Source organism: Sorex araneus, chromosome 8 (genome assembly GCF_027595985.1).
Source record: "Sorex araneus isolate mSorAra2 chromosome 8, mSorAra2.pri, whole genome shotgun sequence".
Lineage (NCBI taxonomy): Eukaryota > Metazoa > Chordata > Mammalia > Eulipotyphla > Soricidae > Sorex > Sorex araneus.
Window position 1 is genome coordinate 50,456,129 of NC_073309.1, and position 135,929 is coordinate 50,592,057.

The following is a 135,929-nucleotide window of genomic DNA, read 5'->3' on the forward strand; positions in this document are numbered from 1 at the left end:
ACTTTGGGTCTGGGAGAGGGTTCAAAGACTTAGTGTGCAGGTTTTGCCCGTTGGAGGGGTGGATCCAGTCTCCAGCACTGCGTGGTCCCTCCAAGCACCACTCCAGAGTTTCTAGAGTACTGAGCCAAGAGTAATACCTGAGCACTGCTGGGTGTGACCCCAAACCTAAACCAAATGCAACAAGTGCATATGCTGCTTGAGTTCATGTGCTGCTTGCACCCACATGGCTGAGCACATGTGGTGCCCAAGCACATGTGTCACCTGCATCATCCCTTCTTGAGATGTGTACTTTCATACTTCATGTCTAATGCTGGGATGTGTGTAAGGGCTCTCTCTCTGCCCTTGGAAAAGCCCAGTTCTCTCTTGAGCAGGTTACTCTGTCTCTCTCTCTCTCTCACTCACTCACTTTTCTTCATTGCTAGGTGTGATTCCAAAAAGCAAAAAATAAATAAATAATATTTTTTAAAAATATTTTTAACTTAAAAAAAAAAAGCAACAGTCTGGGCCCAGGGAGATAGCATAGGGGGCAGGGGCTTGCTTTGCACCCTGCTTTCCATGCCCCAAGCCTGATGTGGTCCCTTGAACCTGCAAGGAATGAAATCTGAGTGTAGAGACAGGAGTAAGCTCTGACCACTGCTAGAGTACCACTGTGGGCCCCCCCGGGGCAGGGAGTGCGAGGGGGGGAGGAGCCAGAGTATAAAGTTTGAATGTAACTTTTGCCTGGGTATAAATCCTGGTGGTGCCAATTTTGGCAATAATTTCTCTGACTCCATTTCTATGTCATTTCTATATAGCCAGGAATGATATTAGAACCACTGACAATCCATGGAATATTCACTGAGCTTGTCTCTGTTCCTAAGCCACAGAACCATCTGCATTAAGCGCCACTCTTGCAGCTCGGCAGCATTTTTAGTCCAGGCATTGGTGACTTTTAACAACTGCCCTTTCATGGGTAAGAGAGACCCTAACAAACAGGCTGAGCACATGATTTGCATGCAGGAGGCCCGGGTTCAATACCCAGCACCACATGGTCCCCCTGAGCATCTCTGGGAGTGAGCCCAGGCACACACACAAATCATGAATTTAAAAAAAAAAAATGTTTTACAAACCCTGGAACTGAAGGGAGAGGAGTCTTACAAGTGAGAGTCATAAATCGCTGTAGGAAGTCCTTATTCCCTCTTCTACAGTTCTCCAGGAGTAAAAGCCGTTGAGACGGGAGCTATAGTACAGTAGGGAGAGTGCTTGTCTTGCACATGGCAGACCTGGGTTTGATCCCCAGCATCAGTTATGGTACCCCGAACCCCACCAGGAGAAATCCCTGAGTACAGAGCCAGAACTAAGCCCTGAGCACCACCAGATGTGGCCCCCAACCCCCCTCCAAAATAATATTTATCTATTTTGGTTTGGGGGATGCCACACCCTGGGGTGCTCAGGAATTATTTGTGGCTCTGCATTCAGGAATTGCTCCTGGTGATGCTCAGGGGACCATATGGAATGCTGGAATGGAATTCAGTTAGGCTGCATGCAAGGCAAGCTCAGTACCCTATCTACTATCTCTCCGGCCCCAGTAATATATATCTATATATATCTATATATATATAGATAGATACATACATACATTTTTTTTTTTAATCTGCCAATTTCTTCTGGTCTGTCCCCTCTGCTGGCTTCTGTGGTTCAGTCTGGTTCCCCCTCCCTTTTTGGTGGAGGGGTCACACCCGTTGGTGCTTGCGAATTTTCTCCTGGCTCTGCACTAAGGATTACTCCTGGTTGTGCCCTGGCGACAAGGCAAGAATCTTTCCAGATGTTTTATCTCTCTGGCCCCGGGTTTCCCTTCTTAAAGGGGCCACTACTAGTTTTTTTTTCTTTTTTTAAATTTTATTTTGCCACTACTAGTTTTGATCTCTACTGTTTCTTCTCAATTTTCTTCCCTCTCACCCCATCTCCCCAAGCTTGCCCCCAAAGCACTCTCACAGACACATCACAACACACCCAAATAAGGCTGTGATGACTGAATCTCTTAAAACAACAAATGAAAGTACTTGGGTCCGGATGAATCTGTAAAGAAACTCATTCCCAGCTTAGATTCCCCCAATCCCTAGGCAATTGGAGAATGCTCTGGGCCGCGCTGATGGGGGGTGGGGGGTTGGGTGGCGGGAAGCATGACCTTTAGAGACCCTTTCCTGGGTTTTCCTAGGGGCACGCAGCAGTGAATCAAGTGGATGCAAAGGGAGAATTCTCAGATCATAAACTAATGTTTTCATTTGCATGGTCTGTAGTACATTGAATAAGGATACAAAATCCAGACTTTACAAAAGTACAAAAAAGATCTATGCATCCCGCCACCCTCCCCAAATGTCTTTTTTTTTTCTTTCGAAGATAGTCTGTGTGCATTTAACAAGCACAAATTTGTAACCCGCATTTATCTAGTACACTTTAATTTCTTTGTGTTTTCCCCTTGATTGGCTGCGCAGTTCATTCCAGACTGGCTTTATTTTACTTTGTGTCCCATAAGTAGCCCGATGACAACTTATTTAAGGAGACCCCATCGATGGACCGTTAGATTGTTTCCGGGTTTGCTTTTCTCTTGGGTCTTTCTATGAAAACAAAAACCAGTGCTCCCCTACCACGACCTGGCTAACGTTCATCAACAAATGGGCCAGGGCGGAAGCCTCCAACGGTTCTCCCGGGCTCCCCGCGTCCCCCGGGGCTTCCACTGTCCCCAGGCTGCCTGCTCTCGGGCTGCACGACAGGCGCCGGCTCAGCCCGGGCGAAGCTGTCAGGCGCGACCTGGGGCCCTTGGGAGCCCCGCCTCGCGGCCGACCGGCAGTCCGGCCGATTCAAATTCAGCCTATGGAAGCGTGTAAACAAACGGAGTCCCCGCCCCATGATGAATAATTTACCCAGCCGGCATGGGGCCTATTTAGTCCGACGGGGGGGTTGGAGGTGGAACGGGGCCCTGGCCACGCCCTCAGGCGGGAGCCAATTAGAGGGCAGGCCCCGCCCCCGCACTTGCTGCTCTGAGGACCCGAGGCCGGGCTGGGCTCGCAGCTGCCTGATTTGATCGCGCTTGTTCTGCTCGGCTCTCTGCGCTGGCGGGCCGGGCTGGCTGGGACCCGAGCCGCGCACGCCCGCGGCACTGAAGGGCGCGGTCAGAGGGCGGAGGTCGTTTGGAATCCGCGTGTGCTGTTATCCCCTTTCCTTTCCCGCCTTCGGCTGTAATCTGGTTCCTTGTGGGACCTTTAATGGAATTTTTTGCTCCCCTCCTGCGGGTTGCAGGGAACCTAGAGGCCCTCAGGGAGTATTTTTGATTTGGGCGAGGCTTTATCTTGTTTTGTTTCTCGTGCCCGAAAAATGCTCCCATTAGAAGTGTAGGGCTCAGCTGAAAACAGAAAATACCATCTCCCCTCCAATCAGGAAACCAAGTTGGGCTCGGCAAAACTCACTTTGCTGCTGTCAACAGCAAGAGCTGCAAAAGGGGGTTTTGACTTCCAGAGACACAAACGGTTTACTTTTTTTTTTCTGAAGGAAAAATTTGGTAATGGGGCCAGAGCGATAGTAAAGCAGGTAGGGGATTTGCCTTGCATGCAACCGACCCGGGGTCGATCTCTGGGATCCCGTGTGGTCCTGAGCATCTCTGAGTTTGGCCCAAAATAAATAAAAAAGAAAAACGAAAAAAGCGAGAGTTCTCTGGAGGTTCAAGTGGTTGGGATTGGGTGGGAGAGCTGGAGAATGAATAGTACGGTAGCATGGAAATAGTTCTGGGGCCAGGTAGATGGTCCAAAGGCTTTGACCTACAAACTGCATGTTGTAACTGTTTGAACCTTGGCACTCAGTAGTCCTTAGACCGGTCAGAGGTCACCAGAGCACAGAGCTGAGAGTATCCTGAACACCCAGTTAGAGGGGGCCCCCACAGCACTCCTCTTTCAAAGTGCTGTGGTACTTGCAAGAAGGGGTTTGGTACTATAAGGAAATCAACCCCACCTCCTGTTGGGGTGCTGCACCTGGGTGAGGGCAATCCATTGTATTTGGGTTGCAGGAATGTAAGATGAAAGCCATTTGGCCCCCAGCTAGCTTTTTGAAACTCCCTTTATTCACTCATGAAACATTTGTTCTGCTCCCATAGGAGAGAAAGTACAATGAGCTCAAATTGGCCTGGGCCAGCAAAGGCCAGGACCAACAGCTTGCTAACCAGGGGGCAAGCAGCATTTTTGCCAGTTGAGGGAGAATCATGTGCTTCTTCGGTCTTCATTTCCTAAAGCTGTCCCCGGTCCAGTTTGTCTAGTTTCTGACCCTCTCTAAGCCTGTTTCCCTTTAAAAATAAAAGGAAATAAAGACTGAAATTAACTTGGTGGTGCTTAGGGCTCTGCGGTCAGGAATCATTCCTGGCGAGGATCAGGGGACCATAGGGGGGGCACTGGGGATCAAACTCAAGTCAGCCGACTGCAAGCAAATGCCCTCCCCACTGTACTCTATCCAGCCCTAAAATAATAGGCCCACTTACCTGGCTGTGCTCAGAGATCACTCAGGGGACCACATAAGGTGCTGGGGATCGAACCCTGGTTGGCCACATACAAGGCAAGCGCCTTAGCCACTGTACTACTGGTTTCATTTTTTCTGTTGACTTTACCTTGCGTCCTTGCATTTCTCAGTCCCTGAAAGAGTGGGAGCCCCATAGGAGGGCAGGAATGTACATGCTCTTCCCTATGTCCTATATCCCTGACAAACACTACATTCTCCACCTGCATTTCCTGTCTGAATAAATCTAGGACTGCCCTCTCCCCCTCCCCAGCCTCAGGGTTCTGCTCTCTCAGCCCCAAGTGCTGAGTTCTTATGACAGACACAAGAGTCACCTGGCAAAGATCAGGTTCCACTTGCTGGTTCTAAGACTTTGGACAAAACACTTAAGTTTATATAGCCTGAGAGGTGTAGCTAAAGGTATCTAGATGGGGGTTCACATCACTGTCAATCCAAGTCCTTATGACTCGTGCTCCAAGTTATCCCAAAAGAAAAGTGCCTTTTGCGGACCTTCATGGGTCTTACACCTACTGGGAATGACGCTGTTTGAGTCCAGATTTAGGTCTTCACGCTTGGGGTAACCCATATCGTATTCACTTCTGAAATCCATTTCCTTTTAAAATAATCAATATTGGGGCCGGAGCGATAGCACAGCGGGTAGGGCGTTTGCCTTGCACGCGGCCGACCCGGGTTCGATCCCCGGCATCCCATATGGTCCCCCAAGAACCGCCAGGAGTAATTCCTGAGTGCAAAGCCAGGAGTAACCCCTGAGCATTGCTGGGTGTGACCCAAAAAGAAAAAAAAATCAATATTAAGTAATAACTAGCAGTCATTTGGTGCTGCTCTCCAAAGAGCCCATTTCCTTCCAGTGAAGCTCATTATCAGCTAGTGAAGGAACAGAAGCACAGAGAGAAGTCATTTGCCCAAGGTCACACAGCAAGGAAATGGGGAGGCCTGATGTAAACTAGGGGTGGGAATCAGGATCCTTCACCTCCCCAGTCCTCTTACAACTTGGGGTGAAACAGGGAGAAAAAAAAATGGAATCAGAAGTCAAGGTTAGGGATGTCGCAGTTGGCCAAAACCCGTGCCTCTTCGGCACAAGGCCTTAGGTACCAACAAACAATAATAACCACGTTTTCATCACTCACTTGGTCAACACACTTTTATTGAACACTTTTCTGCATGCACAGAGCTGTCCTTGGGCTCGGGACAGACAGATGACAGTAGAGAGCGGAACAGAAATTCCGGGGAGGGGAGATTCAAGCTGTCCGAACGCCTTCGCTGGGTAAGAAGCGTCCCCGGAAAAACCCACGAATCTTAAGCGTATGTCCGGCCCACCGGGCATTCACGGCCTGGTGGGCCGGAAACAAACCCAGCCCCGCCAAGGGCGTCTTCGTAGCTATTGGAAATCCCACCCGGCGCCCGCTAGGGCTCCCGGAGGCTCCGAGGCAAGGCGGACCCGCGTTCCCGGAACCCTCGGCGTTACCGGGGCCCAGCTGGGCAAAGACCGCTTGGGGTTGAGTGTTCAGGCCCCGACCCAGGCCAGAGCGGTCGCCCGAAGCCCCGATCGCCCTCCTCCCCACCCTTTTGCCTCCGACTCCCGGTTCCTTCGCGGCTATCCGAAGTCCTTCGCCCTCCTCCACTCCCGCTACCTTTAACGACCCCGCGGCGCTCGCCCTGGGCGCGTCCTCCCGCTGGGGGCCCACCGTGTCGGGGCCGCGCCCGGGGGTGGCTGGCGCCCTACCCCCTTGCACAGCCGGGCCGTAGGCCGCTGCGGGAGACGGCACGCGGGCTGCCTTTGGCCTCCCGGGCCACCCCGCGCCCCGCTCGCGGCCGTCGTACGTCTAGCTCGGCCGAGCCCTGGGCAGGCGCGCCCCGCAGACACCCGGGCCGGAGCGGGGGCGGGGGCGGGGGCGGGGCCGGGGCGGGCGGAGGCCTCCCGGGGCCTCCGCAGCCTCCCATTGGCTTCGGCGGCCGCCGCTCGGCGAGGCTCGGCCGGGACTGGCTGGGCGTGCGCGCGGGGTAGGGCCTCGGCGGAGCCCGTCCCCCCCGGCGAGGGCGGAGGGAGGGAAAGAGGGAGGAGGCGGCGGCGGCGGCAAAGGGGGGGGGCGGAACACAAAACCTGTAAGGGTTTTTTTTTTTTTTTCCTTCTCCTCTTTGGCATTTAATTAAAAAAAAAAAATTTTCCCCCCCTCCACCCGAGGGGTCCTCCCCGGCGCGGGCGCGGGTCCGGGGCGGCCGGGCCGCGGCGCGGGGCGGCGGCAGGGGCCTGGCGGAGCTGCCGGGCGGCCGCCATGCGATCAGGCAGTGCGCTGACCGGCCCGGCCGGTCGGCCCCTTCTGGGTCCTCCCTGTGCAGCCCGTGCGGGGCCGTCTCGGAGACCCCGCGCCGACGGCTGCTCAAACATCAGGGTGAGTTTCTCACAATGTAGCAATTTCTCTTTAAATCTCTTAACTCTCTCTACCTGCGAGTCGGGGCTGTGACAGGGCGCAAAAGCGAGGGGGGGAGTGGGGGCTGGCGGCGAGGGTGTGTGCGGGGGGAGCCGGAGCCGGGGCCGAACCCACCCCCCCACACTCACTCTCTCAGCCCCCCAGCCGGGGCGCAGCGCCCGCTGCCTCCTCTTTTTTTTTTTATCCCCCCGTGGTCGGCGCCCACCACCCCCCGGCGGCGGCGCCCCCCCCACCCCCAAACCTCGGCGTCTCTCCCACCGGCACCGCCGCCCCGATCCGAAGGGGGGACCACTCCCCGCACCGGCTCGACTGCCCGGACCCGGCGCCCGGTGCCTCCCGGCCCTCCCGCCGCGGCCGGGGGACACATACAATGGAGCGGCCGGGACACGCCACCGAACGTTCCACGGGGGGAGGGGAGGAGACCCCCTCCCCGCGCCGGCTCCCCGCCTTTCGGGGAAGGAGAGGGCAGCGGCGGGCGGCGGCGGGTGGTCCCGGGCCCGGTCTCGGCCGGCCGCGGAGGGACGGGGCCTCCCTCCTGGCAACCCGGGGCGCAGGGTGGGTGCCGCCGGAGGCCGCCGGGGCGCCCCCTCCCCACGGCCCCGAAACAATGAAAGGAGTTGACTTGGCTCCCTCCCCACCCCAGCCGTGAACGGGGGTGACCCCCTCCCCGCTTGCCGGCTGGTCCCGGTGGGGGCCGTTAGGAGGCGGGGGACGGGGGGAGGAGGGAGTCTAGCGGGTGTCGCTCCCCCCTCCACTGTCACCTCCCGAGCTTTGGGGCGACCCCCCATCGCCACCCCGCTGGGCCCCGGCTCCGGAGGCGGCAGGCCCGGCCCGGGCACGGCGTTCGGGTGGTGACCTTTAGACAAAGGCAACGCTCTCCCCGGGCCCGGCTGGGCCGGGCCGGCCGGGCCGCAGCGGGCACGGAGGAGGATGGAGGTGGCAGGCGAGGTACGGAGCCGCCCGCTGGCCCCGGCCCCGGGCCCCGGCCCCCGGCGCTGTCAGGGCGGGTACGGCCGGGTTGGGCCGGCCCAGGCCTTGCTCTCCCGCTCGAGCTTGATCGCTGCTCCGGCAATGGCCCGCGGGGAAGCGGGCTCCAGCCCGCCGGGTCACCGAGCGGGGGGAGGCCCGCTCCTTCCCCAGTGCGCCCCTTTGTTTTGCTTTGTGGTTCTGAGCAACTGAACTTGCCGGGAGGGCAGGTCAGAGGCCCCGGTGTCTGCGGTGACAGGTCCCGGCCCTCTGGCGCTCCCATGTCTTAGACTGCTGGCCGTGGGCGGACTGGACATTTGGCAGGGCCTCTGGGAGGGCAGCATACCTGGGGGTGTGGAGTGTTTACATCTGTGTCCCCAGACCTATCCCCTGGCCCTTGGCAGGAAATCATAGGGGACACCTCCTACTCCCTCAGGTTCCCAGGTCTGGGGTCAAGGATCAGTGGCCCGTGCTTTTTACCTGTCCCCTCTGACCTCCAGGGAGGGTGGGGAAGTCGGGTGCTGCCGGAAGGAAGGTCAGGGGCCACCCACTTTCCCATGTGCCTGCCATCTGATGGGCCCTCAGCTCCTCCACAGCAGCCCGGCAGTGGGGAATCGTGTCTCCCTAGCAGGGCACCTTAGGATTTGACTCCTACTAAGCCTGCTACCCACCAGGCACGAGTGGAGGAGGGAGGGACAGTTATTAGTCTCTTGACAGAAAGTCCCATGGATGCTTAAGAGGTTAAGCGGCTGACCCAGGCCCAAGCAGGTGTTGTTACAAGTTTCTCTGACTCAGATTGAAACCCTTGGACTCTCCTGTCCCATCTTTGTCACATTGTTTCTTTGGCTTTGGTTGACTTGGTTTTGGGTGTTTGGTTGACCCCGGGGGCCCGCTAGGCTGCCTCCCTCCCCAGTGCTGGCTTTGTGGGGGACCAAGGAGCTTCCCAGAGAGCTGGCTGTCTCCTGTGGAGGGGGTGTGGCTCAGGGGCCTGGAATCCCCAAGACCTGGATATCGGGGAGTGGACATTCGAGAGTGCACCTTGCTAAAGCTGCCAGGTGCTTCTTGCCCCTTCTCCCCTTGGCCTGGGTGCCCCCACCCCTTGCTTTGCCTAGGCAGGTCCTTGGAGTCTCCTGATGGGACTGTCTCCCCAACTCCTCACGGGGTAAAAGTGCTATGTGTGCAGGTTGTTTTTTGTATCTTCTTTAGCGGGAGTAAGGGGGCTTCTGTGCATTTCAAGGAGGGAAGCCAAGGGCTCCAGTGGGACTGGGGGGTACTCTCTGGGTAGAAGGGAGCCCACAGATGAAACCCAGTGTAGGACCCTCTATTCACACACACCCTCTATTTCTGAACCTGGGTCCTGGCCCTTGGCATTGGCCTGGGCTGACTCCAGCTTGGCAGGTCAGTGGGACCTGGAGGGCGGCAGTCCAGAGAATTTCAGAGTGGGGAAACTGAGGCTGGGAGGAACCGGAGAGTGGGGCTGAAACAGGTCTTTGCAGGGGCCAGAGGCTTCTTGTCTGTCTGTCGGCAGAGCTGGGCAGCCAGGGCGCTGAGGGAGCCCCAGCAGCATCTTCCCCACCCCCGCTGCTGAGCAGTGGTTTTCCTTCCTGACCTGAACCCCGGGACGGGGTGGGGGTGGCCCCTGGGAATGCTTGGGTCTCTGCAGACTGTTTCCTGCGGGTTGGGTCCGGGAAGCCAGCAGCAGGGACGGGCCTGCACCCCGCCCCCCCCGCCCCCCATCCCTGCTGACTTCCTTCCCAGGCGCCTCTGGGGCTCTCCCCAGCCTTTCCTCAGGATGTGGGGGTCTTTTTCTCCCCTCCAAGAGACCCAGGAAGGACCCAGGGATGACCGCCCCCAGCTCTGGGGCCTTGGAGAAGCTTTAGGACTAGATGTAAGGCCCCCCAGCTTCTGGGGCGGCACCTTTTTTGCCCCGGGTCCTGCCTCTCACAGAGTAACTGCCTTCACTCCTGGTCTCAAGAGCGCAGAGGGTTGCGGGTGGGGGAAGTTAATTGGAAACAGGAAAACATTCCTTCCCAGGCAGCCAGCTCCGGAGGGCAGAACCACTGCAGGGGGGGGGGGTCGTGCAGGGGGGCGCCTTCTCCCTGCAGGGCAGAGGGACCAGGCTCTGCGCATCTGCCCCCCAACCTCTCATGGGCCTTCTGCCCACCAGGGACACTCCCCAAGTGGAAAGGACCCCAGCTACCTGGGCTACATGTCCCGGATGTACACCCTGCCCCTCCCCACCCCTGCTGAATTGAGTTGTCACACCAGAGAGACACGTGGGAACTGCTGGCTTGAGTGGCCCCCCCCCAAGACTCCCCCCATCCCTGTTGGAGGGCCCCCAGTTGGGTCCCGCTGACTGCAGCCTTTGTGTCGGTGACAAGCAAGTCCCCCCTCCCTGGAATGCTTTCTCAGGCATTTCAACTTTGGTGACAGTCAGATTTGTGTATGAGTTTGGTGACTTGGGCTAGTGGCTGGAGAGCAGGCTTTTGTTTCTTGGGGGCAGGAGGGGGATGGTTGGGCCACACCCAGCAGTGCTCAGGGGTGTCAGGTCTCTCCAGGTGGTACTCAGGGGACCACACAGTGCCAAGGATCAGAGAGACCGATCAGCCCGATGCACACAAGTGCCTCATCCCCTCTTCCCTCTCTCCTCTGGCCTCTTGTCTCTTTAATTGTTCCCACTGAGACTTCTTGAGGGCCTGCCGGGTGCCAGCACCCCTGAGGGGCGCTCTGCCCACTAGGAGGCCGAGGCCCCAGAAGCAGCTGGAGGTGAGCCCAAGAACCCAGCCTGGGTTTGGACCATCTCTGGCCCGCAGGTTGAGAAGGCGCAAGCAGGCACTGACACTAGGCCCTCCTGCTTAGCAATACAGCATAGGGGTTGCTGAGTCCCCTCTCCCTGGCATCCCTGAGTGGCCCGTGGCCCCTGACATCCCTCCTGGGTTATCCCCTCCCCGGGGTAGCCATTATAAATGTGCCTATAATCCACTGCTTGTCTTTAAACTATGGGCAGGGCACTTGCCTTGTATGTGACCGACTTGGGTTTCATCCCCACCACCACCTCAGGTCCTGCCAGGAGTGATCACAGAGCCAGGGGGATGCCCCAAGCATTGCCCAGTGTGGCCCAGCTGTCCGCTCCCTCTTTCCTCGTCCTGCTGGAGCCCCCTGCGGGATTGGCCAGGAGAGGGGTGGGCCTTATTCCTGGCTGTTTGCTGTTTGCCCTGCGACCCGTCCACCAGCGTCCCTGGCACTTACTTGCCCCTGATCCCGAAGGAAGGCACATCCGGTTTGTCCCTCCGGGTAGCTGGCGAGCAGCTGCAGATGCACTGGCCCCTTGGAGTGAGTGCTAGAGCCTTAGTTTCCCGGTCCATTTCACAGGCTTCTCTCACACCTGCTTTGGGAAAGGATGTCATGAAGGGCAGTGGCCGTCACCTTTGTCATAGGTAGTGATGTCATTTGTCATTCTCAGTGTTAGCTGCCATTCCGGCAGGAACCCACCCCGCTCCCTCCCTCTGGAACCAGGAGGGACAAGGACAACCCTGGGCTAGCGATCCTAGTCAGGGCTCAGTTTGCTGGTCTGTACAGTGGGCCCCAAAAGACTATGGTCTCCTTCGCAATCCCAGCGCCTCCCCTGTGCGCAGAGGTCCCCATTGTCTCCCCAGGGTCCCCCGGGGCACGGTGTTGGCACTGGAGCCCTGTGAGGCAGCAAAGGGCCCCTGGCAGGCAGCCCTGCTCAGCAGCCCTGCTCGAGTCTCTGTCCACAGCTGGAGGAAGCAGGGTGACAGGGAATGCGGGAGCACGTGGGGCATCTGCTTGGAAACCGTTTGGCACAGTCCCCTGCGCTCAGCGATGGGTGATGTCATTCGAGCAGCAAGAGAAGGTCCACACTGGGCCCCTGTGGTCTCCTGGTTGTGGACGGGTCCTCCTAGGGCCAAGACCGAGGCAGAGCCCGGCTGCTCGGGACATGGCTGGCGCTGGGGCTGACTCTGCTGAGGAGGAGGAGGAGGATTATTTCCCTCTTTGTCATGGAAATGTGAGAGCCCCCCCCCAAGAACCTGGAGAATAGCTTCATCAGCCGCTTCCCAGCACCCAGCTGGCCTGGCTCACCCAGCCGCTTCAGCAATTTGCCCGCTGCTAAGTTTTTTTTTTTTTGGCTCCTGCCCCGCCCCCTGCCACGGGCTTTCTTTTCTTCTCTGTTTTGCTCTGGCTCTGAGACATTCTGTCATTCCACTGTATTATCGACCCCAACGCCTTTCCTCTCGTTGGTTTCTGCAGCTGCGGTGTCTGTCCTGTTCCATGGCGTGGGGGTGGTGTTGAACCCGTTTCACAGGTGGGGAAACTGAGACTGAGAGCAGGCTTTGGCCAGTTTGGCTTTTCTGTGCATTGATGTTTTGGGTCCCTTTGCCGTCTTGCTCACCCCAGACCTCGTACTTCTGTTCTTATCACCTGAGAATGGAGAGTGTGGGTTCAGGGTTGTCTCTGGAGAAGTTAGGCCGGGCGGTGCATCAGGGGACCCCCACTTTTGTTTTCAAAGCCTGGATCAAAGCTGCTGCTGTTTGTTGTTTGGGCCACACTGGGGGTGCACGGGCTGCTCCTGGTTCAGTGCTCTGGAGGTGCTCCTGGCAGTGCTCAGGGTACCAAAGCCTGTGCTCTGCAGCTGAGCTTTCTCTCCCCAGCCCCTCAGCAGAAGCTGCTTTTCTCAGGTCCATCAGGTCCTGCATGGAAGGATTTGACATGTGCTTGGTGCCCAAGGTCAGCCCTGCTCTGGGTACTACAAGGCCCTCCACAAAGACTCACTTTTGGGGAAAGAGGGTCTGGGAGGGGCAGCTGCCAGTAGCCCTCCCCCAAGTCCCTCCCCCAATGGGTAGCCATGCCTCCTGCTGGGAGGGGCAGGAGGGGGCAGCTGACTCCTATGTGGCTTGTGACCCCTGCCCACGCTCAGCCTTGTGGGCGGATGGCAGCCTGACCCTAGGAAGCCTGAGGCCCTGGCAGGAAACCCTTGGTGGGGCTCTACTTGAGGGGGTAGGGTAGTCCATGCCCCAGGACATCCCCAGATCCATGTCCCAGGAGCCCCCCCTCTAGAGGAAGCTCTCCTCTTCTTTTTTGGGGGGTGAGAGGGCATGCCTGGTCATGCTCAGGGTTAACTTTTAGCTCTGCTCTCGGGGATCACTACTGGCGGTACTTGGGGACCCTATGGGGTGCTGGGGATTGAACCTGGGTTGGCTGTGTGCCAGGCCAGCTCCCTCCCTGCCGTGCTGTGGCTCCAGCCCCAAAACTGCCCTACTAGTCCACTGGGAGGTAATGGGCAGGCAGATGCCCGCAGCTCCCCAACTTCTGCTGCTTTTCAGGGCCTGCAGGTGCTCTCCCTAGCCTCATCTGCTGAGCCCCCCAAACCAGGCTGGGGGGGTCCCCCTAAAAGGGTGCGTGGTTCCCTCAGCATGGAAAGCTCTGCCCCCTCCCGCCTGATGCTCGCCTGCCGTGTTCTCGGCAGAAGTAGATACGCACTTCGAGTGGGTTTCCACCGTCCGAGTCCTGATGGAATGGGTGCTATGTGAACCCCCCTTATGTGATCTCCCTTTCGCCATGGGGGTCTCCTGACCAGTGCCTGCTGCATCATGGGCCCTTCTGAGCATGTTGGCTTCAAGCATCATGCTTGGGGTCCCGGGGGAGGGGAGGGGTCCCTCTCTGTCATGAGCCAGGCCAGAAGCTTTTCACCTCCTTCCTCCTGGGGTAGAGAAATCCACGCCAGCACCCAAGGCTCATCACCCGCAGGGCTACCTTCACACCCTGCCTGGGATTCTGGCCCCCTGCTGGGCCCTGCCAGCCGCACTGCCTTCCTCCTCTCCTGGGGATCCCCGCAGCCTTATCGGGCCCATCCTGAGCACTCAGGAAGCCCCCCCTCCCAGCCCATTTTCTGCAGTGCAGGGGCGGGGAGCCCTTCCGCTGGCCCCAGCATATTCGGAGACACTGTTTCATGGAATCTGGTGCCCAGTGAGCAGTGCTGCCTTTTCCCAGATGGGAACACACCCTTTGCCCTCAGGGGCAGTGGGTGACCCCAGAGACATCATGGGAGACTCTGAACCAGTTTAGTCACAACCCATAGCCAAACTCAACCCCTCACGTAGGTTTGCTTTATTTATTTTTGGGGGGCCACATCTGGTGTTGCTCAAGGCTTATTCTGGCTCTGCACTCCAGGATCACTCCTGGCGGTGCTCGGGGACCATATGGATGCCAGGGATTGACCAGGTTTGGCCATGTGCAAAGCAAATGCCCTCCCCACTGTACTGTCACTCCAGCCCCAACCTAGGTTTGCTTTAGAAGCACAGTCTGGGCTGGCTGTGGACTCTGGAAGGATCTGCATTGGATCTCAGCCACTGCATGTCCCCTCAGGTGTTCCTCCACCCCCCCATCCAACCACCCCCAAGTCCCTGGGTAGTGTCTCATTGCTGGGCCTGAGTTTTGAATGATTGGCGAAGTGCCAATGGGTTCCAGAGCACTGTGTGGAGGCCCCAAATTAAAACATATGGGCTGGAGCGATAGCACAGCAGGTAGGGCATTTGCCTTGCACGCAACCAACCCAGGTTCAATTCTTCCGTCCCTCTCGGAGAGCCCGGCAAGCTACCGAGAGTATCCTGCCCGCATGGCAGAACCTGGCAGGCTCCCCGTGGCATATTCGATATGCCAAAAACAGTAACAACAAGTCTCACAGTGGAGACGTTACTGGTGCCTGCTTGAGCAAATCGACTAGCAACGGGATGACAGTGATACAGTGATATAGGGACAGGGTAGGGTGCTTTCCTGGCATGCCCCTGACCCCCAGGTGTTGTGCACAGGGTCTCTGAGCATCACTAGGGAAACCCCAAATTAATGCTAGGAAAGAGGCCCCTCTACATTCTGTGTCCCGTCAACACTAAAGGATATCACAGGCCTGTCCTCCTGCCTAAATAGATACAAATGTGTAACTGTTTCTGTTCAACTCCCTTTGTTTCCACGTCCCTCCCCAGGCAGCTTTCTCTTTTTCCCCCCATTTTTGACTTTGGGTCCACACCCAGTGGCTCTGGGGCACTCCCCATGGTGGGGGTTGGTTGTCTTGCCACCCGCCTCCAGCCTGGAGCCACAGCTGGGCCCTGTGCCTCCCTTCCGTGATAGCAGAGGGCTCCCAGTTTATGGGCCTCAGCCGCTGGGCAGGTGTGGGGACCCTTTATTGAAATGAGATGCAGGGGTCTGTAATTCAAGCCCCCGAGTGTCCAAATCTCACCATACCTTGGCAGAGTGAAGGGAATGAGAATGAGCGGGGCGCTTCCGGGACCCCCGAGAGTGGCATGACCAAGTCCCAGGCAGGGGATGGTCCCTGGGCGGGACCAGGAAGGGCTGAGTGTCAACATTGGGGGCCACCCGGCAGGAGGGCAGAGCTGAGCAGGGGAGAGGATAGAGGGACAGGCACATTGTTGGACTTGTGCCCATTCACAGGCCGCCCAGACCATGCCCATAGCAATGAAAATGACAGCGGGCAGCACCCCGGGGCCTTGTTCCAACCTTTCCCAGGTGCTGAGGCGCCTGCCCCCCGAGGCCCCGGAGAGGTGGGTGCCCCATTGCATGCCACTTGGTAGTGTGGACATCCCCTACTTCACATGCCTCAGGTCTGGAGGCAGCACACAGGGGCTCACCCATAAAGCCTGGCTGCGCCTTTGCTCTGGGCTGGGGCAGGAAGCTGGAATCCAACAACCCCTGTCCCTACTTGTCCTCGGATGCTTCAGGGGTGGAAGCAAAGACCCTACCTCCTGGCTGCCCTCAGGGCTTCATCCTTGTCACAGCAGCATCCGGGATTCTTACACACCCCAGAGTGACAATGGGCAGGTGGCCGGGTGGGCTCAAGAAGGCACAGCAGACTGCAGGCCTCAGTTTCCCCCTTCAACCCGAGGGCCTCCAGCCTTCCTCCTGAAGTTAGAGAAGTGACGTCATGTGTCTACACTGGGGCATCCTCAGGAGCAGCATGGCGTGGGCTTCCATCCTGGGGTGGGGGGTCTCAGACCAGGCAGGTGCTGGAGTGTGTGGCCCACCCCTCAAGCCCACCCCACTAGATCAAATGTGCAGCCAGGGATTGGGTTTGCAGGTTTTGGAGGTTGTAGCTGTGGCTTGGGGCTCGTGACTGCTGCCCGAGCTACTACCAGCCGGGAGGCAGGACCCATGGGCATGGACACTCCAGGGAAGCCTGTGAAGTGAGGCTCAGGGTGGGAGCCGGGTCCTCACACCTGCCAGGGTGCACCCACTTGCAGACCACATCCTGGCCCCCGGGACACCGTGTTCTAACAAGTACCTCCCACCCCAGCCCTCGCTGCTGTGACCCAACGGCTCCCAATCAGATGGGGTGAGGGCCTTCAGGGTGCTTCTCTCTGTGCAGGTGGGGTGAGGCATTGAATGCCGAGGCTGGGGCAGACTCCTTGGCGCTTCGCCTCTGGGGCTGCCAGCGTGAGGGCGGGGCCAGGCTATTTGGGGTGCCAGGGAAGAAAAATCTGTCCTGCTGCCCCTCCTTCCCTTGCCTGAGGAAGCCCTGAGGCGATGAGACCCACGGTGCAGATGCCTTTCATGTGTCTGCCCTCTCAGCCTCCGTGTGGCCTGGGCACTGTTGCCTGTTTGGGTGTGTGGCCCAGTCGTGACAACTCCGTGCTGGAGTAGGGGGTGAAAGTGCAGTTTTCCATCGGGCTGCTACTGTTTCTCTCCTTTTTATTCTATCGATTGACTTGGGGGATTCCTTTAGGCTACACCCAGCCATACTCAGAGCTGATTGCTGGCCCTGTGCTCAGGGATCATTCCTGGTAGGGTTCGGGACCATCTGGGGTGCTGAGGATCGAACCCAGGTCCGCCATGTGCAAGGCAAGCGCCCTTCTTCTCTCTGGCCCCTCTTTGGTGTATGAGCCATGCCTGGCAGAAGTTTGAGGGTCCTCCTGGTCCCATGCTCGGTGGCAGCCGTGTGGTGTGGGATGGGACTGGCCTCCTGCAAGCCTGCGCCGAGCCCGGAACTCTACAGTCCCCCAATTCCTGCTGATCCCCCCACTCTTTCCTCCCGCTGCCGTCTCGGCCAAATCTAGGCTGGGACCTGGGGGGAGATGAGGCTTGGTGCGTGGGCCGGGGTGCCTGACCTGACCTTTCTGTCCCCCACGCCTTGTGTAAGAGCAGCGACTCCGAGCCAGTGCCTGCCGGGGAGGGCTGAGGGGAGTCTGCCTCTGGATTTGGGGGAGCCCTGCCAAGCTGCATTCCAGAAACCCTTCGCCATCCGCCTCCTTGGCACAACCCAGCTGGGGCTTAGCCAGTGGCCACTCAGGACCAGGCCGGGGGCCAGTCGCTGCCTGTCGCATCTCTGCTGCCAGTGGGACAAGTGGCCGATGTCAGAGGCGCTGTGATGGCGGCGAGCATCACGCTCCAGGGGCCTGGGGCTCATGTGCTGCCACCCCTCCCCCACATTCATGGCGCTCAATGGGGAGGCTTGGCGGACCTTGGAGCAGACATGACACCCCAAATTTACACTAGAGTGGCTTGAATTCGGGTCCTTCCCTGCTTCCTCAGGCTCACATGATGGCACACGGGCCCCGGCCCATCCCCATACTCCCTCCCCCCAACCCCCTTCCCCACATGGCCTCCACCTTGGCCGTTGCAGCAAATGCAGGATGAAGACCAGCAGGTCTGTGCTTGCCCACAGCTGGCCTGGGTCACTGTGAAATGCCAGTGCCCGGGGCACCGCTCTAGCCGGGTCAGGCCAACATGGTAGCCGTGGTGGTAGCTAACAGGTGGTAGCCCGACTGGGCAATCCCAATCCTGTCCTTGCCTCCCCTGGACTGGATCCCCAGAGACTGAGTCACTGAGGGTCTGGAAGGGCTGGGGTCTGGGACCAGGTTGGTGTGAGGTTTCCCGCCCTCCACCCCCACCTGCTCCCCACTTTTGGGGAGCTCACAGGTCCCATGCAGTTGCCCTGAACACTGTGGGAATCCCCCCACCTCATTAATGGTAGGGGCAAATGAGGCTTGACCTGAGCCAGGATATTTATAATCTTCATTTCTCTCACATTGCACGTATCTTGTTTGGGCAGGCGGAAATAGTTTTCCTCCTGCTCCCCTAGCAGAGTGGTTTTTTCTTTTCTTTTCTTCTTCTTCTTTTTTTTTTTTTTTTTTGCTTTTTGGGTCACACCTGGTGATGCTCAGGGATTATTCCTGGCTCTGCACTCAGGAATTACTCCTGGCAGTGCTTGGGGGACCATATGGGATACTGGGATTCGAACTTGGGTCAGTTGCATGCAAGGCAAACGCCCTGCATATTGTGCTATCACTCCAGCCCCCAGAGTGGGTTTTCCTTTAAGAAATGGCTTTTAAGGGCCCAGGAGATGGCTTGGTGAACTGAGCCAGGCCTGGCATTGCAGAAGGCCCAGATTCTATCCCCCCGCAGGGTCCCCCAGGCGCAGTCAGGAGTGACCCCCGGAGTACCACCTGAACTGTCCTCCCACCAGATTCTCACCGCGGGGCCAGAGCAACAGCACATACAGCAGGGAAGGTATTTGCTCACACACAGCTAACCGGGGTTCGATCCCCAGCATCCCCTATGGTCCCCCAAGCACTGTCAGGAGTGAGCAGAGCCTGGAGTAACCCCTGAGCATCACTGATTGTGTCCCTCCAAAAAATAATCCTCACCTACAGGATTGAACACCCCACAAGTCTTGGCCCCCCGTCTTGGCTCCCCTTTTGGCCTCTTTGTGTGGGGTTCATGCCTCTGTCCTCCACTCTTTGGCCCTCGTTCACAATGAGCCATTGCCAAGTTGCAGAGGTTGAGCTGGGAGCCGGGCGGTGGGGTGGGGTGTGCAGTGCGGCATCTAGTGCCCATTCTCTGAGCGCCTGGGAGTGTCTGTGGGGTTGAGCCAGGGGGCAGGTTGTTCTTTGTGGAGCCAGGCTTGGTGTCGGGGGCACCAGTGTGGCCACAGCCAATGAAGCCAAGTTGGAGGTGCTCGGTGCTGGAGCTTTTGCCGAGCAGGCTCGAGGCCCTGGGTTGCACCCTGGTCTTGCATGGCCCATAGACAATGACAACAAGAATAGAGGAGAGAGCTGGAGTATAGTGGGTCCGGCGTGCACCTTGCACATGGGGAACTGGGGTTCAAGCCCTGCCTGGAGGAATTCAGAGCGCAGAGCCAGGAGTTCCTCCCTACCTGAGCATCCCCACCAAAAAGACCCTGCAAAACAAAAAAGAGGAATTGAGGTGGATGGAGGGAGGTCATCATGGCCCAGGTGATAGCTGGGTCTCCTGCTGTGTCCGATCTCACTGGGTTCCTGACAAGAACCCTGAACCTCAACTCTGCAGGGCTCTGTCCCTGAAAACCTCCACTCATCACCCCACCTCCGTGGCCATCTGTCCTGGCCCATTCTCCCCTTCCAGCCCCTCTTCCCTGGAGTTTTCTCTTATTCTGGTGAATAACAACAAAACAAAATAAATCACTCTTACCACCGCTCCTCTTTCAGTGTGGCGCCAGGCCTAACCCCGGCCCTCAGGCATGAGGCAAGCACACCACACTGAGTCACCTCTGCGGCTCGGAGCCCTTTGATTTGGGGGGGCAGGGGGTGATGCTTAGGCACTTCACACTTGGCTGGGGCTCAGCGGTCACTCCCAGACGTGCTCGGGGACGGTGGTGCTGGGGATGAACTGGGGCTCCCCCCTGCGAAGCCCGTGCTGCCCCACCCCACCCCCCGCAAACATCTCCCTGGCCCCTCTTGCCCCTTTGTAATGTCCACTTGAGCCGCGTGACACTCGGCCACGTGCCACTTAGCAGCGTCTCCTCAGAGTGGCCCAGGCGGGCAGTGGGTGGGGCTAGTGAGGTATTCACCGGCACACCCAGTGACATTCTGACCCTGACAGAGTCACATTTCTTGGGCGGCAGCATCAGGGCTGCCTCCTGGCCTGCAGCCCTCCTCTCCTCTGGCGTCCTCTCGCCCCAGCCCCTGTCACCTCCTCCCCTGGGGATCTGGCCTTCTGGCCCCCCACGGTGCCTCCCTCTCCTGCAGTCCCAGGGACCCTGCTGGCAGCCCCAGGGTCGGCTGGCCACCCCACACACTCCTGTGGGTCCTGCAATCCAGTTCAGTCGTGCCGTCCACCCTTCTAGCCACCCAGAATCTGCTACAGGCGCCCTGGGCCCAGGAGGGGTTGAGAGTGAGCCCTTTGCTCGGTCGAGATTTAGAGGTGAGAGCCACAGCCGGTGGTGCTCAGGGGTGCTCGGGGGGACTCAAAGGCGCCGGCCATGGACCCTGGGCCTTCTACCTGCAAAGCCTGTGCCTGGCCCCAGGCTCTGAGTCAGGACTGAGAATGAGGGGGCAGAGTGAGTGATGGGGACCAGTCAGCTGGTGGGACAGTCGGGCTTGCATCTGGGCACTGGTGGCCTCACCGTCCTTAGAGTTCACCCGACTGTCCCCTCTGGGAAACCTGCAATGCCACGTAGCAGTAGGACAGTCCCAGGTGGAGGCATCTCCCCTACTAGGTTGGGGACACTCTCGGAACACTGCGCCCCTGGTGAGACAGGGCGGAGGCCACCCTGGAATGGGGGAGGGTGACACTTGCCACGAGCAGTGGCCTGTCATTTCTATGCCTCTCAAGGAGACAGCACCAAGAGCAGTCTCAGCCATGTGACTGCCACCGCGGTCCGTTTCCTATGTCCCCGTCATTCCAAATCAGAGCCCTGCCCTGGCCACAGCCCGGCTCCCCCATCTCCCCTCCAGGTTTCGGGCTAACCCTGCACCCACCCTCCATCGACCTGTTCCTATGCCAGGACTTTGTCCATAGCAGGCACCTCCAGCAAAGGGTCGGGTCACCATTGGCCTTCTGTGTTGGGTCGCGTCACTCTCTGCGCGGTGTCCTCCCTGCATGCCCTGATAGGGACGGGCCCGCAGTCAGCTCCCTGCCTTGCCCCGTGGGCACCTCCATGACCCCCTGTAGTTGCGTCCTGCACCTGCCCCTTTCCAGCTTGCTCCGTTCATGGGTTCCCGCACGCCAGTGCCATATGCGCACCCTTGGTTGTGGGGCTGGGCAGGGGATGTGGGACACATGTCCCCTTCAGAGCCTTGACCGCGCCCTCCTCTCCACCTTCCTCTCTGCCAAGGTGGCCTTTCTCACTGCTGTTCAAGATTGTAGTCTCCTGGGGCTGCAGTGATAGTACAGTGGGGAGGGCGCTTGTCCTGCACGCAGCCCACCTGGTCTCAGTCCCTGCCATACCATACAGTCCCCTGAGCACCTCCATGAGTGATTCCTGAGTGCAGAGCCAGGAGTAACCCCTGGGCATCGCCAAGTGTGGCCCCAAAATAAACAAACAAATTTTAAAAAAAGAAGCAACAAAAACCCAAGTAAAAAAAAAAAATTAAAAAAAAAACAACAAGTAATATCATGACCTTCTGTCCTCACTGCTTTTAAAATCCCTCACCCTGGTCACATTGATATTGATGTCCTATAAAATTTAGAATTTTTGTGGGGTGTTAGAACCCAGGTCTCATACGTACTCATATGCATGGTGCCAGTGAGCTCCCAGCACCCACCGCTTGTATTTTTCTTTATACCTGGGGCCTTTCCTGGTGGTTCGCGGCATGCTGGTGCCAGGGGAGCCCACCCTGCCCTGCCTGCGCCCCCCGTGAGTGGAGAGGTTTGTGGCTTCTGCCACGGAACACACGTGCAGTTCTCAGTCTTCTCTACTGCCAGAACAGTCTTGTCCTCCCAGAGGGAGACCCCATACTGGTCCCCCACCCGACCCTGCTCCTTCTTTTTTTTTTTGCTTTTTGGGTCACACCTGGCGATGCTCAGGAGTTACTCCTGGATCTGCACTCAGGAATTACCCCTGGCGGTGCTCAGGGGACCATATGGGACACTGGGAATCGAACCCGGGTTGGCTGCATGCAAGGCAAACGCCCTACCCGCTGTCAACCCTGCTCCTTCTGATCCACTGTTCCTCCTCTGGGCCAGCCTGCCCTGGCCGCTCCCTGGGAAGCTCAGTCAGGATTCAGGGCAGGTGCCCCTGCCTGCCTGTCCTTCTCCAGGGCCCCTGCTCGTTCTCTCTGCCTTCGAACTTCAAATGCCTCGAACATCGTTACTCCCTCCTGAGTGAGGGTCTATTCCTGGTGCCCTCGGCGGGGCCCTGGGTCCTGCCCCCAGGAGGCCTCAGCCCTGAGGGTGGGGGGGCGGCTGGTGATGTTTGGGGTCCTTGCCACTCCTGGGAAGCTCCTGATCTTCAGATCTTCGCTGGGACCAGCTTTTGTTGCTGGGACCCGATGCAGCATTCATGCACTCTTCCCAGCAGTGGGAGGGCTAACCGGAGGTGGAGGAACGTTGTCTTCCAAAGGCGTCTCCGAGCATGTCTGAGCACCGCAGACCTATGCTCTGCGGTTTCCACTAATGAGGGGTTGTTCAGCTATCCTTGTTTTGGGGGGAGTGGATGGGGGGAACTCCACTGGTGGTGCTCTGGTGCTCAGGGCTTATTCCTGGCTCTGTGCTCAGGGGACCGTATGGGGTGGCAGGGTTCAGACCCGGGTTGGCCCCATACAAGGCAAGGTTCCAGGCTGTCGTGCAGCCTGTCGTTCCTGGTTCCAAGCTGTTCAGATTCGAACACTCTTGACGCCAAGTTTATTTTTTGGGTGTTTGAATCACTCTGGCTGTGTTCTGGGGTGCTGGGGCTTGAACCTGGGGCCCAGCCATGCAAGTCACACCCTCCAGTCCTTGGAGCCCTCTCCCTGGCTCTCCTCCTGGCCTTTTAATAATGTGTCCAGGCAGTTCCAACTTCTCTGTCTGGCCTTTCCCACAGCATTTTCGGAGGCTCTAGGGACGGGAGAAACAGCACATAGAGGAGAGTTCTCGGCGTGCATGTGGCTCACCCGGGTTCGATCCCCAGCACCCCCTATGGTCTTCAAGCCCTACCAGGAGTGATCCCTGAGCACAGCTGAGTGTGGCCCCAAAACAAAAGAAAAAACGAGCCCCAACCTAGAGCCCTGGCTGGCACCGGGTGCACCCCCATCTGCTCTAGCCTGGCCCGCAGTGAGCACTGTGTAACCCTGGGTTTCCAGAGTGTCAGAAGGCCTGTCAGAGCCCCAGAGAAGGCCTGGCATGTACATCACCAAAATGGGGTTGCAGAGAGAGTGGAGCGGGCACAGTGCTGGCCTGGCATGCCGCTGACCCTGGGTCAGACCTTAACCCCACTCATGCTCTCCTCGGTAGCCCACCACAAGGGGTATTCAGGAATTACCCCACATCCCAGTTTGGGCTGTCGTTCTTTTTATTTCATGCAGCTCTTGCGTCTCATTGGGGAAAAGCCCACATTGCATTCTCTCTTGTTTCTTTACTTTTTTTTTTTTAATTTTTATTTTATTGAATCACCATGAAAAAAAATACAAAGCTTTCAGGTTTAAGTGTCAGTCATTTAATGATTAAACCCCCATCCCTTCACCAGTGCACATGTTCCACCACCAAGAACCCCAATATACCCCCTCTCACCCACTCCCCACCTAAGTAGCTAATGATCTTCACTTTATTCTCTCTATACTTTGAATACATTCAATATTTCAATAGAGAACTCACTATTATTGTTTGGAATTTCCCCCAATTCTTTACTTTTCATAATATTTATTTTTATTTATTTATTTGACTTTTGGGGTCATACCTAGTGTTGCTTAGGGGTTACTCCTGTCTCTGCACTCAGGAATTACTCCTGGTGGTGCTCAGGGTACCATATGGGGTGCTGGAGATCGAACCTGGGTCGGCCACCTGCAAGGCAAACACCCTACCTGCTGTCGCTCCAGCCCCTCCTAATACTGACTTTAAAAAGAAAAAGTGGAGGGACGGCAAAGGAAAGTGCTGGTTAAGGCTCTTGCCTTGCATGCAGCTGACCTGGCTAGCTCGCCAGCACCACATGGTCCCCCAGCATCACCGGGTGTGACCCTGGACGCCCTCAGCACCACTGGGGTAGCCTGGATAATCCTGCCAACCCAGGAGTGGTCCCCCCAGGCTCCCTAAGCACTGTTTGAGAGCACTCCCTCTCTCCCAAAAAAGTCTTGAGCTGGGGTGGTAAGGCTGACGTGGTAGAGCTCATGGCTGGTAAGCACTGGCCCAAGCTTTGACCTGGCCATGGCATTGTCCCTGCTCCTAGTGCCAGCTGTGACACCAGGACATCCTAGTGTGTGACCATCACAGGACAACACACCACGATGCCCCTTTCCCAAAGCAGAGGGCAGCAGAGTGAGTGGGCGCCTGTCTGCGGGTGCCCCTGCTCGGAATATTGTTTGGTGGTAGGGGAAGGTGGTTTTTGGTTTCATTTTCTCTGGCTTTGTTTTGATGGGTGCTGGGCAGTGCATTGGCCCTAGCATGTGGTCCTCTGAGCTGACCAGAAGTGATTCCTGAGCACAGAGCCAGGAGTAAATCCAGAGCATCACCAGTTGTGATCCCGAAACCTAAAAAAAAAGAAGGAAAAACAAAACAAAACAGCTGTTGATTCACATTAGAGCCCTATTGAAGATTTGTCCTTTTCGTTCTACAAACTTCAGTGTGTGTTTAAAAATAAAAATGTCTTGGGCCATAGTCCAGTGGGGAGAGCATTTGCCTTGCACGTGGCTGACCCGGGTTTTTTTTTTTTTGCTTTTTAGGTCACACCCGGCAATGCACAGGGGTCACTCCTGGCTCTGCACTCAGGAATTACCCCTGGCGGTGCTCAGGGGACCATATGGGATGCTGGGAATCGAACCCGGGTCGGCCGCGTGCAAGGCAAACGCCCTACCCGCTGTGCTATCACTCCAGCCCCTGACCCGGGTTTGATTCCCAGCATCCCAGGTGGTCCCTTGAGCTGGCCAGGAGTAATTCCTGAGTGCAAAGCCAGGACTAACCCCTGAGCATCTCAGGTTTGGCAACCCCCCCCGCCCCCCCCCCAAAAAAATCTGTATTTTCTGCCTTTACTGCAACAGCAACATCAACCCCATAAAAGTTGAAGACATTCAGTGTCCTCGGAGACGTGCTTTCCTACATAGGTTTTGATGTGGTTTGTTTGGGTTTGGGGACCCCACCAGGCAGTGCTCAGGAATCTCTCTTGCCCATGCAGGGGATCGACCCATGCCCTCAGCCCATGGAGCTTTTTCAGGGCAGGAAGCTGAGGGTGTATATCCAGGCATAATGGATCCAGATGGGGCAAAATTGCTTTGAAAAATTTGCAAATTCCTACAGGTGCGACCGACACAACATACATATTTCTTTCTCCAGCTTCACCCGCTTTTAATTCTACCACATTTCCTGTTTTTCTTCTCTTTCTCTTTCTCTTTCGGAAGCCAGTGGTGCAAAAGGCTTTCTGCTGCCTTGTCTGTTTCCTCATCTGAAGGAGAGCAGTGAACAACCCCCCAAATCCCACCCCCCGCCCCAGCGCTGCTGCATTCACACTGTTATCTCCCCGAACCCTCAGAATCGAGCCACCCTTTTCCGTGGGTGTGTTTCCGAGGCCACCAGGGCCACAGAGATGCTGGCACTGGTTCTGAGACCAGGGACTCTCATTGTTGCGGGAAGTGTCTACCCTCCCCCTCCCCATTCTGGGACCGGCTCGGCTGCGAGGTGCGTGGCACGTGGAGTGTAGTGGAGTGTAGCTTCGAGGTGGCACATCACTTTCCCTTCCTCCCAGGTCCGCCATGCTCAGCTTTCCCTGATTTCGCAGGGTCCTTGTAGAGGCACCTCCCCTCCCTGCCCCTGGGGTTGGGGCCTGGGGGCACAGTCCCCTGCCCCCGCCCCAGAGGCTACTGCTGCAGGCAGATGATGAAGGGGAAAACAGTCAGCAACCCGAAGAAAGTGCTGTGAGGTTAGAGGAACCCAGGAAAGAGCGCAGGAAGTTGCAGAAATGCTGAAAACACGGAAGTGACTGTGGTGTGTGGGAGGGTGCCCCCACCCTCCCCTGCCACAGCCTGTCCCCGTCTCCTTGCTGCTTCTCCCTTGCCTGAGCCTCGAAGCGCCTGGGAGAAACTCGATCAAAATCCGACTGGCCCAGAGAATCTGTGACCTGCGCTGTTCTGTACGAGGGACTCAGAGACCTGAATTCTCTCGAGGTCCCAAGGGGGTAGTTCCCAGCCCCCCACATCCTCCAAATGCCCTGTTCTGGGCTGGAGCAATAGCGCAGTGGGGAGGGTGTTTGCCTTGCACGAGGCCGACCCAGGTTCAATTCCCAGCATCCCATATGGTCCCCCGAGCACTGCCAGGAGTAATTTCGAGTGCATGAGCCAGGAGTAACCTCTGTGCATCACCGGGTGTGACCCAAAAGGAAAAAAAAGAAAAAAAGGAAATGCCTTGCTCCTATGTCATTTGCCACAGAATATCAGAACTCATGTATTGCTTTTGAAATACAGTGTTACTCCCCCTTTTTAAAAATTCCTTTTCGTTGCTGTTTTCAATGACTTGCTTTAAGTGACCAGCACAGCGGGTAGGGCGCTTGCCTTGCACGCAGCCGACCCGGGTTCAATTCCTTCGCCCCTCTCGGAGAGTCCGGCAAGCTACCGAGAGTATCCGGCCAGCTCGGCAGAGCCTGGCATGCTGCCCATGGCGTATTTGATATGCCAAAAACAGTAAAAGTCTCACAATGGAGATGTTACTGGTACCTGCTCCAGCAAATCGATGAGCAATGGGATGACAGTGATACAGTGATGTTGTTTCAACAACTTGTTTTATACACTTGATTATGGCAGAGGGCAGGGCAGGTGCTCGCTGGGGACCCCAGACTTGTGGTTCTTGCCCACTTGGCTGTGGTATGCCTGGTACCTCCTTTCTAGAACAGTGACACGATCTCACTTGGTGCATCTCAGGTGGTGCTGGAGATTGAACTCATGGCTTCGTGCATGCAAAGCAGGCGCTTGCTTTGCCACGAATCCCTTCTCCCTTCACTTCATTCTTTCGAGCCTGAGGGTTTGAGAACAGTAGCCACTCCCCAGGGCTGGAGCACTTGCTTTGCATACCAGGAGGCCTGGGTTTGATCCCCAGCACCTCCTGGTCCCCATGAGCACTGAGCCAGGAGTAGCCTCTGAGCACTACTTAGTGTGGCCCCAAAAAAACACAGTAGCTGTCCTGTCATTACACAGGTGAAGTGCCCTCAATGGCTGTGCCCTGCTCCTGCCTACACTGCATGCATCTTCCCCAGAGGCAGACAATGAATGGGGTGCACTTAGTAACCACAGGGCTGGGGACTCAGGCTGCACCTGTGAGGAGAGTGGTCAGGGAAGGCGAACTTGCTAAGGTGGCAGAGGGAGAAGTCACTTGGTTATTTGGGGGAACCATGTTCCAGCCCAGAAACAGCCCAAGCAAAGGCCCTGTGGTAGGACGGGAGTTGGAGGCAGCTTGTGTCTCGGGAGCGAGCACATTGTGTGAGACAGACCCGCTACGAGGATTCTGAGGATGGTGGGGGAGCACCAGGTGGTGACTGAAGAAATTCAGGTGTGAGATGTGTTCAAGAATATTTGCTCTGGGGGCTGGAGCAGGTAGGGCGTTTGCCTTGCACGCGGTTGACCCGGGTTCGATTCCCAGCATCCCATATGGTCCCCTGAGCACCGTTAGGGTAATTCCTGAATGCAGGGCCAGGAGTGACCCCTGTGCATTGCCGGGTGTGACCCAAAAAGCAAAAAAAAAAAAAAAAAGAATATTTGGTCTTTTTGAGCAGATGAATGAATGATCTTCTTGGGTTGGGAGGTGTCCACGGTGGTAGTGGTGGTGGGGGGGCAACCAGGAAGAGGCCCCCACAACTGTGCCTTTCTCCCCCTCAGAATGAAGTGGGGGTCTTTCTTGGGAGGACCTGCCCGGATCAGGGAGCCTGGCCTTGGGACTCCATGACGTGGGTGTGGGGGTGATGGCGGTGATGGTGACATGGATGTGGGGCTTTGGTGTGGGGGTGATGGCGTGGACTCACCCTGGAAGTGACAGCTCCCTGAGACGGTGGGGGCCTGCTCAGGGGTTGCAGTCCGGGTGCGTGGGGCCCTGGGCTTAGGATTCCTTTCCCTTTTGGGGTGGGGGGCAGCGGGGGTGGGCTTTCAGGTGGTGCTTAGGGGCTGGAGACCACTCCTGGGCGGGCAGGCTGCTCTGACTTAGGCCCTCAGGGCTGCACCCACGGTGCTCGGGGATGGAACCGTGGCCGTCTGAGGCCAGCACCCTCCATGCTGTTCCGCCTCCTGGCCCCACTCTCATTAGTCAGGAGGGATTCTTGGGGAGCAGGGCCTGTGTCACCCTGTGGTTAGAAAGTCACACGTCATTTCTGTTTCACATGGCTTTACCGAGGCCCAGCTCACGGGCTTTCAGGGGCTGAAGACATATGGGCGGGAGGATAGCACAGTGGGGAGGGCACTGGTTCTCGTGCAGGGCTAAGCTGGGTTCCATCCATCCCACCGTCCCATAAGGTCCCCTGAACCGCCCAGGAGTGATTCCTGAGCTCAGAACCAGGAGTAAGCCCCCAGCAAAACTGGGTGGCCCCCAAACTAAAGTGGAGATAGCTCCATGGGTTGCATCCATCCTGGGAGCCTTTTGCCACCCAGGAAACAGCCCTTGACTCTTAGCACCCCCCATCCCCGTTCTCCTTTCTCTCCGTAGACTTGCCTCTTGGCTGCTCCCCTGGATACAGTTAGAACACCAGGGGTGTTTTTCTCAACGTGCACCTGGGTGGTTTCCAACTCAGGGTGCTGGGAACATTCTAGAACATGTCAGCACGTGAAGTCATGCTGCGGTAGCCCCAGGTGCACTAGGATGCAGATGGATGTTAGCTGTGGCCTGTAGCACATGTTCTGGAACCTTCTCCTGATGTCATGGTGGGTAGCTGCAGTAGGACAGGAAGGAGGTGCGGAGGGCTGCCTGGTGTCCAGGAATGGATCACCGGGATGGTGTTACCCCCCAGCTGGCATTCTGCATATTGATCTGTTGTTTAGGGGGGTGGAGGGTCCACGGTGGTACAGGACCCACCAGTCCTTGTGGGGTGTCTGCCCGCCTCACTGCGCCCCTTGGCCTGAGTCACCACTCCACAGTGACCTCTTCCCTCCCGGCAGTGGCGTTGGGCCTTGTTTACACCCAGATGGTGGGGCTGGGCGCGCCCGAAGTGCAGACTGCGGGTCTGTAAGCTGTAAGCGGGGCCTCTCTCACCGCTGAGATAGCGATCGGCTTCCTCCTTTGAAGAGCAGCGGGAGGGCGCGGGGCGGGGCCTCACTGCTGGAGACGCCCAGGTTGCTGAGGGCACGTGCAGAGGTCCTGGGGCCAACGGCGGGGGAGGGGGGAGGGGCCTGCAGCCGGTGACGTCCCGAGACGCTGATTGGACGAGCACGAGGGGGCGAGGCCTTGTGGCCCGGTTGTAGAACTGGAGTGGAGGATACTGGGGCAGGGCAGACCCCTGAGAGATGTCGCTCCCATTGGGCGGGCTTCTGAGGCGGGGGGGGAGGGGGGGAGCTAGCCAAAGCTACTGTTCCCACGCCCAGTCCTGAGATTCATTGAGGGCTTTTAGTGGGTTTTGTTTTGTTTAGTTCATAATTAATATTACTTTGCAAGGAGTCAGCCACTCCCAGCAGTGCTCCGCGACTGTTCCTGGCTTTGCACTTAGGAGGGACACCCCCCCTCCTCCAGCGGTCCTCGGGTATCCTACGCAGTGTGGGGGTCTGCTGTACGCTGTGTACTCCCTCCTGCCCTGTTTGCTCATGTCTGTTTTTGTTTCTGGGGGGTCCTCCTAGGCAGTTGTCAGGAGATGGAGGTTCTCAGCTAACCAGGCGTCAGCTCAGTGCAGGGGCCCAGGGATGTGGTGCAGGGCTACCCAGGGTCACCTCATGGTGATGGGGGACCGCGTGCCAGGTATGCTCTTTACCTTCCGCCGTGTCTCTGGCCCCTGCATGGGTGGTTTTACAAACAGAGCACGCCAGCTTTGCCTGGTTGTCCTTTGCGTGCGACCTCAGACTTGACGCTTAGCTGCAGTGTGTTGAATCCAGCTACTGTCTGTGCAGCCGTCATGGAGCGAGTGAGAGAGAGAACGCATTTCCTTGCCCCCCGCAGGTCCCCTCGCGGCCCTTTCTACTTGCTGTTTCCCTCCTCCTGCCCCCTCACTCCCACGCTTCCGTGCTGCACAGCCCTTTTCCCTCAGTTGCACTTGGCCGTGAACCTCGCAGCCAGGGCTCTCGCATCTGGCAGCCTCAGCTGGTGCTGAAGGGCGGCTGCTGTCAGCCCCACGGCTGGGAGCTGGGTAGTCCTTGCTGTTTGTTTATTATTTGTTTCACAGCCGACGGGCGCCTGGACTGCTCCCAGGTCAGGGCTTTTATGGATGCCTAGAACATTTTTATGGAGATATTTCTGCAGGCAGACCTTCTAGTCCTCTTAAATATGCAGTTGTCAGGAGATGGGGAGGCACTAGAGTGCTGTTGCCGGGTCAGAGAATAAATGTGTGTTTGGCTTGGGTTAATCCTGGCGTTCTACTTTCTTCTGGAATGAGATGTCTGCTCAAAGGCCATTCCAGCTCAGTGTGGCCAAGCTGCTGGGTCAGTAGACGTCTCCAGTTCTCTTAGACGGTTCCCCTCAGCTTTCCAGAATGGCTGCCACAGCACCAGCCATCACCCCCAATCTTCACAACCATCTTTCAGGCAAGGAGAAGCCAGGTCAGTTACCTTCCTGGTGGTGTTAGGCTCTCTTCACCATCACTCTTGGGCGGGAACGTGGCTGTGGGGCACTGACGTGCATACTGTCCAGCAAGCAGGGCAGGAGCGTTGCTGGGCTCTGGGCAGCACTGTGGCCTCTCAAGCCACGGAGAGGCTGTGCAACTGGCATCCCAGCAAGAGCCCCGGAAGGGAAATGAAGGGACAGACTCGCGGGTGGGGGGGAGGGGGGCAGTTCTAAAAGGTCATTGCCCCTTCAGGCCCTACCCATACCTACCAGTTCAGAACCTTTTGTTTATTATTTGCCTGTGGGGGGTGGGGGTGTGCTGCCCGGGCCTGCAGTGTTGGGGAAGGACCAGGCCACTGCAGTGGTGCTTGGGGGCCTCCAGGGCTGGGGACCATGTGGTGGCGGGGATCACACTGGGTGTGGGCATGTGCAAGGCTGCCTGACACCATCCCATCCGGCCCCAGAAACAAGGTCTTTTATTGATATGCTTTGTTTTCTTTGGAGGCACACTCCCGGCAGGGCCTGGGGGCTACTGGGGCAGGGGGCGCAGGGAGTCGCTCCCAACGGTGATCCGGAGCCTTACAGGGCTGGGGAGTGAATGAAGTTGCACGGAGTCCATGGAGCAGCATCTCCGCCTAAAGCCGCCTTGGGGAAGCCTCTGGGTAGCTTGGTTATGGGCGGCAGCACTTGTGAGCGAGGTTCAGAGCGGGCCCTGCGAGGCCTCTCCTGGCTCTGTCTGGAAGTTTCCTCCTTGGCCTGGGGCGGCAGGAGACCCGCATCAGGTCAGCCGCATCCTCTCTCCCACCCCATGCTCACTGCAGCCCTTCTCTGGACTTAAAAAAAAAAAACAACAAAAAAACGACCGTTCTCCCAAACACTCCAGGTGGTACAGCCACGCATTCGGGAGACTCTAGGTTCGGACCCGGGGAAGAAAAAACCCAAACCTTTTGAGATGCTCAGTTTTCTCCACAAGCTTGTAGCTCTGTAACTGCATTTCGAAGAACAGCAAAAGGCCAAGAAGGGACAGAGGGAAAAGGCACAAATGAGGCTCTTAGGAGCCAGCCGCAAGTTTCTTGCCAAGCTGTTAGAGTTTTTCTAGTGCCTGCTTTTATGTCGTTGAACGGGTTCCACGGCTGAGGCGCACTGAAGGTCACTGGAAGAAGATGGTGGAGAGCCTGATTGCCCTTATATTGCTCTTTCTTGTCCCGGGAAAGGGTGTGGCAGTAGGGAGAGGGGGAGGGGAACTAGCCGCTCTTCTCTGCCTTTGGTTCTGGCTCTGAAGTAGGCGCCTCAGGCCGCTGGCCACACCCGAGGCCGCTCCTCCTGGTCTTTGCAGAAACGGCCCTGAAAGGTACTCTGGAGCCCGGGCTGGATTGGAGGCCTCAGGACTTGGACCCCTTCACTGGTCTCCCTTGTGTAGTGAACAACCTGGGCAGCTGTCCTGGGCCCTTTGCGTCCACAGCCCAGGATCACTGGTGCTCACATTTTTCTTACAGAGTTACATGTTGTGTTAATTTCTTGCCGCTGCTGTATAAGGCCACACAGCAAATAACAGAAGATAAATGTCTTTATTTATATTTGGGGGGGCGGGGGTTGTGTGTTTACTGTGGACCCCACCCACCCCACCTCCGAGATGCTTCTCATTCTGCTCAGGGATTACTCCTGGTGGGGCTCGGTGGACCATGTGGGGTGCTGAGGGTCGAACCCGGGTTGGCTGCATCCCGCTGTCCTATCCCTCTGGCCCTCCTCTTTTTAAGATCAGGTGTCTAGAATCAAGAACCCAGCGGCCAGAGCTGCCTCCCTGGAGCTGCTCTGAGATTTGGCTGGGCACTGTGTCCCTAGTGGTGGCCAAGGCTCAGACCTGTCCTTGGACACATTACTTCTGCCCATTTAAAAGCTCATGGTGGGGCTGGAATGATAGTACAGAGGGTAGGGCATTTGCCTTGCATGTTTGATTCCCAGCATCCCATATAGTCCCCCGAGTACCGCCAGAAGTAATTCCTGAGTGCATGAGCCAGGAGTAACCCCTGTGTATCGCTGGGTGTGACCCAAAGGAAAAAAAAAGCTCATGGGGGAGCTCCACTGCAAACGGGACTGTCTGGGCCTGGTAGAACAGTAGGGAGGGCATTTGCCTTGCATGCAGCTGACCTTGGTTCAATCCCTGCCTGCATCCCATAGGGAGTGGTCACTAAATGCAGAGCCAATAATAATCCCTGAGCACTGATGGATTTGTCCCCAAAACAGAAAAGTTACCTCCAAAAATCAAATAATAAAATGAAGAACACGAGTTTTGAAAGAAAAGATGAGGGGCTGGAGCGATAGCACAGTGGGTAGGGTGTTTGCCTTGCACGCAGCCAACCTGGGTTCGAATCCCAGCATCCCATAGGGTCCCCTGAGCACCACCAGGAGTAATTCTTGAGTGCAGAGCCAGGAGTAACCCTTGTGCATCGCCGGGTGTGACCTAAAAAGAAAAAAAAAAGAAAGAAAGATGAAAAGTTACTTCCGGGGGCAGTGTAGCAGGAGGAACAGTCGCTTTGTGCCGATGGGTTCTTATATGTCAGGGTGGGTCTGCACCCACCACCAGGGTTTCGCCCTTGGCCCCGAGGACCCCGGAAGGGGCTGAGGGACCTAGCACACGGGCTCCAAGGAGACCCGAAGCCCGCCACAGCGCCCCCTCGTGGCTCACCACACAGCTGCCGCTGCTTTGCCGACCTCAACCCAGACCCACTTCCGGTGCGGAGCCCCAGGTTGTGGAGAAGGGGCTGGTGGTCCATATGAACCAGGTGGGAGCACGGCCTGGGAGTCACATGGCGTTGCTGTGTGGTCTCGTCCCTATGGGGGTCCTCCCAGTGGGAGGGGGTGGGTCAGGACTGGGTCTTTCATGCTGACTCAAAGTGCGGACAATCACTTCGCCCACTTGGGACCCCTTTCTATTTTTAAAAATTCATTTAGCATTTGGGCTTTCTCCATCAGTGTTCAGGGACTGCACCCCGTCCAGGCAGCCATGCAGCACTGGGGGTTCAAACCTGGGCCTGCTGTCTATAAAACATGCACTCTGCCCTCAGAGCATCCACCAGCCCTTTTTCACAGAATTTTTCAGGTGGTCCCTGGTATATCGCTAACACAGGAATCCAAATCAAACATTTATGGAGAGGAACTCATATAGAAATTTATCAGACGGGACCCCACATTCAGGTATGTGACCCCCAAATGGGGTTACAACCCACAGTTTTAAGGAGACTTAAGGGTCAGAGCGATGGTTCAGCAGGGAGAGTGTTTGCTTTGCATGCATCTGACCTGGGTTGAATCCTGGGCATCCCAGGCCTCCTTCCCCTGAGACCCACCAGGAGTGATCCCTGTGCTCAGAGTCTGAGTAAGCCCTGAGCACTGCAGGTTTGATCCCCCACTCCCCACCCCGCACACTCACCAATAAAAAACAAAACAGCTTACAAGACCCCAGGCTTCCAGAGGTTGGGGTTGGGATGGGGTGCAGCGGGGCGCATGGGGGCCAGTCTGGAGTCTGTGCTTCTGTCTCCAGCCCCAAGCTGTTCTGTGTGGCTGCTGGGCAGAGGAAAAGTGCCTCCAGTTCTCCTGCCACACAGCTCAGAGCCCCCACACCATCCTGTCTGCCACATTTTGTTGGCCCCAAACAGTCCAAGTTAAAAGGCTGGGAGTCTCGGGGCTGGAGCAATAGCACAGCGGGTAGGGCGTTTGCCTTGCACGTGTCTGACCCGGGTTCGATTCCCAGCATCCCATATGGTCCCCTAAGCACGGCCAGGGGTGGTTCATGAGTGCAGAGCCAGGAGTAACCCCTGTGCATCGCTAGGTGTGACACAAAAAGCAAAAAAAAAAAAAAAAGGCTGGGAGTCTTGAGGCCCGTGTCTCTGCTAGAGGTCACGTCTCTTGCTAGGGGGGCCGAGGTGGAGGCTCTCTGGCCTTCTTTGCAGTTGGCCTCAGTGACCTAATTTCCTGGTCCTCATCACTGGCCTGTTGGTGACCCTCCGAACGTGGTCTGGCCCCACGGAATGAGGAGAGAGCCCTGGACAGGGGCTACATAAATAAACTAGAAGAATAAGTTTATTCATGTCTGATTGTGCTGCAGATAATGGGAGAAACAAACAGTGGCTTCAGCTGAAAGAATTGCAAGGTGTAAGACTGGGGAGGAAGCAGTCACAGCCTCGGCCTGTCTTCTCTCAGCTGTCCACTGGCAGGTATGCTTACCTGCCACAGGATGTTTGTCTCCTCATGGCAGAGTGGCTGCCACGGCGCCGGTCATTTCAGCTCCATTCAAAGCTGGAAGCAGGGAGCCAGGAATTTCTCTCTAGAGAAGCTCTGTCTTTAACCCTATTTTCCAGACTTCCCTGGAAGTCTCACTGAGCAGAATCCAAAACTGTAAACTTTGGCTTTTGAGAACTCTGGCTATCCCTACTGCCAGGAGGCTGAGGCAAGGGGACAGGAGGCTGCTGCCTCGGCCCAGTCCTTTGTCTGCCGTGCCAGGGAGCAGGGCTGGATTGTTGAGCCCCAGGCCTCCGACAAGCAAGGCTACACCACATCCTAGTCTCTGCGGCATCCTTTCAAAGCTGCTGGGCTCCAGCCCACGATGTGACTCTGCTCCTGTTCAGATCCCCGCACTTGGACCCGCAGTGTCACACGCTGATGTTCATGCTGCCCTCGAGGCTGCCTCCATCCCTTTGACTCCGTCCCTTCAGCTTAAAAAGATAGTCCCCACTCCCAGCCCGCTAGTCGGGTGGCTCCCTCAGAGCTGCACCCCTGCGTTTGCAAAGGGCTGGCTCTGTGCCACTCTGTCCTCGTGGCCTTTGGCGAGCGTCGCCCACAGACTGGGCACTGAATAGCGCTGCGGGCAGGCGGGGGTATGGGGAGCACGGGCCACCACCATGGAAGCTGTCAGCCCTTCGCTCACAGACCCCCAGAGGGGACCCCGGGCTCAGCCGGGGTCAGTCACGGGCACTGACGCGCCTTCACGGGCCTGTGCCCCTGGATATGTGGGCGCTGTGTCATTGTCCCTCCTGGCCCCTCCCTCGGGCTGGCTGCCAGCCTGCCAGCCCGCCAGCCCGCCAGCCCTGGCCCTCTGGCTTTTTATAGCTTTCGGGCAGGGATGGGCGGGATGAGTTTCTGCCCCTCCGTTCCCTAGGCGGTGTCTCCCTCCTCCCTGAGCCTCTGGGGGTCATCAGCTCATGGCTCGACCCCCCTTTCCCCGCCAGTGACCCAGGGCCGGGGGGCTCATCTGAGCCTCTGTGGGCCGAGCTGTGACAGGCGAACCCAGAGCTCAGGGTCTGTGGCCAGACTCTGTGCACCCCTGTGGCGGGCACCCCTGTGGCCGGGCCCTGCGTGCTCATGCAGCGGCGCAGTGAGCGTGGGCAGTAGGCCATGTGGGAGGACGCCAGGGCCCTGGGGTCTGCGGCACCCGTGGATTCCTCAGGGCCGTGTTCAGTTGTCTTATCTCCCCTCTGAGGAAGGGCTGGCGCGATGGCCCCCTTGGGCTTTCCCCCATGCTGGCCTGTCCACGGGCAGCTTGACTAACGGCCATTTCCCCGTGGCTCCTGGGCATGCGCACACCCGCTCCCTCTTCTCTGCAGACAGTCCTTTTTCCCACTACAGTTCCCACACAGGCAGTCCCTGCCCTTGCGTGGGGGTGGCAGGCAAAGGCCACAAGGGCTTCTGCAGGTGGAGATGAAGGTGTCCGGGATGGCTCAGTGGTGAGCACATGCCTCGCAAGCACTGGGCTGTGAGTTTGATCCCCAGGACCACCCACGTGCCAATTATGATCCCAGTGGCACAGCCTTATGGTGGCCCCAGTTTTCAGCAGAAATTAGAGGAGTGTCTGGGTGTGTGCTGAGGGACAGTGGAGGGGTGGCCAGCCTCCACTCCGGGCCCTGCCGAGCAACTGCAGCCTGTGTTGGGCCGCAGGAAGGGCTGTAACAAGTGAGCTCCATGCCGCAGGCGTGTGGTCCCAGACTCCGGGCTTGCAACCCCACAGCCCTTGAGATCCGCCTTCTGGTGCCAGAGGGGCAGCCTCGGGCGTTTTTTGTCACCTGCTGAGTGTTTGCATTTTTTTTGTGCCCTGGGTCATGTCCCCAAGCAATGGAGGCACTGAAGCAGCATCTTGGAGGTGTGAGGCGCTGAGAGATGAGATTCTTGATGGCTGGACGAAGGTCCCCGATCCAGGCCCCACGTCAGGGTGGCTGAGTTGCAGAGCCACTCCTGCCCAAGTGTCAGTGGCAGAGTCACCTGTGCACACTGCCATGTGCTGCAGTGGGGGAGTGCCAGGGGGCTGTGTGTTGGTATGTATGTGTGTATGTGTTGGTATGTGCATGCATGTATTGGTGTGTGTGTGCGTGAGGGTATATGTGTGTTGGTATGTTTGCACATGATGGTATGTGTGTATGTGCATGTGAGGGTATGTATGTGTGCATGTACCTGTGCATGAGGGTATGTGTATGGGTATATGTGTGTATATTTGTGTGAATGTGAGGGTTTATGTTTGTATCTCTGTGTACATGTGAGGGTGTGTGTTGATGTGTGTGTATACGTGTGTATCTGCAGGTGAGGGGGATGTGTATTGATGTGTGTATGTGTGTGTGCATATATCTGTGCATGTGAGGGTATGTGTGTGTTGATGGGATGTATCTGTGTGTGCAACCTGTCAGACATGACAGCTCATGGGAGCTCGTGTCCTTAAACTCACTGCTGCTCCCTCTCCCACTCTTTTTTTCCTTATGGGGAGCGCACCCCCAGCGGTGCTCAGGGGTTGCTTCTGGCAGAGCTGGGGGCCTGTGTGTGGTGCTGGGGGCGGAGCGGGAAGAGAAGCGCCTTCCTGGGTGGGTCGTGAGTCCGATTCCAGCAGGAGCTACACGGCCTCCCGTCTCCCCTCCTCACCCCGTTCTCCTTTTCTCTGCAGCTGGCTCTCGAAAGCACCCTCCCCCCGTCCCCAGCCGGGGGCCCCATGTAAACCTGGAGTGGACGCCCCCCTCCTTCCCTTCATGATCCGTTCGTAGCTCAGGTAAACAGGCCGAGACCCCCCCACTTGTCCAAGGACATTCCCTGGTCATCGGAGCCCCCTACCCCTGCTTTCTCCCTGCTGGACCTGCTCCCTGGGCTGGTGAGGGCTGGTGTGGGGATGGGGGGCTGTAGACTGCAAGAGGGAGGGGTGGGGGCCGGCTGCAAGCATTTGGGAGACAGTCCCCGCATTGAGACTGGAGGGTCTAAGCCAGACTCCCCCACAGTGCTCCTTCAGAGAGCCTCTGGGCGCCTAGGGACACGGGAAGCAGGGCTGGGGGGGATCACTGTGGGTGCTGAGAATGCCCTCGGTGCTGACCGTTGACCGAGGTCATGTTAGTTTGCGGTAAGATGCCCTCAGGGAGGTTTACTGACCCCCCAAAAAAAGACAGGTCGGGGTCAGGGTCAGGGCAGGCAGCAGTTGTTTGACGGTGAGCTGCCCCATCCTTGTCTCCGGCCTGCCTGCCTGCCTGCCGGCCTCCCCGGCCTCCCTCCTGCCCCCCTTCCTTCCCCGGGAGCCTCCAGAACCCGGGTGCAGCCACCCTGCCCACTGTGTCCTTCGCACCCAGCTCCTACCCACTGCTCCTGGCCGGGGCTGCTGGGCAGCCTGAGCTCGGCTGTGAGAGCTCCCTGGGCCCGTCCTTCATCTGAGGGGCCGCCTCGGGGTGCCACGCGCATTCAGGGCATCTGCACACCGCCTCCATGTGGCGGGGAATCACAGCCGCGACGTCCACAGGCATGACCCAGCTGGGAGGGGTGCAGAGGCCCCCTGGCTGGTCAGGGGTCGGGGAGTGGCCCTGGGAACTGTGGGCGGGGTGGGCAGGGCGGCCTCCCGCAGACTGACCGTGTCCCCTTACCCCCCGCCGGCCGCCCAGTGGCGATGGATGATGAGGACGGGAGATGCTTACTAGACGTGATCTGGTGAGTGACCAGCACCCCCCACCCCCTGCCCCACCCCTCTCCCCAGCCTGGCCTGGCCATGCCCCTGCCCCGGCCCCACCTGAGCCAAGTGCTGCCCCCCTCCCTCACCCATTCAGTATTTGTCCCCCATTCTCTCTTCCAGTGACCCCCAGGCCCTCAATGACTTCTTACATGGATCCGAGAAGGTGAGTGCTGGGGGCTGCACGGGCATCTCCAGGTGGGGGGCTGCGACCACGGCACCATGCAGGTCCATGAGAAGAGCCAGGGCAGGGGAGTCCACCCCCAGCACCAGAGCAGAGAGGAAGGTGGTTTGAGAGACAGTGATTGGGGTGTAGTGGGGGGCGGCTCTGTGGGGCAGCCCGGTGGCCTGCGGGTCAGTCAGGATGAGCGGGCGGGGCCAGCCAAAAGGCTCACTTGGCCTGGTGGGGGTGCCTGGCCGGCAGGAGCCGCAGCATTGTGGGGGCGGCAGATGGGGGAGAAGATGGGAGGGCTGGATTCAGGGGGACCTGGGTGGGGGTCGTGATCCCCTCCCACCCTCGGTGACGCAGCGCCGCAGATCTGGGGGTCTTGGACTGGTCCTGCCCCACGTGTCCAGGCCACAGGCTCCATGAAGGCCTGTCTGGTCCCCTGGCCGCAGGTCCCCGTGAGGACTGTTGGGGTGGGGACGCGGCCCCCATGGGTAGTCCCTTCAGGGCTGCTGGTCTGTGCTGGGCACAGGGCGGCCAGAGTCCCAGCATCGAGGTATGGGATGGTGTCCCCTGGCCCCCTGGCTCTGGGCCTGGGCGCTGGATGTTTGCAGGGAAAGGGGTTTGGGAGCAGATCGGGGAAGTCAAGGCTGGGCTGTGAACATCCCCATGGGGAGTTGAGAAGGGCGCCTGGCGGGAGAGGGAACTCAGGGGGCCTCCGCATGGCCAGCATTTGATCACTGGGTGCCCAGGAATGAGCCTTGGCTGCAGGCCAGACCATGATGCTGGCCGGGAGGGAGCAGGCATGCTGACTGCTGGCTGGAGGTGCCCGGGGCACATCCTGTGGGGTCCAGCTGGGTCCTGAGGCTGAGGCAGGTGTGGGTGCGGCTGTGGGCATCACGGGGGCATTGGGGCGTCCCATGTGCCACCGTGCTGTCCTCTGGGGGAAGTTGCCTGACACCCCTCTCCCGCCGCCCCACCTCATCTTTGCTTTTTGCCCCCTGAGCAGGTCTTTGGCCCGAGCGTGGCCTGCCTGGCTGACCTTTGACCGGGGTGGGGGGGTCTCGTTGCAGCTTGATGGTGATGACCTCCTGGATAACCCCGGGGAGCCCCAAAGTGCCTTCTATGAAGGTCCTGGGGTAAGTGCCCGTGGCGCCTGGCATGCCCCAGGCTGCCCGTGCCAGGACACCCCTGCAGGATAGGGCCGCTGGGGGCTCAGAGGACCACAGTGTCTGGGGGGGGGAACTGGTGCCTGGAGGCAGGCACCAGCTCTGGGGGTTGCTTGGGGACCGTTGGGCGGTGGGGGGGAGTATCTGGCGTCCTGCTGGCCCAGCCGTGGTGGGGGACAGTCCCAGGAGAGGAGCTTACTGCTTGGCTCAGCCTCGCCTGGCAGTGGGGGTGGGTGGGGGCCAGGGGACGACTCCCCTCCTGCCCTGGGCCAGGTTTGGTCGTCACCTCATTCCCACACTCCAGAGACACCCCAGCACCTTCTCTGATCACAGGTGCCATGGCTGTGGGCCCCAGCTGGCCGTCATGCCGCTGTGGGGACGGGTGGGGAAGGCCAATCACTGTGTGCCCATCATGAGCCTTTTGGGGCATTCTCTGGCTCTCAGTTCAGTGCCAGGCCTGAGGGTCACCAGATCACCAGTTCTTCCCCTCATGGGGCTCAGGGACCACAAGGTACCGGCGCTTAGACCAGGTCGGGTGTGTGCCAGGCCTGTGCCGTCTCCCAGCCTGTCATGAGTCTTAGCCAAGCTGCCATGTTATTTAGTTGTTGTTCTGAGGGCCACACAGCCGTGCTCAGGGGTCACTACTGACTCTGCTCAGGCGTCACTCCTGGTGGGGCACAGACCATCTGGGGTGCTGGCCAGTGCCCTGCCTGCTCTCCTGTTTTTCCAGTCCATCTGTCATTTATTGTTCAAGTTTCACTCATATTTGGGGATCTGGGTGCACTTCCGGGTTGCAGCGCCCGTTGCTTCCTGGGGTTGAGCCTCAGGCCTCACTTACGGGAGATCCGCACTGGCTGAGCTCCTTGCCCAGCACAGAGACTCACTGATGTGATGTCGATGTTGGTGTCGGTGCGGTATGGATCAGTTGCCAGGTTCCCCGATCAGGGCTCCGTCCCTCTCTGAGGACCCATGGAGGATGTGCTAGAACTTACCAGCGCCACTCACGACACCCCAACAAGGTTTTCTCTCTCCAGAGTCCCCCTGCAGCGCCCCTTGTCCCAGCAGCTCCCAGCTGGCTTCCAGCACTGGCCCTTCAGGACCACACAACAGGGCAGAGGGTGGGTGGGAGTGTCCCCTTGTCCCTGGGCACAGCTAGAGAGCCCCAAAAAGCACCTGCCAGCTGGGCCAGGATGTGGCTCCGTGGCAGAGCCTGTCCATGCCCTGGATCTGCGCCCGCAGTCCTGAGTGTCATCTCCCGGAGCGGGTCCCAGCAGGAAGCTGCGTCCCCCGTGTGACCGCCAGCTCCCAGGCCTGCTGGCACCAGTCACTTGTCTGGCACCTTGGGGCCAGGCGTGTTTCAGACCCGGAGATTCTGCCAAGGGGACGCAAGCTGCTTGTGTGCTACAGGAAGAGTGTTCCAGAAAGTTCTGAAAGGCACAAGTGTGCTTCTCCTCAGGGGTACCCCCATCCCTTCTGGTCAGGGTTCACCCAAAGAGTTAAGAACTTGCGCGGCTGTTGGGGGCTGCTGGATCTGGGGTGGGAGATCATGGTGCCTGTCGTGTGGCTGGAAGCCAGGCCCAGCAGTGTTCAGGGCTCAGGGGCTCCTGACATGTTGCTGCAGTGACTGGGGAGCTCCGGGGCACAAACCCAAGCCTCCCGCACGCCAGGCTGTGCCCCGCCTGGGAGGGGAGCATCTCCCTGTCTGCCTCTGGCCTCTTGAATTTGGAAACTTCCTCAGCAAAGTTCTCAGAGTCTGTGAAGCTATGTGAGCCGGTGTCCACGCTGCCCAACCCCCATGTGCAGCGGGGGACCACGGGGCCAAAGACGCCAGCTGGTGGCTGGGCCAGGGTCAGAGCCCAGTCAGTGCCCACTGCCTCATCCTGCTGACCTCTGCCCTTTCCTCTCCCCCCCCCCACCTCACCCTCATCCCATAGCTCCACGTCCAAGAAGCTTCTGGCAACCATCTGAACCCAGAGCCCAGCCAGCCAGCGCCCAGCGTGGACCTCGACTTCCTGGAAGATGACATCCTGGGCTCGCCGGCGGCGGGGGGCGCCGGGGGCGCCGGGGCGGCTGAGCAGCCATGCGACATTCTACAGCAGAGCCTGCAAGAGGCCAACATCACCGAACAGACGCTGGAGGCCGAGGCCGAGCTGGACCTGGGCCCCTTCCAGCTGCCCGCCCTGCAGCCCGCAGACGCTGGCACCGGGGCAGCAGGTGCCGGAGGGGCGGCCCCTGTGGCCACGGGGCCCCAGGCCCTCTTCCCGGGCAGCGCCGACCTGCTGGGGCTGCAGGCGCCCCCCACCGTGCTGGCCCACCAGGCGCTGGTGCCGCCGGCGGACGTGGTGAACAAGGCTCTGAGCGTGCAGCCCTTCCTGCAGCCCATGGGCCTGGGCAATGTGACGCTGCAACCCATCCCCGGGCTCCAGGGCCTGCCCAACGGCAGCCCCGGGGGCACGGCGGCCGCCACGCTGGGCCTGGCGCCCATCCAGGTGGTGGGCCAGCCGGTCATGGCCCTCAACCCGCCCGCCTCGCAGCTCCTGGCCAAGCAGGTGCCCGTCAGCGGCTACCTGGCCTCGGCGGCCGGTCCCTCGGAGCCGGTGACGCTGGCCTCGGCCGGTGTCTCCCCGCAGGGAGCTGGCCTGGTCATTCAGAAGAGCCTGCCAGCTGCCGTGGCCACCACTCTCAACGGGAACTCTGTGTTCGCGGGGGCGGCAGCCGCAGCCACGGCAGCAGCCAGTGGTGCGCCCTCGGGACAGCCGCTGGCAGTGGCCCCCGGCCTTGGAACGTCGCCGCTGGTGCCTGCACCCAACGTGATCCTGCATCGTACACCCACGCCCATCCAGCCCAAGCCCGCCGGGGTGCTGTCCTCCAAGCTCTACCAGCTGACCCCCAAGCCCTTTGCCCCCGCGGGCGCCACGCTCACTATCCAGGGTGACACCGGGGCTCTGCCGCCACAGCCCAAGGCCCCCCAGAACCTGACTTTCATGGCGGCGGGCAAGGCGGGCCAGAACGTGGTGCTGTCGGGCTTCCCCGCGCCCGCCCATGTCTTCAAGCAGCCGCCAGCCAGCACCCCTGGGGCTGCCCCCCCGCAGCCCCCCGGTGCCCTGAGCAAGCCCATGAGTGTCCACCTGCTCAACCAGGGTAGCAGCATTGTCATCCCGGCCCAGCACGTGCTGCCCGGCCAGAACCAGTTCCTGTTGCCCGGCGCCTCGGCCGTGCAGCTGCCCCAGCCGCTCTCGGCCCTGCCGGCCAACGTCGGGGGCCAGATCCTGGCGGCCGCAGCGCCCCACGCCGGTGGGCAGATCATCGCCAACCCCATCCTCACCAACCAGAACCTGGCGGGCCCCCTGAGCCTGGGCCCCGTGCTGGCGCCCCACTCAGGCCCGCACAGCGCGGCCCACATCCTCTCGGCCGCCCCCATCCAGGTGGGCCAGCCTGCCCTCTTCCAGATGCCCGTGTCCCTGGCCGCTGGCAGCCTGCCCACCCAGAGCCAGCCGGCCCCCGCTGGCCCCGCCGCCACCACTGTGCTCCAGGGGGTCACCCTGCCCCCCAGCGCTGTGGCCATGCTCAACACCCCCGACGGGCTGGTGCCACCGGCCAGTGCCGCTGCCTCCGGGGAGGCCACGCCAGTCCTGGCAGTGCAGGCGGCGCCCCCAGCGGTCAGCACGCCGCTGCCTCTGGGCCTCCAGCCGCAGGCCCCGCCACCCTCGCAGGCCCCTGCCCCGCCTCAGGCCTCCACCCCGCAGCCCAGCCCGGGCCTGGCAGCCAGCCCAGAGAAGATCGTCCTGGGGCAGCCGCCAGCCGGAGCCCCCGCAACAGCTGTCCTCACTCAGGAGCCCCTGCAGATGTTCCTGCCCCAGGTACCCGGGCACGGGGAGAGGGCGTGGGGTGGAGGGGGCAGGACAGCCCGGGGCTGGTGGGTTTGGGGCAGGAGCCCAAGGGTGGACAGACAGGAGAGGACTGCCTCGCTGGAGTGGTGCCACGAGGAATGGGGTCTGTGCAGGCAGGGGGCAGGCATGGACAGACAGTGGACAGGGACGCTCCGGAGCCTGAACCCAGGGGCTCTGGCCTCTGCACCAGTATCAGGGGGTACCCCCAGCCAGGACCTATTTTACCCTTCTGTACAGCTGGAGTGAGGGAGGAAAGGAAGGAGCAGAGGGAGTGAGGGGGGGTTGGGAACTGGGGGGTGGGCATTGGGGAGTCAGGAGATGGGAATCGGGGTGTTGGGCATTGGGGAGAGTTGGGGGTGGGAATTGGGGGGTGATGGGCATTGGAGAGGGTCGGGGGGTGGGAATGGGGGGTGGTGGGCATTGCGGGGAGTCAGGGGGTGGAAATTGGGGAGTGATGGGCATTGGCGGGGTCGGGGTAGGAATCGGGGGTGGTGGGCATTGGGGGGAGTTGGGGGTGGGCATTGGAGGGACTTGGGTGGGAATCGGGGGATGGTGGGCATTGGGGGGAATTGGGGGATGGTGGGCATTGGGGAGAGTCGGGGGTGGGAGTGCGAGGCTGGGAGTTGGGGAGGCTGGCAGGAGTCAAGGGTGGGAGTGGGGGGAGTCAGCAGGGGCGGGGGGCGGGAATCGAGGGGCCGTCTGACCCCAGCACGGCCTCCCTGTTGCAGGAGAGGAGCCAGCAGCCCCTCTCCAAAGAGGGCCCCCACCTCTCCGTGCCCGCCTCGGTCATAGTCAGCGCCCCACCTCCCTCACAAGACCCAGCCCCGAGCACCCCCGCCACCACAGGAGCCGGCCCGGGCCCGCAGGCCCCCGACAGCCAGGCTGCCCCGGCATCGGGCCCCCAGGTAGAGCCGCTGCAGCCGCTGCCCGCACAGCCCCGCGCCCGCCCCGCTCTGGCTGCCCTCCCGCCTCGCTGCCTTGCTGGTTTGGGAATGGGCCCCCGTGCGCTCCCGGGGGGGCTCTCCCGACTGCCTGGGGTGCTGGAGGTCCCGGTACTCCGGGCGGGGAGTGGACGGTGTCCGTGTCTGTCACTGTCGTGTGGCAGAGCCCCCGTGCCGCTCTCAGAGCACTTCCTGCATCTTCTCCCTCGTGGGCATGAACAAGACCAGTGGGGGCCTCTCCGCCTCCTGCTGTTGCAGGCTCCCCGGTGTCCTCCTCTCTTGTAAACCCCTCCCGACTCCCGTCTCTGCTCAGCCAGCCGCGTCTGGCTCTCGTGCGCACGGGCTGCGTCCCGCGTCCTTCCCCTTCAGTGGGGGGGGGGGAGCTGGTGTGGTCGCCCCAGGTTTCCCAGGAGGCGATGCGTGTCCAGGGCATGCCTGTGCTCAGGTGTGACGGATCCATTGATTCTTGCTACTTAGCATTTCTGTCACTGTGGTCTCTGGGCTCTTGTGACCCCTGCCTCCACCCCTGCTCTGCTCCTTTGCAGGTGGTCTGGCGGTGGGGGGCGGGGGGGGTTTGTGGAATGGCTGGGTTAGCCCGAGGCTGTCCGCAGCCACAGATGCTTGGGGTGCATTTGTCCTCAGCCTTGGTGGCCCTCATGGGGGAGGCGTGAAAGCGTCTTCCCCTTATTTCTTTGTGGGTTTTTTTGTTGTTGTTCGTTGTTTTTGCTTTTTGAGTCACATGGCGATGCTCAGGAATTACTCCTGGCAGCGCTCATGGGACTATGTGAGATGCCGGGGATTGAACCCAGGTCAGGTGCATGCAAGGCAAATGCCCTTCCCACTAGACTAGCACTCTGGCCCTTGTGTTTTCATTTGCGCTGTTTGACCAGCACGTGTTCTGCGGATTTTCCCCCGCGTGAGCACTTGTCTGCCGTGCTCCCGCCTGTCTGCTCCCCTCCTTTACCATCTGAGTTCCCGGCTGCTTTCTTGTCTCTGCATATTCCGGGACCCAGCCTTTATCTGGGGGGGAGGGGGGCCACGATGTGGAGGGTGGGTGTCGTGTGCCTTTACGATCCAGGACCTGAGAGCTAGCATGGCAGGGAAGCTCCTTATCTTGCTTGGAGCCAGTCCCAGGTCTCGCCCTGGCCTTGTGGTATCCCTGAGTGCAGAGCTAGGAGTAAGCCCTGAGCACTGCTGGGTGTGGCCCCAAACCAAAAGAACCAGCGGAAGGACCAGGGAGATGGCTTAAATTAGGGCTGGGGCACGGGACGTGTGTCCAGGAGACCGTGGGTTCCAGCATCCCCCACCCCCCTCAGCACAGAGCCCCATGCACTGCCGGGTCTGTCCTCCCCCTCCAGAAATTGTCTTAGATTAAAATAAGTAAAAACAGCTTTGGGAGGGGCATCCGACTGCAAGTGGAGACCAGTGCCTCAGACATGCCGGACCCAGGCTTCCCCATTGAGCTCCACCCCTGCCAGTTCCTTCCAGGGCTCAGAGGAGCAGACGGATTAGTCGGTGCTGAACACAGGATCCGCGCATGCCCACTGTCCGATTCAGCAATTAGGGGCCAGCCTTGAGAGTCCAGGTGTTTCTGCCTGGAAACGGCCAGCAGTCAGGATGAGGAGAGGGGCTGCCTGGCCAGGGAGAGGCGAGGCAAAGCGGAGCCTAAAGAGTGGTGGCATTGGGAAAGGGCCAGGAACTGCCCTGTGTTGCTGGAGCCACATGTGCAAAGGCCCTGAGGCAGGAAAGTGCTGGCACTGATTGGCAGATAGGAAGATGGCTGAGGCACAGGCTAGGAGCCATGCACGGATAGGGCCTCAGTGGTGGGGAGAACTGAAGCTGGCTGTGGCATTTGCTGGTGACCCCCTCCCACCAGAGGGAGACACAATGGGGAAAGTCCAGCACTTAGCTGAGGAGGTGGCAGGTCTCAAGCCCAGCACTGCAGTGTCACACGCACGCACACAAATACACACATACCAGAGGTTGTGAGAGGCTGGTGGAGACACTCAGGGGCTAGATGGCAGTGGCGCCAAGACCAGGTGTCCTCTGGGCACCGGAGTGAATGGAAGGTACTGGGGACTGTTGGAAGCTTTGTCAGGTTCAGAGTCCCCAGATGGGGGGCAGGGAATGGTGTTAGGGTCCTAACGCCACAGGCGAGGACAGACTTATCTCTTGCACTTCATACGCATTTTTTTTCCTTGCAGTTTGGTTTTCGGTGGTCCTTATCCAGCTGTGTTCAGGGTCACTCCTTGGTGGGGCTTCAGGACCCGGTGGGGTGCCAGGGGTTGAACCCAGGTTGGCTGTGTGCAAGGCGAGTGCCCTCCCTGCTGTATGATTGCTCCGGCCCCTTTTATTTTTCACTTTTTGGTGGGGCCACACTAGTGATTCTTCAGCAGCCATGTGACAGCCCCGGGATGTGGCCAGGGGCTGTGATGCCGTCAGGACCCGCGCTGCCGGGATATGCAGGGCCACCCCAGAGGCGCCCCTGCCATGGGACCATGAATTGAATCCAGGTCAGGCACAGCCTGGTATTCTGCCCACTGTCCCATGGCCCCTCACGTGACTGCTTTTGTTTAAATGTCATATGAGGCAAGTGGCATGATGGCCCCTTGTAGATGAGGGGAGGGGACAGAGTTATCATTTCTTTGGGTTTTTTTGTTTGGTTTGGGGTGACACTCGGTGGTTCCCTGGGGTTACTCCTGGCTCTGTGCTCAGGGATCACTCCTGGTGATGCTCAGGGGACCATGTGGGATGCCGGGGATCGACCCTGGGTCAGCCACGTGCAAGGCAGATGCCCTCCCCGCTGTGCTATCACTCCGGCCCCCAGAGGTAATTTCAGCAGTTGACCCGAGCTTCTGCAGCTAGCAGGGCTGGCTGCCCTGCCCACCGTGTCTTTCTGAGCGAATTCACCCTCACCACCCTCAGTGGTGGCGGTCACTTCCCGGAGCCCTCATGGCCAGATCAGGGCCACCGTGCACTTGGCGGTTTGCCTGACTACTGTTCAATTATTTTTTCTCTGGAAAAGCCACAAGTGGTAGCCAAACAAACCCTTCACCACACCCTCAGGAGGATTCCCAGGGACACTGTCCCCGTGGGACAGGCCACTGCTTCCTAGTGGCATGAGCAGGTGTGGATCTGTGACTGGGTTCCAGGCCCAGGCTGAGGCCAGGGAGCATCTGGTGAGACACCAGAAGCTCTTTTCTGTTTGGGGGCTGGGTCCAGCCCCTTGTTTCCCATTGGTTGTTGCTGGTTTTTTTTTGTTTTGTTTTTTTTGTTTTTTTGCTTTTTGGGTCACACCCGGCAATGCTCAGGGGTTACTCCTGGCTTTGCACTCAGGAATTAGTCCTGGCGGTGCTCAGGGGACAATATGGGATGCTGGGAATCGAACCCGGGTCAGCCGCATGCAAGGCTAACGTCCTGCCCGCTGTGCTATCACGCCAGCCCCTTGTGATTGCTCTTGACCTGTGAGTGATGGGGGATGAAGCACACATGTGAGCTGTGCTTGTTGCCCTCAGTTGGCATTCCCTGGAATGAGGTGGGTGGGAGGGCCCAAGAGAGATCTTCCCTGGGAAGGACCCTCTGATCTCTCCAGCGCTCTCCCTTTTTTCCTGGTTTGGGGGTCATACCCAGTGGTGCTCAGGGGTTACTCCTGGCTCTGTTCTCATGAATTACTTCTGGCAGGACTCAGGAAACCATATGGGATGCCGGGGATCGAACCTGGGTCAGCCACATGCAAGGCAAATGCCCTCCCCGCTGTTCTGTTGCTCCAGCCCATTCAGCCCCTTTCTGTTGGGGCCTCACCCAAGACCAGAGGGGAAGAGCCGTGGCACCAGGGAGCTGGCCACCATCAGTGGACACAGTGACAGTACGTTCCCTGGCAGACTTGGTATGAACAGTTTTTCCAGGACCTGCTGAGTCAGCTGCAGGCATCTGCCCTCACCCCTTACCTGGTGAATTTGGGTCCTTATTCAAACAAGACCTTATTTGGCCACCGTTCAGCAAAGCTGGCCCTGAGAGCGCGCTGTCACCCAGCCCAGGACACCTGCCTTAGCTGGAATTTTTTTTTTTTCCTTTGGGGCCAGGGCAGGCCCCCACACCCAGTGGTGCCCAGGGCTCACACCTCGCTGTGCTTTATAGACTGTCGTGCTGGGGGATGGAACCGGAGTCGGCCTCATGCAAGGCCGGTGCTTGGACCCCTGCACGGCTCCTCTGGCTCTCTGGAGCTCATCGTCCCTGACTGCTGGGACTAAGCTCAACCCAGCTTCTCAAACTGTAGGTCGTGACTGAATGGTCAACAGTGAAAGATTTCTGAAGGTTCAGTTAATTCAAAAATTAACTCAGGGTCACTCTTGGCACCGTGGCAGCCAAGTGGTTCTGACTGCAGGCCTGTGGTGTCTCCGATGGAAAGTTGTGAGTGGGCTGCTCTGGGGGTCCTGCAGGGGTCTCCTGCTGTCTGCTCGCTCCTCACCAAGCCCTGAGACATGGGTTTAGGGGACCAGGGGTGTTGTGAATCCCTTGGTATAGACTGAGGTGTGACTAGCTGCCCCCCCCCCATGAGCGTGTCCCACTCAGGCACACATGGTGACACGGGCTGAAGGTGCCTGCCCCACCCATCTGCATAGCTGCACCCCATGGGGGAAGCCAAGGCCCTCTCAACCGTCCTGAGGTGGAGGCTTTGGGGATGAGTGGAGGAGGCCAAGCAGTACTTGCAGGAATGGTGGCCAGGAGGAGGCTGTGGTGGATGGACAGTGGGTGGAGAAGAAAGAATGGGTGGAAGGAAGGAGAGGGTTGTGCCGAGAGATGGGGGATGGATGATCAAGGCCGGAGGGAGGGACAGGCACAGGGCCACTTGGTTTGGAACTGCCAGGAACTGCTCAGTTCCCGGCTGGGCAGGGATGCAGGAAGGGCCTGGGATGTGGAGAAGCCCCGAGCACATGGCAACTGTCAGCTGCCTCCTGGCCCAGCCACCGCTGGCCTGGAGCAAAGGGCGCAGCTCTGGAATAGGGCAGTTTGGGGGGCCTTGGGCAGCTGAGGTGGGAAATGGGCACTGACTGTGGCCACTGACCCTGGGGGTGGGGTCTGGCCACAGTGGCCGTCTCTGGGGTGGGGAGCACGTGTCCGCAGCTGAGACATCTAGGCGGCGTGGCGGGCGTGACCTCCGTTACACACATGAACACACGTCCTCACAGGCCAGGAGGAAGGCCCCTGCCCCTGTCCAGCCCTCCTTCCTGCCGTCCTGTCCCCACCCACCGGGCAGCTGCAGGCTCTGGGCTCCCGGCTTTGGCTTCGGCTTACCTGCACGGTCAGCGGTCACCGCGCAGACCGCTGGCCCCGCCCTGGCGCTGGCCCCGTCCCCTGCCTCCCCGCTGGGCAGCTGGCAGCACCCCGCACTTGCTTCCTTCCGCTACTGCTCCCCAAACCCCCGCGGGGCTCGCCATGTGGGAGCGCTGGGGATGTGGAGAAGGGGCAAGTGGGGGCGGGGGTTCCAGAAGGGAGGAGCTCTGCCGAAGCCCTTCCAGCACCAGTGGGTATGAACGGGGGTTCTGGAGGGCCGGTTCTGACCCTCCCCTCTGCCTCCCTCCTCACCCAGATTCCTGCAGCGGCTCCCCTGAAGGGCCCCGGCCCTGCCTCGTCCCCCTCACTACCTCACCAGGCCCCCCTGGGGGACAGCCCGCACCTGCCCTCCCCGCACCCGGCCCGACCCCCTTCTAGGCCCCCCTCCCGCCCACACTCCCGACCCCCCTCCCAGCCCCAGACCTTGTCCCGCCCGCCCTCAGAGCCCACCCTGCACCCGTGCCCCCCACCCCAGACCCCCGCCCCCCTGCCTGGCATCTTTGTCATCCAGAACCAGCTGGGTGTCCCCCCACCTGCTGGCCCCCCAGCCCCCACTGCCCCTGGCCCACCCCAGCCCCCTCTGCGCCCCTCGTCCCAGCCCCCGGAGGGGCCCCTGCCCGCAGCCCCCCACCTCCCTTCAGCCTCCACCTCCTCTGCCATGCCTGCCACCTCCTCCGAGACACCCACCAGGCTGTCAGCCCCAACAACGGCCGACTTCCAGCTCCAGTTCCCAGCCAGTCAGGGACCCCACAAGTCCCCCACGCCCCCTCCCACCCTCCACCTGGTCCCCGAGCCCACAGCACCCCCACCGCCACCTCCTCGGAGCTTCCAGATGGTGACACCCCCCTTCGCCGCGCTGCCCCAGCCCAAGGGTCTTCTGGAAAGGTTTCACCAGGTAACTAGCCCCCCCGCCCCCTTTCAGTCCCTGCCTCCCTCCCCGCCCCCACATCTGCCCCACCTCTCAACCACCTGTCCCCCCACCTCAGGTGCCGACTGGAATCATTATCCAGAACAAGGCTGGGGGGACCCCCGCCGCCCCCCAGACCGCCACCAGCCTGGGGCCCCATGCCAGCCCCACTGCCTCGGTGCTGGTCAGCGGGCAGGTCCCATCTGGAACTGTCACCGCCCCCAGCCATCCCCCTGCCCCGTCACCCATGACCACTGCAGGTAGGTGGGGAACACAGGAGAGACTGGGGGGACGGGGGCGCATGACCAGGCCAGCATGGGGCAGGGAAGGTGGAGGAGGAGGGACCATCTCCTGACATGAGGACAGGTGTGGGGGTCTAACAGTGACCTCAGCCCTGCCTGCCCACCTCCCCCCAGGCCACCCTCCTCTGCTTCCTGCCGAGAGCAAATCTTTTCCCAGCAACCTCGCACCCCTGAATGTGGCCAAGGTGGGCAAGTCCGCGGGACTGCAGGTGAGCCTCGGGAGGGGGGCAGAGGGCAGGGCAGCACAGGCGAGTGACGCACTGAACGCCTGGAAGAGGAGACAAGGCGACCCCAACGTGGGGAGGGACCCAGCAGTGAAACAGAGGCAGGGCCCCTCGTTAGAGTGGGAAGGCGAGTCTGGCGGGGTCCCGGGAGATGTTACAGATGGTGGGTAGCCCCCAGGGTGGGCCTTCCTGGGGTCCCGGGACGGGGCTCCAGGCGCTCATTTGCTGTCCCCGCAGGGCGAGAGCCGGCTGGGTAGTGCCAAGAAGCAGCCCTCACTGCAGCCCAGCAAGGAAGCCTGGTGAGTGTTCCCGGGAGAGCAGGACCACAACGCTGGCCTGGGGGCTGGGGGCTAGGGGCTGACCCGCCTCAGTCTCGAGCATCGCCAGGTGTGGCTCACTTCCACATCCCCGCTCCTGAAGACACAGACCCAAGCACATCCCCGCCCAGCTCTCGGGAGCCCCCGGGGGTCGGAGGGACACATGGCATTGAAAGCCCGTTTCCCTGTCGCTGGTGACTGATATTTCCCTGGAGTGTTTGCCTACAGCCTTAGGCTTTGCCCTCCACGTGGCCACCGCACAGCCAATCCTCAGCGGAGCTGGGGAGGACCAGGGGGACAGATTCCCAGGGCACAGGGTGGGACCCTGTCCAGCAGGGGGCCAGTGCCCACGACATCCTTGTGGAGGCAGTGCGGCGTGGTGCTGCCCCCCAGTGGCAGGACACGGAACAGCCAGGACGTGGTTCCTTTACTTGAGCCCCCTGGATCGAACTGGTGGGGTGGGGGGCTGTCCAGAGCCTGGGCAGGCAGGGAGCTTCTCTGCACGCACCAGGACCGGATGGGGCTTGTCCTGTCCTCACACCGGCGGTGCGTGGTCTCTCCCCCAACCCTCTGCCCCCCAGTTTCCTGGAGCATTTGCACAAACATCAGGGTTCCGTCCTGCACCCCGATTACAAGACCGCCTTTCCCTCCTTCGAGGATGCCCTGCACCGCCTCCTGCCTTACCACGTCTACCAGGGCGCCCTGCCCTCCCCCAGCGACTATCACAAGGGTGAGGCCCAGGACCCTCCTGTGTTGGGACCCTCCTGTGTTGGGGGGGGGCGCACCTACCCACCATCTGTCCCCACTCGCCCCTGTCCCTTCTTCTGCAGTGGATGAGGAGTTTGAGACGGTCTCCACGCAGCTGCTGAAGAGGACCCAGGCGATGCTCAATAAATACCGCCTCCTTCTGCTGGAGGAGTCCCGGGTAGGGCTGTGGGGTTCCCTTCCGGTCCTCCCGCAGGCCTGGCGCCCTCCCCGCCCCCCTTCCTCACTTGGAGGTTCTTTGTCCTCCCTCAGAGGGTGAGCCCCTCGGCAGAGATGGTCATGATTGACCGGATGTTCATCCAGGAGGAGAAGACCACCCTCGCGCTGGACAAGCAGCTGGCCAAGGAGAAGCCGGGTGAGCCGAGCGGGGGACCGGCTCCCCCCAGCCTGGGAATTCAGCTTCAAGAATTCCAATTGAGGGGCTGGAGCGGTAGCACAGTGGGTAGGGCGTTTGCCTTGCACGCAGCCGACCCGGGTTCAAATCCCAGCATCCCATATGGTCCCCTGAGCACGGCCAGGGGTAATTCCTGAGTGCAGAGCCAGGAGTAACCCCTGTGCATCGCCAGGTGTGACCCGAAAAGAAAAAAAAAAAAGAATTCCAATTGAATGCCCAATTCAATTGAATTCAACTGAATTCAATTTCAGTTTCAAATTCAGTATTCAATAACTCACAGGTGGCTTCTGCAGACACAAGCTTCCTGGCCCAGCCCTTTGCCCCCATTCCGTGGGGTTGTGAGGGGAGGTGGGGACATCAGGCGCCCCCCCCCCAACCCCACAGCGGATAGGGAAAGAACAGAGCGAGGACTGGGTGGAGGGTCGCAGGAGCAGCCGGGGAGCGCGGGGCGCCGGCACACGGGGCGCCCGGTGACGCAGGGCCTTTTGCCGCCTGCAGATGAGTACGTGTCTTCCTCTCGCTCGCTCGGCCTCCCCGTCACCGCGTCTTCCGAGGGACCCCGGCCCGCGGGGCCCGGCCACCCCCCGCCCGCGGCCGCCGGGGCCCCGGCGCCGCCGCCGCTGCACTTGCCCACCAAGCTGGTGATCCGGCACGGCGGCGCGGGCGGCTGCCCGTCGGTCACGTGGGCCCGGGCGGCGGCTGCGGCTTCACCGGCCACCTCGGCCCTGGACGCCGACGAGGACGGCCCGATGCCCTCGCGCAACCGGCCGCCCATCAAGACGTACGAGGCGCGCAGCCGCATCGGCCTGAAGCTCAAGATCAAGCAGGAGGCGGGCCTGAGCAAGGTGGTGCACAATACGGCGCTGGACCCGGTGCACCAGCCGCCGCCCAGCGCCCTCAAGGCGGCCGAGACCCCGCCGCCGCCACCGCTGCCCCCGCCCGGCCAGATGAACGGCTCAGTGGAGCACCCGCCCGCGGCCGAGCGCAAGGCCCCGGCGCCGCACTGCCCGCGCCTGCCGCTGCGCAAGACCTACCGGGAGAACGTGGAGGCGCCGGGCGCGGCCGACGGGGGCACAGCGGCCAGCCGGGCCCGCGCGGGCAGCTCCCCCCCGCCGCCGCTGCCCAGCAAGGTGGACGAGGCCACCAGCGGCCTGATCCGCGAGCTGGCCGCCGTGGAGGACGAGCTGTACCAGCGCATGCTGAAGGCAGCGCCCCCCGAGCCCCCGGCCGGCGCCGGCCAGGGTAGCAGCAGCCGCGAGCCGGCCTGGGAGGGGCCCCCGCTGCCCGCGCTGCCCCCCGCCAAGCGGCGCAAGTCCGAGTCGCCGGACGTGGACCAGGCGAGCTTCTCGAGCGACAGCCCGCAGGACGCGGCGCTCACCGAGCACCTGCAGAGCGCCATCGACAGCATCCTGAACCTGCAGCAGGCCCCGGGCCGGCCCCCCACCGCCGGCGCGCCCGCGCCCCCCGCCCCGCACCCGCACCCCGCGCCCGCCGCGCGCTCACCCCTGCACAGGCCCGACGCCTACCCGCCCGCCAGCCACAACGGGGGCCTGGGCGCCAGGACATGGGACAGATAACAGCGGGGGGCTGCCCCGCGGGGGGACCCTCGCGCCCGCCACGCCGACCTCAGCCTCCGGGGGCACAGCTGGGAACCCCCGCCCCCCCAGTTTCTTGCCTAAGTTATTTGAGTCACAAAGGCCTCCGCCCCCCACCTCGCTCTGGCCGGAGTGGGGGAGTGGGGTCCGGCCCGGGTCCGGGGTAGGGGGGCGGATTTAGAGGAGGGGGCCACTCTGGTCTGTCCCGGTTCTTCCACTTTACGCTGCGCCCCGACGTGGGGCATATGGGGGCACCCGGGGCCCAGAGCTTCTGGTGGTCCTGTGGCTTCACGGATCCGTGTCCAGGGGCCAGCGGGGGTGGGGGAGCTGCTGCCGGCCTCCTCCTGCCCCCCCGCGGCCCCGCCCCCACGCCCCGTGGGGTTCCCAGCGTTGCGCCGCCCCCGCAGGGCCCCAGAGCCCGCCAGTCTTCCTCGGCTCTTTGTGCCGCCAGCCGCCTGCGCCGGATTTTGGAATCTCGGAGTCGAAACGAGTACTGTAAAATAACTGTTTTTGTACTGTATTTATTGTGTATAACAATTTTTTAAGGGAGAATTCTGTACATTTAGAACTCTTGTAAATTAAAAGCCGATCCTTTTTTTAAAACTGTACCCACGACCCCCTTGGCCCCGCTGCTTTCGGGTCTTTGGAGATGGGGGTGGGGACCCGCGAGGGACACTTCCGCCAGGCACGGGCGGGGGTGGGGAGGGGGAGGTGACGACGAGCTCTGAAGACCCTCCCCTTCCGGGAGGCGGTGCTGGAGAAGGCGTTTCTGCAGCCCGCTTGGGCAGGGCGAACCTGCTGGGGTCCTGCGTTTTTCTTGACAACCTCTTGGCTCCGCGCTGTATTGTTGGCCCGAGCGCAGAAAGTCTGCCCCACGGACAGCTGGGCCGATCTCTCAACCTGTCTGCAGTTCGTTTGGGGGGCTTGGACCACACCCAACGTTGCTCAGGACTTGACAGTGCTCCAGCCAGCTGTCTGCTGTTCTGTATCATTTTTTCTTCCCCCCACTTCCGTTGGCTGCCCTTGTGATGACCCACGTTGCTGTGGCCTAAGTCTATGTAAGAGGCACGGGGGTTCTGACTCTAGACCTCAGGGCTGCGAAGCAAAAGCCCTCAGCCCCTCAGGGGGCCTTTCACACCCAGAGTGAGAGACTAGGCGAATGGGATTGTGGGAGGTCTGAGTGCGGGTGCAGAGGGGGGAGCACCTGAACCCTCAGATACCTGCTCCACCCAGTACAACTGAGGGGGACCCCTGTGGTGTGCGTGGTCTGAGCCAGGTTGGTCTACAGGTCCCAGTGACCCACTGGCATTTCTATCTGTGACACCCTAACGCTAGGGCCATTTAACATTAGTCAGGCCCAGGGACAGGTGGAAGCCCTCGCTTTGCATATGACTTACATCCCACCAGCACCTGTGCTTCCCTGACCACCGCCAGGTGTTGCCCCAGAGTTCCCCAATAAATAGTAATAGTCACAAAAAGCACAAATAAGAGCGGCCCCAGGAGGCTGAAGAGATAGTACAGCGAGTAGGGCATTTGCCTTGCACATGCTGACCCAGGTTTGATTCCCGGCATCCCATAGCATCCCCCAAGCACCGCCAGTAGTAATTTCTGAGTGCAGAGCCAGGAGTAACCTCTGAACATGACCAGCTGTGACCTAAAAAGCAAAAAGAATAGAAAGGTGGCCCCACCTCAAAGCTCAGAGCAGACCCTTACTTGCAGCAGCAGGAAGAATCTGCCTGCTCCGGGCTGGAGCGATAGCACAGCGGGTAGGGCATTTGCCTTGCACGTGGCCAACCCAGGTTCGATTTCCGGCATCCCATATGGTCCCCTGAGCATCTCCAGGGGTAATTCCTGAGTACATATAGAAGGAGTAACCCCTGTGCATCGCCAGGTGTGACCCAAAAAGAAAAAAAAGAACCTGCCTGCTCAATGTTTAGGGGGTCACAGACCCATGTTCACAGGATGACTCACAGGTGGCTTCTGCAGACACAAGCTCCATGGCCAACATGAGTGTTTGGTGTGGGGAGGGAGGGAGGATGCCAGTGGGGGGTTGCCCTGCTCACTGTGACTCCAGACCCACATCCCCCCAGTGAGGCCTTGGACAAAACAGAAATGCAGACACTGGTGATGGGACTCCGCTGTGCACGTGGACGATGCATGTGTGAGGCCCGAGGCTCCATCTCCGGCCCCGCGGAGCCCCAGGATGAGCAGAAGTGCCCCCCAACAATGCAAGGACAGAGTTGCCTTCTGGGGTGGAGGCCTGAGTCAGACTCAGCAGTGCTCTGGGGGGATTCCCAGCTTTGTGCTCAGGAGTGAGTGACCCCTGGCAGGGACCATGTGGGAGTCTGACCAAGGGTCGGCTTCAGGCCAAGCAAGGGGCTTCCCCCACCCCTGTTTTATCGCCAGCCCTGAAATAAACTTACTCACGGGAAAGAAACTGGAAATCTTCAGTGAGGGTCTCACTGACCCCTGCAACGCGGATGCCCCTTGCCCGCCTCATCTGCCCCCCATCCCGTTCCTACCACACCTTAACTTGTTAAGCCCTACTTCCAAATAAGTTCTCCCTAGGGGCAGGCACTGGCATCCATTTAGCAGATGTACCCATCAAAGAGGGGCACCGTGGCTGTTGGTCTGTCCCTAGAAGGCCTTCGTGTGAGCGAAAGAACACCCCCATCTTCTGTAGGAGCTCAATGAGCAGAGCACCGCGTGCTCCCCCTATTCCTCAGGCGCAGTGTGCAACCTGCACAACGGGCCCCAACGTACAGGAAGGGGCTGGTGGAAAAGGAGGCTGTGAGGCGAGGACAGTTGAACAGAGATGCGCAGAAGGGAGGGAGGGAGCCACGGGGGAGTTATGAGGGTGGAGAGAGCACCCCCAAAAGATTCACCACTGCCAAGGTCCCAGGGCAGGAGTTTGTAAGAGTCAGGGCGGGTAAGCCTTGAGGAAAAGCAAAGGGAACTGGTATCTGGAGGCTGGCAGGGAGGTGGGGTAACGAGATGAGATGGGAGAGAACAAGGTGTGGGGGGGGTGGTGGCTAAGGTGTTGGTCTGCGTCCCCGGGACCATGACTTGTGTAAGGAGTTTCAAGCCTGACCCTGAGCTGACTTAGCGGGTTCCGCGGCGCCCTCTGGTGGCTGTATGTGGAAACGGCAGGGTTTCTGCGGAAAGAGAGGGACCCCGCCAAACGGGCTAGGCCACCTGGTTCTGTGGTGGCCCCTTGGGGATTGTTGGGGTGAGAGCTGGTATATGGGGGTCTCTGCGGGGATGGAGCGCCCCCAGGCCTGCTGCCGCCGCGCGTGCTCAAGCTGGGAAAACGCAATACCCGTACTTCTCCGCGTGGTGGCGCCAGAGAGCTGGCTCTGTTTCCCACTGGCTGGACCGCAGTCTGCGCGCAGGTGTGCGCAGGGTGACTATCTCTGATGGACGCTCACCCTGGGTAATGCGGGGTGCCTTATTTGGCCCCCATTACCCCCTGGCTGAGAATTAGTAACCCCGTCTTACCTAGGGTCAAGTTTCCCCACCAGATCCTGGGAGCAGCTGGTGGGCGTCTGTGGGGGCTCAGACAGCCCTGCCACGGTGTAGACTCACGGACTGAGAGCTACCGGGTTCCACACGCGCACAGACTTTGCAGCCGCAGGAAACCTGGATTTCGGGCTAAACTTCAAATGTCAGGGGCAGCCATGGAGGGGGGCGGCCCGCGATCTGTGCCAAGGGCCAGCACCACCTGCCCCACATAGGTGGGCGTGGCCCCCACAACCATGGTAATGTCTAGCCGAAAAAACTGGACAGCCGGCCATCCCTGCCAATACTTAGTCCATTGGATTAATACTCCAGCCCAGCAATGCTGGGACCACCCGCGAACCACGCGGTGCTGGTGATGGAAGTTAGTACGTTCCCAGCCATCCAGTCCATGTGGGTTCTCTCTCTCTCTCTCTCTCTCTCTCTCTCTCTCTCTCTCTTGGGGACAACGCCTGGTGGTGCTCAATGGATACTCCTGGGTCTGTGCTTAAGGGAAGCTTCTCACAGTGCTCTGGGCAGCATGCAGTGCTGAGGTTCGAACTAGGACCTCCAGAAATGAAGTATGTCCTCAGCTGGGCACACTGAGGAATCGTTTTTTGGAATTCCTATGTGGCTGCTCTGGCCCAATAGGGGCACTAAATCCTGAACAAGCTAGCTACTCTGGGTTTGTGAACTCACTTCTCCAGGATAACAAGCCCCAATCTGAGGGCTATGCTGAGAATCTGGCCAGCATGTGCTACAGAGAGCTGAGAGCGAGGCTGGAGCAACGTCCAGCAGGGAGGGCATTTGTCTTGCAGCAACCGACCAGTGTCTGATTTCTGGCACCCCACAGGGACTCCTGAGTCCCACCAGGGATGATTTCCTGAGTACAGAGTCAGGAGTAATCCCTGAGTATCCCTGAGTATCACAATTTTCTTTTGCATTACTGGAGAAGGAACCCAAGACTGATACATGTAGAATATGCATTTGACCCCTCAGTCATACCCCACCCCTTAGACACTGAATTTTATTTTATTCTTTAAATGTTTTGCTTTATGGGCCACACCTGGTAATGCTCAGGGGCTATTCCTGGCGGTGCTCAAGGAACCATATGGAATGCCAGAGATCAAATCTGGTAGCCACTGCAAGACAAGTGCCCTCCTCTCTGTACTATCACCCAACCCCAAACAAAAACTGCATTAAGCATGAATTATTAAAATATATGAATAACCATAACTGGATTTAATAAACCCACACCTCTCTCACTTTACGTTGTGGGGTGGGGTGGGGGGGTAGGGGAATGTGTCAGTGCTCAGGGGTTATTCCTGACTCTGTGCTCAGGGTTGAGCACTGGAGGGGCTCAGAGGACCATGCAGTGCTGAGGATGGAACCCAGGGCAATCGCCAGTCTGTTTCTCAACATGTTGTAGAATGTGTGTTTGTGTGTATGAGAGAGAAAAAAATAGTTTTTAAAAGAAATTTAGAAATGTGAGGAGAGAAGAAGAAGAAGAAGAAGAAGAAGAAGAAGAAGAAGAAGAAGAAGAAGAAGAAGAAGAAGAAGAAGAAGAAGAAGAAGAAGAAGAGGAGGAGGAGGAGGAGGAGGAGGAGGAGGAGGAGGAGGAGGAAGGGAGCTGGAGAAATAGTATAAGGGGTAGCCACTTGCCTTGCATTCGAACAATCCAGGTTCAATCCCTGGTGTCCCATATGATCCCCTGAGCACCTCCAGGAGTAATTCCAGAGTGCAGAGCCAGGAATAACCTCTGAGTATTGCCAGAGGAGGGGGAGAAGGAAGAGAAAGAGGAAGGAGAAGAAGAGGACTCATTGGTAACCAAATATTTTAATGTACCTGTGTAAAATCTGACTTCAAGGGCCGGAGTGATAGTAGAGTGGGGAGGGCACTTGCCTTGCACACAATCGACCCTGGTTGATCCTCAACCTCCCATAGGCCGCCCCCCCCCAGCACTACTGGGAGTGATCCCTGAGCACAGAGCCAAGGTAAACCCGGAGTATCGCCAGGGCTTATTGAAACAAATAAATACATAAAATGTAGGAGATTGGAATTTAGTTTTTTTTTTAAGTTCTGACAGTAGAAACTTAGGCCTATACCTTCATGTAAATATTTTTGAAAAGTCATTGAAATAGTTATCATTTTCAAGGGGATTAAACCAATCCCACAAAGGTAAGGAGATTTCAGGACAATTCTCTTTTTTAACTTCTTTTTATGTCTTGTCTGGGGCCACCCCCAAGCAGTGATAGGGGCTTACCTCTGGCTCTGAGCTTGAGTGCCTCCCCCCTACTATCTCTTCATCCCATAGTCCCTAAATTGGTGCAGAAACTTCTAGAAACCACTTCCAGCTTTGTCCCAAACAGCCACGATTCTTCAGACCTAAACCATAATGTGACTCCCCGCTGTACTATCACTCCAGCCCCTATATATAATTTATACCTATTTAAATCAATATTTTAATATTAAATCAATCAAGGTGCATGTAAATTAATATTATATAAAATATTTTAATTTATAAAATAGTTTACATTTATTTAAATTAATACATTATACATCAGCACAGCGGCAGGACGTTTGCCTTGCACGCGGCAGACCTGGGTTCAATTCCTCCGCCCCTCTTAGAGAGCCCAGCAAGCTACCGAGAGTATCTCGCCCATATGGCAGAGCCTGGCAAGCTACCCGTGGCGTATTGGATATACCAAAACACAGTAACAAGTCTCAAAATAGAGATGTTACTGGTGCCCGCTCAAGCAAATGGATGAGCAACGGGATGCCAGTGACAGTGACAGTGACATTATACGTACATTTATTTTCGGCGGTACTGGGTCGAACCCAGAGACCTCCGCCTGCTACACCGCCAGCTCCCCCCAGAGCTGGAGGTGGCGTTCGAACCCCAAACTTGGAAATTCCCTCCCGGCCTGGCTGGCGCAGCCCACTACCCGCCAGGGGGCGCCAGAGTCTGGGCGCAGGTTGGGGGCGCCCCTCGTCCCGCCCCACCCACCCCTGCGCCCTCCCCACCCCTCCCTTCCCTTCGCTCCGCTCGGCCGCGCCCGGTGCAGTCGGCTCCGGACGGGACCGCGAGCACCAGCCGCTCCGCGGGCGCCTCGGATCCCCGCGGACCCCCGTCCAGCCGGCCCGTGCGCCCCAGCGGTGAGTGACACCCCGAGATTGCAGCTAAGGGCCCTCAGCCCCTGCTCGCCCGCCAGGCGCGCTGTAGCGACCCTCCGCCTGTAAAGGTCCCCTTGCCCCCCACCTCCACCTCCTCCCTCTCCCCAATCTCTTCCCCACCCCATCCTCTCAACCAGGGGACCCCTTTGTTGGGGTCTCCCTCTACCATCCCCAGCCCACTTGTCCTTCTTGATCCCTTGGGCCCCCAGGAGTCTTCCTGGCCACCCTAAGTCCCCTCAACACTTACCTGGGCTCCTCCCCATCTAGGACCCCTTGCAGCCTGGGGTGCCCCCACCACTTTCCAGACTCCCTTTGATTTAGGTTATCATGACTTTTTTTCCGGAGGGGGGGTTGGTTTTTAGTTTGTTTGTTTTTGGGGCCACACCCAGCGGTGCTCAGGGCTGACTCCTGGCTCTGCACTCAGGGATCACTGCTGGCGGGCCCTACAGGGCCCGGTGATCAAGCCCAGATCAGCAGTGTGTGTGGCCAGAGCTGTCCCCGCTATCATATCATACTGACCCCGAGGTTATCATATGATTTTTTTATATTACTTTGAACAGATTTGATTTGCACTTTTATTTATTTATTTATGCTTTTTGAGTCAATGCACAGGGGTTACTCCTGGCTCTGCACTCAGGAATTACTCCTGGTGGTGCTCAGGGGACCATATGGGATACTGGGAATCGAACCTGGGTTGGCCTCGTGCAAAGCAAATGCCCTACCCGCTTTGCTATCGATTCAGCCCCTGCACTTTTTTTAAAAAACAATTTTTTAAATTTTGTTTCTTTTTGGGTCACACCCGGCAATGCACAAGAGTCACTCCTGGCTCTGCACTCAGGAATCACCCCTAGCGGTGCTCAGGGGACCATATGGGATGCTGGGAATTGAACCCGGGTCAGGCTGCTGTGCTATTGCTCCAGCCCCAGCGCTTTTATTATTTTTTTTTTCATGCTCAGACGGCTCCTTCTTTGGCTCACAGGGATCCTGAGTTCCTGGGACAAGCTCCCCAAGTTTCCCCAGCTGCTCTTGGCTCACTCTTTTTCTTTTTGGGTCACACCCGGCGATGCTCAGGGGTTACTCCTAGCTCTGCACTCAGGAATCACTCCTGGCGGCGCTGGGGGACCATATGGAATGCTGGGAATCGAACACAGGTTGGCCGTATACAAGGCAAATGTCCTTCCCGCTGCACTATCGCTCCAGCCCCTCACTCTGTTCGTTCACTGCCCTTAACAAGTCTTTTTTCCGAGAGACCTCCACCATTCTTGGTATGGGAAGGGAGCACCTAGAGGCTCCATGCAGAACTCCAGTTGGTTCTGGGAAGAGAATGGAGCCCATGACACCCGCCCACAGCTATCAGGGGAGGCGATAGCCAGGACGCTTGCTGCTGCTGGGCACTGGGCAGGAGGGAGCATCAGTGCAGACCCTGTGGAGGCCCAGGCCGTGGGCTCACACCCTTCCTCCCCCTGACTTCTCAGACCTGTGGGGTGAGGGCTCTGGGGTAGGGGGGCTCAGGCTGGAACTCTTTCTAGGCTCTGCTCCCTGGAGCAGGGAAGAACAGCCCTCTGCAAGGTTCTGTGTGGGCCTTGGCCGGGGTGGAGGCAGGGCTGGGGTCTCGTCCATACTGGGGCCGCTCTGGCCTGTGCACAGTGAGTCCTACCTTCCCTCCCCACCAGCCCCTCGCTGCCCCTGTCCAGACCCTTCTCAGGGCCAGGCAGGCCCCCAGCACCCCCGAACCCCACTCAGAGCAGCTCCTTCTGAAGCCAGCTCGGCTGAGCTCTGAGCCCATCTGCCGGGGGTCTCGCCCAGGCCTGGACTGCTGAGTGTGTGAGATGACCGGAGGGGCGGAAGCCGTGCACGGAGCCAAGGGTCTGGCGCTAGGCTTCCTTCCTCTCTCCACCTCTGGCTGGCGATCAACACCTCCTGACCTTTGTCTTCTCCCCACTTTTTCCTCCTCCAGCCGTCAGCTCCTGCCATTCCCCTCCATAACGTTTGTCTTTCCCCACTACCTGTACTCCTTCATTCTCCTCCTCCAGGCAGACGCTGTCAACCTTCCTCCTTGGCTGCATTCATCTGCTGCAGCCGTCCATCACCGACCTCCCGTCCTCTTCCTCCAGGCTGTCCTCTGCCCACACCCTCTCCGCCTGCGCATCTTCTTTCCGGGCGAGCCCAGCGGGCAGCGCGCAGCCACCATGTTCAGCTGGATGAAGCGGGCCGGCGGCCGGGGCCAGCAGCCCGAGGCCATCCGCACAGTGACCTCGTCCCTCAAGGAGCTGTACCGCTCCAAGCTGCTGCCGCTGGAGGAGCACTACCGCTTCGGGGCGTTCCACTCGCCCGCGCTGGAGGACGCCGACTTCGACGGCAAGCCCATGGTGCTGGTGGCCGGCCAGTACAGCACGGGCAAGACCAGCTTCATCCAGTACCTGCTGGAGCAGGAGGTGCCCGGCTCCCGCGTGGGACCCGAGCCCACCACCGACTGCTTCGTGGCTGTCATGCACGGCGACACGGAAGGCATAGTGCCTGGCAACGCCCTGGTCGTAGACCCCGACAAGCCCTTCCGAAAACTCAACCCCTTTGGGAACACATTCCTCAACAGGTGTGTGCCCCGCCCTGACCACGCCCACCCAAACCTGGCCACGCCCCTGGCCACGCCCCATCCCAAGTCATACTCGCCCACCCCAAACAGACCACGCCTTTGACCACGCCCCACCTCAAATCCTATCCACGCCCTGGCCCTTGGTCCCGCCCCATTCTAGCCCTGGCCACGCCCCACACGTTCTGGTCCCGCCTCTGACCACGCCCCACTAAAAAATCTGGGCTGGCCCCAGCCCCCTGCTCCCCATCCCCTGCCCAACTCCAGCCCCCCATGGCCACCACCAGCTACAGCCTTTCTATCACCGCAGGCCTGGGCTCAGTGGTTCTCACTGGACGGCCTTGGGAAATACTCTCACTCGGTGCACCTCTGTCTGCATCTGGAGAAGGGGCGCCCCTGGCCCCACCCAGGGCTCCAAGAGTCTGGGCTCTCCCCCTTCCTGCTCCTCAGCCCTGCTCACCTGCTTCTCCTCTGCCCAGTCCTGGATCCCAGCACCCACTCGCCCCCTGCCCTCTGCAGGTTCATGTGCGCTCAGCTTCCCAACCAGGTCCTGGAGAGCATCAGCATCATCGACACCCCTGGGATCCTGTCGGGCGCCAAGCAGAGAGTGAGCCGAGGTGAGCCCGCGGGAAGGACGGACTCCCCTGTGCATGTGCGAGGAGGCCCAGACTGAGGTCTGAGGAGGAGAGGATGGAATTCTGGTCTGAGGAAGGAGGAATCTCAGACTCCTAGTCTGGGGGAGGAGGGACCCAGACTCCCAGTCTGAGGGAGGAGGAACTGCAGACTCCTAGTCTGAGGGAAGAGGGAGACCCTGACTCCCAGTCTGAAGGAGGAGGGACCCTGACTCCCAGTTTGAAGGAGGAAGGACCCTGAGTCCCAGTCTGAGGGAAGAGGGACTTTAGACTCCCAGTCTGACGGAGGAGGGATGCGGAGGAGGCTGGAGTCTGAACCCCTGGGTCTGAGGAAGGAGGCCCAAGGTCCCTGCAGGGCATGGCGGTGAGCAGGCTGGTGGCCCAGTGAGGGAAGGCTCAGAGGCTCTGTGTTGGCGCACCCCGAGCGGAGGGCGGGGGCACGTGTGGGCAGGCCATGGCGGCAGCGTGTCTGGGCGGGCCTGAAGGCCACAGAGGGAGAGATCAGCCTGAGAGAGAAGCAGAAAACCAGCCGTGAGCCACAAGGGAGCAACCCCGGAGCCTGGCGGGGAGGCCCTGGCCCCCAGAGCTCTGAGCTTCGAGTCTGGGCCGCAGATGGGGCAGAAAAGGGGCTGGAGGGGCTCTGGGCACGGGCCAGGGCTGGCTGGAATTTATAAACAGCTGTGCAGGGGAGCGCGGGAGGGTGAATTCCTGGGGGCCTGCCCGGAGCCCGCAGGCCCCCCCGCCCCCCCTCCCCGGACTGGGAGCTGGAACTGGGGCAAAGGAGGCTGAAGACTGGGGCAGAGGGGAGGAGGTGGGGGGGGGGAGGCGGGCTCAGCAGGGCAGGGGCGTGCCAGAGCCCTGCCAGAACCGTGCCAGCCCCCCACCCCCAGGAAAAAGGCAGCAGCTTCAGGAGCCAAGAGGTGGCCCCCGCAGGACAGGGAGACCTGAAAGAAGCCCTGGGTGGCTGAACCTAGGACAGCTGGGAGGGAGGCGGCTCCTCTCGAGTGCCTGTGTGGGGCTGAGGAGCTGTGGGCATGGACCCGCTTGGAGGGCTTGTGTGTGTGTGTATGTGTGAGTTGTGTGTCTGTGTGAACGAGTGTGTGAGTATGTGAATGAGTGTGTGTGTGAATGAATATGTGTGTGTGAGTTGTGTGTGTGAACGAGTGTGTGAGTATGTGAACGATCGTGTGTGAATGTGTGAGTGTATATGTGTGTGTGTGTGTGTATGAGTGTGTATTTTGTGGTTGTTTTAGTTCCTTTTAGGGTTTTCGTTTGTGCTGGAGACTGTGTGGTGGTGACGATCGAACCCGGGACATTCTGCCCTCACATATTCAGCCTTGCAGTCTCTGCCTGCCCAGGGCTGTATGATTGTCCCCAGGGCCTTGGGTCTGCGAGGGTGTGGGGGTTCCGAGTGATGTGGTCCGTGGGGCGGAGGCTGCAGTGTGTGTGTGCAGATCTCATGTGTGTGTGCACGTAGTGAGAATTGGTGCCCTATCACCCGAGTTTCTGGGGCCACAGTTGGGAGTGGTTGGGGGGAAGGGGTGTCTGCCTGAGTTCCCAGGGCCCAGGACAATGGGTTACCATAGCGAGGGGCAGAGAAGGCGCCCTCGGAGGGGTCCATCCCAAATGCTGCCCCGGTTGAGCTGTGTGATGTCAGACAAGCCCTGTCCTCTCCAGGTCTCTCTTTCCCCATCTGTAAAGTGGGGATAAGAACAGCCTCCACCTCCTGGGGGACTCCAGGATTTGAGCGTGTAACTGTGAGTTACAGGGCAGCAGTGTGTGTGTGGGGGGGGGGGTTAGCTCCCAGCGCCACGTTGCTGCGCCCACACTGACTCAGCCTCCTGCCCCGCCCTGCCCCGTGAGACACACTTTCCAAATCCAGGCGCTGTGTGTTTGTGCAGGGGGGTGCAGGGGGGTGTGCCTCCAGCTGCTGCCCTCCCCCAGCAGTGCCCCCAACGGAGCCCCTTCCCGTCTCCAAGGACTGAGGAATGTCTTCCTCCCTGGCTAGACGGGGCCATGCCCACTTTCCAGTGAGCCGGGCTGCACAGGACTGGAGAGCTAGGGAGGGCCCCCTGACCCCAGCCAGGAGCAAGCCCTGAGCACTGCCCGGTGTGACTAAAAAACAGAACAACAAACAAAACGAAAAGAAAGAACGAGAGTAAGCAGGCACCAGCACACTCCATCCGGGGTTGCTGTGAGAAACATTCATTGAGTAGCTTCCTGTTTTACGCAACCTTACCTCTGGATGCTGCTCCAGGAAGCCCTCCCTGACCACCTTGGCTGGGTCTGCGCCCTTGGCTGGGCTCTCTCAGATGCCCCTGACGGCTCTGGGCTCTGGAGGTGTGTCTATGTTCTTGGTGAACTTTGAGTTAGAAAGGACAGGCCCGGGGCCAAAGAAGCCACACAGTATCCCCCATGGGGGTCAGGTGGCTCTGGGGTGTGTCCCCTAGATGACCGCGCCTGCACCCCCCAGCCTCAGCCCTGCCAGGTCCACATCCTGAGAACTGCTCATTGATGTTCTTTTCATCCTGACCCGCTTGGGTTCCTCCTACTGTTTCCCTTTGACCAGAGAGGAAACTGAGGGTTGGGAGGTTATCTGCTTGCTGGCATTAAAACCATTGACAGGCTGGGAGAGAAAGTACAGGGATAATAGTCCTTGCTTTGCATGCAGCCGTCCTGGATTCGGTCCCCCGCATGCTGGAGGACTCTCAAACCCCACCAGGAGTGAGTCTCAGCACAGAGCCAGGAGTCAGCTCTGAGCACTGCAGGGAGACAAACGAAAACAAAAACAAAATACATTGACTGGGACTCTAGGCTTCTTGTTGATTCAGCCCCATCAGTGTGAGCCGAGGGGGTGTGGCACTGGCTCTTAGGAGCCCAGGGATCAGCACCCACTGTTAGGAGCCAAACTGGTGTGTAACCTACACCTTTCTTTCTCTGCATTCCCAGGTGTCCTCCATGGTGGGTAAATGAACTGGTGAACTAGGGGATATGTGGGAAAAAGAGCAAATGGGGGGCCGGAGCAAACACACAGTGAGAGTGCTTGCCCTGTGCACGGCCGACCTGGGTTCGATCCCTGGCATCTCATATGGTCTCTTAAGTACCACCAGGAGTAATTCCTGAGAGCAGAGCCAGGAACAACCCCTAAGCATCTCTGAGTGTGAACCAAAAAGAGGAGGAAGAGGTGGAGGTGGAGGAGGAGGAGGAGGAGGAGGAGAAGAAGAGGAAGAAGAAGAAGAAGAAGAGCAAATAGAGAAGGAATGAGTGGGAGCAGGGAGGGGGCTAGGCTAGGAGGCAGCTGTCAAAGTCCAGAGCCTGGCCTTGGGGAACATTGTTCAAGACATAAAGCCAGGGCTATCATCTAGGTAAGAATGTACCCAGGACTGATGCAAAGTCTTGTTTGTTTAATTTGTCTATTTTGACCACACCCAGAGATGCTCAGGGCTTACTCCTCGTTCCACACTCAGGATGACTCCTGGCCATATTTAGGGGGCCTTATGGGGTACCGGGGACCAAACCCAAATCTGCTGCATCTAAGACAAGTGCCCTCCCAGCTGTACCACCACCCCAGCCCCCATAAAGTCTTTAATTGCGGGATTATGGGTGGAACCTGGGGGTGGAGCTAGGTGGTCCCCAAAAGCACAGGAATTCTGTTAGAAGGAAAGTGTCCTGCATTTTATTTTATTTTCATTTATTTTTGTTGAGTTTGGGGGCTTGGGGGTCACATCCAGCAGCCTATCTCTGGAGCTCTTCCTAGCTCTGTGCTCAGGAGTGACCCCCCTGACTATGTTTGGGGGACCAGGCGTAGGACTAGTGATCAAACCGGGGTTGGCTCTGTGCAGGATGGACAGTCTGAACCAAGGGTCCTCTCTCTCCAGCCTCAAGCATCCATAGATTATTTATTATTTTGGGTTCAGGGCTTACTCTGATCTCTGCATTCAGGGATCACTCCTGGCAGGGCTGGGGTCCCTCTGGGGGAATCAAACCTGAGCCAGCTGTGCGCAAGGAAAGTGCCTTGGGGCTGGAGCGATAGCACAGCAGGTAAGGCGTTTGCCTTGCATGCGGCCGACCCAGGTTCGATTCCCAGCATCCTGGCGGTTCCCCAAGCACCGCCAGGAGTAATTCCTGAGTGCATGAGCCAGGAGTAACCCCTGTGCAACGCCGGGTGTGACCCAAAAAGAAAAAAGAAAGTGCCTTACTTGCTCTACTGTTTGTGACTGTTGGTATTTTAATAAGCTTCATTACCCTGTACCAACAAACACCACTACCACCTGCTTAAAGAATATTAAGAAACCAGGGGATGGGGTGGGGGGCGGAATAGTGGTCCTTGTAGGCAGATGGATTGAAAGCCTGGGGTCTTAGTGACAGGGAAATTGAAGGAGACTTATGGGGCCGGAGAACTGAAATACACTTGACGATCTGACTTGTCTGAATAGTGAACAACCTGAACTTCCATCCTGCCGTCCAGCACTTGTGGGTCGGCAGGGGCGGGGGTGTTGGATTGGTGGGAGGGTTTGTGCATGGGGGTGGGGGGACATACTGACCTCTGCCGCCCGTGCCCCTCTCCCCAGGCTATGACTTCCCTGCCGTCCTGCGCTGGTTCGCGGAGCGCGTGGACCTCATCATCCTCCTCTTCGACGCGCACAAGCTGGAAATCTCTGACGAGTTCTCGGAAGCCATCGGCGCCCTGCGGGGCCACGAGGACAAGATCCGCGTGGTGCTCAACAAGGCCGACATGGTGGAGACGCAGCAGCTGATGCGCGTCTACGGGGCGCTCATGTGGGCGCTGGGCAAGGTGGTGGGCACGCCCGAGGTGCTGCGGGTCTACATTGGCTCCTTCTGGTCCCAGCCCCTCCTGGTGCCCGACAACCGGGCGCTCTTTGAGCTGGAGGAGCAGGACCTGTTCCGAGACATCCAGGGCCTGCCCCGCCACGCCGCGCTGCGGAAGCTCAACGACCTGGTGAAGCGCGCCCGGCTGGTGCGGGTGAGCAGTGCGCGCGCTAACGGACTGACGGACTGATGGACCGACGGGGGCGCGGGCGCAGGGCGTAGGCACGGGGTCGGAGCGGGGGTGGGGGACTCCACTCACTCTGGGTTAGTCTCAAGCGCAAGAGAGACAGGACAGTGGGGGAGGTCCTAGGTTTGACCCCCGGCATCATATTGGGTCCCCTGAACCCCACCAGGAGACCAGACCCAAAGCCAGCAGGAAGCACTGATCACCGCTGGGTGTGACCTAGGCGCCAAAACCAAACCTAGCCTGATCATCCTTCCTTCCCTCCCTCCCTCCCTCCCTCCCTCCCTCCCTCCCTTCCTTCCTTCCTTCCTTCCTTCCTTCCTTCCTTCCTTCCTTCCTTCCTTCCTTCCTTCCTTCCTTCCTTCCTTTTTCTTTTCTTGCCTTCCTTTCTTTTCTGGTGACACTCAGGAGGGCTTACTCCTGGCTCTGTGCTCAGGAATCACTCCTGGCCACATGGGATTCCAGGGACTGAGCCTGGGATGGCAAGTGCAGGGCAAACGCCCTCCTCATTGTGTTATTGCTCTGGCCCCAAATAATGTATCTTTTCCCCCCTCTTTTGTTATTTTGGGCTACACTAGAGTGTTCAGGGGTTACTCCTGGCTCTGCACTCGGGGTTCACTCCAGGGGGGCGACGTTTGGGGAACCCTAAGGGATGACAGAGAGTGTGTGCAAGGTAAGCACTCCCCCCATTGTACTGTTGCTCCGGCCCCCCAGAATTGCCCATTTTGGTTAACACAGTGTAGACTGAGCAAAGAATAGAAGCTGAAATGAGGGGTAGAAGGGAGTCAGGTGCCACTTTGGCCAGGAGCTATCCAGAAGGTACTGGGGGCAGGGGAGGGTTCACACTAGTGGGGTCAGCATCAGACTCTTGGACTCTTTTTAGAGTGGTCTGGGATTGGGGTTTGGGTTTTTGTTTGTTTGTTTGTTTTCGGCGTTTTTGGGTCACATCTGGTGATGCTGAGGGGTTACCCCTGGCTCTGCGCTGGGAATCACTCCTGGTGGTACTCAGGGATCCTGGGGTCCGAACTCAGTTCAATCGCATGCGAGGCAAATGCCCTACCCACTGTACTATCACTCTGGACCCTGGTTGGGGTTTCTGGACCACACCCGGCAATGCTCAGGGCTTACTCCTGCCTCTGTGCTCAGAGATCAGTCCTGGTGGGCTCCGGGAACCTGGGGGTGCTGGATGGAATTGGGGTGCATTTTCCTGTCTCTCCGCCCATACTCAGGGTGAGGTGAGGAGCTGGAGAGTGGGCGGGGCTGGCCAGGAAAGGGCCTTGGGGAGAGGGCGGGGAGCACTGGTTGGAGAGTGGCTTCGGAGGCCAAGTGGAACATTGGTGGGAGGCTGCCAGGGTGGGGGTGGGGCAGGAAGCAGCAGGCCAGGAGGCCATGAGGTGGGGGCTGGAGGAGCCTGAGGTGCTGGTTTAAGAAGCGGGCAGAGGGGGTGAGTCAGAGCCCAGCCCCCACCCCAGGAATGCTCCGCGGGAGGGAGCGGCGGGCAGTGGGGAGGGTGCCCGCCTGGGAACCGCTCTCTGCTCTCCCTCGCTGGCAGCTCTCTACCCGCTTGCCCATTCTCTAGCGCTCTCTCTTCCTCCCTCCCTTTTTCCCTCCCTCCCCTTTCTCTCCCCTCTCTCTTTCCCTGTCTCTCTCCCCCTCTCTGTCTCTCCCTGTCTCTATCCTTCTCTCTCCCTTTCTGTCTCTCTCCACCCCCACTTTCTCCCTCTATATCTCTCTGTCTCACTCCCCCTGTCTCTCTATCTCTCCCCGCTCTGTCTCTCTCGCCACCCCTCCCCATCCCTCCCTTGAGTAGCGGAGGTGGTGGGAAGGGGGGCCCCCGGGACACCCGGACGGGGCGGGGGTGGCGGGGACACCTGGTGCCCCACCGAGCAGGCGGCGGCTCCGGAAAGGCTAGACAAACCCCGGACTCTGGGCCCGGTCGGTGTACCGCGCCCCCCCTTATCTCTTCCTGGCACCTTCCCCCGCTTCCTCTCTGGAAAAGCCATCAGCGCCCCTGGCCTCGCTCTGGGGTCTTCTCGGCCCCGCCCCGGCCCCGCCCCCTCTCCCCATTGGCCTGTCCTCGCAGGCCCCACCCACCACCTGGCCTCACGCCTGTCCTGATTGAGCCCTCACCGACAGACCACGCCTTCCCCTTGCTGCCTCCACATCCAGAGCCCATCCCAGGGTAGCACAGGTAGCATAGCGCCTGCCTTCCACGCAGGGAATCGGGGTTCGATTCCCAGCCCCGATGGGGGCCCCTTGAGCCCACCTAGAGTAACCCTGAGCACCACCAGATGTGGCCCCAAAACTAAAGGGGGATAAAAAAAGACCCAGGGTCGGTCTTCAGTGACCCAGCCTTGCTGTCCCTCACCACACCGCCCTCATTGACCCTTTACACTACTCCAGCTGTCTCGTGGTGCTGTTCTACACTCTAGGTCACTCTCTCTTGGTTACATTCCCTGTTTCGCCGTGCCTCAGTTTTCCTGTCTGCATGTGGGAGGGTGTGGAGAGTCTCCTGGCCCTCCCTCTGGGGCGAGCTGTATATTCTTGTTTTATTTGGTTTGGGGGCTAAGCGTTGTGCTAGAAAAAAAACCAGAGAGGGGCTCGGCTGCTGGGGCGCAGCTGACCTGGACGCTTCCCTGGGCTGTGGCATTAGGTCATTACTTACCTACCGAGCACAGATGATCTCTGGCACCACTGCAGAGGGAAGAGGCAGGGTACAATTCTTTTCTTGGGGAATGACTTTAGGGGGTGTTTTCAAACAGTGCTTAGCAGGCAAAGGTGGGATGGGGGTGGGGTCTGGCTGATTCTCAGCCAGCTGGGCGAGCAGTTAATGTTGAGGGTCCATTTGCAGGCCAGGGGCCACCCCAGTGGTGTCTGCTCCAGACAATGCCTGGGGCATTATTGGGGTGTTGGCAACTGAGCTACGGTTAGCCTTACCCTGTCACTGGCTCTGACCATGAGAATGATCCATTTGTATATATATATATTTTCTTTTGGGGTCACATCTGGTGGTGATCGGGGATTACTCCTGGCTCTGCACTCAGGAATTACTCCTGGCGGTGCTCAGGGGACCATATGGGATGCTGGGAATTGAACCGGTGTCGGCCGCATGCAAGGCAAACGCCCTACCCACCGAGCTATCACTCCAGCCCCCCATTTGTATTTTGGTTCTGGGCTTAGGGAACTATGCCTGATTCTGTGTTGGGGTCTTTCTCGTGGTGCAAATGCCTTAATCCTGGTATCTGCCGCCGCTGCATCACTTTGTAATGTTGTGGGGGTGGGTACTGAGCTGATTATCTTTAATGTACGTGATAAGAATTATGATGAAGGACCAGAAAGATAGTACAGCGGGGATGGTGCTTGCTTTGCGTGGGGCCGGCAGGTTTGATCCCCAGTGCTCTGAGCCCCACCAGGAGTGATCCCTGAGTGCAGAGCCAGGAATAAGCCCTGAGCACCACTGGGAGTGGTCCTGAACCAACCAAAAAAACTTATGATGAAAAATGGATCAAAGGAGACTTGTGACTGGATTTCAGGAACATCAGGAAGGGAACTTCCAGGAGGAGGCAATATCTGAGCAGAGACCTGACTGATAGTGGGGATAGGGTGAGCTGAGTGGGGATCTGAGGGAAAGTTAATTCAGGGGGAGGAAGGGAATAGCCAGTGCAAAGGCCCTGAGGTAGGACCATGCTCCAGCCAGAAGCCCAGGGGAGAAAATGAGGGTCCAAACCAGCTGAGCTCACCCCCAATGCCACATTCCAATCCTGTGATTCCTTAAAGAGCTTTTTAAAGATGTTTTCAATGGAACCCGTTTTAGCCTGGATCCTACTAAAACATTCGAGCTTGCTCCCTCCCACGCCTCACCCCACCAGTCCCCGGCTCTCTTCCCTGGAGACAGTGCCTCAGAATAGATCCTGGCATCTTTTCCCACAGATACCCTCATTTTATTTAGGCGAGTACCCTTGGTTACAAGGCTTCTTGTTAAAAACAAACAAACAAACAACTTGGGGCTGGAGTCATGGCACGGTGGGGAGGATACTTGCCTTGCACATGGCTGATCCAGGTTCAATTCCTGGCATTCCATATGGTTCTCTGACCCCGCTAGGAGTAATTCCTGAGTGTAGAGCCAGGAGTAACCCCTGAGCACTACTGTGCTCAAAACAAAACCCCCAAATTTTAACTGTTCCAACACCTCCCCTCCCCCCCCAAAAAAAACAGAAGGATGGGGCCTGTTTTGGAACCACATCCTGTGATGCTCAGGTGTTACTCCTGGCTCTGTACTCAGGAATCACTCCTGGTGGTGCTCAGGGGGGCCTATTGGGGGACTGGCCATTCAACACGGGTCGGCTGCATGTAAGGCACAACTGTGCTGTTGCTCTGGCCCCTTTTGTCCATTCTTGCCCATTCAGGGTGACAGGGGGCTCCTGGAGGCTGCACCTGCTCAGGCGCGCACTGAGATGTGAAGTTGTCCTGTCACCTTTATGCTCTCCACTGGCCTCTTGGGAGGAAGTGTGCACCAAACAAGCAGCAGACCCTCAGGAAAATTGTGAACTGGCTTTGGACTGTGCAGACCCAAGAAAGGGCCTCAGGGCCCTCCCGGATCACACTCTGGGAACTGCTACTGAGAGGCCTTGGGAGCTGGGGTAGAAATTGGGAACTTTGATGACAAGCAAAATTGAAGGCTGGAGCCATAGATCGAACTCGGGTTCGATCCCCGGCATCCCATAGAGTCCCCTGACCACTGCCAGGAGTGATCCCTGAGCCCAGAGCCAGGAGTATTTCCTGAGCACCACTGGGTGTGATCCCCTACAAGAAAACTAAACAGAGGCTGGAGTGATAGCACAGCGGGTAGGGCGTTTGCCTTGCACGCGGCTGATCCAGGTTCGGTTCCCAGCATCCCATATGGTCCCCTGAGCACTGCCAGGGGTAATTCTTAAGTTCAGAGCCAGAAGTGACCCCTGTGCATTGCTGGGTGTGACCCAAAAAGCAAAAAAAAAAAAAAAAAGAAAGAAAGAAAAAAAAGAAAAGAAAAGAAAGAAAAACAAAACAAAAAGCAGATCGAGATTATGGCCTGGCATTTGGTCCTGAGCTGCCCCCCCACCTCCACCCCAAACAAGCCCATAAATTGCACCCTTGACTGCGGGGCCATAGGGAGATCAGGAGACTAGGGCACCAGGAAACTCACTGAGGTCAGATGGGGCTCAGATTTCTGGTCTCCCTTGAGCAGCGGGTGCTGCTTCCAGAGATGGGCGCGGTGGAGCGTGGCCCAGCCCTGGGGGCTGAGCCCAAATTCCAGCAAGGGTGTCACCCCAAGGCCTCTGTCTAGGAATGTTGACGAGGCTCCCAAAGCCCTGTGCGCCAGGGAGAGGCCGGGCTGGTATGTGGCCCCACGCATGAACTGGGAAAGGGTTACAGTGGGTGGCTCTGGGGCCGTTAGGGTGCGGGGCTCACCCACGGCTTCCTGCAGCCATGCACCTGAGACAATTAGAAAGGACCACAGGGGCTGGAGCGATAGCACAGTGGGTAGGGCATTTGCCTTACATGTGGCCGACCCGGGTTTGATCCCCAGCATACCAGAGGGTCCCCCAAGCACCACCTGGAATAATTTCTGAGTGCAGAACCACGAGTAACTCCTGTTCATTACTTGGTGTGACCCCCCCCCCAAAAAAAAAGCGAAGAGGGGGCTGGAGCAATAGCATAGTGGGTAGGGGGTTTGCCTTGCACACGGCTAACCTGGGTTCGATTCCCAGGATCCCATATGGTCCCCTGAGCACTGCCAGGAGTAATTCCTGAGTGCAGAGCCAGGAGTAACCCCTGTGCATCAAAAGCAAAAAAAAAAGCGAAGAAAGGACCCACAAGGCCAGGGAGAGAGTGCAGAGGGCTGGATGGAGCGCAGGCGTTCATGTTGGATTAGGTCTGAGGCCCAATACCTCAAGGGTGTCCGAACACTACTGGGAGCAATCCTGAGCACCAACAGGTATCGCCCCAAGGCAGAAAGGAAGGAAGCAAAAGAAAGAAAGAGGAACTAAGAGACAAAGAAGGAAAAGAGATGAATGAAGGAAGGAAAAGAGAGAAAGGGGGAAGAGAGAAAGAAGCAAGGAAAGAGGGAAAGAAGGAAGGAAGAAGGGAAGGGGAGAAGAAGGATAAGAAAGAGAAAGAAAGAAGAGAAAGAGGGAGAGAGAGAGAAGGGAAGAAGAAAGAAAGGAGGGAAGGAAGAAAGGCAGACAAACAGGCCAGATCCGGATCCACAGTGCAGGCACTATTGTTCTTGCCTTGTATGTGGCCAACATGGGTTTGATCCCAAGTACCACATATGGTTTCCTGAGTCTGGCTAGGAGTTATCCTTGAGCACAGAGTCGGGAGTCATCCCTGACCATAGCAGGTGTGACCCAGTCTTTCCCCAAACAGACACAGAGAGAGAGAGAGAGAGAGAGAGAGAGAGAGAGAGAGAGAGAGAGAGAGAGAGATAAATACATTTGGGACCCAAGAATGTCTCAGAGGTTGAGCTCTTACTTTGGAGGGTTAAGTTCGATTTCCAACACCAAAAAAAAAAAAAAAAATCCCAATTTCAGGTTCCGTATCCAAGCCAGTGGGTCAGGGACTCTGGGTGCAGGCTGGGGTGGGACAGTGATTTCCTAAGGGTGATTTCCTAAGGGTGCATTCTTAGGCGGTCATTGCAGCCACTTGCTCCGCAGGTCCATGCCTACATCATCAGCTACCTGAAGAAGGAGATGCCATCTGTGTTTGGGAAGGAGAACAAGAAGAAGCAGCTCATCCTCAAGCTGCCCGTCATCTTTGCCAAGATTCAGCTGGAGCATCACATCTCCCCTGGCGACTTCCCGGACTGCCAGAAGATGCAGGTGCGGGGTTGCAGGAGACTGGGGGGGCCTCCGGGGATGGACAGGCTCTGGGAAGGGCTTTGGAGGCCAGAGGGAGGGGGCGGCAGCTTCTGGAGAGCACATCCTGCAGAGGGTTTCACTGTGATGTGCTTTGATGAGTCAGGAGAGGGGTGGGGGTCAGAGAAAACTCTGAATCAAGGTGGCTTGATTCTTTCTCTGTCATGAAAGTCCTGAAGGGGATCCAGAAGCCCCTTCTCAGTCCCCCTCCATGCTGAATGTCCAGTCCCAAGAACCCCTCAGGGTACAGAATGACAGTGCTCTACCCCTAGCTTGCATTCCCAGCCCCAGAGCACTTTCTGTGATCACAGAAATGTCACAGGGAAACTGAATTTTACCTTCTATGTAATTTGGCCTCATTTTTTTTCTTTTTGGGTCACACCCGGTGATGCACAGGGGTTACTCCTGGCTCTGCACTCAGGAATTACTCCTGGCGGTGCTCGGGGGGACCATATGGGATGCTGGGGTCGAACCGGGGTTGGCCACGTGCAAGGCAAACGCTCTACCCCCTGTGCTATTGCTCTAAGCCCCTAGCCTCATTTTTTGTTTTGTTTTCGGGGCACACCTGGCTGTTACTCCTACTCCTGGCTCTGAGCTCAGGGACCACTCCTGGGGTGATCACACCATCTGGGGTGCTGGGGATCAAACCTGGGTGGGCTATGTGCAAAGCAAGTGCCCTCCAGGCTGTGCTGCAGCTCTGCCCAGGATTTCACTGCAGCTCCACTGCATCACTCTCAGAATAACTGCAGTTGGGCGGGGTCATTCCCTCTGTAGGGATGGGGGCGGGGGCATCAGCACCACTGGTCTGACAAAGGTGCCTCTAGGTATTTCCAGCTGTGGGTGGTGGGGGGAGGGCTGTGAGTGGTGTTGGAGGTGGGGGGACCCTCCAGGTTGGGAATAGCTGCTCACGCTACACAACAAACACTCACTTGTACCTGCTGAGGGAATGATGTGCGTTAGTGCTTGTACAAGGCTGAACACAGGGGCCCAGAGAGGTGCAGACACTTGCCCTAGGACACACAGCAGAGAGGTTGCAAGGCCTGGCCCTAGACTCACCCTGATCTTCAACATCACACCCCTTTTACTCTTTTTTTTTGTTGTTGCTTTATGGGCCACAGGCTGCTCAGGGGTCACTCCTGACTCTGCTCAGTATTCACTTCTGGTTGGCTTGGGTTGCCAGGGATTGAACTCGAGCCAGTTGCAAGGGAAGCACCTTCCCCTCTGTACTACTGCTCCTGCCCCCCCTTTCTCTCTCTCTCTCTTTCTCTCTCTCTCTCTCTCTCTCTCTCTCTCTCTCTCTCTCTCTCTCTCTCTCTCTCTCTCTCTCTCGGAAGGCACACCCAGTGGTTCCCAGGGATTACTCGTGTATCTGCACTCAGGAATCACCCCCTGGCAGTCTCGGGGGACCACAGGGCATGTCGGGTATCAAACCTGGGTCAGTTGTGTGCAAGGCAAGTGCCCTCCTCCCTGTACTTATTGCTCCAACCCCTCTTTTTCTTTTTTTCCCTTTTGGCTTATGTTTTGTTTCTTGGGCCACACCAAACAATGCTCAGTGCTTACTCCTGGCTCTGCTCTCAGGGATACTCCGGGGACCTTATTGGGTGTCAGGTTTGAACCGGGTCAGCTATGTGCAAGGCAAATGCCCTCCCTGCTGTACTATAGCTCTGGCCCCTCTTTTATTTACATATTTTTTTGCTTTGGACCCACACCAAGCAGTGCTCCGGGGCCATTCCTGGCTCTGTGCTCAGGAGTCGTCCCTGGCAGTGCTACAGATCCCAACCTGGGCACGGAAAAGCCCGCGTGCTCACTCTCTCCTGCCGTACCCCGTTTTCTTCACATGCCCTTCCGAGGGGCGCTTGGTGTAGCTAGCACATGGTGTGAGCGGCTGTGCAGGCCCTTCTGGCGGCCCAGCACTGAGGGGTGACTCAGAGCTGTGTATGTGCGCAGCCCTTCCAGCCCAGGTTCTGTGGGGACACCGGGCAGGGGTGGGGCTCAGCTCTCCCGGAGGGGCGGCCCACGTCCGATTCCTCACGCCAGCCCTGTGGGACACCCCAACCCCTGCGTCCACAGGAGCTGCTGATGGCTCACGATTTCACCAAGTTCCACTCCCTGAAGCCGAAGCTGCTGGAGGCGCTGGACGAGATGTTGACGCGGGACATCGCCAAGCTGATGCCCCTGCTGCGGCAGGAGGAGCTGGAGAGCACCGACGTGGGCGTGCAGGGAGGCGCCTTCGAGGGCACCCACATGGGCCCCTTTGTGGAGCGCGGGCCGGACGAGGTGCTGGAGGACGGCCAGGAGGGCTCCGACGAGGAGGCCGAGTGGGTGGTGACCAAGGACAAGTCCAAGTACGACGAGATCTTCTACAACCTGGCGCCTGCCGACGGCAAGCTCAGCGGCACCAAGGCCAAGACCTGGATGGTGGGCACCAAGCTGCCCAACTCCGTGCTCGGCCGCATCTGGAAGCTCAGCGACGTGGACCGCGACGGCATGCTGGACGACGAGGAGTTCGCGCTGGCCAGCCACCTCATCGAGGCCAAGCTCGAGGGCCACGGGCTGCCCGCCCACCTCCCCCGACGCCTAGTCCCGCCCTCCAAGCGGCGCCAGAAAGGTTCCGCCGAGTGAGCGGTGGCTGCGCGCACCCCGCCCCGCCCCGGACTGCGGGGGGCAGGTGCCTCCTCCGCCCTGCCAGGGGGTGCAGCTTTCCCCTCACCTCCACGCAGGCTCATCGCCCCACCCCACACCACCAGCTGGTCCTCGCGCTCCGGTATTTATTAGGCGCCTGCTGTCTGCAGGGGGCCCCATCCCGGGTGAGAGGCTTATGTGTCGCCCCCCTCCGGGGCTGCGGGCGTGGGGGTGGTGCCTACCCCCCCATCTGAGCCCTGACTCTGACTCTGGAGGGACCCCCAGCCTTGCTCATGTCCTTGGTCTGGCCCCACGAGGGGGTGGGCACAGAGAGGGAAAGGCCACTTCCTGCTTTGGCAGCTGGACCCCCCTGGAGCACCCCCTCCCCTTCCACTCTGCTCACACCCCTTCATTTTTGCTGCTTCCAGATGGTCCACTCCGGGCTTCTACTCCCTGGGCTCCATGCCTCCCGCAGCTGGTGACCTCCGCTCTCAGGGGTCCATACTTTAGGGGTCCCTACTAGATCTGAAGGCCACAGGGCTGCCTCTTAAGGTCCTTTACAGGGACATGCTGTGGGGAGGGGTTCCTGGTGCTATAGCCCTCCCTGGACCTGCACCCCGTGTCCTGCCTTCACCTGGATGGAGGGGCAGAGGGGGAGCAGGGGGGGAACCATGCCCCTCCGGGTTGCTCGTGGGGACTTCCTGTCCCTGAGCACCTCCATTCCATGCCTGGGGGGGCCCTGGGGAACCCCAAAGTGCCTTCAGCACACAGCGAATAAAGCAAGGCTTCTTTGCACGTGGTACCAGGCTGTCCTGCGCTGGGCTCTGTGTATGTGTGTGTGTGTGTCTGTGTGTGTGTTTGCTGGGGGGCGTTTTCTCCTGCCCCCCCCAAGGAAGGGGAACCCTGGGCAGGGCTGAAGGTGGGGGGATCCCTTCCGAAACTCTCCAGGGCCTGGGTGGAGGCCTTGAGTCAACTCCGCTGAGCCTGATGACTCAGGCCTGGGCTGGGGGCCAGGTCGACATATTTTCCGAAGAAATGTTAACTCTGGGGCCCTCCCTCCGGGACATCCCTCCCTCGCTCCCGCCGCGGGGGCCTGGGAACGAGCGGGCGAGGGCGTGAGCGCTGCGCACCGCGTGTCCCTCTCCACCGAAGTCAGCCACCTGGGTACATAACGGACACGTCACAGCAGGTCCAGACGCGTTCTTGGAGGGGACGAGGTGACACTGCCCTCAAGACACCTCGACCGCGCCCCCCCCCGCCCCCGTGTGCTAGGGCGTGCGGCCAAAGGACGGCGCCAAACAGCGGCGGGGACTCACGTCCCGGACGCGCTTCCAGCTCAGTGCCCGCCCGGGATCGATCGACCCCGTGGCCCCTGGCGCCCTCTGGCGACGGATGCGCAGCGCTGCAGGCGGCGTCGGGGAAACCGGTTACCAGGCGGGCGGAGCCAGGCACCGGATAGGCGGGACTGGGTCAGTGATAGGCGGGGCTAGCCCCATATGGGCAGGGCCATATCCTTGGTAGGCGGGGAAAGCCCCCGGGGTCGACGAGGCTAGGTTTGGGATGGGCGGGGCTATCCCCTGGGTGAGCCCGGCTAGACCTTGATCGACAGGGCTCGGCCCTGGGTGGGCGGGGCTTTATTCCGGGGCGTCGCCAGCCCAGGCGCTCCAGAATCCCGTTGCGCTCCGCGGCGTGGTCACCCGCGTGGCGCCTTCCCCCTGTAGCCGCTCCCCCTTTTCCCAAGCCGAGCGCGGCCCTTAGTAGACCCCGGGTCCTCATGGGCGGCTGCCAAGGGCCTCCGAGCTTCCTTCCTTGCAAAGAACAAAGGAACTGCTTGGAGAATGCAGTCGCTGGGGAGCAGGACAAGTGTCAATGCGGGACAAGGTCTCCAGGGCTGTAGAAATGGACTGTTTCGTTTGGTCCCCAGAAAGGCGCACGGGGGGCCCATGTACCGTCATGTGGACTCCAGAACAACTCACGGGGCTGATGTACCAGCATGCTCCCCATATCACAAGACGAGGCAACTAGGGAAGGTGGCCCAAGATGAACGAATCAGAATCTGCTAACGTGTAATAGCTGGTGTTTCTAGTACTCCCAGCATTCCTGCTCTGTGCAGCCAAAGAACGTTCTTAGGACATTCCCTGAGTTCGGTGATTCTTCCAAGATCTTTTTTTTTTTTTTTTTTTTTTTGCTTTTTGGGTCACACTCGGCCATGCACAGGGGTTACTTCTGGCTCTGCATGCAGGAATTACCTGTGGCGGTGCTCAGGGGACCATTTGGGATGCTGGGAATTGAACCCGGGTCGGCCGCATGCAAGTCAAAGGTCCTACCCACCTACCCACTGTGCTATTGCTCCAGCCCCTCTTCCAAGATTCTTGAGGGGGCGTCGAGAGGCCAGGTGTTTTGAAACTGGAAGCATGTCTAGTGCTGAATCCGCCCCCATGAAGGGTCCTGGTTGTGGGGCCGGGGTGAAGGGTGGCACACATGGCGATGCTCAGGGGTTACGCCTGACTCTGAGCTCAGGGATCACTCTTGGTGGGTTCGGGAGACCCTATGGGATGCCGAGGATCGAATCCCGGTCAGTCGCGTGCAAGGCGAACGCCTTCCCCACTTCAGCCCTGGTTATGATTTTTTTAAAGAAAACAAGGTCGGAGGGGGGAGCACAGCCGGGAAGGCATTTGCCTTACATGCGATCGATCGACCCGGGCACCCCATAGGGTCCTCCAAGTACCGCCAGGGGTAATTCCTGAATGCATAGCCAGGAGTAATCCCTGAGCATAGTTGGGTGTGACCTTCCCCCCAGCCCCCCGGAAAAAAAACACAAAAAATAGCCAAAAAAGGAAAAACAGGTTAAAAATAGCTGTCAGGGAGTAGTAAAAAATCATATATAATGCTCATTAAAATACTCCTCCAGGGCGAAGGGAAAAGGTGTTTGTGGCTAGAAAACCTACAACACCCAGCTTCCAGGTAGCTACAGTCTGGGGGAGGAGCCACTAAGCCCTAGACCAAAATGGCAGATTCCCACCCCCTAATTCTTCCGGCCCCTTAACCAAGATGGCGCTCGCCGGAAGTCACGTGCAGGGGCGGGACGTGCGCGTGCGCAGGCTGCGCGGGGGCTCGCGAGACGCCGGGGACCGCGTTCTTCCTTTGGCAAGATGGCGGGGGGAAAGAGTGGCGGCGAGCGGGGCTCGAAAAGCGAAGCCGGCTCCGGCTTCCTGGGGCTGCGGCCCACTTCGGTGGACCCGGCACTGAGGCGACGACGGCGGGTTCCGAGAAATAAGAAGCGGGGTTGGCGGCGGCTCGCCCAGGAGCCGCTGGGACTGGAAGTGGACCAGTACCTGGAGGACGTGAGACTACAGGAGCGTGCCAGCGGGTGCGTGGGCGGGACTTCCGGGCGCGGGGCCGCTTCCGGGGCGCTGTAGACCCCCGACGGGCACGGCAGGGGAAGCGGGATAATGGGTTGGGGCTGATATGATGGCTGGTCGCGTCGTCATAGTTTGCTAGTAGAAGCAGAAAGCCCAGGGGCCGGGACGATTATACCGTGCAGAGAGCGCTTGCCTTGCACGCGGCCCACCCGGGTGATCCCAACGTGTTGTCTGGACCCCCGAGCACTGCCAAGAGTGATCCCTGAACGCAGAGCCCGGAGTAAGCCCTGAGCACCGCCAGATATGGTCCAAATATCCCCATCTTTCTCCAAAATAAGCTGCGCCAAGAGGGTGAATCTGACTCTCTCCAACACATTTAATGCGCTGCTTTTGCTTCCCCCAGCTGCTTGGTATCGGAGGCCCCCGATGAAAAACTCTTTTTCTTGGATACCGGCCCCCAGAAAAAAGGTGAGGAGCGGCCTTCGTGGTGGGGCAGGTCGCTGGGTCTTGGGTCCTGTCTGGTGCGCCCCCACCTCCATCTCAGCTTCCAGGAGTGTCCATGTGAAAGTAATTTCTTGCAGAAGTATTTTGTATAGGATCAGATTGCTTAATGGGTAGCTTAGGTTGAAGCTACGGGCTTATTTCTAGTTTGCAGAACGGCGAGTTAGGAATCTTTTATAAGAAAGCAGGGGTTTGGGGGGCTAGAGAGACAGGGCAGTGGCAAGGTGAGGGTGCTTGCCTTGCAAGTGGCCAACGCAGGTTTTAATCCCCAGCTTTTTAGGAGTAATCTGAGTGTAGAGCCAGGTGTTACCTGTGCGCATCACTGGGTGTGACTCGGAAACAAAGGCGTTGAGAGAAAGTGCAGGGCTTAAGGATTGCCTTGCATGCAGTGAGACTTACTGTCCTAGGCCTCCCTGGGCCTGAGTGGCCCTTGGAGCTGGAGGCCCTGGTGGGTATCGCCATGAGTCTCACCGGCCTGAGGGTGATGTGGGTCCGGGGCCCTTTGGGCTTCTACCTTCCGTCTGTTCTGGGATGGGGTGTTGGCTCCAAGGGTGGGGAGATGAGGGGAGCAGGGGTAAAGGCTGAGGCAGGGTCCCCCTCTTGCCATCTCTCAGAGCCAACAAAGAAGAGACCGACAGGCCGGAAGTCGCTCCTAAGGAAACCCCTCCGGGTGGACCTCATCCTAGAGAACACTTCCAAGGTCCCCGTCCCCAAAGAGTAAGTGGGCGCCACATCCTGCCTGGTGCACGAGGAGCAGAGACCCAGGCTCCACTCTGGGTCAGGGAGAGCAGATGGGGCTATGAGGCTTGGTGGGGGGGCTGGGTGGAGGGAGTAATGAAGCACTGAGGGGGCTGGGGAGGCAGGGTGCAGGAGCAGGTGACAGGGTGATGTGTGGGCCAGCCCCGAGATGGACCGGGGGGAGGTTGATGGCTTTGGGAGCTCTGTGGGGTTCACAGGTGAGGTCCCTGGGGACCCTGAGCTGCCTGTGGGGTTGGTCTGGGGCTCAGGCTAGATGGAGGTGATGATTGTTGACTTTGTGGTGCCAGTGGTCAGGAGGGTCTAGGGTGGGCTCTGGCTTGGGTGAGCAGCCCTTGGGGTGTCTCACCTGCCCCTCCTCCTGTGCCACCTCTTCCCCCTGCAGTGTCCTCGCCCACCAGGTCCCCAATGCCAGGAGGCTGCGGCGGAAGGAGCAGCTGTGGGAGCGGCTGGCCCAGCAGGGCCGGCTGCCAGGGGAGCTGCGCAGAGCCCAGGCCCGGCTCCTCGGCCCCCCCACAGCCCCCGCCGAGGCCGCACCCCAGGACACGGCACAGCGGCCGTTCTATGACCTCTGGGCCAAAGACAGTGAGTCACCGGCTGACACCCCCACTTTTGGGCATGGGGGGGCTCTGTTCTCAGCCTCAGCACCTCTACTGGGGACTCCTCGGCCCTTGGCCCCCCAGGAACGAGTGGGCCGGTCCTTCCCTGGTGCCTGCTGTGAGGAGCCCCCTGGGGCCTTCTGGCTGCCCCAGGTAGCCCCAGCCACCCACACTGTCTCTGCAGACCCCTTGGACCAGCCCTTGGTGGGCCAGGACTCTTTCTTCTTGGAGCAGACCAAGAAGAAAGGGGTGAAGGTGAGATGCAGGTGGCCTGGGCCTGAGCAGGGGGATGGGGGTGGGTTTCCCTCACAGGGTGATGCAGTGATGGTCCCCCTGGCTAGAACAAGGGTCACCTTGGGGTGGGTGAGAAGGGCCTTAGGGAGGTCGGGGAGGTCCCCAGAGAGGGCATGTGGAGTCCCGGTGGGGGTGGGGTGGGGGTCCAGTTCTCTCGGCTGGACCCTCAGCCAGAGAGGCCCACATTCAGGCTTGGGGGCTTGTGAGCTAGAGATGAGTGGTGTGGTGGGGCACAAGGGAGGTCGGGCGTGCCTACACGCCCCCAGGGTGCATGTCCAGGAGCAGATTCCGGTTAGCGGGTGCTGGCAGACTTGGACTCAGTGTCTGTGGGCGCAGATAGAAGCACCCTGATCCTTGGGCTCACTGTAGGGCCGTGGACTGCGTCCCTCTCCTCTTTGGGGCAGAGCTGCCCTGGGAGTGGGCGTTGACCTGGGGTGCTACCCCCAGGGACTAGGTGCCCACGACCTGATCCATGTTCCCTCCAGCTCTGAGGCTCCAGCCCCTTGCTTTGGGGACTCTTGTCGTGGTTGCCCTGGACTCACCTTCCTTTGCACTTGCCCTGCAGCGGCCGCCGCATCTTCACATCAAGCCCTCCCAGGCCCCTGCAGTGGAGGTGACCCCTGCTGGCGCCTCCTACAACCCCACCTTTGAGGACCACCAGGTACGCAGCTCCCCAGCCCCTTGCCAGGTTCTGCCTCTGGGGCCCACCTGGTGAAGGGAACTTGGGTGACAGGGCACCTCCAGTCTGGTTCCTTTGGGGATGTTGGTCCTGTGGGGGAAACCGACCCTGTTCAGATATGATGGTTTTTGAGTGGGTGGTGTTGGGCGGGTGGGGCATGAAAATCAGGGAGGGCTTCCTGGAAGGGGGTGCCAGGGAGTCTGCAGGCTTGGAAGAGGGGAACGTTTCACTGATCTGCCACCTCGCACATTTCCCTCAGCTGCTGCCCCCAGTTCCGGGCTCTCTGGCTATGGGACTATAGGGGTGCTGTGGAGCAGATGGTCAGCACTGGGGTTCCAGGAGGGGCTCCTGGGGTCTCAGCCTTGCCCCTCTGTCTACCCCCAGAGCCTGCTCCTGGCTGCACACGAGGTCGAGGTACAGCGGCAGAAGGAGGCCGAGAAGCTGGAGCGGCAGCTGGCCCTGCCCCCTGCGGAGCAGACGGCCACTCAGGTGAGCCTCAGCTGACCTGGCCGGCCCTGCTGGCCCACCTGCCCGCCCTGGGGTGACTCCCGTGGTCTGTGTCCCCCCAGGAGACGGCCTTCCAGGAGATGTGCCAAGGTCTGCTGGAGGAGTCGGACGGGGAGGGTGAGCCCGAGGAGGCCCGGCCGGAGCCTGCAAAGCCCCCAGCTGGAGGGGCCGCGCTCACCCGCCTGGCGGCCGGGGAGAAGAAGACGGAGCAGCAGCGGCGGCGGGAGAAGGCGGCCCGCAGGCTGGTGAGTCCCTCTGCGGGGCCTCCTGGGAGGGGCGCTCGGGCCCAGATGGTGCTGTCGAGCCCTGAGCCCCGTGTGTGTCCCCCAGCGGGTGCAGCAGGCCGCGCTGCGGGCTGCCCGGCTGAGGCACCAGGAGCTGTTCCGGCTGCGAGGGATCAAGGCCCAGGTGGCCCAGTGGCTGGCCGACTGCGAAAGGCGGCGGGAGCTGCGGAGGCGCCGGCGTCTGGCTGAGGCCCACAAGCCCCGGCGGCTGGGGCGGCTCAAGTGAGGCGGGGTTGGTGCTGGGGGCTGGACCTGGGTTCTGAGACCCCCGCCCGTTCCCATCCCTCACCCCCCTATCCCCCCAGGTATCAGGCCCCTGACATCGACGTGCAGCTCAGCTCGGAGCTGTGTGGGTCACTGCGGACACTGAAGGTGCGTGTTGGGTGGCGTCTGCGCCCGTGCCTGCCCCGTGCCCGCTGATGACACATCCTTGCTCCCCGTGCCTGTTGGCTGTGGGTGACATCCTGGCTGCCCTGGGCCAAGCCAGTGGGCTAAGCCTGGGGGCTGAGGGCACGGGGCTGGGGAGTAAGGGGGGGCTTGTGCTCTGTACTTTGGGGTCCCACCGCTGGTCACCTCTGTCCTGCTGAGGTCTCAGAGTTATTTTGAGAATCCCAGGGTTCAGCTTCTTCCCTTCCCACGGTTGCACCCCAGGACCGTAGCACAGGCCGAGTGTAGGGTCTGCTGGGCTGTGGTGTTGGAGCCCCATTGACCCCCACTCCTGTGTTGCAGCCGGAGGGAAACATCCTGCGGGACCGGTTCAAGAGCTTCCAGCGGAGGAACATGATCGAGCCCCGGGAGCGAGCCAAGTAGGAGCGGGGGGCGCAGGCGGGGTGGGGCCCACCTGTCTCTGCTGCCCCCCACCCCCGCCTCACCGCTCTCCCCTGCCCCCAGGTTCAAGCGCAAGTACAAGGTGAAGCTGGTGGAGAAGCGGTCGTTCCGCGACACCCCGTGAGTGCTCCATGTACAGGGCTCCCTCAGGGAGGCAGCCGGGCCCCAGCCTGAAGGGGGTGTCTTGGGGGTGAGGGTCTCTGCCGCGTCCTGAACCCTGCTCTGTCCCCCAGGTTGTAGATGCTGACAGCGCTGGAGCCCCCTTTCCTGTCCCCACTCCACGCCCAGTAAAGCTCTTTGCACCGATCTGGACTCCTGTGTGCTTGTCCCCGCCTGTAGCGACCCTCCCATGCACAGGCTGAGGGGTCTGGGGGGCGCAGGGGAGTGGGGGATGGATGGTGGTTCACAGATCGTCCGGGGCAGCGCCTTTCCCACTTGGGGCGGAGCACAGTTCCTGCTCGGCCTGAAGTGTGGGGTGGGGCAGGGTCAGCGCTCCCGCCTGGTGCTGGCTCTGGGCCGGCAGTGCAGGGGGGTCAGGCTGGGCTCAGCTGTGGGTGAGCAAGCCTCTTAGCCCCTGTTCTGAGGGGACTTGGGTTTTATTTGGTTTCTGTTTGGGGGCCATACCTGGCAGTACTCAGAGCTCATTCCTGGTGGGGCTTCGGGGACCCTTTGGGGAGCCAGGCATGGAAGCCAGGTCGGCCTCGTGCGAGGCAAAGGGCTTCGCTGCTCTGCTTCTGCTCGGGGGCTCTTAGCCTTCTCCATGGCGCTTCTTGGCAGTTCCTGTTCCTGTTGGTCCTCACTTGATAGCAGCATTTAGGGTGTATTTCTCCGGAATGAGGTGGTGGCAAAAAAATGGAGCCAGTGTCCCCTGCAGCCTCGAGCTCCTCCTGCCACAGCCCTTCGGAGTGTGGCCCTCAGAGCTCTTCCGCCCCGTCGAGGCCCAGAAATAACCAGGAATGTGGGACAGACACGAGAATGGCCCTGGCTTCTGCCCCAGAAAGCTGGCCCCGGAGAGGAAGCTTTTATTGCCCAGGGTCACCAGTATGTGGGTGCCAGGGCGCTGGCTGAACCCCTCGCCCTGAAGGCAGCTTGCTCTGCCCTGCGGGGAGCCGGGGGAGGGTGCTGCAGGAAGCTGGCGCAGGAGGCCGGTCCCCTTTATGACAGGTGCCTTACTGCATGCATCTGGAGTTTGCATCAGGAGGCAGTGGGAGAATGGTTAATGACCGGGAGCCAGTACGCTCTGTCCACAGTCTCATTCCAGATGCTGGGGGTGGGGCCGGATGGTTGGAGCCAGGGGACCAGCGGCCCTTTGATCTGCGCTGCCCAGGGCTGCTGAGACGGGGTGGGGGCAGGTGCCTGCCTTGCACCCCGACCACAGCTCTATCCTGATACCATAAGCCCTGAGCACTGCCGCTGTTGCCGTAGCCCCTTTTCACCTCCCCAAAGAGAGTATGTCCTCATTCCTAGGGGGAGGCACATTGGGGGCCAGTGGGGTATTGGAAGGGGGCTGGGATGGGCAGCCACGGAGCATTGGTCCCCTCTGGAACCTGGAGCTGATGCTCTTTTTCTGAAATGGGTGCCCCTAGACAGAAAGTCTGGGCCACCTCGGAAGTTGGGAGGGTTCCTGCCAGTTGGGGCTGAAATGAGGAATGATGAGAGGGTCTGGCGGCGTGGGGGGGTTGAGGGAGTGAGGTGTGCGTGGGCAGCAGCATGGACCCGCCCTTTAACTGTGTGGCTGAGGAAGACCCCCCATTTGCCTGGAGTCCCAGAGTGAGCACATCTCCAGGTGTGGGCCCAAGGCCATGAACAACCCCAGACAATAAGGAAAGGAAGCTGGCCCAGAGCCAGGCTCCATGCAGACTCACCCACCCCAGCCCCTGATCTCACCCTCGGGAACGTGCCTGAGGAAGTGCTGCAAGTGTGTGTGGGAAGCAGAGCGCAGTGGCGTGGTCCCCCAGCGCTGGGAGAATAGAAGGAAACGGTGAGGGCTGCGGGCAGGCCTGGTCGTCACCTTGCCAGCAGGAAGCCAGGCAGGGGCCTGCTAGTGCTTTGTGGAAAAAGCAAACAGGATCTGAGATTGTGCACAGGGGGCTCACCAGAACACTCCACCCCCAGGCCTTGGGGTGAAGGGGGGTGCTCAGGCCTTGCATGCATTACTACATTATAAACATGGGAACTCAGAGGCTGCAGACATGGGACAGCATGTGGCTGACCTGGGTTCAGTCCTCGGCAGGCCTGAGCTCTGCCAGGACACCCGAGCACAGAACTAGGAGTAAACTCTGAGCATTGCCAGGCGTAGCTCAAAGGCCAGGAAAGTTAAAATACTGGACTCCATGGGGCTGGAGTGATAGCACAGCGGGTAGGGCGTTTGCCTTGCACGTGGCCGACCCGGGTTCAAATCCCAGCATCCCATATGGTCCCCTGCGCACCGCCAGGGGTAATTCCTGAGTGCATGAGCCAGGAGTGACCCCTGTGCATTGCTGGGTGTGACCCAAAAAGCAAAAAAAAAAAAAAAAAAAAATTCTGGACTCCAGGGCCCATAAAAATGGGGGGTAAGGACAGGGGTTGCTTTGTACACAGTCATCCTGGGTTTGACCCAAACCCTGCATTGCATCCGACTCTGAGCCCCGCCAGGAATGATCCCTGAGCACTGCCAGGAGTGGCCTGGTGCTCCTCACCTCTCCCCCAAAAAAGTGGGGGAGGGGAGAAGTGTGTGGGCTTAGGTGGGAAGCAATAAGTGGCTGCCGCCGCCCTCCCACCTCCCATGTACCACAGAGGAGAGCAGCACATGGCTGGGCGGAGGGATGGACCCCTGAGAACTCCGGGGAGATGCCCAGGTCAGGAGTGGTGTGGTGGTGGGGCTGGAGCCATAGCACAGCGGGGAGAGCATTTGCCTTTCATGCGGCCAATCTGGGTTTGATCCCCCAGCGTCCCATATGCTCCCCTGAGCACCGCCAGGAGTAATTCCTGAGTGCAGAGCCAGGAGTAACCACTGTGTATTGCCGGGTGTGGCCCCAAAAGCAAAAAAAAAAAAAAAAGAAAAGTGATGTGGTAGCGCCGCCTGGGGTTGTATGTGGACACTGCATCCTCAGTTCAGTTTCAGGGATATGGAGTCGTTTGGAGGGACAGAGTCCCCAAGGTAGCTGCAGCTTCTAGAATGAACACACCCACTTGCTCATCTATCCATCCATGCACCCATCCATCACCCATCCCCTTGTATCTGGCATCCATTTATCCATCCACCACTCACTCATATCCAGGTACCATTGTCCATTTGCTTAACCATCTACCCACCAACCCATCTCTGCATCTAGACAGTGTGGCTTCCTGGTTTTGTTTAATGTGAAGCTCTAAAGCAGGATAAACACATGGTTTGTGTAGGTCAGGATGGGGCGAGGGCTTCTGGGGTCCCAGGAAACTGACCAGGACAGTGCCTGGGCTTTTCGGAACTGGGGCACAGTCAGAGCTTGAGCTGGGAGATGGTACACTGGCATCACATACAGAACTCATCCACTGAGTTTTGGAGCTCAGATCGGAACATTTTACTGGGTTCAGATCAAAGTTAAAAAATCAAACTGGCCAGAATGATAGCACAGTGGGGAGGGTGCTGGCCTTCCATTTGTCCCGTTCAAGTTAGAACCCCGGCACCACCAGGAGTGATTCCTGAGTACTGTCAGGTGTGACCCAAAATAAAAGAACAGGATCAGGGGCTGGAGCAATAGCACAGCGAGTAGGGCGTTTGCCTTGCATGCGGCCAACCTGGGTTCGATTTCCCAGCATACCATATAGTCCCCCAAGCACTGCCAGGAGTAATTCCTGGTCCATGAGCCAGGAGTAACCCTTGAGCATTGCCGGGTGTGACCCAAACAGCAAAAAACAAAAACAAAAACAAAAGGCTCAGAAAAGGCAGAAGTGACTTGAGGAAATCTCTCACCCCAAGAGTCACTGAACGCACCCAGATTCCTGCAGGCTTCTGGGACCCTGTTCATGTCCCATCTCATGCCTGTGACACAGGGAGGGCCTAGGGTCTGGGGAGGCATGTGCCCCAAGAGAGCAAGCCCAGCACCCTGCCTGGGCCTTCTGCACCCGCCCAAGAATGCCTTTCCCCTTTAAGGATGAGAATGATTCCATCTGCCAAGGGCTGTCCGCAGGAAAGTGGACCACGCCCTCTCTCACCTCACTGGTACTTGTCTCGAAAGAGATAAGAATTATTGTCGGGGAGAGGAAGATAAGAGTGACCGGGTGCCAACAAATGGCTTGTCTGGCCTTCCTGTTTCAGTATGGGTTGTGACATTTTTCACCATTCAATTGTTGGGAACATTCAGATCCCTGCCAGAGGGTTTGTGTGCGTGTGAAGATTGATGGTGTTCATGATTGGGGCTGCGGCGACAGCAGGCTCTAGAATAAGTCACGGAACATGTACTCACAGTAGCATGCACTGACCGTTGTCACTGAGAGGTCTCTGGTTTCTGTTATGGGGACCACATCTTGTGGTACAGAAGGGGTTCAGGGGTGGACGGGGGCCACTCCAGGTGATGCTCAGGATTTGGCGGGGGGAGGGAGTCATGTACTGCTGGGGATCAAACTCAGGGCCTCGCATGTTCATACCTTCTCCTCGCCAGCCCTCCCAAGCCTCCATCATAGTAGAGAGGAAGCCAGGGAAGCAGTGGTAGAGAACCTTCTGGAGCACACGAGGTAGGACCAGCAACATCTGAAACCCCTGTAAGTGAGGGCAGAGGACTTCAGGGGTGATGAGTGCGCCATAGACAAGAGGACACACAGGAAGGGACGGTTGGGTTTGAGTCGGGGGTGCCCGAGACAGCACCTAGCATCCCACGCGCACTCAGCGCCTGAGTCAAGACTGAGGTTTGGCTTTGGTCGTGTTGGGAGGACGTGAAGGAAAGAGTTCCTGGCAGAGGGAAGGAGCTGGGAGGGGGATCCGTGTCACACTGCGGGCCGAGCCCCGGAACTGCAGGCTGCGTCCAATACCAGAGTCCCACAAGACACATCAGGCCTCTAGATAGAGAAGATTGTTGGTGGCAGGACAGATGGGCAAAGGAAGAGAGGCTTTTGCCCCCGGTTCGGGGTGATGGAGAGGCAAGTCGGTGTGTCAGTACTGGGATTGTAGCGCCCCCTGGTGGTGAGTGTTAGATAGCAGGTAAATCCACAATCACCGATACCATATTCTTCCTCTCGTCTCTCTCTCTCTTCTCTCTCATCTCTCTCTCTGTGTGTCTTTCTCACACACACACACAGACGCACAGTATCCATCCCATCGCTCTCATTTTCCATGAGAAATGACACATGGTTTTTTTTTTTTTTTTGAGGGGCAGGCTTTGGCTCACACCTGGCAGTGCTCAAGGGTCATACCTGGTTGTGTTCATGAATCACTCCTGGTATTGTTTGCTGGGGACAGAACAGATTTGCCACGTGCAAGGCAAGTGCCCTCCCACTGGACTGTCTCTCCAGTCCAGCGCAAGTGTTCCTTGGTGTTGGGGATAAAACCCGTGGTGTCCACGCACAGAATCCACGCTCTCTCATGAGCTCTGTCCTGGGGGTTTGGGTCCCTTTTCTCCCCTCCTGAGGCTTCTGCTGGGGCAGTGGTGGTATCTGGGGCTGCACAGACTTGGTCGTGTGGTGCACTGACCACCACACAGGTCAGTTCTACTGGGCTCGTGGGCACATGGGACAATGCTGGGCTTGAACTCATGGCCCTAAGCTGAAGACAGATGCTCTAGTGCCACATCTGGGAGGCCACTGCACATTAAAAAAAATTCTGGGCCAGAGCAACAGTACAACGGAGGGGGCGTGGACCATGCACCTGGCCAACCTGGGTTCAATCCCCAGCACCCCATATGGTCTCCTAAGCCTCGCCAGGAGTGATCCCCGAATACAGAGCTGGGATTAAGTCCTGAGAACTGCCAGGTGTGGCCCCAAAGCAAACAGCATAAATACATGGTAAGTATATAAGTTGTATTTTAATGGATTAATTTTATTATTATTATTATTATTTTTAATTTAAATTTTATTGAATCACCATGTGGAGGGTTACAAAGTTCTCAGGATTATGTCAGTTATACAGTACTCAAACACCCTTCCCTTCACCCGTGCCCATATTCCATCACCAACCACCCCATTATACCTCCCGCCCCCTCCTGCCCCCCCAGTCCCCGCCCTTGTAAGTGATAAGTTTCACTTCGTTTATGCTTTATCTTGGTTACAGTCCATGTTTCAACACATAACTCACTATTGTTGCTAGGGTTTCCCCCCAAAAAAGAGAAGACAGTCCCACTGTCAAGGAAGCATTTGATGGCTCTCCATTGCTGAGAATGTAGAGATATTAAGTCCCGCTGTTTGTTACATAACTTTTCTATTTTTTTCCCCCCTCGTCCCGCGCCACCGAGATCACGCCTGTTTAGTAATCACCACGCTGCCTGACAAAGGGAAAACAAACCAAAAGAGATGGTTATTTCTCGTCATCAGCCGGCGTGGGGCTCTGGCTTAGTTGATAGTCTGGTAGAATGTCTGCAAGCAGTTTCTGGAACCAAAAGTAATACGCTGGTATCGGCCCCGGCTCAAGATTCCACCAGCGTCCCGCTGTTCCAAGTACATAATAATTTATTCCCTTGTATCTGATTCCCACGCCACCAGGTCCGTGTCAGCTTAATGGACATCATACTATGGTTAATGCCACGCCGCGTTTCTTCCCGAGAAAGAAGGATATTTCTTCTCAGCCGGCGTGGGGATATGGCTTAGTTCAGTCTATAGAGATGGCTACCACTTTGGTGGCCTTCAATATTTCAGCAAAAGACTTACTATTCTTGTTAGGATTTCCCACCAAAGTCCGACCCGTTAAAAGGGAACCATTTCATATTGGTGATGATTAAATGACAATAGGTTGCGCGGCCATGGCAGCAGCCTCGCGGCTTTGAATTTCTGTATAAAGTCCAGGGAAAGTACAGCCAGAAATTACACGTCGCTACAAACTTTAACCCTATTATGGTCCCCCCAAAGTCCAACCCATTACAAAGGAACCATTTCATATTGCTGATGATTAGATGACATTAGGCTGCCGAGGCCGCGCGGTTTTGGGTTTCTATATAAAGTCCAGGGAAAATTCTGCCTAAAATTCTATCGCTACAGGGGCTGGAGCGATAGCACAGCGGGTAGGGCGTTTGCCTTGCACGCGGCCGACCCGGGTTCGAATCCCAGCATCCCATATGGTCCCCTGAGCACCGCCAGGGGTGATTCCTGAGTGCATGAGCCAGGAGTGACCCCTGTGCATCGCCGGGTGTGACCCAAAAAGAAAAAAAAAAAATTAAAAAAAAAAAATTAAAATTCTATCGCTACAATCTTTTACCCTTTAACAAAAAACTTAGTACTATTGTTTGGAGTTTCCCCCCCACGTTAAGCCCTGCCAAAAAGGAACATTTACACGTTGCTGACAATCAAGAGATATTAGGTCGCGCGGCTGCGATTTCTATATGAAGTCCAAGGAAAATTCTTTTGGTAATTGCATCACTCGCTGGCAGCGCCTGGGCCAGAAGCTCCCAGCACACAGTTTGGAGGCATTTTGGGGGCGCCGCTCGTGTCCAAAGTGGTTCAGTTGCCTCTGGGGTCGATCTCGCGCGGGGCCGCAAAGGAGCGTCCCCACATGGCTCTGTGCTTAAATGTCGGCCGGCAATTTTATTATTTTTTTAATTTAAAAAATGTATTGGGTTTTGGTGCTGCACCTGGCAGTGCTCAGGGCTTCTTCTTAGGTCTCTGCTCAGGGATCTCTCCTGGAGGGGCTTGGGGGCCCTATGGGGTGCAGAGGATTAAACCAGGGCAGTTGTATGCAAGGCGATTGCCCTACCCACTGGGGCTGGCTGACCAGCTCCCCAGCTTTCTGTGTGAGCATGTGCCCCCTGGGTGGGATCTTGGGGAGCGGTGGGCCCATGGCTGGCTGCAGAGGCCTGGCCCGTGTTGTTCACGTTGGGGGGCCCGGGGCTGAGTGCCTCTGGAGGTATGTGCTTGCTCTGTGGTTGGGTGTGGGCTGAGTTGTGACTGTGGAAGGCCAGATGTGTGTGGCAGGGGAGGGATGTATGATGTGTGGCATGCTCCTGGCTGGCCTGTTGGGAGCGTGGTGCGTGCGTGAGTGTGTGTGTGTATGTGTCTGTGTGTATGTAAAAGTGTGGGAGTGTGTGTGCGTGTGTGCGTGCATGAGAGTGATGGCTGGAGAGAGAGTATATGAAGAAAACACTGGCCTGGCCTGCTACTATGACCCAGGTTCAATCCCTGGCAGTGCAGGGGGCAGAAGGGGAGGTGCAGGGGGTGGGGAAGAGAGAGAGAGAGAGAGAGAGAGAGAGAGAGAGAGAGAGAGAGAGAGAGAGAGAGAGAGAGAGAGAGAGAGAGAGAGAGAGAGAGAGAGAGAGAGAGAGAGAGAGAGAGAGAGAGAGAGAGAGAGAGAGAGAGAGAGAGAGAGAGAGAGGAGAAACAGAGACAGAGATAGCAGGCTGATGATGGATTCCAGCCCCAGGATCACTGCCGGCTGCACAGCCTCCCCACATCTGTGCAACAGACACCCCTTTGTTCTCAAAGGCAGAGGGATGTCTCCAGGCCCTGCTGTTTGTTCTCAGCCGCAGCTGGTCAACAGAGCAGCCTCTGAAGTTCTGCCTGGTGCTTGCCCGATGAGCTGGGAATGTGAGGGGGTGGTAAAGGTGGGGGTTCCAGGGTGGGGCATGGGCCCCTGCCCAAGGTGCTCTGGAATGCCTTCCTTGAGGAAAACAAGTAACAGTCATTTTGTTTGGGGGCCTCACCCATGGTGCTCAAGGCTTCCTCCCGGCTCAGGGATCACTCCTGGTGGGGCTCAGGGGACCCTCTCGGGTTCAGGGGATCAAACCCGGACTCCCAGCATGCAAAGCCTGTGCTCCAGTCTCTTGAGCTAACAAGATCATTGGGAGTAGGGCAAGGAAAATCACCAGTCACATGTCATTTTGGGGTCACACCTGGCAGTGAGCAGGGGCCCCTCCTGGCGGAGCCTGAGGGACCATATATGGTGCCCGGGATTTGAAGTGGGGCCAGCTGTGTGCTAGGCAAGTGCCTTACCTACTCTGCTGTCTTCCCGGCCCTTCATACAGACACAGGGTGAGGTGTCACCGCTGGTTCCAGGCGAATCTGGGGACACTGACGGCCGGGCCTGTTGGGAATAGGAACCCAACATTTGGAGACTCCTATGATCCAAATACTTGCTTCCCCCGCCCCCCCGCCCACTGTTCATATGCTGAAATGCTAACTCCCTCCCCTAAAGGTGAAGGTGTTGGGACGTGAGGACCCGGGGAGGTGCTGTGCTTTGACGGAGCCACAGGACGAGAGCGGTGTCCCTGGACGTGGTCCCTGACCTCCTCTCTCTTCCATGCCCAGAGTCACACCAAGAACATTCATCTCGGATCGGAGCCGAGAACCCTCACCTGACTGTGCTTCCTCCAAGACCTTGGGCCTTCCAGCATCCAGAACAATGGACAAACATTTTTTTTTTCTTTTTGGGTTACACCCGGCGATGCACAGGGGTCACTCCTGGCTCATGCACTCAGGCTCATGCACTCAGGAATTACTCCTGGGTATTTACTCAGGAGTAAATAATTCCTGAGTGCACGAATTACCCAGGAATTACTCCTAGGTAATTCATGCACTCAGGAATTACTCCCTGGCTCAGGGGACTATATGGGATGCTGGGAATCGAATCTGGGTCGGCTGCGGGCAAGGCAAATGCCCTACCCGCTGTACTATCGCTCCAGCCCCCAAACATTTCTGTTTTATATGAGATACCTCTTCAGGGACTGGAGTGATAGCACAGAAGGTAGGGTGTTTGCCTTGCAGGTGGCTGACCCAAATTCAATTCCCAGCGATTGATGTGGTTCCTTGAGTCCCTCCAGAGTGCAGAGCCAGAAGTAATCCCAGAGCATCACAGGTATATCCCCCCAAAAAAACAAACAAACCTAAGCAGACAAAAACTAGATACCCTCAGTGGTTGGAATCAACCAGAAGTGTGTGTAGGGAGGATGGTAGATAAGATAAAGAACCAGTATGACAATAGCTGGAAATGATCGTGTTGGAAAAGAACAGAGTATTAAAAGTAAGTAAAGGGATATACCTGATAACCTTTTAATATCTGTATTGCAAACCATAATGCCCTTTTGAGAGAGAGAGAGAGAGAAAGAGAGAGAGAGAGAGAGAAGAAAAGTGACTTCCACAGAGGCAAACTGGGGAGTTGGGTAGGAGGTGATGGGAGGGAAACTGGGGGCACTGGTGCTGGGAAATGTACACTGCTGGAGGTGTGGATGTTGGAACACTATATGACTAAAACCTAATCATGAACAGCTTTGAAAGGGTCTATTTCACAGTGATTCAATAAAAAAAAAATCTTTGAAAAAACCCACTAATTTTCAGCATCAACCTTTGTTTTTTTTTTCTTTATGGGTCACACCTGGCAATGCACAGGGGTTACTCCTGGCTCTGCACTCAGGAATCACCCTTGGCGGTGCTCAGGGGACCATATGGGATGCTGGGAATTGAACCCGGGTCGGCCTCGTGCAAGGCAAATGCCCTACCCTCTGTATTATTGCTCCAGCCCCTCAGCATCAAATTTTATCCCTCCCTCCCTCCCTCCCTCCCTCCTTCCCTCCCTCCCTCCCTCCTTCCCTCCCTCCCTCCCTCCCTCCCTCCCTCCCTCCCTCCCTCCCTCCCTCCCTCCCTCCCTTCCTTCCTTCCTTCCTTCCTTCCTTCCTTCCTTCCTTCCTTCCTTCCTTCCTTCCTTCCTTCCTTCCTTCCTTCCTTCCTTCCTTCCTTCCCACCTGGAAATGCTCAGGGGTTACTCCTGGCTCTGCATTCAGAAATTACTCCTGGTGATGCTCTGGAACCATATGGGATGTCAGGTATTGAACCCAGGTTAATGGCGTACATGCAAGTATCTTACCCTCTGTACTATCTCTCTGGTCCAAACTTTCAAGATTGTCTGTAACAGAGGGAAAAAATATAGAAGCATTAACTTTTCATATAGATATATATGGGGCTGGAGCGATAGCACAGCGGGTAAGATGTTTGCTTTGCACGCGGCTGACCCGGGTTCGATTCCTCCGTTCCTCTCGGAGAGCCTGGCAAGCTACTGAGAGTATCTCTCCTGCACGGCAGAGCCTGGCAAGCTACCCGTGGCGTATTCGATATGCCAAAACTATAACAACAAATCTCACAATGGAGACATTACTAGTGCCCGCTCGAGCAAACTGATGAGCAATGGGATGCAAGTGATACAGTGACAGTGATATATATATATGTGTATATATATATATATACACACATAAATATCACTTCATTTATATCACTTGTCCATATGTATATATAAATAGCAAATTTAAGAATGTGTTAATTTAGGAAAAATAGCTTTTAATAATTTACCTATTAATAAAAGGGGATATATATGGATATATATGTACAGATAATTTTAGTATAGTAACTGAAAATGGTAAATTTTTTTTATGAGATTTTTTTTTTTTTTTTTTTTGCTTTTTGGGTCACACCTGGCAATGCACAGGGCTTACTCCTGGCTCTGCACTCAGGAATTACCCCTGGCCATGCTCAGGGGACCATATGGGATGCTGGGATTTGAACCCGGGTCGGCCGCGTGCAAGGCAAACGCCCTACCCGCTGTGCTATCTCTCCAGCCCCTGAAAATGGTAATTTTAAAGTACAAATTTTTTTTTTTTGGTTTTGGGGTCACACCTGGCGATGCACAGGGGTTTACTCCTGGCTCTGCACTCAGGAATTACTCCTGGCAGTGCTCAGGGGACCATATGGGATGCTGGGATTTGAACCCGGGTCGGCCGCGTGCAAGGCAAACGCCCTACCCGCTATGCTATCACCTCAGCCCTTAAGGTACAAATTAAAATACCTTTGTTGGCATTCGTTGCTATGCTAGTTCATATAGACTAGGGTATTTGCAGGTTTTAAGTAATTTTATCACTGTAGGCATCAAAGAAAGTAAAATATTCTGTGTATAAAATTGAAGTGCTGATAGACAGTGAGATATAAAGATTTTTTTTTTTTTGCTTTTTGGGTCACACCCGGCAATGCACAGGGGTTACTCCTGGCTCTGCACTCAGGAACCACCCCTGGCAGTGCTCAGGGGACCATATGGGATGCTGGGAATTGAACCCGGGTCGGCCGCGTGCAAGGCAAACGCCCTACCCGCTGTGCTATGGCTCCAGCCCCGATATAAAGATATTTTAAAAAGTGCATTTTAGAGCTTTTTGACTAACACTGATTTCCAGAGAAAAGTGTTGTTCATCACTTGAAATATTTTGGAGCTGAGGGCCAGAGTGATAGTACAGTGGGTAGGGTGTTTGCCTTGCACAAACCCGGGTTCGATCCCGGGCATTTCCATATGGTCCCCTGGATCCGCCCGCAGTAATTCCTGAGTGCAGAACCAGGAGTAACTCCTGAGCATAGCCAGGTGTGACCTAAAAAATAGTAAAAAAAAAAAATGGAATATTTTAGAGTTGCAAATTTGTACGTGACGCTAAGTTCTGTAGATACTTAATAATGTAAAAAAGTTTTCATTCCTTTATTTTCTTTGAAAAATAAGTTTATTGTGCTATTAATAAATTATACATTACCCATTTTAAAAAAATAGACACCCTTACACTATATATAGTACAGTGGGCAGGGCGCTTGCCTTGCATGGGCCCACAGGGGCACACCTTAGGATCCCCTGGGCACCACGAGGAGTGATCCCTGAGTCCCACCGCGTGTGGCCCCAAAACTGAAAGAAAGAAAAGGGGTTTTGTTGACAATGAAGCAAGTAAGTTGGGAAGGATCCCCAGCGCGGACTGGGGAGGGGCTCCCACGAGAGGCGCTGGGGTGTGGGTGCAGCCTGCACAGCAAGCCGGCACAGCTCACACGCATGCCGGCAGCTTCCCCGAAACTCGAACATGCTCCTGGGCGCTGAGCGGACGCCCCAAGGCTCAGTCTGAGAATCCCGCTGGGGCTGTTTGTCAGCAGGTGATGGAGAGCCAGGTGCCCGCAGAGGACGCACGGGCGCCGGCTGGGGACCCTGGAGGGTCCCGCGGGTTCTGTGTGGCTGGAGGAGTCGGAAGCATGAGATATTGCAGAGCAACATCACTCCGGCAACAAACAGGCTTTATCTGGGGTGGGGAGCGGGCAAGCAACCCGTAATGTGAGCCTACTGGGAAACGAACCTGGGGAGAAACACGAGGCCTTCCCTGCAGAACCTTGGCCCGCCCCACACCGGAAGCGGAACTAGCTGCAAAGCCCCACGGGAGCTGCAGGGCATGTCGGGTCTGGTAGTTTTCCCGGTGCAGAACCCAGGACTCTTTCCAGCTACCTGACCTCATTATACGTGCATACATATATGCCGCTCCCTTCATGCATGCATGTATGCATGCAGTTTGTTTGGAGCCACACCCTAGTGGGTCTGTCGCTTCCTGTGGGGGACTCAATTGACCCCATTTAAATCCGGGCTCAGGGGCCAGAGTGATGGTACAGTGGGTTTGGCGCTTGCCTTGAATACTGACAGCCTGGGTTCCATCCTTGGCATCCCGTATGGTCCACTGAGCACCGCCAGGCGTGATCCCAGAGCTAGGAATAAACCCTGAGCATCGCCGGGTGTGGCCCCCAAACAAAAACCAATCATTCCCCCTCCCCAAATAACCCAGATTCAATTGACCTCAATTATATTGAGTTTTTTAAAAAAAATTTTTTATTGAGTCACCATGTGAAAAGTTACAAAGCTTTAAGTCTCAGTCATACAGTGATCGAACACCCATCTCTTTCACCAGTGCACATGTTCCACCACCAAGAATCCCAGCATACCTCCCCCCACCCCCTGTGGCTGATGATTTTCACTTTACTTTCTCTTTACTTTGATTACATTAAATATTTCAACAGGAAACTCACTATTATTATTTGGAATTTTCCCCCAACAGTCAAACCTGCCGAAAAGGCATCATTTGATAATTTGTTTTCTATTGCTGAGAATGAAGAGCATATGGATTTTTGAGTTTTGGATTTCTGATATTTTTAGCAACTAAGTCCAGAGAAATTTCTGCCAGAAATTGTATCATTGCAAGCTCGTACCTTTGTTTAGTGCGCCTTATAAGCTGGTGGTTGCCATGCCGCCGCCAGGGAAAAAAAAAAGCCGAGAGAGAAAAACCTTTCCCCTCCCTTGGCGGTATAGTGCTGTAGCTTAGTTCACAGTCTAGAGGCATTTCTGCAAGAAGCTGCTGGTGCCAAAAGTAGTGGGCCTCCGGGATCATGGGCGTTCTATATTGAGTTTCTGACCTCATTCAAATAGGGCTTTAGAGGACAGGAGAGAGAATGCAGCCGGTAGTGCTTGCCTTGCATGCATGTCGGGCTGGATCTCCAGCATTATATATGCCCCCTTAACCCTGCCAGGAGTGATCCCTGAGCACAGGGCCAGGAGAAAGTCTTTAGCATCACCCAGTGTGACCCATATCCCCAAAAAGTTAAAATCAACTAAATAGGATTTCTGTGCATTCATGATTACTGAAGAAATCAGTGGAACCAGTCAGGGACTGATATGCTAAGGTTTGAGGTTTGGTCTGGAGACACACACAAGTTGAATCTTCTATTTCCGGAATGCACCAGCTGGGTGTAAAGTGTTGGACAGGTAGACATTCCTCAAACCTGTTATTTCACCGTTTCACCTGCTCAGAGATGGCAAGATTCTATCTAGAAGGGAAGGTCCAGGGAGGCAAAGGGACTGGGCCAGGAAGGCCTGGGACAGAGTTTATCTTCATTGAACTGATGTTGTTCTAATTCTTCTTTTTCTTTATGTTTTTTGGGCCGAGGCGGTCAGGGTTTACTCCTGGCTTCCAGTTCAGGGGTCACTCTTGGTGGGGTTCCAGGGACCATATTGATTCAGGAGCGGTGACACCGTATCTGTTCGTCCACGGTTCCCAGGTTCTTCAATATGTAAGGAATGAAAATATTTGGGAGGTTAGAGTGATAGTACAGCAGGTAGTGTGTGACCAGGGTTTGATCCCTGGCATCACATATGGTCCTTTGAGCACCACCAGGAATAATTCCTGAGTGCACAGCCAGGAGTAAGCCCTGAGTACCTCCCAGTGTGGCCCCAAGAACAACAACATTAGCAAAAACAAAGAATGAAAATATTTAATAATAAAGATGCTCAGAATCAGAGTTGGACTAAGTTGAGTATGGCATGTGTGTGTGTGTGTGTGTGTGTGTGTTTATAGGAAAATTGGGTCTTGTATTACTTATCAAAGTGTCAGGGGAGTCCCATTAGTTTTTCAGAGATGTTATGTTAATTAAGGTTCATTTATATTGCTAAAATAAGATTACCTGGCTTCAAGCTCCGGCATCTCAGAGAGAGAGAGAGAGAGAGAGAGAGAGAGAGAGAGAGAGAGAGAGAGAGAGAGAGATTAATATATATATTTATATATTTTTCTTTTTGGGTCACACCCAGTGTTGCACAGGAGCTACTCCTGGCTCATGCACTCAGGAATTACTCCTGGCGGTGCTTGGGCGCCCATATGGGATGCTGGGAATCAAACGCAGGATGGCCGCGTGCAAGGCAAAGGCCCTACCCGCTGGAGTGATAACTCCAGCTACGAGATTAAAAAAGTATTACCATTTTGTATTCCGACTTAGACTGGCAGAGATGGTCTGTTTAGACCTTTTAGGTTATATATATGTATACATACATTATTATAGGTTATATATATTATATATAGGTTATATGTATGTTGGTAATCATGAAAAAATTAAACGTAGCTAATGAGTGCAATTGAAAATTAATATGCCCGCTCAAGCAAATCGATGAACAACCACACTACAATACTACAGTGCAATCATTCCTTTGGAGATTTTAGAAAATCCTGTTTATTTGACTATACAAAAAAAAATTAATTTGTTACTTTTTAGAATATTTGTATAAGTGAAATAACATGTATTAAAAGCTTCAGGGAAAATATCTCCTCATTGATTTGTTCTTCAATACTTGCCAGACCTAAATGTGATTCTTTTCTTTTACCATCTATATTCCTTAGGGCATGACTGACAAAATACAGCTCATGAGGTAACTCTTATTCACTTTGTTTTTCTTTTTTTTTTGGCCACACCCGGCGATGCACAGGAATTAACTCCTTGTTCTGCACTCAGGAATAACTCCTGGCGGTACTCCGGGGACCATGTGGGATACTGGGAATCGAACCCGGGTCGCCTGCCTGCAAGGCAAACACCCTACCCGCTGTGCTCTCGCTCCAGCCCCAACTCTCATTCACTTTTAGGTTATATTTTACCTCCGGGTATTGCCCTTTTGTCTCAGAGTTTCCTGGGAATTGAAAATCTGGGGCAGAATTTACAATTTTGGTAAACTAAATTTTCCCAGTCTCAGAAAGAGCCTAGGAATTTGCAAGAATGCGTAAAATGTAAGACGAAGCCAGCTAACAACACGGAGTCGCAAGGGGAAACTGAGGCTTCCTCTTTCAATTTCGGATGCCGTGGGTTGAACCTGAGTCGGCCTTGTGCAAGGCGCGCACCCTCCCCGCTGTCCCGGCGCTCCGCAGCTAGTCTCTTTCTTGCTGCCAAAAAACCCATCCCCGGCTCACATTACCCCCACGAGGGGAGCCGTGTTGCCAGCGGGCTTCACCCCTTCTACCCCCACTCCCAGATCGGCGGGTGCAAAAGGGCCCTGTTAGTCCGCCGGCACGGAGGGCTGGGCACGTGTGTCTCAGGGCGCTTCGGTGACGCGGCTGAATGTTCCCCGGGGGCGGTTTCGCTTGTGGGAGGACAGTGAGGGTGGGAATGGGCTGTCCCCACCCGCTCCCCGGAGCTGCCAATTTGCAGCCTTTCTGCAGAACCTCGCAGAGTTCCGGGCGCTGTGGGGGTGCGCAAGGGACAGCGCCAGCCGGGGCGTGCTGGGGCGTGCTGGGGCGTGCAGTGGAAGCAGCTTCCCTGGCAGGGGACCTCGTGCACCCCAATCCTTTCTGACTCCTCGGGCTCCCAGGGTGGGGAGCACAGCCCCGGAGCCTTCCCTCCCCGCGCGCGCGCGAGAGCGAACCCCCTTGGGCAGCAATTGTCTCCTTAGAGCTCAGCGGTTGGTCCTGGCGGCGCCCCCCACGGGACGGACCATTTGGGCGCGGAGAGGGGGGACCGGGGAGGGGCCGCGCCGTGGTTTCTCTGGACACTGTCCCTGCGGCGACACCCCAGGTCCTGAGAGGAAGAGAGAGGGGAGAGCTGAGTGTGGGAGTCAGCCGGACCAGAGCTGCAGCCCTCCACTGTCACTGTCGCGTGCGGGCTCCTGCGCCCCGCGCACCCTCTGACGTTGGTTCACTCCGCGGAGCCGCGGAGATCCGCCTCCGCCCCTGTGCCAGCGTCCCCGAAGCTCCTGGTCCTCCTGTGTGGGCTCAGGCTTTGCGTGGCCGACAATGCTGCGATCCAGGACCATGGCCGTCGCGGTGCGGATCGTTTATTGGTGAGCGCGACAGTCCCAGGTTCCCTCCTCGTACCCCGGGCCGCGCGCGAGTTAGCCCCGGGCGCCCTCGGTCTGGATAGGGATGCGGGGGTGGGGGTAGGGGTAGGGTTGAGGAGGGATCGAAGAAGGGTTATTGATCTCCTCGCCCCAGTTTGTGACTTCTCAGATGTCAAAAGTGAACCCTGCACTCAGGGATGTCCGTGCGCCCCCCCACCCAGCTTCTGTCCGCAGAGTGGAACCTGGGGGTCAGTTTAGGAACGGGAGGGCCGGCTTGGTTACCTTGAGGCTTTCTCCCCCACCCCCAGTTTGAACAGCTGTCATGGGATGCGGAGGTGGCGGGAGAAGGTTCTAGAAGGTTGGCGCCAGCGGTTGTTCAACAGACTGAGCGCGTGCGTTGCTTGCAGGAAGCCCGGCCAGTGGTCCACTTCTGGCACGGTCTAGTCCCTGGAGCATCACTGGCGTGGCCTAAAAACCACACACACACACACACACACACACACACACACACACACACACACACACTTTAGTAGCCCCCAAACCAAACACACAGACACATACAGACACCCACACAGACACCCACAAACACCCTATTTTAATGCGATAATACAGCCAGGAGGGCCCTTCCCTTGCACGTGGACCATCACACCGGGGGTTCGATTCCCGGCATCCCATAAGGTCCCCTGAGTCCCTCAAAGACCAATTCAGAGCTTTGTGGAGTGTGCACCCCCCACTCCTCCTCCCCATCCAAAACAAAAGAACAAAAGGAAAGTGCATGCGGGCTTGGGGAACATTTAGTGCTGAATGCTTGGTTTTTCCTAGCTCCCAGACTCTACTCCCGTGGTGCAGAGGGTTCTCGTGGGGGCGTGGGTGTGTGGTCCCACCTGTGCTAATGCTCATGGGCAGCTCCATTTCATAGGCAAGGAAACTGAGGCTGGCTGTAGGATGCTGGAGCGTCTGGGGATGGGGTTGCGGAAATCTGGGGTGGGTGGGGGGATGCTTCTGCGTTTTGGACCCCATAGCCAGGCATCCACTGACTCCGCAGCACCATCTGGGTGCCGCCACGTGGCCTGACCCGGAATAGCCCTGTTGGATTCCCAGCTGGGAAGCCAGGGGTGGTGGTTTGCCCTGGGCCCCAGGGCACTGTTGGTGTGGAAAATAGGGGTGCTGTCCACTGTACTAATCAGATTCCTTCCTTTCCCTCCCCTCTCCTCCTTCATACTTGGGGATTCCCCTGTTCATCTCGCTGGGTCCTTTCCTGTTCTCCGTGTTTCTTTTTGGGGCGTCCACCTCTTGCACCATCCCACCTCCTTGGTCCTCTCCGTGGTCCCACTGGCTGACCCCTCATCAGTGGAGCTTGAGGCTACAAGTCCAAGGTAAGAGGAGAGGCTGGGTCAGGGGCCATGGCGTGGACCCCGCTGACACGGGTGTTGACCCCTCCATCTCTTTCTTTTACAGTATCTTCAGCTCAAGAAGAAGTTGGAAGATGAATTCCCCGGCTGCGTGGATGTGGTGCGCCCTGGGCTAGGGCGGGGCTCCCCGAAGGGTGGGGATGGGGGCAGGGGGATGGGAGTGGTTTGGGGGCAGCCATGCCTTTCAGCCATGTTCTCCCGCCCAGGAAAGGGACAAACAGCCCCTCCAACACCTCTTCCTCTCTTTAGTGCGGCGAGGGGACACCCCAGGTCACCGGGTTCTTTGAAGTGATGGTAGCTGGGAAACTGGTTCATTCTAAGAAGGTTTGTTCATCTGCCGGTCCATGTATCCGTCTGTTTGTCCGTCCGTTTGTCTGGGCCCCCGGGAGCTGGTGGTGGTGGTGGTGGGGGGGGGGGGGCACGGCTGGTGTTGGTGCTTGGTCCCACCCAGCGCCCCCCTCCCTGTTGTCTGCAGAGAGGTGATGGCTATGTGGACTCGGAGAGCAAGTACGTGAGGCTGGTGACCGCCATCAAAACCGCCTTGGCTCAGGCCTGAAGGTTCCGAGGGCCAGGTGAGGGGGGCCCAGCCCCTAAGCTGAACTGACACCCGATCCCCAGAAACCCCTGCTAGTTCCTCACAGCCCTGCTCCCCCATCTGAAGACTCCTGTTCTTTTCAGGGTCCTGCAGGCTGCAACAGGGTTTGCAGACAGAAGGGGCTCCAAGGGGCTGGAGTGATAGTACAGTGGAGAGGGCACTTGCCTTGCACGCCGCTGACCTGGGTTCAATTCCCAGCACTCCATTTGGTCCCCTGAGCACTGCCAGGAATGATCCCTGAGCACAGAGCCAAGAGGAACCCCTGAGTATGGCCAGCTATGACTTCCCCCAAACAAAAAACAAACAAAAACATGAAGTGGTGTTCACCAATAAAGTGGCTCTGCGTCCACGGGGTGGGGGTGGCTTTTCTTAATATCCACCCTGAGCGACCTAGAATCAGTGTTATTACAGGGCCTGCTCTTTGGTCAGTTCCATACAGAGCCCTTCCAGAACCTTCCAGAATGAAAGCCATTCCCTAAGTATTCTCTGAGAAACCCAACACCTGCTGAGGCTGATTTTCAACTTTTCTACCTTGGATGAGCCCTAAAGCCTCTCTCTGCTAGAGCAGGACCCTTTTCCTAGACCAGGCCAGAATCCTGTGCGGTTCCTGACATTTCCTGCTTACACCTTCTCCCAGTCTTGGTCCTGATCATTCTGCCTGCCTGGCTGACGGGCCTTTTGGAATCTCCTGGGGACCACTTAGTGGAGTTGTCAGAATACACAAAATTTGTTTTGCTTTTGGGTTACACCCGGCAAAGCTCAGGGGTGACTCCTGGCTTTGTACTCAGGAATTACTCCTGGTGGGGCTCGGGGGACCCGATGGGGTGCTGGGTACAGAACCTGGATCAGCTGCATGCAAAGCAAGAGCCCTCTCTGCACCCTTCTCTAAACAGTGTGACTCATGTTCTAGAATGAAGCCCCCTAGCCATGCACCATCCATCCTCCTTGCAAAATGGGCCCTGGAGTAATTGATTGATTTATAATTCACTTATTTTGGGGGCCACACCTGGTGGTGTTTAGGGCTTACTCTTGGCTCTGCACTCAAGAATCAGTCCTGGCAGTGCTCAGGGGACCTTATGGGGTTCTGGGGATCGAACCTCAGGTTAGCCACTGGGCAAGCGCCCTGTCCGCTGTACTGTCCCTGTCCCTGTCCTCTGGCCCTGAGTTTTTTTTCCTTTTTTTTGGGGTCACACCCGGCGATGCACAGGGGTTACTCTTGGCTCTGCACTCAGGAATTACTCTTGGCGGTGCTCAGGGGACCATATGGGATGCTGGGAGTCGAACCCAGGTTGGCTACGTGCAAGGCAAATGCCCTACCCGCTGTGCTATTGCTCCAGCCCCCCTGACTTAGTTTTAATTTCAAAATGTTTTTTTTTTTGCGGGGTCAGGGATTGAACCCAGGCCTCACACATGAAAGGTGAGTGCTCAGTGACTGAGCTGCATCCCTGTCCCCCCTAAGCACTTTCTTTCTTTGGCTGCACCCATTGGTGAATTCCATGGTTGCGGAGGGAAGGGTGCAGGCAGGTCCAGAATATCTGTGTCCCTCCCACAGAGAATGTGGGCAGTGGCATTCTCCCAGCAAGGACTATCATACCCCATTCCAGAATCTTCCCTGAGGACCCCACTGATCCTCAGAGTCCAGAGCCTACAGGCTTTGGACCATTGGTCTGTGGCACTGTTTGAGGGGCTGACCTGAGTCACCAAGATTCCCCCTGGGGTACTTTCCTGGGATGACCCGTGACCCAGATAACTGGGGTGCTCTGAGCAGGTGGAGTCCCAGGAGGTGGACAGTGGGGGCCTGTTCTGTATGATGAGAGCTGATGTATTAGGGTCTGGCCAGGAGGGCCACCTTCGATGGGACTGGAGTTGTAGTACAGCGGGGAGGGTGCTGGCCATGTGCATGGCCAACCTGGTTCCGATCTCCGATGTCCCATACAGTACCCCGAGTGCCACCAGGAGTGATCCCTGAGTGCAGAGCCAGGAGTGAGCCCTGAGCAATGCTGAGCATGGCCCCCAAACCAGAGAGGTCCCCCTTCCCCAGGCCATTCTGAGCGGGTGTGAACAGGCAGGGGGTGTCAGTTCCTTCCCCGCTGTTGTGGGGGTAGTATGTCCTGTGGGCCCCGCTCTGGAAGATGGGTGCTGGTCTCCCTCACTCACTGACCCCCATCCCCTCTGTCCAGCCCCTTTCAGCAGACGCTCCATGAAAGGAAGGACTGAAATGTTCACTGGACGCCTGGTCTTTCCCCGATGTCCTCGCGGCTGCTGAGTGGGGAGCCGAGATCGGAGCCCCGGCCTTTGCCTTTGTGTGTGTGTGTGTGTGTGTGTGTGTGTTTCCCCTGAGGATCCAGCCTGTGCACTGGCCCTGTCTCTGTCTCCTTCCCTCCTGCCTACCTTCCCCAGCTCTTCCCTGTCCTGTTACGTTTGGGGTGGCCCCGCTCTAGGCCTCCTCCCCGAGGGGAAGCCGAGGGAGGGCTCCGGGTGACTGCGACAGATTTTGGCTGACCTTTCCAAACGGTTCAAATTCAATAAACGTGAGATGGGGTCAACACCACGTGCCTGTGTCTGCCTGCGTCCTCTGTGTTCACTGTGGTCCTCGAGCCTGCGCCCTCCCACCTCAGACACCGGGGGGTGCTAACCAGGTACCCAGGTAGCAGGTACTCCAGCCAGCAGCCTTGCTGACAAATTATGACAGTCTCCAGGGCCCGGAAGAGAGTCCAGCAGATAGGGGGCATGTGCTGGTGGCGAAGACCATGGTTGGATTGGTCCTTGAGCCCCTGCCGGGGGCCACTCCCAAGCACAAGGCCAGAGTTAGCCCATAGGGACCGGGATAATAGTTCAGAGGGCGTGGCATTGCCTTGCACACAGTGACCCGGGTTCAATCTCCGACATCCCACATTCTTCGAGCACTATCAGGAGTCAGGCCCTGAGTGCAGAGCCAGGAGTGAGCCCTGAGCCCTGGTTTGATCCAAACACACTGAATGTGGCCCTCAAACCTGACCTTCCCAACCCCTCGCCCAAACAAACAGAAAATGCTCTTCTGACAGCTCCAGGGCAGGGATATGGGGAGAGTCTAGTCTTGAATCGATCAACTCCAGGGTTTAAACATTTTTTTGCTGGAGAAATGCAGTCGGGTAAACTACCGGAATCACCTCAGATTCACACGTGGCTGATTGTGAGTTAATTTTTGACCATTGAATCTTCAGAAGCCTGTTTGTTGGTGCCCAGGTTTTTTTACCACATCTCCCCTGCCATCAATTGAAAGCCAGGATAGGGCTGATGGGGCTGGACCATAGCACAGCTGGGAGGGGCTTGCCTTGTATGTGGCTAGCCTGACTTTGATCCCCGGCATCCCTGAGAACTGCCAGGAGTGATCCCTGAATACAGAATCAGGAGTCAGCCCTGAGCACCACCAGGTGAGGCCAAGAAACACACACACACACACACACACACACACACACGATGGAGCTATAGGATGATAGAGTGGGTAGGGCTCTTTCTTGCATGTAGCAGACCCGGTTTCATCCCTAGCACCACAGAGGGTTCCCCAAGCCCCCTGTTAGCACAAAGGGCTCCGTGCATATGTGGGCCACCACCTTCTTCCCCTGACCCATGGGTCTTGCTCTGCTCTTGCCACTCGCTCTGCAGCCAGCTCGGGGTTGGTGGTTACCCCGGCACAGCTGCTGGAGTTCCACTGCAAGTCATTCAAGGTGCAGCCCATTTATGCTCCTTTGTCCTTTGCCTTCTGCACGCAGGTGAGGCAAGTGTGTGTGTGTGTGGTGTGTGTGTGTGTGTGTGTGTGTGTTTTCCCACATGACAATGTTGTGGGGGAGCATTTTCATAGCTTTCATGCTCTGCACTGCTGTTAAATAAGCCAGTCACAGCCAATCATTTAAAACACAGAAGACTTGGGACCCGGAGCCATAGTAGAGCATGTAGGATGCTTGCTTTGTATGCAACTGGCCCTGATTCAATCCCAGACATCCCACATGGTCTCCTGTGCCCTGCCAGGAGTGATCCCTGAGTGCAGAGCCCAGAATTGGTCCTGAGCACTATTAGGTATGGCCTACAAGCAAACAAAACACTAAGTTTTTTCTTTTCTTTCTGTCTAAGTAATACATCCGGGGGGTTCGCCTACAGTGAGTTATGCTTCTCTGGAAATAAAACCAAACTTGAATCTGAGTGGATATTTTTTTGGGAACCACATCTAGTAGTGTTTGGGCTACCCCTGGTCCTGGCACTGCTCTGATGGACCCCTGAGCCACATCCCTGACTTCAAATCTTAGTAGATTAACAGCACCTCGAACCTCCGGGGCAAGAACTGAGGCACCCAATTGAATTGGGGTGAGGAGACTTGGAAGGGTCTTGTGGTCCTGGGAAGAGGACGGAGGTACATTGCTGATGGGGCATAAAAGTTATGTGCACGAGAAATCATTATGAATCACACTATGACCACAGAATCTTAAACGAATTAAAAACAAAGCGAAGCAAAACCTCGAGAGCAGCTGTGTCTGGGCAGAGTTGCTCAACAGACTTTTCTATTATTAAAACACATGGCAAGTCATGTCCATGGAGGGAACCATGAACTTGTGATAGGTGAGATAGAGGAGGAGTTGCATTATTTATTTCATGTGCTTGTGACACTCAGATGCTAGTGACCTTCTTAACAGACTGAGGTCTGGACGCCTGTCATTATGTCACAGCGAGCAACCTCAAAAGATCTGTGATTGGGGTCAGAGTGATAGCACAGTGGGGAGGGCATTTGCCTTGCATGTGGCTGATCTGGGCTCAATCCCAGGCATCCCAAGTAGTACCCCGAGCACCACCAGGAGTATCCCCTGAGCATTGTCAGGAGTGACCCCCAAAACAAAACAGGTCTGTGATTTTCCTTGCACGCGGTTTACCCTGGTTTGATCCTTGGTACCAATATGGTCCTCTGAGAACTACCAGGAGTGACCCCTGAGCAGAACCAGGAGTAAGCCCTGAACATCACCATGTGTGGCTTAAAACACAACACAGAACAAAAATAATTTTTTTATGTTGTAATACTGCTTAGACTGTGGAATTTCCCTCCCTCCTCAAGAAAAAAAAAAAGAAAAGATGTTTTATTTGTAACAGAAAAAGAGACATTTTAACAGCTAAAGGTTGCAAGGAGGTCTACTGATGTACAGAGCTACACAGATCTTTCACACAATCCCAAGGGTCAAGGCCCTTGTGTCGCGACACCATATCCCACCATCAAGGAATTCAAATTGAAAGATAATACAGGACAGGGAAATCTTTTATGTTGGGAGAATTATACAAAATTCAAGTTCTTTGACTGGAAGCAAAGATTGCGTAACAGATCTGCCCTGAGTCACCTGCTGCTTCTGAGCACTCAGAGCTTTGTCATGAGACCAGGTGGTTTCCAAAACTTGAATTTCTTACTGGGGGGGCCGTGACCACGGAGCCATATACAAGCATCTCCTAAATTCCTCCTCTGAGGGCTGACAAGGGAAGTTCCTGCCTGTTAATACGGTAAGTGTAGGCCCCGCCCACTCAGACATGCACACCCACTGACGCAGACAGCACTTCTGTGAAAGACCGCCCACAAGGAGAAACCCTCCATGAGATCCCGCCCACAGAGAAGGCCCCGCCCACCGACGCAGACACCTTTCTGTTAGACACGCTCACATAAAAGGCCCCGCCCACCGGCCAGGCAACCCTCATCCTAGAACCGGCCCATAAACAAAGCCCCGCCCACGGGCACAGACTAGCTCTCGTGAGACCCGCCCTATTGTTAGCTCCGCCCACATTCTGGCTTTCCCGGGACTCCTAAGGCCTGCCCCCGCCCCCTCGCCCCTGTTGCCTGCGTTTTTGACCCAAGGGTGTCAGGCACCAGTCCACGTCTTCCTTTGGTGACTGAACAGTTCCTGTGCTGAACTACTGGCATTTGGAAGAGCTCTTAAAAAACCTGAGACCTTGTTCCCTGCCTGACAACTTGAGGGCAAAGGCATTCCGGGTCGGGGGAGCCTCGTTTCCCACTTTCTTTCCTTTCTTCCATTCCTCTTCGTCTCAGAGTTTTCATGTCTGTTGTTCTGTTGACACTCCTACCACCAGCGCCTCCTGTCACCAGTCACCTACCTCCGCCCCCGCCCATCCCCGGCTGCCCGCCCCCCCATCACTGCTGCTTCCCAGCGGGTGAGAGCTGGCCCGGCTGGGCTGAGGAAACTCTTGCTCAGCACAACCAGCAGGGGGCAGCAGAGGCCGCCGTCGCTCAAAGGCTCGTTCTTCAAGAAGCTTCAGTGTGTGCATTTGGATTTTGTTTAAAACGCAACAAAAAACTCTAACCAACCAAGCAACAGAAAAAAAAAAAAGTGGTCCGGAGCGATAGTGCAGCAAGGAGGGCGCTTGCCCTGCACGCGGTCAACCCGGGTTCGATCCCCGGAGTGATCCTTGTACATAGAGCCAGAAGTAAGTGCTGAGCTAACTCCAACCAAGCAACAACGACAACAAGAAAAACAAGAAAGTTAAAATAAGAAACTAGAAATGATCCGTAGTCGAGCTGATGCAACCAAGTGAATTGTTATCATGTAGAATAACTTCCAGATTGATCTTCACTTGGTCCCCACCTTCTCTGCCTCCTCTCTCTGCCACACTACAGGGATTTATTTATTTTATTTTAGCATGGGAGGCCGTGTCCTCTCCCATGGCGTGCTCCTAAGGGCAGACCCTCCCGGGCCGGGTTTGCTTCTGTCCCACCCTCTCCACCCGGCTCCCGCCCTAATCCTCTGTTAATGCTCGGGTCAGCTGGTCCCGGGTAATCCGCTTGGAGTCTTTGCTAAGTGGGACCCGGTCGTGTCAGGGCAGCCGCCAGGGAGCGCCAGAGATTCCCTCGCCGCCTCAGGAGGTCGACAGGCGGGATGGGAGAACCTGACTGAATTTTTGTTGTTATTGTTTTTAGGAGCTTAGGAATCGCCCCATCACTCATAGTGGCGCTGGGGTTCTGGGGACCTAGGAGTTAAAACCCAGGATTAGGGGATATGCTTTGTACCACATGGCCCCTTGGACCACATCCTCTGACCTCACATTTTTTTTTCTTTTGACTTTATGGGTCACACAGGAGATGCATACGGGTTACTCCTGGCTTTGCACTCAGGAATTACTCCTGGTGGTGCTCTATGGGATGCTCTATGGACCCTATGGGATTCTGGGAATCGAACCCAGATTGGCCGCATGCAAGGCAAATGCCCTATCTGCTGTACTATCCCTCCAACCCCTAACCTCACTTTTTAAATTTTGGGGGGCCACACTCAGCTGTGCCTAGGCCTTATTCCTGACTCTGCACTCAGTGATCAGTCCTGGCGGGGTTCACGGGAGCAAATGGGATGTTGAGCATCGAACCTGGATCAGCTGTATGCAAGTCAAATGACCTAGCTGCTGTACTCCAGCCCCTATGACCCTCCTTGTGAGCTACCATCCCCTCTGGGTGAGAATCACAGGAAAGGGATCTATGAGCACCGCTGGCGAGTTCCCTGATCCCAGCTGTATCCTGCTTTAAAGTTAAAAAATATTCCATTGTAAATTTTATTTTTGAAGATACATCTGATTCCTGGCAGGGCTTGGGGGATCATCAGTGCTGGGGACTGAACTGGGTGACTGTCTGCAAAGCAAGCACCCTACCTATTGGACTATCTCTTAATTAAGCTCTATTTTTTGTTTGTTTTTGATTTCTCGATCACACCCGGCTGGCAGTGCTCTGGGGATCATATGTGGTGCAGGTAATCAAACCTAGGTTGGCCATGGGGCTGGGGCATAGTACAGTGGGCAGGGCATTTGCTTTGTGTATGACCGACCTGGGTTTGATCCCCAGCATCCCATATGGTCTCCCATGCACTGCCAGGAGTAATTCCTGAGTGCAGGAGTAACCCTGAGTGGGTGTGGCCCAGAAACAACAAACAAAAGGAATAACAAAACCCTAGGTTAGTCTCATGCAAGGCCAGTGCCCTACCCTCTGGTAACTCTGGACTGTATTTTTAAGTTTAAAAATGATTTTCATGACTTGAAGTCATCAAATTTGCTTATAGGTGGATTTGTATCATGCTAAGTGAAATGAGTCAAAAAGAGGGACAGACATAGAATGACTCACTCATTGTGGGATATAAAATAATATAATATGAGGGGCCAGAGCAATAGTACAGTAGCTATGGCATATGCCTTGCATAAGGCTGACCTGGATTCAATCCCCGGCATCCCATATGGTCCCCCAACCACTGCCAGGAGTAATTCCTGAGTGCAGAGTCAGGAGTAACCCCTGAACATTGCTGGGTGTGACCCAAAAAGGAAAAAAAACCCACAATATGAGACTTAATACCCAAGGACAGTAGAGACAAGGGCCAGGAAGACTGCTCCACAGTTAGAAGTCTGTTTCATGAGCTGGGGGAGAAGGCAGCTGGGTAGAGAAGGGATCACTAAGTCAATGATGGTTGGAGGGGTCACCTGGGACGGGAGATGTGTGCTGAAACTAAACTAAGGACATAACATGATGACCTCTCAGTATCTATAATGCAAACCATAATGACCAAAAGGAGAGAGAGAGCAAGAAGGAAATTATCTGCCAGAGGCAGGGGGTGGGGGTGACAGAAGGGATACTGGGGCATTGGTGGTGGAACGTGTACAATTGTGGAGGGATGGGTGTTTGGTCATTGTATGACTGAAACTCAGTTATGAAAGCTTTGTAACTGTAACTCACAGTGAGTCAATAAAAATAATTTCTTTTTTTTTTTAGGTAAAAGGCTATATTGTTATTTTTCATGGTTTTGTTTTGTTTGGGGCCACACCCAGCAATGCTCAGGGATTACTCCTGGCTGTGCACTCAGGGATCCAACCTGGGTCGACCACATGCAAGGCAAATGTCCAGAGTCAGATGTAACCCCTGACATGTTGGAGCGATAGTACTGTGGGGAGGTTGTTTGACTTGCATGTGACTGACCTAGGTTCGATTCCTGGCACTCCCATATGGTCCCCTGAGCACTGCCAGGAATGATCTCTGAGCGCAGAGCCAGGTGCAAGCCCTTAGCACAGCCGGGTGTGGCCCCCCAAACCAAACCAAAGCAAAAAAAGAGTTTATCCTCATTAGCTTTTGTTTGTTGTTGTTTTTGTTTTCTTTTTCTTTTTTTGTTGCCATACCCCATGGGGCTCAGGGATGGCCTTGGGGGACCTTGGCAGGCCAGGTCAGATGTATACAAAGCAGGTGTTTTGTTTATTTTATTTTTGTTTTTTGTTTTGCTTCTTTTGGGTCACACCGACGCTGAACAGGGGTTACTCCTGGCTCATACATTCAGGAATTACTCGTGGCGGTGCTCAGGGGACCATATGGCATGCTGGAAATTGAACCCGGGTTGGCGTGTGCAAGGCAAATGCCCTACCCGCTGTGCTATTGCTCCAGCTCCCTGTTTGTTTGTTTGTGGACCACAGGAGGCAGTGCTCTTGGGCTTCCTCCTGGCTCTGCCCTGGGGCTGGAGAGATAGTACAGTGGGTCAGGCACTTGGGTTCTATCCCTGCACCACATAGGCGCCCCAGCACTGCCAGGAGTGATTCCTGAGCACCACTGTGTGTGGCAAAAAACCAAGACCCAAAGAATTCAGGTCTGGGGGCTAGAGCAATAGCACAGCAGGTAGGGCATTTGCCTTGCACGAGGCCAACCCGGGTTTGAATCCCAGCATCCCATATGATCCCCTGAGCACCGCCAGTAGTAATTCCTGAGTGAAGAGCCAGGAGTAACCCCTGTGCATCGCCGGGTGTGACCCAAAAAGCAAAAAAAAAAAAAAAAAAAGAATTCAGGTCTGATATTGAGGTCTTTAATCCATTTTGATCTGACTTTCATGCTTTTTGTGTTAGATAGAGGTCTGAGTTCTTTTATTTGGTTCCATGTCCAGTTTTCTTAGCACCACTTGTTAAAGAGGTTTTCGTTGTTCCACTTTATATTTCTTGCTCCCTTATCAAACATTAAATTATCATATATTTGAGGGTGTGTGTCAGGATATTCAACTCCATTCCATTGGTCTGCAGGTTTGTTTTTATTCCAATATCATTCTATTTTGATTACTATCGCTTTTAGTACAGTTTGAAGTTGGGTATATACATGATAAACTTTCAGTATCTGTATTGCCAACCACAGTGTCAAAAGGGGAAAGAGAAAGAGACAGAGAGAGAGAGAGAGAGAGAGAGAGAGAGAGAGAGAGAGAGAGACAGACAGACAGACAGACAGACAGACAGACAGACACAGACAGAGACACAGAGACACAGAGAGACAAAGGAGAGAGAGAAAAGTGCCTGCCACAAAGGTAGTCTGGTGTGGGAGGGGTAGTTGGTGGAGGGATGGTTGTTGGAACACTGTAGGACTGAAGCCCACCATGAACAGCTTTGTAAGGGTCTATCTTACGGTGATTCAATAAAAAAAAAAATTGAAAAGAAACACTTAAAAAAAAAAAAAAAGACCCACTGCTCCCAGGTCAGAGAGACTCTGCCCCAGGAGCTTGACGAAATCTTGGCTTTGTCCTTGTCATTGCTTGTCCTGACAGCTGAGTTACTTATGGGCCATTTCCAGGGACCGCTAGACCTGCCAGCTTGCAACAGATGGTGCCGAGGGCTGTTCCCTGGTGGTGACCTTAAGGCGATTTGCAGCCAGTTAAGCTGGGCCACACCCCTTGGCCCTGTTTTCCTTTAGGGGAATATAGGTATGACCATGGTGTGGGTTCATTTTACTCTAAATTTTCATGGGTGTATTTTAAATAAGTTGATGCATGCTAGACTGTTATGCTTTATCTTTTTGGCTTTTTTTGGGGCCAGATCTGACAACGATCAGGTGTACTCCTGACTCTGCACTCAGGAATTACTCCTGGTGGTGCTTGGGGGACTATATGGGATGCCAGGGATCACAACTGGGTTGGCTGCAGTAAGGCAAGAGCCCTATCTACTGTGCTATTGCTATTGCTTTGGTCCCTACTTACGCCTTGTTGGATGCACAGCGGGGCAGAAGCGACTCCATCATGTCTGGTTCCTGCTTCACATCTTGTTTTACCTAAACCTTTTTGTTTTTCTTAAAACCCCACTTCTCCCCACCGTCCATCTGTGAGGGACGGTCATTAGGGCTGAAAACTCGGCCTTGGCAAATAGTTTCATAATCGCTATTCACTGTCCGTAGAAGCCACCCAGACACAAGCAGGGTGAACAGCCACCAGAATGTTCTGAAAGCATGTCCAGATCACCTATCTGTAACTGTTTGTTTGTACTACTTGAAATTATGTTTTCTTCTGAATCATGAAACTTGCATTTTAACTTATGTTTTTGTTAAAATTCGTATGTGTGGATTAGGATGTAAGCAGATGTAAACATTAACTATAAAACTCCCATATGGTCCCCTGAGCACCACCAGGAGTAATTCCTGAGTGCAAAGCCAGGAGTAACCCCTGTGCATTGCCAGTTCTGACCCAAAAAACAAAACAAAACAAAAAAACAAAACACAACAAACCAAAACCCCCAAAACTTGCAGCTTTTCCCTTATTTGGGGTCTTGCTTGGGCCTGCGTGCCTAGAAGCTTGACCCCAGCTAGCTGGCTTAATAAACTCTGCTTGTGTATTACATTACTGGCTGAACTCTGTGTGGGCTCGAGAAGGGGGAAATTATCGACACCAGACCCTAACAGCCTCTGTTTAATTAATTAATTAATTAATTAATTTTGCTTTTTGGGTCACACCTGGCTCTGCACTCAGGAACTACCCCTGGCCATGCTCAGGGGACCATATGGGATGCTGGGAATCAAACCTGGTTCGACTGCGTGCAAGGCAAACGCCCTACCCGCTGTGCTATTGCTCCAGCCCCTCCTCTGTTTAATTTAAATTTAAATTTAAACTTTATTTTGTTTTAAGTTTTGGTTTTGGGGCCAAACCTGGTGATGCTCAGGGGTTACTCCTGGCTCTATGCTCAAGAATCACTCTTGGCGGGTGTTCAGGAGATCATATGGGATGCCAGGGATCGAACCCACATCGGCCATGTGCAAGGCAAGAGCCTTACCCACTGTATTATCTCTCTAGCTCACGCCTTTGTTTTAGTTATTTTTAGTTTTTGGCTTTTGGGTCACACTTTAGTGCTTAAGCTGCTTGCGTGTGGCTTCCTGTGATGTCTTACAGACCATCTATCTATGTACATGCGGTTGGATATGCAATAGGCAATTTTATTTTGTTTGTTTTGGGGCTACACTCAGCAGTGCTCAGGGATCACTCCTGAAGGACTCTGAGTGAGAACCATATGCATTTGTGGGGGTATAACCTGGCTTGGCCACGTGCAAGGCAAGCGCTCTCCCTGCTGTCCTATCTGCCAAAAGACTCTGACATCTCTTTTTCTGGATCTCTGAAGAAGTGCTCAGAAGGCCCTAGGTTGGGACTGAATTGATAATACAGTGGGTGAGGTGCCTGCCTTGCATGTGGCAGACCCAGGTTCAATCCCCAGTATCCCATGTGGTCCCCTGAGCACTGCCAGGAGTGATTCTTGTTTTAGTATTTTTTTTTTTTGCTTTTGGGGTCACACCCAGCAATGCACAGGGGTTACTCCTGGCTGTACACTCAGAATTACTCCTGGCAGTGCTTAGGGGACCATATGGCATGCTGGAAATGAACCCGGGTTGGCCACGTGCAAGGCATAATGCCCTACCCACTGTGCTATTGCTCCAGCCCAGGAGTGATTCTTGAGTGCAGAGTCAGGAGTAACCCTTGAGCATTTTTGGGCGTGGCCCCAGAACAAAAACAAACAAACAAAAAAGAAGGTCCTAGGGTCCCTTGCAGGACCATGAAACTTTGGAAATGGACTTGAAATGGGCCGCGTCTGAGGCAAGTGCCTCCCACCCTGTTCCCTCCAGTGTAAGCCAAGCTCTAGACACTTTGACTTCTCATTCGGCATCAGCATGAGGGAAGTGGCTGTGGTGAGCATTTCTCAAACTAGCTGCCATGAGCATTTCTCCACCAGTCTTCCGGCAGGTCTAGGTTTTTTTTTTTTTTTTTTTTTTTTGCTTTTTGGGTCACACCTGGCGATGCACAGGGGTTACTCCTGGCTCTGCACTCAGGAATTACCCCTGGCCATGCTCAGGGGACCATATGGGATGCTGGGATTTGAACCCGGGTCGGCCGCGTGCAAGGCAAACGCCCTACCGCCCTACCCACTGTGCTATCTCTCCAGCCCCCAGGTCTAGGTTTTTTAACTTCTCTTGGATTGGTACCTCAGAGTGGAATTACACAGTCAGCGTGTTATGGTATAATTAATGGCAAACTGGGGAAAAGGCTGAGCACTCCTCCAAAGCAATTGTTCCAGGCCTTCCTCTGCAGCAGGGAAAGAGCTTCTCCAAGCCCTGTCTCACCCACTTTTGTGGTGTGGACCTTCTTTACCATAAGGTTTTGGTGCTCATCAGGCTGGAGCAATAGGACAGTGGGTATGGCTCTTGCCTTGCACGCAGTGGACACAGATTCTATCTCTGGCACCCCATATGGTCCCCTGAGCCCACCACTGGATGTGGCCCAGTAGCACTGTAGCACTGTCATCCCGTTGTTCATCGATTTGCTCGAGCAGGCACCAGTAACGTCTCCATTGTGACACTTGTTACTGTTTTTGGCATATCATCGAATATGCCACGGGTAGCTTGCCAGGCTCTGCCGTGCGGGCGGGATACTCTCAGGAGCTTGCCAGTCTCTCCGAAAGGGATGGAGGAATTGAACCCGGGTTGGCTGCATGCAAGGTAAACACCCTACCCGCTGTGCTATCCCTCCAGCCATGTGGCCCAGTAACCAAAAAAATTATTTTTTGTGTTTTTGTCTTTAAGTAATTGTTAATTAATTTTTCTTTTTCTTTTGGATCACACTCAGCAATGCTCAGGAGTTACTTCGGGCTCTGCATTCAGGAATTACTCCCGGTGGTGCTCAGGGGACACTATGGGATGCTCGGGATTGAACTGGGTAGTTTGCATGAAAGGAAAACGCCATCCCTGCTGTGCTATTGCTCTGGCCCCTGCTAATTAATATTCTGGGCATGAGGGATCACACCCTGAGCCTTGTGCATGCCGTACATACGGTTTTCCTCTGAACCACGAGTGCAGCCTAGCGTTTTCAGGCTTTACTATAATATTAAATATTTTTTCTGTGTTGGCTGTTCTGTGTGTCTTTTTAATTTTTTTAATTTTTGGGTCATACCAACGGTGTTCAGGAGCTCCAGAATCAGGAATCACTCCTGGTGGGACTCAAGGGACCATATAGTATGTCAGGGATCGAAACTGGGTGGGTGGGCCATATGCAAAGCAAACACTGTCCCTACTGTTTTTTTTTTTTTTTTTTGCTTTTTTTGGGGGGTCACACCCAGCGGTGTACAGGGATTACTCCTGGCTCATGCACTCAGGAATTACCCCTGGCAGTGCTCAGGAGACCATATAGGATGCTGGGAATTGAACTCTGGTCGGCGGCGTGCAAGGCAAACGCCCTACCCGCTGTGTTATTGCTCCAACCCCTCCCTACTGTTTTTATGTATCTTTTGTGAACTATGTCTTCTGGTCAATTTTTTCCTTTTTTTGTGGATAGGTCACAACTGGGCTTATACCCGGCTCTGCATTCAGGGATCACTCTTTTTAAATTTAATTTAATTTTTAATTATTTTTATTTTTATTGAATCATTGTGAAATACACCTACAAAGCTTTCATGTTTCTGTTTCAGTCATACAATGATCAAACACCTATCCCCCCCACCAGTGTACATTTTTCACCACCAATGTCGCCAGTATTCACGCCCCCATTCCACCTCTCCCCCACTTCTATGGCAGACAATTTCTCTCATACGCTCTACTTTTGGGCATTTTGGTTTGCACTATAGACACTGAGAGGCTACCACGTTTGGTACTTTATTTACTTACAGGGATTACTCTTGATGATGCTGGGGATCATTTGGGGGGATCATTTCGTTGTGGGAATCAAACTCAGGGCAGTTGCATGCAAGGCAGGTACCTTACCCACTGTGCTATCTGTCCAGCTCCAATGCTAATTTACTAGAGGCATCACATGTATAGAGGAAATTAGGTCTGCAAAAGATACATATTTATTTACTTACTTATGGCTTTTTGTGTCACACTTGGCGATGCTCCTCAGGGTTACTCCTCAGGGGTTTGGCAGTGCTTGAGATGAGATGATTGAATCCAAGATTGGCTGCGTGCAAGGCAAATACCCTCCTCACTGAACTATAACTCTGCCCCCCACAATAGATATATTTTGCCAGTAGTCTTGACAATTGTTTGAATAGATGTTGATTGCATTTTGTGTTAACTTGAAGTCTTTCTTTCTTTCTTTCTTTCTTTCTTTCTTTCTTTCTTTCTTTCTTTCTTTCTTTCTTTCTTTCTTTCTTTCTTTCTTTCTTTCTTTCTTTCTTTCTTTCTTTCTTTCTTTCTTTCTTTCTTTCTTTCTTTCTTTCTTTCTTTCTTTCTTTCTTTCTTTGATGGGGGGTGGTCACATACAGCAGTGCCCAGGGCTGACTCCTAGCTCTACACTCAGATCACTCCTGCAGGGTTTGGGGGGTACCTTATAGGGAGCTGGGGATCAAGGCAAGCTTCTCATCCACTTTACTATCACTTTGGCCCAATGTGATGCTTTTTTTGGGTTGTTGCTGTTTTGGGACCACACCTGGAGCTGCTCAGGGCTTATTCTGGCTCTGTGCTTAGGGATCACTTCTGGTGGCCTCAGAGGGGCATATGGGGTGCTGGGGATGGAACCCGGGTCCACCTCGTGCAAGGCAAATGCTCTTCCTGCTATTATAGTTCTGCACCCCGCAACTTGATGTGTTTTGTAGACAAGAACTTAAAAACTTTTGCTCTGGAGCCGGAGTAATAGTACCATGGGGAGGGCATTTGCCTTGCACGTGGTTGACCCGGGTTTGATCTCTGGCAACCCATATAGTTCCTGGATAACTGCCAGGAGTGATTCCTGAGTGCAGAGCCAGGAATAAACCCTGATGGCTGGGTGTGCCCCCAAAATAAAACAATTTTTTTTTTATATCTAATCTATCTATTTTCTTTTCTCTTTATTTATTTGTTTGTTTTGGGGGGCCATGAGTAAAGAGAGTCTGAGCACTGGAACCCCAACAGTGCCAGGGAGGAGAGGGGGAGAGAGAACGCATGTGGGGGAGGGGGGCTCAGTTGCGCAGGGCCACTGGGGAAACAGAGGCAGCAAACAAGTCCCATGGGACAGCACTGAGAGAGACCATGGTGGTGGTGCTCGGGGCAGAATGGGGGTCCTGGGAGAGGGTCCAGGAAAGCCTCTGTTCCTCTTGCATGCATTCAATCTCTGGGGAAGCAGCAACTCAGGAGAGACCCTCAGAATGGAGGGGGGGTGGGGTTGGTAGGCACAAGCGGGGAGTGGGGCTGTGATGGGGGAGGGGAGGAGATTAGGCAGACGGCGCCCCTCCCCCTCCCTGTCAATGTCACCTCTGGGGTCCCCTCTGGATTACCCTGCTAGATCCAGGCCACCGCCGCTGACATCACTCCCTGCCAGGGCTTAAAACCTGTCCCTGCCACGGTATCTCCAGCCTCAGTCTGCAGCTGTCCTCTGGGTCCAGCCTCAGCCTCTAGGACAACCTGGGCCTCTGGTGAAGGTGAGTGGGCTGGGGATAGGAGACGATGATGGTGGGGGACCCAGCACAGGGTGGAGTTCAGCTTCTTGGCTGTGTTTGCAGCATCTGGGAATGGGTGCTGATCAGAGGAGGGACACAAATTGTTCTGTCCTGAGGTTTGGTGAATCCTGGTGGGCTGCCTGGAGAGGGAGGGCACGTGAAAGGCTGTAGGGAGAGGATGGAAGGGGCTCTCTTCCATGCAGTGGGTTGGGTCAGGGACTGGCTAGGGCATGAGCGCACCGGGAAGATTCAGGGGCAGAAGTGACAGGAAACATCTCTCCCAGCCTGCAGAGCTAAATTTTTTTTTCACTCCTAACACCCCATTCTGTCTTTTTAGTTTTTGGGTCACATCCGCCAGTGCTCAGGGCTACTCCTGGCTGGGTGCTTGGGGGACGGTGTGGGGCCATGTATGGAATCTGGGGATTACAACACACAAAGCCGGTGCTTGTATTTTCTTTAAAATTCTTATCTCTGGGCCGGAGTGATAGCACAGCGGGTAGGGTGTTTGCCTTGCACGCGGCCGACCCGGGTTCGATCTCCGGCATCCCATATGGTCCCCCAAGCACCGCTGGGAGTAATTCCTGAGTACAAAGCCAGGAGTAACCCCTGAGCATCGCTGGGTGTGACCCAAAAAAAGCAAAAAAAAAAAATTCTTATCACTGATGGGGCCAGAGCTGTGGTACAGCGGGGAGGGCATTTGCTTTGCATGTGACTGACTGGAATTCGATCCCTGGCACCTCATATGGTTCCCCGAGCACTGCCAGAATCGGGTCAGAAGTCAGCCGTGAGCACCGCTGAATGTGGCCCCAGGACCAAAAGCAACAACACGAAACTACCAAAAACTGTTCACTGACTTGAGAGACAGCACAGGGTTCAGGCGTTATCTTGATGGCAAGTCCTGGTTCGATCACCAGCACTGCACAGGCCAGGAGACAGCCCTGGGCACTGCGGGTGTGATCCCAAGACAACACTTCCTGGAAATCCGTCTTCTGTTGTGTTTTTACCTCTTTGCTCACCCAATCTTGATTTCTTCCCCTGCCTGGCAAGTGCCCAGGATGAGGAAATGTTTGCTCCACGGACAGAGACAGGGCCCAGGGTGGGTGGCTACTGGTGTTCAGAATCTCAGGGATTGTGTCGGAGCAATAGCACGTGGGGAGGGCATTTGCCTTGCACGACCCAGGTTTGATTCCCAGCATCCCATATGGTCTCCTGAGCCCAGCCAGAAGTTATTCCTGAGTGCAGAGCCAGGGGTAACCCCTGAGTATCACAGGGCGTGACTCCAAAACCTAAAAAAGAACCTCCCAAACCCAGAAAAACCCAACCCCTCAGGGGCAGGGGTGCCCCTGGACTGGAATCTCAGTGGGTGGCTGATCCCTCAGGTTCCCCAGGGGGCTCTCCTCATAGAGACACCTGCACCTCCCTCTGTACCCCAATGGGGTTGGGGTACAGCTGGGGTGGCTGGGAGGAGGGTAGGAGGCAGGAGAAATGTAGCCCTCCAGGCTGAGACCCAGGACTCTCAGTGTCTGGCTGCCCTGATCGGATTTGTGTTTGCTTTATTTAAAATTTATTTTAAGTTTGCTTTTCTGGGCCACGTTTGGCGGTGCTCCAGGCTCATTTCTGGTTCTGTGTTCTGGGATTCCTCTTAGTGGGGATCAGGGAAGGATACTAGGGTATGCTGTCGGGGGGTCAGTGGTGTGCAAGATGAGAGCCTTCACTTATGTGCTCTCTCTCTGGCCAGTCCCTGAGGTCTTGCTCCAGACTCTGGGCTGTTGTGTTCCAACCCAGAGTTGGTGGGGCCGAGGGGAGGGAACAGCTAAACAACTGCAAGTTCTGTGGGCTGTGGACCACCTAGCTTGCAGTGGTCTTCCTGCCCCCAGTGGTCAAAGCAATTATCTCCATGAGGGTTTGAGCCTTGGGTGCCCCCTGTCTGAGCCCCAGGATGTGAACACCAGGAGGCCAGAGTTGGATCTCTGGTGTGGCAAGTTTCTGCAGCTTCAGCACTGGGGGTGGCCCCCAGAGCTATGCAGGAAATGGCCCCTGAGGTCTGCCTGGTGTGACCCCAAGACTTTTCTTTTTTTGGCTTTTTGGGTCACATCCTGAGTAATGCTTAGGGGGTCACTCCTGGCTCTGCATTCAGGAATCACTCCTGGTGGTGCTTGGGGTACCCTATGGGATGCCAGGTTGGCTGCGTGCAAAGCAAACGCCCTCCCCACTGTACTGTTACTCCAGCCCTGCCCCATGACTCTTAAAAATATTCCGAACAGCACTACTAATCCCTAAATGGCTAGGAGAAGCTTGGCTTCTAATCAATAGGCATGCAAGCCCAGGTCCCGAGTAACGGGCGGTAAGAGGGAGGATGAGGTAGAATCTCAAATAAATTAAAAACTTTTTTTTTTTTTTTTTTTTTTTTTTGCTTTTTGGGTCACACCTGGCGATGCACAAGGGTCACTCCTGGCTCTGCACTCAGGAATTACCCCTGGCGGTGCTCAGGGGACCATATGGGATGCTGGGAATCGAACCCGGGTCGGCCGCGTGCAAGGCAAACGCCCTACCCGCTGTGCTATCACTCCAGCCCCCAATTAAAAACTTTTGTTGTGTGTTTGGGATCCCTCTTGGTGATGCTCACTCGGGTGCTATTTCTTTTCATTTTCTTTCCTTTTTTTTTTCCTTTGGGGGGGCTACTCACCCAGCAATGCTCAGGAGTTACTCCTGGCTCTACACTCAGGGCTCACTGCTGGCAGTGCTCAGGGGACCATATAGGATATTGAAGATTGAACTCAGGTCAGCTGTGTGCAAGGCGAGTGCCCTCCCTGCTGTCATATCATTCTGGGTCTTTCCTTCCTTTTTGAAAAAATATTTTGGGGATGTTTTATTTTTGAGAAGATAATACGTACTACATGATTAAAAAAGTGATCCAAATTCGAACTGGAGAGATAACAGCAGGTGGGGTGTCTGCTTTGCACCTGGCTGACATGGTCCCATCCCTGGACACCACCTAGGGTCCTCCCAGCCTGCCAGGAGTCATTGATCCCTGAGTGCAGAGCCATGAGCAAGCTCTGAGCACAGCTGAGAATAACAAATGCAACCACAAAAGTAATCTAGACTGAAAACAGAGTAGAGATGGAGCACACTCTTCTCCAAGCGGTCATTTTTACAAGTGTCTGTTCTTTTTCCATGCATCTACAGTGCACATCTATCCACATCCATATGCTTAGATGTACAAATATAATGGTCACTGTCACCGTCATCCTGTTGCTCATCGATTTGCTTGAGCGGTCATCAGTAACGTCTCCATTGTGAGACTTCTTGTTACTGTTTTTAGCATATCGAATATGCCACAGGTAGCTTGCCAGGCTCTGCCGTGTGGGCGAGCACTCTCGGTAGCTTGCTGGGCTCTCCGAGAGGGGCAAAGGAATCGAACCTGGGTTGGCTGTGTGCAAGGCGAATGCCCTACCTGTTACGCTATCGCTCCAGCCCATATATATATATATACACATATATATACATATATATATTTATTTTTAATTTATTTTTTTATTGAGTCACCATGTGGAAAGTTACAAAGTTTTCAGGTTTAAATCTTAGTTATACAATGCTCGAATACCCATCCCTTCACCAGTGCACATATTCCATCACCAAGAATCCCAGTATAGCTCCACCCCGCACCCCCACACCCCTAACCCCCCCCACACCCCTAGCCCCCCCACCCTTAGCTCCCCGCCTGTGTAACTAATAAATTTCACTTTACTTTCACTTTGATTGCATTCAATATTTCAACAAAACTCACTATTGTTTGGAGAGTCTCTCCCCTAAAGTCAGACCTGCTGAAAAGGAAGCATTAGATAATTTGTTTTTCCAGCCCATATATTGTGTATGTGCAATTGCTGTCTACCTTTGAAAACATATATCCTGCAGAGTATACCCACTCCCCCTTGATTGCCATAGTATAGTGCATGTAATTTGGTAATATGAGACATTTAATACACACACAGGCATGTTTATACCCCTGATTGACAAAATAATTTAATATTTGAACATCTGGGTTTCAGGTCACAACTGGCTGTGCTCAGGGCTTAACTCCTGGCTCTGCACTCAGAGATCGCTTCTGGTGGTGCTTAGGGGTCCCTATGGGATGCCAGGGATGGAATTTGCCCTCCCCGCTGTGCCATCTCCCTGGCTTCTCTAATACTCCTTTCTCTCATCAGCTGGATGGACGATTCCTGTGGTGAGGGAGGAGCCTTACTGCTGTTATTTTTTCAGATGTGCCCCACCCCCACCTGTCCCTTAGCGTGACCAACTGTCCTGGTTTGTCAGGGACCATGGGGGTTGGTGGCATGGAAATTCTTGTCTTCTGAGATACCCTCCACTGTGGGCTGACTGGTCCAGATGGCTTCCCTGCTCTCCCAGGCTCCGCCCTCTCCGGCTCATAGCAAAGATCCTGGAGATGCGTGTGGTGGGATGTGAGTCCCCACATGGTCCCCATCACCTCGTCAGCTCTCTCTGCCTTCCAGAGCCTCAGGCACGGGGTGCTCACGCGGAAGGCGGTGCCACTGTGAAGGGCACTGAGGCCCAAGCAGGAGCGAGACGGGGCTTGAGGATCTGAAGCACCTCCTGCGGCTTGGCGAAGAGCCTCCGCCTGCTGACTGTCCTCTTTCAGGCCCTTTGACCTGGGCCTTTCCCGCACCCCCAGGATCATGATGGCGTATCTGAACCCGGGGCCTCACTACTCTGCCTTGACCCTGAGCGGCGCCAGCGTGGACCTGATGCATCCGGCTGTACCCTACCCAAGTGAGTACCAACCTGCACCCCCACACCCCAGGCTGCTCCACTTCCTTTGCTCAGAGGAAGAGGAGGAGCCCTTCACGGGTGACATCAGCCATATGCCCATCAGAAGGGCTTGGCTGTGTTACTTGGTCTGCAAGGAAGGTGTGGTACCTTCACAGGGGGTTAGGGGAGCGGTTTCCCTGGTGGTGGGTTGGGATGGAACATGTAGATGAGACTCCCAGTGGGTCCCCATCTGTTAGCAATGTGACTTAGGTGGCTTCTTTATTTATTTATTTATTTATTTATTTTGCATTTGGTTGATCACTATGGACCTCCCTCTTTTTTTTTTTCTTTTTGGTTCACACCCGGCGATGCACAGGGGTTATTCCTGGCACTGCACTCAGGAATTATCCTTGGCGGTGCTCAGGGGACCATATGGGATGCTGGGAATTGAACCTGGGTCAGCCTCGTGCAAGGCAAATGCCCTACCCGCTGTGCTATTGCTCCATCCCCGGACCTGCCTCTTTTATGGGTTAGAAGCAGTTTGGTCACATTCTAGATTGGCTTTCTTTGTTGTTTGGGGCCACACGCCACAGTGCTTGGGCTCTTCCTGGATTTGTGCTGAGGAACGAGCTCTAGTGGGGCTCAGGGGGACCCTCTGTAGTGCTGAGGCTCTATCCAGGGTGGACTGCATGCCGGGAAAGTTCCCCACCTCCTGTTCTGTCTCTCGGGCCCTGAAACAGCATTGTCAGCCTGTCTGCCTGCGGTTGGCACCTGTCTCATCCCAGTCCAAGAGAGGTGGCTTGGACTCCTGGCAGGAGGCGGGCATCAGTCTCCTAATGGCAAAAGAGGGTCCCCTTGTTATGGGGGGGAAAGCAAGGCCCCCTGTTTCTGGGGAGAGGGAGTCCTGGTCACCTGGAGTCCCGCTTGCCTGTCCTTCCACAGGTGCTCCAAGGAAGCAGCGGCGGGAGAGGACCACCTTCACCCGGAGCCAGCTGGAGGAGCTGGAGGCCCTATTTGCCAAGACCCAGTATCCTGATGTGTATGCTCGTGAGGAGGCAGCCCTGAAGATCAACCTGCCTGAGTCCAGGGTGCAGGTGGGCTCACTGGGTGGCATCCCGGACTGGTGGGGGAGGGAAGGAGGAGACAAGATGACAGAGTGAGGGAGGAAGTGAGGTTAGAGTTAGGAAGAAGGTGAGGTGACAGTGAGGGAGGAGACAAGGTGACAGGTTGAGGAAGGAGGTGAGGCAAGAAAGTGTTAGAGTCCCCAGCACCCTGATTGACACTCCCTCATCTGTCCTCACCTCCTTCACAGTCACTCCACTGCCTGGCACATCCTGCCTTGGCCTCTGTGTGGGAGCTGCCCTGTTGCCTTCATCTATCAGTCAGTCAGGGCCTGTCCTCAGACCTGCATGGGCAGCTCGATCGGAGCTGTGATCCCCCGCCCACTCCCCAGTGCCACTGTCCCCCCTTATCCTGCTCAAGTGGGTGTTTCATGGGATGGATCCTGTTTCACAAGAGTGCCCCATGATTGGGTATAGTGGGTTCACTGACCTCAGCTGATGCACCCCAAGCCTGATGCTTCTTAGCCTACTGCATGGGTGGGTGAGTAGGCAGACGGTGTGTGAGTGTATGTGCGCGTGTGTGTGTGTGTGTGTGTGTGTGTGTGATTCATGTGAGTCTGGATGAATGTGTGCATATGTGCACTGTGAATGCACGCATGTTTGTATGCAGCACACGTGCATGACCATATGTGCATGTATCATGATTAGGTATATGTGGATGTGTGTTTGAAAGTATGTATTATTAGTATAGATTTTATTGTATGGATGATGAATATTTACATTTATATGTATGCTGAATGTATATATATATAATTATATATACATTTTTTCTTTTGGGGTCACACCTGGCAATGTACAGGGGTTATACTCCTGGCCTCTGCACTCAGGAATTACTCCTGGAGGTGCTCGGGGGCCCATATGGGATGCTGGGAATTAAGCCCGGGTCGGCCACGTGCAAGGCAAATGCCTACCTGCTGTGCTATCGCTCCAGTTCCTATACATATTTTTAATTTTTGCTTTTTGGGTCACACCTGGCGATGCACAGGGGCTACTCCAGACTTTGCACCCAGGAATTACCCCTGGCGGTGTTCAGGGGACCATATGGGATGCTGGGAATCGAACCTGGGTCTGCCACATGCAAGGCAAATGCCCTATCCGCTGTGCTATTGCTCCAGCCCTTATATTTTAATTTGTTATTGAATCACTGTAAGATAGACCCTTACTGTAACACTGTATCACTGTCATCCCATTGTTCATCGATTTGCTGGAGCAGGCACCAGTAACGTCTCCATTGTGAGACTTGTTACTGTTTTTGGCATATCAAATACGCCATGGGTAGTTTGCCAGGCTCTGCCGTGCGGGCAGGATACTATTAGTAGCTTGCCGGGATCTCTGAGAGGGATGGAGGAATCGAACCCAGGTCGACTGTGTGCAAGGCAAACACCCTACTCGCTGTGCGATCGCTCCAGCAGATCCTTACTACATATATTTTTAAAATATTTTTTTTGGCTTCTTGGGCCACACCTGGTGATGCTCAGGGGTTATTCCTGGCTCTGCACTCAGGAATCACTCCTGGTGGTGCTCAGGGGACCATATAGGATTTCAGGGATGGAACTTGGTTGGTCATGTGCAACCTGGCCCTACCTGCTGTATTATTGCTCCAGCCCAAGATTTGTAGTTATACTGATGTAGATATGAATATTAAAATGTCTGTATGGATAGGCTTATATGAGTGTGTGTATTAATGGGTGGAAAATGTACATATTTGTGTCCAAATGTGGGATGCATCTATGCAGGTGTAAAAGATCTATGTATGTATGAATTATAAGCTGGACTAAAGCATGTGTACTTGTATTAATGTATGACGTGTAATGAGAGAGTGAGGATATATGTGTGTTTATATGGAATATATAGCCAAGTAGAGGTTCATTATGGATGAGTTGATAAATAGATGGATGGATGTGTATGGATGTATGCATGAAACTTTTAGATAAATGCATGGATGGATGGATGCATGGATGGGTAGATGATGATGGTAGATGATGATGGGTGGGTGGGTAGACGATGGATGGTGGATGAGTGTGTGGATGGAAAATGGTGAGTGGATGGAAGGATGGACGCATGAATGCATGGGTAATGGGTAGGGGTGTGATGGATGGGTGGGTAGAGGATATGGATGGGTGGAAGGTGAATGAATGGATGCATGGATGAATGGGTGGGTGGGTAGAGAATGAATGTGTGGGTGATGGGTGGGTGGGTAGAGGATGGATGTGGATGGTGGAAAGATGGAGAGTGAATGGATAGATGGATGTATGGATGTATGGGTGATGGTTGGGGGCTTGATGGATCGGTGGGTAGAGGATGGAGAGTGGGTGGATGGAGGGTGGGTGAGTGGGATAAAACACCCAGCAATCAGATTGCAGAGTGAAGAGAAGGACTCCGACCTGTCCCGCCTGTAAAATTCTAACACTTGGGGAGCATGAGGGCTCCTGGGACTCTTCCTGTCTCATTCCTCTGACCTCCTTGCCCCCTAGGTCTGGTTCAAGAACCGTAGGGCTAAATGTCGGCAGCAGAAGCAGCAGCAGCCTCCAGGGGCCCAAACCAAGGTTCGCCCGGCCAAGAGGAAGGCCGGCGTGTCCCCCAGGCCCCCCACGGATGTCTGTGCAGACCCTCTTGGCATCTCAGATTCCTACAGCCCTCCACTGCCTGCTCCCTCGAGCTCCCCCACCACTGCAGTGGCAACGGTGTCCATCTGGAGTCCAGCCTCCGAGTCCCCTTTGCCTGACACCCAGCGGGCTGGGCTGGTGGCCCCAGGATCCTCTCTGACCTCACCACCCTACGCCATGACCTATGCCCCAGCCCCCACTTTCTGCTCTTCCCCCTCAGCCTATGGGTCCCCAAGCCCCTATTTCAGTGGACTGGACCCCTACCTTTCTCCCATGGTACCCCAGCTGGGGGGCCCAGCTCTCAGCCCTCTTTCTGGCCCTTCTGTGGGACCCTCCCTGGCACAGTCACCCACTTCTCTGTCCAGCCAGAGCTACAGCACGTACAGTCCCGTGGACAGCTTGGAATTCAAGGACCCCACAGGCACCTGGAAATTCACCTACAACCCCATGGATCCTCTGGATTATAAGGATCAGAGTGCCTGGAAGTTCCAGATCTTGTAGAGGAAATTCTCTTGCATCAAACTTTCTCCCCTCAGTTCAGATCTGGGGCAACAGGAAAGCAAATTTTTTGGCTGGGTGTGGGCAGTGTTGAGATCATGATCATCACGCCCTGCACACAGAGGTGGGATGACTCCCCCTGGAGTTCCCCGCTCTCCCTTTAAGCAGACGGTTAGAGATAACTTCTAAAAATCCCAAAGACTGAGTCCTAAGAGGCCCTATCAGGAAACCGTAGATCAGAGAGCAGTGAAATAAAAAAAACTTTGCTGGGAATTGTTTTTTCTTTCTGGGTCATACCCAGCAAGGCTCAGGGGTTACTCCTGGCTCTGCACTCAAGAATTACTTCTGAGGGGACCACATGGGATGCTGGGGGATCGAACCCGGGTCAGTCATGTGCAAAGCAAATGCCCTACCTGCTGTACTATGGTTCCCACCCCTTCACTGGGAAATTTTATGGACTTTACACAAGGCAGTTTTCACGGTAGGTTTAGGGGGCTGCTCACTATATATGCATTTTCTTTTCTTAGTCTCTTCTTAAACCATCCTGTCATTCTTTTGATTATCCCTTAGGATGCTGGAATGCAGCCTTGAGGAACTCACTTGGTGTGGCATGGGTGGGGGGCAGGAGTCTCAGCTACACTTAGTCCCCCTCCTGAGGAAGGTGGGGGGTTCATTGTTTGAAGGGGCAGAGGGATCCATTGCTGAAATTCAAGGGGGGTGGGGAAGGGACGGTCCTGGGGTTCTTGATGAAGGGCTGTGATCTTCTGGCTTTTTTTTTTTGTTTTGGGTCATACCTGGCAATGCTTAGGGGTTACTCCTGGCAGTGTTCAGGGGACCATATGGGATGCCAGAGATCAAAGGCAAGCACCCTATCCGCTGTGCTCTCACTCCAGCCCAGGGCTGTGATGTTCTGGAGGGGGGGCAATAAGGAATAGAAGTGGGGCAAGTGGGGTGAAGACTTTAAGACATCCCTTCTTGGGGATGACTGAGGTTTCTCTAGAGAGGGACTGAACAAGGGAGTTAAACTTGTTCTGGGGGCTCCGAGGGTCTTTCCCGGGGTTCCTCCTTCAACGCCTGATCTGCAGCTGTCTGAAGTTGTGGAGTTGGGACAGCTTCCCAAAGCCAACAAGAATGGGGGATTGAAGAACGAGGCTCCGGGTAGGGACCCCCTCATTCTGCCTGCACCCCCCTAGAGAAGTAGGCTCCCCTTCCTGACTGTCTGTGGGCTGTGATGGCTCAGCCTATGCAGGGCATCCGGGTTCCATCCCCAACAGGGCACGGAACCCTCAGCGCTACAGGGGATAGGAGGGCCCCATTGGGAAAGAAAATACTGGGGCTGGGTGGGGGGTTGCTCAGCACCACGTATTCCCCTGAGCACAAATGGGTGACTCCGGTGGTTTCCCGGCCCCACAGGATCTGAGCACTGACTGTTTGGACTGGTTAATTGAGTATGGCTGGGAGCAGTCCTGGGCCCCCCAGCCCTGCTAGGGATGTTCCCTCTGGAAAAAAAAATAAAATGCTGAATCCTTTTCAAAGCCGGGGTGGTGTATTGTTTCCTTGGAGAAGCCGAGATTCCATCTGTGCCCCACCTTCTGTCTCTGGGGATATGGCTCTGTCCTCTTATTCCTAAAGCCAGTTAAGCAGGAACATGGGCTCCCCTCCCCCACCAGGCCCGTCTCTGCCAGCTGGCAATCCCCACCCCCCTCCCGGAGTCCCCATTTCTCTCCCTGTCGCTCACCCTCACAGCCCCTTTCTTTCTTCTGCTTTTTATTTATTTGCTTTTTTTTTGTGGGAGGGAACCACACCTGGCAGTGCTCAGGGCTTACTCCTGACTCTGTGCTCAGGGATCACTCTGGCCAGTCCTTAGGGATGCTGGGAATAAAACCAGGGTCGGGGTTTGGAGCAATAGTTTGGTGGGGAGGGTGCTTACCTTGCTTGCAGCTGACCTGGGTTTGATCCCTGGTGCCCCATATGGTCCCCTGAGCCCCACCAGTAGTGATTCCTGAGTGCAGAGCCAGGAGGAAGCCTTGCCCACTGCCAGGTGTGATCCGAAAAAACAACCCCCCCAAAAAACTCCTAGGGTCAGCTGCATCCCTTTTCTTTTTGCTGTGATTTTCTTTATCTTCTCTCCCTTTTGTCTCTCCCATTGTCCCGGGCTCTGGGTTTCTCCACTTCTAAGTCACCATCTTCTGCCACTGTCCCTCCCAGTGGCAATGTTTTGGGCTAAGTGTGTCTATACTGGTGGGGCTAAAACACACACACACACACACACATATGGGCTCCATGGAGATACACCTGCTTTTGTCCACATCTGCTCCTTAGCATGTTTGCTGCCTAGGTTTCACTGACCCTATTCCTACTCGGAACATGGACCATGTGGTAGACCAACCCGAGGAGAATCAAGACAGGGGTTGGTTATCATCTCTTCATCATGAACTTCACCGTCAAATAGCCCAGCAGACTTTTCTGGGTTTGCTTTTTGTGTGAAGCCCACATCAGAGGGCCGGAGAGGCAGTGCGGGGGGTGGAGGCAGAGGGGTAAGGCTCATAGCAGATCCCCCGAGCATTGCTGGTCTTGGGGGTAGCCCTGGGTCAACACTGTCACTGTGTTCTTGGGCCTGGCACTGAACCACCAGCCTGGTTGGCTGAGAGTCACTGGGAGGGTCTCCAGGGTCTCCTGGACACTGCTTAGGAGACTCCTCCCAAACCCATAATGTCAGTGCCTGACCCTTCAGAAACACTGACATTCACTACCTTTGTACTTCGTTTTTTGGGCCACACCTGATGATGCTCAGGGGTTACTCTTGTCTCAGCACTCAGGAATAATTATTGTTGGCACTTGGGGGATCTTATGGGATGCTGGGGATCTAACCTGGGTTGGCTACATGCAAAGCAAGGGCTCTCCTCTCTGTACTGTTGCTCTGATCCCCTCAGTACCATTTTAGAAAGGTGCCACTCACGTGAGGAAGAAGGCAGACATAGAAGATCACATGCTGCTGGGTTTCCTTTGCCAGAAGAACAGGCAAATCCGTAGGATAGAAGCAGCTTAGGGACCTCCATGGTCTGGAGGGTGGGCAATGGAGCGGGGAGAGAAGGGGTCGGCTCAGTTCTGGAACCCTGACCTAGCCAATATCCCATAGGATGGGGAATAGGCATTGTTGCAGAGATGTGGGGGCAGTACCTTCACAATAATCCAGCTCTATGCATGTCCACTGGGGAGTGCCCAGAAATCACGGGCTTGCCCATCACTGGACATAGATCTGAGAATCAAGGCCACTGAGAAGGGAGAGAGGAAATATGGGTCAAATAAAATAAGTAAAATAAAATCTGGTGTCTGGGGAGAGAGTTCAGGGGACTGGACTCAAGTTCCTACTTGGCATGCAGGAAGCCAGGGTTTCATCTCTGGCACTGCATAATTCCCCAAGCACCTTCGGAAGTGACTCCCCAATTTGTGACCATGCAGTGGGGAGCTATTCAGCCCCAGAAACGCTGCATGTGCCAACACATTCAACCAAGAGGTGGGCACAGAAAACGTGGTGTCAATGATGGTCTTTCCCTCCCTTCCTCCCTCGCTCTCACTTCCTTTCTCTCTCTTCCCTCTCTCCATTACTCCTTCCTTCCTTCCTTCCTTCCTTCCTTCCTTCCTTCCTTCCTTCCTTCCTTCCTTCCTTCCTTCCTTCCTTCCTTCCTTCCTTCCTTCCCTCCTTCCCTCCCTCCCTCCCTCCCTCCCTCCCTTCCTTCCTTCCCTCCCTCCCTCCCTCCCTTCCTTCTTTCCTTCCTTCCTTCCTTCCTTCCTTCCTTCCTTCCTTCCTTCCTTCCTTCCTTCCTTCCTTCCTTCCTTCCTTCCTTCCTTCCTTCCTTCCTTCTTTCCCTTGGCAGTTGTCAGTGGTTACTCCTAGCTCTGTGCTCAGGGAAACATACGGAATACTGGAGATTGAACTCATGTCAGCTGCATGCAAAGCAAATGCCCTACTGCTCTGGCCCTTCCTTCCTTCCTTCCTTC

General features: G+C 56.4%; 5 protein-coding genes and 1 non-coding gene across 11 annotated transcripts; all 6 read left to right on the forward strand.

Moving 5' to 3' along the window:
* Positions 1 to 6,677: 6,677 nt before the first annotated feature.
* On the forward strand, positions 6,678 to 55,129 carry BICRA (BRD4 interacting chromatin remodeling complex associated protein). 5 transcript variants are annotated; one of them, XM_055145262.1, is made up of 16 exons: positions 6,680 to 6,929; positions 34,663 to 34,771; positions 37,480 to 37,581; positions 38,453 to 38,498; positions 38,641 to 38,683; positions 39,757 to 39,822; positions 41,787 to 43,712; positions 44,471 to 44,647; positions 50,274 to 50,912; positions 51,004 to 51,184; positions 51,341 to 51,435; positions 51,688 to 51,749; positions 52,349 to 52,497; positions 52,598 to 52,692; positions 52,785 to 52,887; positions 53,425 to 55,129. In XM_055145262.1, the coding sequence occupies exons 4-16, from the start codon at positions 38,458 to 38,460 to the stop codon at positions 54,501 to 54,503; spliced, it is 4,656 nt and encodes a 1,551-aa protein (XP_055001237.1). In that variant the 5' UTR covers positions 6,680 to 6,929; positions 34,663 to 34,771; positions 37,480 to 37,581; positions 38,453 to 38,457; the 3' UTR covers positions 54,504 to 55,129. The 5 variants fall into 5 exon arrangements, with proteins under 5 accessions (XP_055001240.1, XP_055001238.1, XP_055001237.1 ...); XM_055145263.1 differs by lacking the exon at positions 34,663 to 34,771 and having other exon boundaries at positions 6,679 to 6,929; positions 51,341 to 51,411; XM_055145261.1 differs by lacking the exon at positions 34,663 to 34,771.
* Positions 55,130 to 61,057: 5,928 nt separating this feature from the next.
* On the forward strand, positions 61,058 to 79,727 carry EHD2 (EH domain containing 2). Of its 2 annotated transcripts, none has more exons than XM_055145504.1 (6): positions 61,058 to 61,172; positions 63,224 to 63,783; positions 64,300 to 64,397; positions 68,984 to 69,396; positions 76,119 to 76,283; positions 78,390 to 79,727. In XM_055145504.1, the coding sequence occupies exons 2-6, from the start codon at positions 63,380 to 63,382 to the stop codon at positions 78,939 to 78,941; spliced, it is 1,632 nt and encodes a 543-aa protein (XP_055001479.1). In that variant the 5' UTR covers positions 61,058 to 61,172; positions 63,224 to 63,379; the 3' UTR covers positions 78,942 to 79,727. The 2 variants fall into 2 exon arrangements, with proteins under 2 accessions (XP_055001479.1, XP_004607756.1); XM_004607699.2 differs by having other exon boundaries at positions 61,073 to 61,172; positions 63,305 to 63,783.
* Positions 79,728 to 82,052: 2,325 nt separating this feature from the next.
* On the forward strand, positions 82,053 to 87,057 carry NOP53 (NOP53 ribosome biogenesis factor). Its single transcript, XM_004607793.3, has 13 exons — positions 82,053 to 82,311; positions 82,707 to 82,771; positions 83,419 to 83,521; positions 83,946 to 84,145; positions 84,344 to 84,414; positions 85,019 to 85,114; positions 85,517 to 85,621; positions 85,702 to 85,884; positions 85,970 to 86,145; positions 86,229 to 86,295; positions 86,653 to 86,729; positions 86,815 to 86,871; positions 86,985 to 87,057. Exons 1-13 carry the CDS (start codon positions 82,094 to 82,096, stop codon positions 86,989 to 86,991), a joined length of 1,425 nt encoding a protein of 474 aa, XP_004607850.3. The 5' UTR covers positions 82,053 to 82,093; the 3' UTR covers positions 86,992 to 87,057.
* Positions 86,334 to 86,436, forward strand: LOC129406905 (small nucleolar RNA SNORD23). The gene has a single exon (XR_008631325.1). It is a non-coding gene; the product is annotated as a small nucleolar RNA SNORD23 (small nucleolar RNA).
* A 16,986-nt stretch (positions 87,058 to 104,043) lies between the features above and the next one.
* SELENOW (selenoprotein W) lies at positions 104,044 to 108,818 on the forward strand. The gene is made up of 6 exons (XM_004607792.2): positions 104,044 to 104,263; positions 105,612 to 105,636; positions 105,719 to 105,772; positions 105,922 to 105,996; positions 106,148 to 106,244; positions 108,448 to 108,818. The coding sequence occupies exons 1-5, from the start codon at positions 104,217 to 104,219 to the stop codon at positions 106,226 to 106,228; spliced, it is 282 nt and encodes a 93-aa protein (XP_004607849.3). The 5' UTR covers positions 104,044 to 104,216; the 3' UTR covers positions 106,229 to 106,244; positions 108,448 to 108,818.
* An 18,811-nt stretch (positions 108,819 to 127,629) lies between these two features.
* On the forward strand, positions 127,630 to 131,930 carry CRX (cone-rod homeobox). The gene is made up of 3 exons (XM_004607698.1): positions 127,630 to 127,723; positions 128,645 to 128,796; positions 131,298 to 131,930. The coding sequence occupies exons 1-3, from the start codon at positions 127,630 to 127,632 to the stop codon at positions 131,928 to 131,930; spliced, it is 879 nt and encodes a 292-aa protein (XP_004607755.1).
* The last annotated feature ends 3,999 nt before the right edge of the window (positions 131,931 to 135,929 follow it).

Excerpts from the sequence above, each read along its gene's own strand:
- BICRA (XM_055145262.1), top strand. The coding sequence starts at position 38,458 with ATGGATGATGAGGACGGGAGATGCTTACTAGACGTGATCTG. Across the intron at positions 38,684-39,756 it reads TCTTACATGGATCCGAGAAG|CTTGATGGTGATGACCTCCT; the intron begins GTGAGTGCTGGG and ends GTCTCGTTGCAG. Across the intron at positions 52,498-52,597 it reads CCCCAGCGACTATCACAAGG|TGGATGAGGAGTTTGAGACG; the intron begins GTGAGGCCCAGG and ends CTTCTTCTGCAG.
- EHD2 (XM_055145504.1), top strand. The coding sequence starts at position 63,380 with ATGTTCAGCTGGATGAAGCGGGCCGGCGGCCGGGGCCAGCAGCCCGAG. Across the intron at positions 63,784-64,299 it reads GGGAACACATTCCTCAACAG|GTTCATGTGCGCTCAGCTTC; the intron begins GTGTGTGCCCCG and ends TGCCCTCTGCAG. Across the intron at positions 69,397-76,118 it reads AGCGCGCCCGGCTGGTGCGG|GTCCATGCCTACATCATCAG; the intron begins GTGAGCAGTGCG and ends CTTGCTCCGCAG.
- NOP53 (XM_004607793.3), top strand. The coding sequence starts at position 82,094 with ATGGCGGGGGGAAAGAGTGGCGGCGAGCGGGGCTCGAAAAGCGAAGCC. Across the intron at positions 83,522-83,945 it reads AAGGTCCCCGTCCCCAAAGA|TGTCCTCGCCCACCAGGTCC; the intron begins GTAAGTGGGCGC and ends TTCCCCCTGCAG. Across the intron at positions 84,146-84,343 it reads TGACCTCTGGGCCAAAGACA|ACCCCTTGGACCAGCCCTTG; the intron begins GTGAGTCACCGG and ends CTGTCTCTGCAG.
- CRX (XM_004607698.1), top strand. The coding sequence starts at position 127,630 with ATGATGGCGTATCTGAACCCGGGGCCTCACTACTCTGCCTTGACCCTG. Across the intron at positions 127,724-128,644 it reads TCCGGCTGTACCCTACCCAA|GTGCTCCAAGGAAGCAGCGG; the intron begins GTGAGTACCAAC and ends GTCCTTCCACAG. Across the intron at positions 128,797-131,297 it reads TGCCTGAGTCCAGGGTGCAG|GTCTGGTTCAAGAACCGTAG; the intron begins GTGGGCTCACTG and ends CTTGCCCCCTAG.